At 39.8% G+C, this 116,404-nt stretch overlaps 2 protein-coding genes and 1 non-coding gene across 3 annotated transcripts; 2 read left to right on the top strand and 1 right to left on the bottom strand.

Annotated features, from left to right (window-relative positions):
• Positions 1-38,635: 38,635 nt before the first annotated feature.
• igsf9a (immunoglobulin superfamily, member 9a) lies at positions 38,636-89,860 on the bottom strand. The gene is made up of 21 exons (XM_061801807.1): positions 89,478-89,860; positions 75,503-75,597; positions 75,167-75,367; positions 69,711-69,857; positions 67,265-67,413; positions 66,706-66,817; positions 62,938-63,079; positions 60,017-60,162; positions 59,117-59,259; positions 55,226-55,366; positions 53,420-53,536; positions 52,226-52,376; positions 50,127-50,238; positions 47,693-47,883; positions 47,047-47,264; positions 45,326-45,410; positions 44,080-44,247; positions 43,750-43,786; positions 41,293-43,515; positions 41,079-41,149; positions 38,636-40,531 (listed from the first exon to the last, which is right to left on the bottom strand). The coding sequence occupies exons 2-21, from the start codon at positions 75,561-75,563 to the stop codon at positions 40,368-40,370; spliced, it is 4,779 nt and encodes a 1,592-aa protein (XP_061657791.1). The 5' UTR covers positions 75,564-75,597; positions 89,478-89,860; the 3' UTR covers positions 38,636-40,367.
• Positions 89,861-96,164: 6,304 nt separating this feature from the next.
• Positions 96,165-96,237, top strand: trnat-agu (transfer RNA threonine (anticodon AGU)). The gene has a single exon. It is a non-coding gene; the product is annotated as a tRNA-Thr (tRNA).
• Positions 96,238-108,862: 12,625 nt separating this feature from the next.
• Positions 108,863-112,224, top strand: LOC133491138 (alpha-1A adrenergic receptor-like). The gene is made up of 2 exons (XM_061802040.1): positions 108,863-109,766; positions 111,785-112,224. The coding sequence occupies exons 1-2, from the start codon at positions 108,863-108,865 to the stop codon at positions 112,222-112,224; spliced, it is 1,344 nt and encodes a 447-aa protein (XP_061658024.1).
• Positions 112,225-116,404: the final 4,180 nt, after the last annotated feature.

Genomic DNA, 116,404 nt, shown 5'->3' with positions numbered 1-116,404 from the left:
CCAAATCACACCCTTCCAGGTCTGACTGTTATTGCCCACATGAACATTGAAGTCCCCCAGCAGAGCGATGGAGTCCCCACCAGGAGCGCTCTCCAGCACCTCGTCCAAAGACTCCAAAATGGTTAGGTACTCCGAACTGCTGTTTGGTGCACAGGCACAAACAACAGTCAGGATCTGTCGTCCCCACCCGAAGGCAGAGGGAGGCTACACTCTCATCCACCAGGGGGGATCATATAGCCAAGGTTCCCGCCTTTGGCCACCACCAAGCTCACACTGCACCCAGGCCTGGGTCCAGAGGGGCGACCCCGTGACCCGCGTCCAGTTAAGGGAAACAGATTCACTATTTTTAATCATCACTGGGGTCTTTCCAAAGAGCCTATGTCTGTGTGCTAACACGGCCAGATATCAACTGACAGGCCACTGACAGGATAAAGGATGGAATTTGTATACAAATAATCAGCAGTAAATTAAATTACATCTCATTTTGATTGCATATTTATAGTATTTTATTGTCATTTTAGTGAAGAAAAGCAGATGATTTGAGTTTTCACAAGTAAAGCACTGAGGCCTTGATTTGCTCACATTCCAAATGACGGGCGCCATGTTGCCTATTTAACAGATTTATTGGGCTGTCAACAACAAGTAGTGGAAAATGTCATATTTCGAGTTTCTCTCGATTGCTAAGATGCATTTCTTAAAAGCGTCCATCCTTTCCTGTCTACTGCACACTTTTCAAATTATATTATCAAAACCTCTGACTCTGCCTGCAAAAGCAAACTTTGCCTCAACAGTTCAAACACTGCTCAAAATCAATGTTGTCAGATCAGACCCCAAGTCGGTTAATTATTAAAAACTCCACAGCCAATTCTCACAACACAGAAAAAAAGAAAACATAATGGTCGGATTAAAAATAGTTGTACAAATAATCTTCATTGCTCACAATAGGAATATTAATTTTGCAAAGAGAAAAGAAAATGCCTTTGGCACTTGAACCAAAATAAATGCAATAAATATTATTTCTACATCTTAATCATCTGATCATGATACTGTGTATACATCTTGGGCCTATCAGTACATTGGAAAATGTGGATGTGCTGAAACATTTCTATTGTATGAGTAATATTGTTTACAATAGAGGTGCCCAGAGTTTTTTACCTCAAGATCTACTCTTCAAGCAGCCAGCCTCTCGTGAGCTACCGTCCACAGGGGTGGAGAAGGGAGGGGGGCGGGGGGTGATGATAATGATCCCAAACCATTTTAAGGTTAATATTATGTTGCCTCCTATATTTAGAATACATAATTATCTTTTTGTGCACTGTATTGTCTGGGCTTTCATCTTGGATCAGGCTGTGCCAAGGCAGAATATTAAAATGACACACCATCTCATCCTGCACTTTCTACTTTGGCTTCAGACCAGACCTTTCCCACTCGGAAAAGAGAAAATCTCGTCCAGTTTTATTCACCTACTCCGACAGTCGTTGCATCTTAAAACAACAACATTTCTTTTTTAACTTTCTCCATTAATATCGAAAGTAAACATAAGCAGCATGTCTAGCTCGTCCTTGCTCTACGTTTCCCAGACTGTGTTGCTGCTGTGGTGGACTCTTTCATTATAAAACACATTGATGGCCTGCGTAAGTATTGTAACATTTGTAATTACGAGTGTACCGTTTTAAGAGCGGGGGGGGGGGGGTGTAAAATAAACTAGGAAAAAGAGTGTGGTGTAGCAGTGGTCGTTGTTAGAGAAAGTTCCATGTACTGCCTAAAAGAAACCAATAGCTTTCTTTTAATTTTTTACAGTACGTATGTAAATTGTGCCATGGATGTAACAACCAGTCGTCCCTCACTCATTGAATTACATTGCAAAATGCTACAAACTGAATAGCTGCACGTTATACTTTCAATTTGCATTGGATCTTTTTTTGTGTGTGTGTGCAATGCAGAATATCTGCGAGAATGCATCAGTGGTGCACATTTGCGCATGGCGCAGTTTAGAGGGAACATTGGCTGATGTATTTTTTTTTTTTTTTAGGTATGCCGTCCCGCGATTGACCAAGACTGCCTACTGATCGCGATCGGCCCATTGATCACCCCTGGTTTACATGGTAAGTATTGTACATGTCTGACTGAATCTGTTTTAGTGAGGTTGTACTCGCTGTATTCCCAATTCCCTCACTGTCAAACCGTGGACAAGAACATTGTCGGTGACAGCCGCCTTTAATTCTTCTCAAATAATTGTTCTTTGTCATTTACCACTTCTCTCCTCATCCTCCTCAACCACATCTTACTCTTAGTCTGCATGTCTCTGTGGTTTTCTCTATAAAAAAGTGAAACTTCATACAACCAGTATGAAGAGGCGTGTACTGTATTGATTTCTTGGCATCATTTGCCACAGGGGTGATCAGTTTTGAGTTGCTGTCTTTATGTTGAGACCCCCTTTGCTTTACTTTAGTTTCACATTTTCTATTATCCAATGCAAATGCGTCAGAGTGCAAAAAATGTGTTTTAGTGGGTGAGAAACTTTGCAGCGCCATGCCTTTCAGACAGAGTAACTTAAAGAGGCAAAATCTATCATCGCAATTCATATCAGGTTTGATAAATCCCAGTGTGCATACTAAATGCGTTTATTTGCATAAACTGCTCCCACAACTTGCAAAATTAATTGTACGGGAGGCTGCGTTTGGCAGACACCATCCTGGTTGCACCCAGTTAGTAGATCGGCTTTAACATCTGTTTGCATGAGCAATCAAGCCGGCACCCCTTTTTCCGCGTGTCAACCTTTCGGTTATGAGGCCCTGAAAACGAATCTTACGATCTTACAGTTGAACTCACCTACCTTAGAACACAAACGTCAGATAATATTAAAAATTTATGTTTTATACGCTGCTGTAGATAATAATGTTCTATGCGGTTTATTGTGTCCAGGATCAGTGGGAGTCTTGCCTATCTGACACCTGTTGAACAACGATCCCTGAAACTTTGTTTACTTCAACATAATGTCAGTGCTGCAGCTTCCCTAACATCAAGCAAACATTCACAACAAACCCCTATATAACATTTCAAGACCTTGTCATGTGTGACAATGAATTCCCTTCTTTATACCATTCCTTCTCTCATATCTTGCGAATGAGTGTGGATAGACTTTAGCTCTTTATCCTATATTTGGCCTTTTTTTTTTTTTTGTCTGAATCTCTGCATCTATTCCCCCCCGCTGGACCTGTGAGTGATGCCCCCCCCCCCCCCTCCATTTCTCTCTGCACACAGACACTGTCATCAATGTCTCTCCCTGATGGCTGCTTCAGAAAAATATACAATGCATACCCCATTAGTCCATCAATAGTAGTGAAATCATATTAGTGGGTATGCTTGCACACAAAGGTCACTAGTAGACTTCAACTCTGAAAGCAGTCTTCAAGAAAAAAAAAAACTTTGTCTGTCTCTCTCCAACAGTAAAAGAAAAATGCAGCTGGACAACAATTTCTTTCCAGCTTGTTTGTGAGATTGCCATAGCAACAGAGACATGGTGTTGCCATATAGGCTTCAGTTCAATGAAATACTGTAACGACAGAAATTCGAGATAAGGTTACACGGGTAATAGAAGAATATGTTTAATTGTCTGAATAGGATCCTGGTTTAATTTGCTGCTGTTTGCCATCCTTCCGCAGCCGTGAATTGCCTTGTGAATACAGCTGCCTGTTCCCTAGAGAAAGCACCCACTGTTCATCTGCGTCTCCGAGGAGGAGGCCAGTTACTGTTGGCTTTCTCCTAACCGCTGATGCATATAGAGCTCTGAGGAATTAATGCAACCCAAGAAGCAATTAGTAGAAGCCACAGGTTAATACTGACTCGCGCAAATGATGTAAATGGAAACTAATGTCCACCTCGCACTCCGAGTTAAACAATGCCTTTTAGGAAGGAATGACATAGTATTTAACGCTAGAAATGGAAACCCCTGTTTCCCTCAAAGTGTAGTAAAGGTAAGCATGAATGGTAGGATGAGGGAAAACATGTATCATACAATGGATTGGTTCATTTTGTTTACATGTGAAACTGAGCCCCCCAGTGCAGAGATGTGCACGCAGAAAATGAGGACCGCAGGAGGCAAGACCACAGCCCATCGCACCTCCAAGTGGAGAGAGCGCAATTTGAGGAAACAGCAAACTAGTACTTAAAATATTGAACAATAAAATCAATGTAAACTAAAATGACTTTAAAATCTATGTAACGGCCAAAAAAAAAACATTACAGTATAAAACAAATAAAAATATGAGGATCAAGAACACAAAATATAATAGATAATCATGAAAGAATGGAAATAAAATACTAAAATAAATACTTGTGGAAAAACTAAAAACAATCAAATTCTCTTTGGCCCTGGGCTCAATGTTGAGAGACCTGCTCTTTGAAGAATTTCACTTTTGTTGTTGCGCTTACCATAATGCAACACAACATGTCTCAGTGGATGCATGCTGTGGCTAACTAAAGTTGGTTCAAGTTCTACTAATATGCTTGCTGACTAAAATTCAATAAACTGGTTCAGCGCACTGAGCAGTTTGGTTCAGACAACAGTGTTTAGCAATTTCCAAAGTACTGTAAGATGGACAAATGATTCCATTTGAACCGTACGATTTTGGTGGAAAATGAGCTCTCAGCATCCCAGCAAAACAATCTGCGATGCTGATAGCTCGATCGATGAGAAGTCATCTCCGAGACAAATGATGAAGCAGCAAAGTTGATGGAGCGATGAGCTTTTGTTTAATGCACTGGGCAACTTCACAATAGGCCGTGCTTGTGTGCTTTTCCGCTCCAAGCTATCTTGGTGGGAGGTGTGTGAATTCTTATTATGAAAATGTCCTGGTGTTTTTTTACCCTGAAGCTAATCGTTTTAGCAGAGTAAAAAATCTGATGAAAATTCGTCTTCAATATTTATTCATTCATTTATCTTCTCTTCTGCTTATCCTCACTAGGGTCACAGCCTTGTGCTGGAGCTCATCCCAGCTATCTTCGGGTGAGAGGTGGTGCACACCCAAGACTAATTGCCAACCAGTCACATGTGTTCAGTATAGTTATATCAAAGTGAATGATTACGATTATCTCTTTCAAGTCAAAATTTTTCAATAAACTTAAATGACTTTAGAAAATTGCTGCAACATGACACATTTAAAAGTTTTAGGGTGTTTGTATGCTTTCTGTACCCATTCTATAGTTTGATTTTTTTTTTCTTTGATTTCTACTTCTTGGGGGAGGGGCACCTTCGCGCCCTTTATGCTCGTGGAGGTAGAGGATAGGATTTTCATGTTTGGAAGGAGAGCATATTCCTTGTTCTGTCCCTGTTTTCTGTTTTTTAAATTACACTATTCCACTTTTTAACCCCCATTTACCATGAGTAATTATGGCACAAGAGAAAGTCACAAACAATTTGTCTGAGTTACTTCATCTTCAAATTCAATTAGCATAACCCAAAGCCTGTGAACTTGTTTCCACACTTGTATTACTGCATTATGCATGGCAATTACTGGTTTGTGTAAATGAAATGTGAAGGCATTATGTCGTACTCTCAAGGCAAAGTTGGTGGGGAACTGTTTTTTTTTTTAATCTTGAAAACAAATAAAATGAAAATGCTTCTGAAAAAGAGAAACATTTGAACAACAATGCGTTGTGTGGTGGGTTCACCAGCTTTTTGAAACTGAGATCTATGATTATCTATAGATCTATTATCTATGATTAATGCAAAGGGGAACTAGTTTGACACACACTTCTAAAATAAAAAATATATTAGTTCTTTTTCTTGAAATTGTTCAAATTACTTTTGACTATATGTTAGTAGTAGTAATAATTACTGCACTGCTATTCATGTTGATGTTTTCTCACAATAACAGTCAATAACAACAAGGCCATAAACTAATTGCGTCATGACTATCGCCCAGGCGCCTTTGAGCAAGGAAATTAACGCCCCACCCCCATTTTGAAACCCACCTCAGGCGCACTGTCACCATTTGTGCGGCTCATCTAATCTATCGCTCTTGCAAATCTGCCTATATGTGGTCTGCTTCTGTGTGATGTGCCACAATATGTATACGCATATACTGTAGCAGGGCTCAAATTATATACATTGCATGTACTGTAATTCTTAAAATATCTATCCACACGTATACACACATAGCACGGAGTACCCTGAGAAAAGACACAGGCATGGGGAGAACAGACAAACTCCACACACACTATATATATATATATATATATATATATATATATATATATGCATATATAAAGAATGTTGAATGTTTATTTCTTCTTTAAACTCCGTTTACAACCTGAGGATCATATTCTTTTCTCTCGTCCTACAGGGAAAGACGTATAGTATTCTGTACCCCGAGGCATTGATTGGTTTGCTGCATGCATGTTAATGTAGGAAACGGACGAAAACCGCCCTTGGTGCTTTTAGCTCTGCTCCATCTGAACTTCATCAAGATTGTTTAGGATGCAACTTTTCAAAGACTTCCAAATGAGATGTCCTTGTTACCAAATGAGTTGAACAAGAAATGGAAAAGCTGTTGACAGGAGGACCACTGAGGGGTGAAATGGGGGGTAAAGTAATGCATTATGAATTTCCTTTTTAAGTTCTTTTATCTAGAACATCATTTTGAACAAGTATCAACTGGCTAATCTTTATGAATGTATTCCAGACATTGATGTCCACTGACGAGGAAGTCTTGAATAGAGGATTGCCACTGACTTGTGGTCATATTTTTATTTCATTTGTATTCATTGGTTGTTTGTTGTTGGTGAAAACCAGAAATCTGCCTCAATCTTGATGTGGTCACAGTTTTTTTCCCCCCCAAATAATTAAGCAATTAAACAGACTACCTGCCTGTAATTGACCCCCCCCATGAAATCATTTGTTGAGAAGGGATTTTGTTTTGTTTTTTGATTTTCTTTCTTTAGCCAAATGCATGTGTAATTAGTATTACAGGTATATACTCCTTCACCACGTCTGTAGGTCCAAGCATTCCCAAGTGTAGTGCAGACAATAAATAAAGTGCAGAGTAAAAACGGACTCTCAGGTGTCATGATGGAAAACACTCCACCATTCCAACCTGAGAGGTTTTGTGCAATGCTGACTCTACCACTTGTGACTTTAATACTCCAAGTTCCCAATCTTACTAAAGCGTAACCATCTTGATATGTGGCTGTGGTCTGTTTCTTCAATCCACCAAGGTTTGTACACCATGAGCAAAAAAGATAGTTCTCAGTGTAGTAACATGAAGGTTAAATTAACCGTACATGAAAGAAAAGAATGCCATTATTTCCTCTACTTCATCATGCTGCTTGCAGGTTGGAACCTACGTCCAACCATCCATTTTCCATACCACCAATCCTCTCTAGGGTTGCGGATAAGCTGGCGCCTGTCTCAGCTGATATTGGGTGAGAGGTGGGGTACAACCTCAACTAGACAGCACCCAATTGCAGGGTAGATCATATTTGTTCAATGTCCATGTGTCCACTCCACAAATTACAGCAAATAAGACTTAAGAAATGTAATTGATGCAACTGGATCAACAATGGTGGATTACAGTTAATCTTTTCAAAACCCTAGCTTTTCACACCACTTCACTAGATTTCTTTTTTTTTTTTTTTTACAGACCACCCTGTTTGTTGCAGTGTTGTGCAACAGTGAACAGTCACAACACAACATTTGATGTTTGTCTGAGGAAAACAAACCCCGCCACCAGACACACACACATAAACTGTAGTCAGTCAATCAGTGTCAATGACAATTAAATATTCAGTACATGTTAAAAAGGATTGCCATGGTGGATGAGTGGTTAGCACATCCATCTAACAGTTCAGAGAGTTGCCGTTCAAATCCAGTCTGTGAGGTTCCAGTGTGGAGTTTGAATTTTGTCCAGGTACTCCGGTTTCCTCTGACATTCAAAAAACCTGCACGATAGGTTAACTCGAGACTAAATTTTCCTTGGGTGTGAATGTAAATACATCTGGCTGTTTGTCTCTACGTACCCTGCCATTGGTTGGTGACCAGTCCAGACACATAGGTGGACTCATAGTGCACCCACCACCCTGAAGGGGAAAAATGATATGGAAAAATTGATGGATGATCTGACATGAAAAAGCATTTAGATTGCACAGCATGAGTTAGAAGCTGATGTCTGAAATGTAGTTTTCTAGTGAATGCTCATCATTTTGATTTTGTAGGTTGGATGATGACGATTGTAACAATGATGATGATGAATTTTGATACAATACTATAAACAAGAACCAAACGTTTGACTCCACAAAGGTGTAGTGCCTACCTGTTGATCCATCCAGGATAGGCTTAAGTGTTACATTCATTATGTCATCCGAACGCAATACACGTTCCATCAGGCGCGTTCCACGATTATTACACAATAGTATCCCTTGACCTGTTTACCTTAAACTATTTGGTTCCATTTGTGGGTGGTGGGAGATGGTGATTCTCAAAGTGTACATGTTCCATATAACCAGCATACCCTAATGTGGTTTGGTTTCAGTCTTTGCAGACAACACTGAATCCCAAAAATATCACAATAGTATTAAAATGCGGGGCTTTCACCGGTTTTGTGCTGATGGTTTTTCCTTTGTGTGAGACATGCATCTCACCAAACTTTAAATTGTGTTATCACTCATTTAGGGAGCATTTCATGACAGAGTTTCTGAATTACATGGGCCCATGAAGTACTGTATATAATAGCTGATAAAATACAAAGAAGGGTCATGTCGCTGTTGTTTTGCTCACATCTTAATATGAAGAATAATATGCTCGGGTGTTAGTAACAAAGGTATTTTTATTCCTGATTTAGTTCCCACTGTGCCACTGTGACTGTATCAAAATATTATTGCAAGGTTTTGTCTTGCAGTAGGTGGTGGACAGAAATGCTATTCGGCAATGGAGAAGAAAAACATGGTAGAATCAGTCTTATGTCACAAGCATGTGCTGCTGCTAATGGAACCGGCTCACTGATGTTTATTGATTGGCTCCTGAAACTAACACAATGAATTTAGGGCTTTATAGTACATAAAAAAATAAAAGGTTTACACCTGTGCAACGTTCTCTCTATGCCTCAATAACATCCCAACAGTGTTGTTTTCGTTCTATCTATAGAAGCAAAATCATTGAAAAAAAAACACCTGTTCGCATCGAACACAAACTTATGCATAACCCATGTTAAATTTCACTTGCCCAAACTTTTTGTTGTTGTTGCTTACTCAAGCTCTAAACAGAGAACCAAATCAGATATTTTCTCCTCGATAATCAATGCTGAATGAGGGGCTAATTGACATTACACGTGCGTGAGAAAAACACTACCATATTATGATTCATCCAGGTGACAACCAATTGCAGAACTGCTCAATGGGAAAAGTGAGAGTTTCTTTTTCTGTAATTATTGAAATAATCAAAGGCTAAACAATAGCATTGGTTACCTCCTGTAGCAGCAGTGCTTCAACACCCCCAGGACTTACATCACCCCAAACTTGAAGGACCACAAAAACTTGGGATCTGAGACCACCCAGAACCAGAGCATGACAGAGATGTAAAAGGTCCAATGTACTGTTATGCAGCAGTTCAAAAAAGGATCACTTTGGGTGTTAAAATAGTGACATGGCCTTTTTTTTCCAGCTCTACCAATTCTGCCACTGGCAATGCGACATCTACAAATCAGATTACTACATGCCTATTGTTGGTAATGACATTTTCTTTTGCAGTAGCACTTTTCCCAGGTTTGAACTGACACGGGAAATGTGTTTTTACTATCCCAAAATACTGTGTTATTGGCTGCAAGGTGTAACAACTGGTTAGAGCATTGGCCTCACAGTTGTGACGACCAGGGTTCAAATCCCGGCCCCACCTGTGTAGAGTTTGCATGTTCTCCCCATCTCTGCGTGGGTTTTCTCCGGGCCCTCCAGTTTTCCGCCAACATCCCAAAACATGCATTACATGGAGACTCGAAATTGTGAATGTGAGTGAGACTGTTGTCTGTCTTGGTCCCATACATTTGGCTGACAACGAGTTCAGGGTGTACACTGCCTCCTGCCCATTGACAGGTGGGATAGGCTTCAGCATGCCTCGTGAGGATAAGCAGCTTGGAAAATGAATGAATGGTTATTGTGTTAGTATTTCTTACTTAACGCAATCTAGTTTTCCTTTAGTATAGCCACAACTTAAATCACCAATACTGGATGGACTTCCACTTGATCGTGTGACATAAATTTGGAGCATTGGTTTCTTCATCTCAGCCATTTCTACCCTCACATGTGTAACATAGTAGTGGTCATAATCTGGCCTGATTATCAGATTGTAAAATGCAATTAGCCTTCTGAATAGAGTTCTGATTGTCTTAATTGCTAGTCAATATGGCTAACTATAGAAGAGTAAATGGTCTGAAACACTCATGTGTCATTATCAACAAAATTGATATGATCAGCACTCTTCAAGTGTGTTGGACCTTGGAACATTTTGCAATGAAGTGTTCAGTTTTCTGACGTTAAACACTCTGTGACTGGTCTAGAGTGTCATGGGTTTTGCCTGTTCTAGATATCAGTTGTCCATCCATTCGTCCACTTTCAATGGATGGATAGATGGATGGATGAATCCATTCGCTCATCCTGCTCAGGGGTAAGAAAGAGGGGAGCCTGTTTTAAGGCTACACCCTGAATTGGTCGGCAATCAGTCCTCCCCCTTTACTGTAATTTTGTACTTGTAAGAAATATTTCCCCCGGCAGTGTAGCAGCCAACAGTCTATCAGAATTCTCTGGATTGGTAAACTTTTATTTTATTGTTTTATGATCTTTTATTTTACATACAGTATTATCAGTGAATTATTGACGAAACTAAAGGGCTTCTTTGCTTTGACTGGCCATGAAAAAGGCTCAAGAAACATTTTGGGTTGGTAAGGATACAACCCGATCCAAGCAATTATATATTTTTGGCGGAACTTCCACCTGAAGCTGCTATTTGGTCCTCTGTCTCTCACCATGTCAACATCAATCTATCTGACTGACTTTTCAAATAGGCTTTTGAGATCCCTCTCGTACCAATTTGAGGCTTGTGGGGCTATTTGTTTAAAAATATCATGATTTAGACCATCAGCAAAGAGCAGCAATCCTCCTACCAGATGTGCCTTAACATGTACGCGTGAAAAGGGCTGTCTGTTGACAAAGATGTGCAGAGTTTTGCAACTAGCACTAGTTGGTGGGTCTGCAAAGCACTGTCAGTCATAATCTTTTCATTTTTCCCCCATTTTCTTTTTAAAAATGTTTTAATCGAAGCTTGATCAGAATTTGTCTGGCATGGGATTTTTTTCCCTGCATTTCATGACTTTACCACTGGGAACCATATGTGCTGTAATTTTTTGTAATTTTTTTTTTTTTTTGAAGAGTAAGTAAATTGTCTTTTGCTAATTGTTTCTCCTACAATCTCGTACCACCTGAAGCTACCACCAGGAAGTGTTGCCACCAAATCTTTCTAACTTTACATTTGGTTTTGTCTAAGCCAGGAATTGGCAACTTGGAGAGCACGAGGACTACAAATGTTTTATTGCAACTCTACAAGACCAAAGAAGACTTGACAGTGTCCACATTGGTGGTGGTGATGATGATGATGATAATGACAATGATTCTGATAAGGTCAGTAGTCCAAGTACCTAATATTCAAATACTTATTGAGCTCCTGAAAATTCTGGTACACAAAATATAATTAAGTAATTTCTGTTTGTTTCGTCTTAAATTTTGAATGAACATTTTAGTTTGATCACTTCAACCAGATCTTAACTGTTTTATTTCAAATCCATCGCAATGGTGTACAAACAAATATAATTAAAATATGTAGTCCAAACTCCACTTCATTCCAAGGTCATGCATTCACCTGCAAGTGATATATGGTGATACTGTACCTTAGTTTTGTTCAAAATGATTGACTTGGCACAGCCCTCACAATGTTCCACCAGCTGCCACTCCTAATCACTATTATCATCCCTTTTCACTCCAGGCCAAAGTTTTCAGAGAATGAGTTGTGAAAAGCTCACTGTTCTGCCCGCTATTTGACGCTAATGCTGAATCTTTTCCCCCCACCTCAGGGTTTTTTTTTTTTAAACCTCACATTCAAGGCTCGTGGGTTAGAATCTCAGCAGACACTATTATGTGTGGACTTTACATGTTCTCCCCATGGTTTTGTGGCTTCCTCTGCATGCCTCATTTTCCTCCCACACATATTAAGGAGAACCTGTTAACAATTCTGTTAAAGGAGAAAATGTACAGTTTAAATTCTTGCATGGATATATAAATGTGTGTCCATCAATTTCTGAAAATGCATAACCTCTTGTTCATTTGGATAATTTGACTGGGATATACAGTCTTCCGTCTCAATATCATGGATCACTTTTTGCAGGCTCACTCCATTGCAGATTTGTAGATCATTTATATCCTATTCACTATATTGTGGGATTTTTGTGTGTTTATTTTTCCCTTTCTTTTTAGTTACTTTGGGATCATGTGCAGAGTGCAAAAGCAAAGTTCCATGAAATTCATTCATTCATGTTCCATTTCACAAGTCATAAAATAAATCTGGTTGTTACGGAGTAGCTGGTTTAAGTTACCCAACTTGAGTTGTTCACTGAGAGGTACTTATGAACTGAAGTATAAAAGCAGTGACTACTGAGAAAATATTTGCACGTTAAAAATGTGAAGAAAACATGTTGGTGAATTAGCTATATGAGAGGTGAAATGTATAGTTGTAGGTATTTGGACTCAACTCAGCATTTTTATATTCCTAGTAATTCTGTTTAAAGTCACATTTCTCAACGACGTTGGAAAAGCATCATCTTAAGGTTTTTCTGTTTCTGATTTTCTTGACATTTTTTTAATGCTCAAAATTGTTGTGGATGGATTCGAGTTGCTGAAAGACATAGTGAAAGAAAATGTTGTTGTGTCTACCTGTTGTGTACAGAAAATTATCGTCAATGATTTGTGGCAGGAAGAATTGCTTTCAAAAAATATTCTTAAATATCAATTGTGCTTTCCTTTGTGATGTCAAAGAACAATTGCATTTCATTGCAGCTTTTCTCACATTTGAGGTAACGACGACTTGATATAGTACATTGGAAGTAATAATGCAATTTATGTCCTTAACAGAAGATACTTTTACAATATTGGATCAATTCTGAGGGGATCTGCTGCTACACTGTGTAGTCAGAGTACTGGTTCATGTTCACAGTGCATTACATGCTGGTAACATTACCTATAAGAACATGATTTCTTGTGGGATATTTTTATAGTATGATGGAATATGACTAAAAGGTAGCATATTATGAAAATATGACCTGTTAAATGCTTCCATAAAATGAGTTGTCTAGAGTGATAAGTTAATTGTTGCCTACGCGAGATATAATGAGCAAGCATTGTCTTTAAACAACACCCACTTGCTTGTTTTACACACTGGATTCTGTTCCCCACTGGTTGCCAATCAAACAATAGCTAGGCTCATAATTAGCCCAGATAAATACGGCTGCTAATATAAATATGGTAGCACATTGAGAGTGCAGTATGATTTGGAAAAGAGGGGCAAAAAGACATTCCACCAATAAAAATCCATACAGAAAAGAAATATACTACAAAATAAAGAGAGCAAAATGTCGGTAATATTATGAAAACATTTTCTAGGAACTCAGATTGGAATTTAGGTGGCATAAGTCAGTGCTTGTGGTAGTATTTAGGCAAGCAGAGAAAGCCTTGCTGGCCTTGACCCCCGCCCCACACCACCCCTCCACTCCATAAATGTCATATTAGTTCAGAGCTTTAGAGTATTTTTTAAAAAGCATATCACAGGCATGTTAATAAGACACCAAGGAAAGTCTTAAATTATGGACAAACTGCATACCTCAAATTACAGTGCAGTGAAATAGTATTGGCGCCTTTTAAAATCCAGTTTCCACACTTTGATGTATCTCATCAAACAAATGCAAAAAAAAAATAATCAGTAAACATAGCTGCTACATTTTTATTTTAATGCTTATTTCCATCCATCCATCCATTTTCTACCACTTTTCCGGGTCGGGTCGCGGGGGCAGTAGCTTCAGCAGGGATACCCAGACTTCCTTTCCCCAGCCACTTCTTCCAGCTCTTCCAGAGGGATCCCGAGGCATTCCCAAGCCATTCGAGAGACATAGTCAATGTGAATTGGGTGGTGGCCAAAGGCAGGGATCTTGGCGATCCGATCCTCGGCTACAGAAACTAATGTTTATTTAGGTAAACAAAAATAATCATAATAATCAAAATACCTGTGAGAAGGTATGAAATGTGAAAAGCTGAGGCCTCCCCCCCCCCACACACATCCCCACCCTTGTTAAATCATGCATTATAATACCTATGCCTAATCACTTTATTTTTTTTTTTTACTGAGTACATACAGTGGAGAATATCACCAGAACTGGAGCGGTTTAGGCACAGTCTGGAATTGAATTCGATTAGATGCTGTGGCAAGACTGAAAATACTGTTGATGCTCATAAACCATCATTGTTGTTGAATTCTGCAAGGGAATGTGGTCCAAAATAATATCTCCACCGAGAAGTCGAAAGGCTCATTGCCATTTATATTTCCTGCTAAGCCCACCCAGCTAATAGGTTTTGGGTGTCATTACTTTTTCACATAGGAGCAGACAACATTGAAGAGTAAATAACAATAAAATCACCTTGTAAAAACTTCATTTTTATGCTTACATTGGTTATTTCTGTCATATATTTATATATGTTTGATGACTTTTCCAAAAATTGGGGGAAACACAAGCATTTGAAAGGGGGGCAACACTTTTTCACAGCGCAGTAATTTGACTTCTGAGATACATGACGTATGCATTTTGGACACATTTAAAAACTTTCCTAGGTGACTCAGTGACATGTCTAGGACGTGCTTTCTAAAAAAATTAAGAAGCCTCTAAACTGAAATGACTGAACTAATATCTCATTTACGCGGCAAAGCAGGATGAGTCCGTAAGAACAATCGGACTCAATTTGTAGATACACGTCAGGTTGCCCTTAACTTTCATCTGTCTGGACATTGTTCCAGTCCTGTGCATTTTACGGATTCATTATTCTTCTTTCTGAGTGGCCACAGTAATATAAAAGCTGCTACTTAGATTTCTTATTTCTGAAGACTAGATAGCTATCGTAATGGAAAGACTTCAAAATTAAACCAAAGTACTCATATTGAGCCCGTGATGTGAAAAAGAAAGTAAGTCCTCAACATGAGGATTTAGTTCAGCGCTTTTGCAGCTCACTGTTTTTAGAGGTCTCAGTTAACACAGAACTTTGGCAAAGAAATTATTAACTCTGTGGCATTTTTTAGCTGAGGAACTCAGAGCTGCTTAAAAAGTCATGAAGGCTGAGTGCATTGTCTTGTTGTGTCTGCCTGTTGTTGTGGTAAATCGAAGCTCTCCATCGCTCATTCGGAACAAATCCGATCCCTTGTTTGTTTCTGTCAAGCACCATCAAAAACAACACTCACGTGTTGGTAGAATATACACCCGGATACTTGAAAGCGTCTACGGTACTTCATGTTTGTAGTTTGGGAATTTTCTTTCAGATGCAAATCTTTCTGCCTTCTACAAGATGGTTACTGCTTTAGAAATACTGTAGCCAATTATAACAATCAAGCGACACTTTTAAATTCAAGTCAATGTCAGTTTTCGGTAGAGGCTATCAGCTATTCTACTTTAAATAGAAAAACAAAAGTCAAAATGTTGACCGAACTGTATACCTGATTTGATTACCTGAACCTAATTTCATATGTCGAGAATAGTTATGTAATGTGCAGACAAGACGACAGGGAATGTTCATGTACTTGACAAGATGTTTCTTTTAAATACCGGAATTTCCGTCCTATAAGCCGCAACTTTTTTCACATGCTTTCACCCTGCGGTTTATGCAGTGTTCCGGCTAATTTGTGCATTTTCTAACAATCGCAACTGGGTACTCAAGCGGAAACGTTAAGAGTGAGACCGGTGGAATATATGTGCCGAAGAAGTGACTTTTACCGGTCCGGCCCACTGACCTAACAAAAAAAAAGATCTTTTTGATTGAGCAGGTCATTGAAAAAAAGTGTTTTTTTTAGATCAGTGGTCCGGCCCTGTTTGTGCTGCTCTAGCGTGTTAGCGATTTTTACTGGTATGTTTTTTTTAACCAGCCCTGTTAGTGTGGCACAAGTCTTAGCATTAGCGCGGCGGCACCAGCGTTAAACTCTCTGTGCACACAGTCTTTCTTTGTAAATATCTCGTGTTTCAATGTGGGTTTCAATGTGGGCACTTGCGGCTTTTACACAGCTGCGGCGTATGTACCAAATGGTATTTCTTTTACAAATGTACTGGGGAGGTTTATAACCAGGTGCGCTCTGTAGGCCGGGAATTACGGTAAATATAAAGCTGTCACTAGTGATAGATTTCAACTTCAATTCAATCAAAATTATTTCTGATTACTGCAAACACTACCCAATGACAATTTCTGGCCTCGAAATGTGGTCGGGAAATGTAGACAGGAATGAGAAAAAATTGTAACAATGCCTTAACATCGGCTGTGCCACATTAGTTTTGGCATACATCTGTGTTTTAAATTTAGCATCATGCGGCCTGTTTCTTGGTTGATAATATGTTGTTAACAAATAATCTAAGTAAAGAATAATGGATTAATTTAACTGTATTAACAATTTACCAAAATATCCAATTTATCACAAATTTGCTCTTGAATATGCACTCCAAAAATGAACACATTGTAATTACTGTACTATACGTTTTCAACACAAACTTTTCTCCCACAAATAGAGACAAATATCAGCTTTTTTCCATCATTCAAGAAACATAACCACACAGCAGTCGCGAGTTTGCTTTCAAGGTTAAGCCTGTATAGCCTGCAATTTTTCAAATAAAAGCTTTCCCACATGCAGAACACTTTGCGGTATGAAAACCACAAAGGAAACCTAAAGGATTCCCATGTATGCCACTGCCGCTTATGATATTCTTCTTCAGAGAAATCAGCAGATGAAAAGAGGAACTCCCTGCATTCTGGAAAGGATACGGGCACAGCTTGGCACATTCCATTTCTTGGCTGAAAATTAGTAAATGATCATATTACGACAGGCTTTAATGACAATGTTTGTAATTGGCCAGTGAGCAACAAGACTTTCCATCTTGTAGAGGTGCCAATTTTAATTATAGTCATACTTATGTGATATTTATTTATATTACCATTGCTATCATAGCAAGTCTTATTGATCTTTGTAGTGATCTTAGTGTGTCAATGTGGCACATCTGTTTTTCATTACTTGCTCTGTTACTTGTCATCGGGATGACGTTTTAACTTCTCTTATCTGTTTCATTCACGCTAACAATCTTTAAGTACCTTAACATGCATGTTTGTTGGTATGTGTCACTTCTTTTTCACGATTGCGGGTCACCCAGTACTGGTAACAATGTGTAATTATTTTCATAACAAATCGGGTAAATTAGTCAGGAATTCTTTTTTTTCTTCTTGATTTAGCATCGATTGCCAGCATTTCCAGTAGAAATTAGATCATGAATTTGGCTACATTTGAAAACTCGGATGACATTTTCAAAATTTTTTTGGACTGGGTATTTCTGTTTTTTTACAGGTTACGCAATTGTGCTGGCGCTTCTTTACACATAATATATATATATATATATATATATATATATATATATATATATATATATATATATATTGTTTTTTTGTTTTTTACCTTGATCTCACAAACCATTATTTTTGTCCACCAGTCAAGTCCCACAAATCTGTCTTTCTTGTCTATTTACCACCTGCCATCTGTTTGCCCTTTTAAATTGTTTTGTAAATTCTATGTGAAATTAAATCATTAACCTTGCAGCAGCTTTTTACAATAGCATGATGGGAAAAAAAAATACACTGTCACAGGTTAAGGACTTATTTAAGAAAATGTTCAACTTATATTCGAGGTTCAGATAAATCAGACCACTAACTCTTGGTTTTCTGGTTCCTTTGTTGAAAATTTCAACAGTCCAAATCAATCAGGGTAATAAATTTAATTTTGTATGAAACAAGTAGCAGGCATACAAAAAGTTGTACCGTGGACTGGAGGTCATCAACAACCTTTACCTGTGCCACTCTGTTAACGCAAACTCTGAGGAATTTCAATCTGTTACCTTGAACGCTGAACTCCAGGTCAGGAAATGCGTGTGTATGACACATTTGCACCCCAAAAACCCAAAATAAGACACTTCATAATTAATATTGAATGACATACATAGAATGGTCCAGCACTGCAGCGCAATGCCTCAGCGTAAGATTGAAAAGTGTAGCAAGTTCTACAACTCATCATACCACAAATTTTTAAGGCATGTATCACTTGCTAGTGGTTTAATATTGTCTTCAGAGACATACAGACATGAAGTGTACAACTACATATGTCTGCAGAGCAATATTGAGGCAAGCTACCAAATCTATGGTGTACTGTTTTCTGTATGTTGATGACATGCTCCATTATAGAGCTCGTGCACGTGACGTCACCCTTTTCACGGTGCCATATTGTCGGTCAAACAGAGCTGCTCGACATTATGGGAGACATTGAACCAGAGGAGAATATTTCCAATACTCGAGACCTGTTCTACTGTTGGTTGTCACAACAGACGAAACAGATATTCAAAGAGATCATTCTATGGAATACCAGCTGAAAAGACTAGAAAATATTGATGGATTTCGGCAATTAAACATGATGGATGGTGCCCAACCAAAATACACACACGCCTGTGTAGCGATCACGTCATTTCAGGTCAGAATTATTCTCAATCTCAAATGACCAAAAAGTATGTATAATGCCAAATTGGCTCATTTGAGAACAACGCGTATTAAAAACAAAAACTGTCTGTCGTAGAGGTTTACGGAAGTTAAGTGTGGCCGCAATCACTTGCATGTACATTCTATCGTGATGACTCCATCCTCTTTTTTTTTCTATCAATCACAGTTAATGAATGCGAGTTTGTCTAAAACCAAGGGTCAATAATTTAAATATTGGTATTTGTATTGAATACTACCTGAAAAGATTGATGATTCCGGCAAAGGTTAACGTGTCGCCGAACACACTTCCGCTTTCACAAGCCGTCAGCCGTCGTCTTTCTTTCAATCATAGTTAATAAATGCGAGTTTGTGTAAAAACAGGGGTCATTTTTAAAAATATTGGTATTTGTATTGAATACGAGCGGAAAAGATCGATGGATTCCGGCAAAGGTTAACATGTTGGCGAACACACTTCCACGTTCACGAGGCGTCAAAACCGTCACTGTTTGGGATTTATTTCTGATGAGAACAGATCCAGCAACAAAGTATTTGTATGCATCCAGACTTTTATACGCTTTCAAACTCTTCCGTTTCAATCTCGATGACTTACTTACCAGATCCATGTGTATATGCAGTTGTCCAAGACAAGTGGAAGCGAATTAATAGTCCAATTTCTTATCGGCAAAAACATCGACTTTGGCATTCAATATAGGTCCTCTATGCTGAGTTTATCTAATTTTTCCACGTACCTTCGTTTATTTTAACCTTTTAAATGTCCAACAGTATCGGGCAAGACGCTGGGCGTCATGCTATTACAACATACTGTATTTTCGTGTCGCCTCCTACCGACTTAGCATTGAACAATGCTTTGCTAGACCGGCAATATGGCGAGGTAAACAAAAGTCAGGTGATTTTATGACGGAGGTTACCATGTACAGCGTACATACAGTATGTCCAATGTCCAATATGTCAGATAAAAGCAGGACCACAAATGAGATCATGGTAGTTGTTTAATGAGGAAAACAGGGCAGCTATTATTTGCAGTACATGTTCCTTGTTCAGCTACCCTTCAAACTGCGAAACTGTCTGAATATATATAACCGAGGTACTGCTACAACTCAAATGTAAAAGTGTTCTAAGTGGAGTCTAAAATCAGGACGTGGAAAAGACTGAAGATCTTTGTGATTGCTCCCCTCTTAAGCTTGTTGCATGTTGATTTTACCCAGCAAATCATGTGCAAATGGCGCATAAACTCTCAAACCTTCCTTGACCTCCGCTCTTAACCAAAGAAATGCAGATCCTGGGCAAAAACAGCCTGGACTATATAGCCCTTCACTGTTGATTTGAATTTGGCAGATAAAGAACCTACTGGCACACCCCCGAGCCTTCTCATCTTTGAAAAGTAAAAACTTGTGATGCCCTTTCGACTTCAAAAATCTATGGAATATACCTATAACAAAACCCCAGGCTGGTACACATTTAATGAAAGGGGTTATTTTACAACAACAACAACAAAAACAGCTATGTTGAAAATGAAGAGCCTCTTGAAGCAAGGTTCAGCACATGCATTGAAAAAGGTCAGCGGCTTGGTATTTCATCTACAATTGAGAACAGTGTGATTCACGTATGTAAGAACAAATTATACATTTGACAAGAGGAAGCGCAATACTTTCAACTGAATATTGAATTTTGACCATGGATAAAAGAACCGTAGAGATCAATGGATGTGCTCTCTACATGGGAGCTTACGCTTTGTGGGACTAACTAAATAACTAACGCTTGCCTCGGCTCCCACATCACCCGGCGTATACAGCGTGTGATTTGAATTTTTCCCGTCTATTCTCGCAAACTACACATTGATTTTATATACAAATGAAATGAAAATGGGTGAGGTCGTAGAAAGCATTCCCAACGAAAAAAAAAACATTGCTCCATTGTGGCCTTCTGCCTCAGAGCTGTATTAATGTATTAAGTATTTATGAGTTTCCGAGAATTGTGAAAGAAATTATTTTGCAAAGATCTGAGGGCTTATTAACTTTTAATGGGCACATTTGTGCACTAATGTGAAACAAGGAAAACAAGAGTCATAATAAGATAGAAATTACACATGCACAGTTATGGGGGGTTTGTGATATGCAAATGGCTGTTAGTAATGTCAAACAGTCGAAATACTTTTAGATATACCAATATTACCTGAGGTAAGACCAAAGTTAAAACAAAAACAATGTGTTTTCCCCGATTTTTAAACTCGGTAATAAGGAATCATTCTTTTCCAATTCTATTTGATCTCGTCTGCAGTAAGACCTGTACTGTTTTTTTTTTTTTTTTTTTTTTTTTTGAATCGCATTGCATGAATATAAAAGCAGCTGCCTTATTGGAAAGCAAAAAATATTTTAATGATGCATCTGTCAGCCCTCGGGAATCACAAAACTAAACAAGGCTGAACTCACCAGAGTACAAAAAGTAGAAAAGGCGCTGTGGTTTTATTTTAAAAGTTCATTTACGCAAACAGTCTATATTCAAAGCAATGGAACGCTTGGTTTAACTTTACATCTTTCTGTGATGCTGGAAAAGCACGTGTTCTTTTTCCAATGGACACACAGATCACAGTTTCCACACGTCTAAGTATAGCGTTAGTATTATCATACCACGGTTGTGGTGTAATTACAAGTAATAAGATGAGAAATTACTAAATGTATGTAATTCATTAAATTACTGGGAGAAATGTGTAATTAATTTAAGTTGCTTTCGGAAATTTTAGTTACATCCGTAAAATAGCTTCACACACTCATTTCTTTCCTCGTCACTTTTTTCTTCTAAACTGACATTACATCATTCATGTTTTGTAATTAGTTCATTGGTGTACAGCTGTGTGATTAATTCCAATATAATTCTCTATGTGGTTTTCATCCATTTTTTGAGGAAACATCCAAAGGTCCTGTTGATGCCGTTCTTCCAAATTGAGAAATTAAAGTGTTATCAAATGTAATTACAGTGTATTAGATGTATTATGTAGGACTAGATATATTACATTGAAAAACTAAATAGTGACAATAGATTTTCATTGGGGTCAATTATAATTGTAATTAACTACCTTTCCAAAGCAATCTCCCCAACACTGATCATGAATTTGACTTCCTGCTATAATTTTATTAACATTTGACTGCATCCATATACAACACAGCTTCTGGAAACAAGGTGTACATTCCATATTGAAGTCAATATATTATTGTATGAAGTGTGTCAGAAAGGTTCCAAGACTGGTGTCACAAAAGATATAATTTAAAACCCACACTACTGTACATACGAAGTTGTTCTCCTTTAGTGTAGGCTAGACGATCAACCAGCACGTATACAAAGAGATTCTGCTGCGTTTGCTTTAAAAAAAAAAAAAAGAGAGCGAGAGAGAGACGACAGATGTGGCAGGACAACTTGTGGCTCCTGACAATGCCCTGAGCATCCAACAGTTTCTTGGTCGTAAAGAACACCGCCGTGCTGGAGCAAGTTACTTACTCACCCGACCTGTGTGATTGATTTCTTTTTCCAAAGCTCCTCGTGGGCACCCGTTTCTTCATGGTGATCTGTTTTGAAGATGGAGAGGACTTCAAGTTGCTTGTGACGGCAGAGCTCCGGAGGATCCTTGAAGAATCCTTCCAGGAGTGCGTGAAGAAACGTCAGAGTCGGCTCAGAGACGACAAGGGCATTACTTTGTCGAGGAAAGTTTGTTTTGTGTTTGGATTTGAAATATAAATTTGGTAATAGCAGAGCTGGAGTTGTCCTGACGCACCTTGTTTATTGTTTATTGTTTCTCATTCCTGCCAATGATTTAAAGTACCGTGCAATTCCCTGACCCCGTCGAGATACTGTTATTACAGTTATTATTCAAACACAACTTACAACTTTCCCCATGACTAATCCCCAATAGCAGGGAGAACAATTATTTGTCTTGCTGAACGGAAACACCATATGGCGATGAGATGAAATTGCCGTCATAGTCAGGACATCTGAAATGATTAGTGGGAAACTAAGCACATCAGGGTATCACTGCAGTGAAAATGGGGCTGCACAGTAATGGCCAAAAATGATAATCACGATTATTAACCACTATTAATCACGCTTGAGAAAACAAATGTATTTTCTTGCAGTACTTCCTGAACAAAAAACAATGGATTGTCATTTTAGAGTAAATTATAATAAGAAAAAATGAAATGTACCGGAGAATTAAAGATTTGTTACTTGCCTTGAATCCCAAAACAGTCTAAGCAATGGATTCCCTTTCGAGGCACTCGGTCCTCACTATGTGGCTCCTCCATTTTTGCAGCACTGCTTTCTGTTGCCATGATTAAGCAGGATCGACTGGCATGATTAGAAATCACACTCGTGCTCCAGGTAGAGCACGCCCTGCTCCAATATTACTGGCAGCAGGACTCACGCCGCTGCACTATGATTTTCTGTTGTAACCCTAGATGTATATATATGTACATTCCCTACTGCTTCCAGATGTGATGCAATTTTTGAATATGCGAATATATGAAGAGTTTGTTTTCAAAACGAGACGGGCATTTTTTTCAGATTTACGAAACTCGTGCCAAAATTATCCAGCTCCGAATGGTTAATTTTGGCGCGAGTTTCGTAAATCTGAAAAAAAATGCCTATGTCTCATTTTGAAAACAAACTCTTCATGTGTAGGATTTGATTCTCTGCATGTGTCACAAATCCTTTTATCACTTTAATCCTTCACAGGTTGTTCAGTGCAACTGGAATTGGGGAGAATCTGAGGGTCACCAAAACCTCCCTACTACCTGGTAAGTGGATGGTTCAAAAACTAATTCAATCTTAATTGAATTTGATCTAAAAATGTACACCCCTTGCAGCGATAAATATTTTAGAAACACCTAAAGCTCAAAACAGTAAAAATGGGCTCTTAGAGACAAGAGAGTCAGAGAAAGAAGTACTGACATAACCATAGCTCAATTAAGGAAGTGGAATTGACTTTAGTTTCCCCTGAGTCTCTATTCTCCATTTTACCACGATTTTTGAGACTTCTAAGGTTCCAATTTCTCCTAAAAGGGAAGTTTGTACAAATGTACTTTTTAATAAATCTGTGTCATGAGCAAAGCCTGGCCGCTGCCGTGAGGGGCGCGGTCAGGCCACTGCTCTGGGCGGTGCCACCTCTGACACCTGTCACAGCTGTTTCGCATTCGGCACTCTAATGGACCTTTCTGACCTGTCAATCAGTTGTACAATAATAGCCAATCAGATAGCCGCATTGTCTTACCACCTGGCTCGACACGCCCCTCTTGTCGTCATGTCCCACAAGCAAAGCTGGTTATCGGTCACGTGCGCTTGGAAAAGTTAATGTTACGTAGAAAATGGTCCTCAGATGCGCTTGGGGAACGTTCAATGGAGAGGTTTCCAATTACACCATCTTGTGTGTCATGGAGGTCAAAGAACACAGGTCAGAGGTGAAGTGTAAATTTTTTTTTCTATCATTAATCCCTGACTTGGAATAAAACCTGGCTCAATATCATGCCCCCGTCTCGGAGTCCTGCATTTGGGTCCGCCCCCGTGTCGTTGGATCATGACAACTTGGCAGCGAGCACTTATAGCATGGACACCCCTTCAGCCATGCGCTGACCTTTTACCCTGGGCTTTGGGAGCTTTGTTGAAACTGGCATCCAACACAGGAAAAAATATAAATGTCCATCGCTCGTCTCCCAACAAGTGGGCATAAGACTAGTCAACAGAAGCAAGAGCAAAAGTACCTCAGGCAGCTGAGATCTTGAAGTAACGCAGACTGACAACATTTCTCCTCTCCAGTTATGATTAATCCCCCCTTTTTAATTTTTGATTTAATGAACGTTGCAAAAAACGAAACTTCCAACTGACAACGTACTTGTACAATTTTAGTAAGACTCCATTATGATTAAGTCACGCTGCCAACTTGTCAGCCATGGCTAACATCAGCTTGTTTTCACAGTGTTCATGCTTTGGTCAGAGACTTGAAGAGAGGTTGAATTACTGAAGCAATGTTACATTCAAATCTTACCAGGAGTTTTAACTCTTCAAACATTCCCTTTACTTACTGGTAATCATAACACTGGGGAACAGTTTTCATTGAGTTAGATCTGACAGATGTTTTTAATTCAAAACTGATCTCAGTTTTTCACTGTCACAAGTTTTTCATTCAAAAGTAAGAACAAATTGCAACTAAGGAAATATATACCTATGTAAATAAAACAATAAGATGGAATATAAATCCAATAAAGTGATTTAAAAGCTTGGAAAAAAAAACGTGAAACAAAATTGAACTTACAATAGCATGCCCATGGTTACAATTTTGAGATAAAAGTCAGCACAAATCCTCTTAATTCCTCCTCCAGGTATCCTCGCTTTCTGTTTGCAGATATTGACAGTACTGATCTATTAAGAGCTGCACACACCTCTCACTGCACTCTCTCAATTTCGAATGTGCACACAAGTTGCCACGTAGCTATAAATGAGTCCAATCGTAATCAGCTGACAAGTTTTACTACAGCTAATCAGTGGAATTTTGCTTATCTGAAGGGTAAGACTTGACGTGGGAGAAGAAAACTGAAGGCAATTTTGGAATCAGGATCCCGATTTTAAGTTTTATTAGCATTAAAATCTAGTTCAGAATTTTTTTTCCTCATTGTACCAATAATATAAATGATACATTCAACTTATACTGTATCGTGCTTTTCAAGGAACTCGAAAGGTGCTTTGGGATTGCACACATTATTCATTCACTCCATTCACAGGCTGGCGGTGGTGAACTACTATTGTAGTCGCAGCTGCCCTAGGACAGACTGATGTAAACGTGGCTCCCATTGTGCCACAGGCCAGATCCAGACCCCCGTCGTCATATCATTTTTCTGTTCAAAACCAGCCAAGAAAATTATCATGAAATGCAGGTGCAATTTATATAATGGTGAAGCAATTATTCGCGTTTCCGCACAGAACATATTGATTTGAGTGTTTCATTGTCTATGTCCATCATTGACACCTTTTAGGTCTCATTTGACTTTTGCCTTGTCTAACAAATTGGCTTTTTGTTGAGTTTGTGTCTTGCTCAAGGTTGCTTAAATACAGATCTATAGCCGCATCGATTTTTGGGTGAATCAACTTGTGACACACTGAGAACTAGCCACAATCCAAGATGCCAATTCTTTTGACTGTAAGGTAATTTAAAGACTACTCTCACTGTTTAGTTCCAGGACAATTAACATTATTGACTCATATAGTGGATCTTGAGCTGATTTGTTTTTTCACAGCCTATACAGTCCACGATACGATGTTGACAGGAACAGAATCTTAATTACAGATCTGTCGTGCAAAGGCGATACATGCTAAAAATCCAACTGCTGTACTATTGACTTCAGAGAGAAAGAAAGAGAGCAGGAAGGGCTGAGGGAACACTGGAGGCAAAACTACTCAACTACTTTGTAAATTCAACCTTTTCATGGGGGAAGGGGGGGGCGTAAACAACTCGCACTTTTATGTTGACATTTTTGAAATCGTTATTGCCAAAGGGTATAATTTCCCTAATTTTAATTTTGATTTCTGTCAAATGGATCGGGCTGAAAATCACATCCCTCTTTTGTTTGTTAAACAGCATTGCCCTAATAATAGTGGTGTTGTTGCTTTAACACAACTTCAACCACCCAATCCAACTGACAACAACAAATCAAATGACATTTTATTGGAACGTAAGAGTTGGATTTTTTTTTTTTTTTTTTTTTTAATCAAGGTGAGATGGTTAAACCTGTTGATAACCTCACCTTTTAATTTGCCTCTCTAAGATACTTGCGTTCTTCAAATGCTTACAGTATTTATGATGAAGAGATAAATAACAGAGTCTTAAGGATTTTGTTGTGATGTTCTCTACTTTTTTTCAGTGCAAATGAATTGAAGTTGCATCAAAGTAAGTTGGTATTCTTTGAAAACTAAGGTGAGGACTTTGCAATATTCGATAACATCTCAAATGTTTTTTTAGGGTATGGCGAAGACGCTCACTCACAAATTCTAAGCATCTTAGCTAGAATTGGGTAGCATAGTTCACAGTTCACTCACAGTTCTGAGAATCTGGATTCAAATACAGCCACCCGTATGTAGAATTTGCATGTTCTCCCCATGCCTGCGTGGGTTTCCTCCGTGTACTCCAGTTTCCTCCCACATCCCAAAATCATGCATGGTAAGTTATCTGAAGATGAAGTTGCCCGTAGGTGTGAATGTGTGGATAGTTGTTTGTTTACACCTGCCCTGCGATTGACCAGAGTCAGCTGGGAAAGGCTTCAACATGCCCACGACATTAGTGATGATAAGCATTTTGGAAAATGGATTGATGGGAGTCTCGTTAATTTTTTTTTTTCTATTTACTAGCAGAAATCCAATGCGGCAAACTTTGGAGCAAATGCTTCCCTTATCTGTTGCTGCCATTCACCAATATATCCTCAACAATGTCACTAATTTCAGTATCAACCCATGAGTGCGAAGTCTTTTCACCACAGGATCACAAAGGCATATAAGTATCAGAGTTTGTGGTAAGAAGAGAATAATAAAAAAAAAAAATCTTTAGTCGTACAAACCAACATCCAGAAGGTTTTTTTTTCCGCTAAACATTCATTTGAATGAGTCTTTCAATTCAAATTCTCTTTGGTCTCTAAAAGGAAGGTTGCCTTGTTTGAAACATCATTTGGTAACCTACAGTTTGTGGGCTATGATTTACATTGAGGAAAAAAATTGAGAAAGGAAAACCAAAAACTCTTTTTGTCCTGTCCTTGAAAAGTTTAAGTCCATCAGTTATTTCATAATTTCACTGCAATTACATAAACGTTTCTTTCCTGTAAGGTTAAAAGTCTTGTTGCCTGGACACGCACAGTGGAGCCTTCACTCCTGAGTTTCAGTAGAACAGTAACATTTGAACTCCGAGCCACACAGGAAAAGCATGCCAAAGATGTCATACAATTTTGGAATTCAATTGTCATAATGTGTGATATCACCATTAGAAATGGGACCTCATCGTGCCTCACGATGTGTTGTATGTATAATGGAGCTAAACGAGAGCTCTTTCTGTAGATAAAAAGCACAACAGAAAAAGAAGTAGAAGGCATGAAAAAAGTAGACATTTGAACAAAATCATTTTGCTGTGTGTGACTCAGAGAGCAAATTGGCTCTTTCTGATGAAGGTGAATTAAGGCAAGTTTCTTTTGTGAAGCAAATGCATCCAATTAAGATCCAACATGCTAAAATCACACATGGTGGAGGAGAAATTGCTCGTTCTCCCTTAAACTGATTGCACGTGATGTTGTCCACAAGATTACCTTATTTTAAAAGCCGGTTTGGCACCTTCAGTCTCCCTAATTTTTTTCACCAGGGAGAGCACCACAAGCGGAAAATGAAGTTTTAAGCAATGGAATTGGAAGTATTAGTTGGAGAATAATAATACTGAGTTATAGAAAGGTAATAAAGCAGTCTGATCATTTGGGGGAAGGCAGCCTTTGCATAAAATCCATGTTTTGTTTGATTTTCCTTGCACTGAGTGCCCATCACACCATCCATCCATCCATTTTCTTTGCCGCTTATCTTCACGAGGGTCGCGGGGTATGCTGGCGCTTACCTCAGCTGTCAACGTGGAGGAGGCGGGGTGCATCGTGAACTGGTTGCCAGCCAATCTCAGGGCACATCGGGACAAACAGCCGCACTCACAATCACACACCTAGGGGGAATTTAGATTGTCCAATTAATGTTTTGGGGATGTGAGAGGAAACCGGAGCACCTGGGGAAAACCCACGCAGCCACGGGGAGAACATGCAAACTCCACACAGGCGGGCCCGGGATCGAACCCGGGTCCTCAGAACTGTGAGGCCAAGACTTTACCAGCTACTCCACCGTGCCGCCCCACTTGCAACATTTCATTTAAAACTTGGGACAGGACATCTGAAAAATTACTCTGGCAGAGGCAAGCGGCAGATAATTGTCAACATGCGATGAAATGACACGGATACAAGGAAATGCAGAGATGAAACTAGTTTTGCCATAGGCAATGGTATTACTCAGCCAGTCATATCAGTCAAAATCCCAGCCCACAGCCCACAACCAGCCTGATAAACAATTATCTCCAGCTCCAAATAAATATTTGATATTTAGCATTGATCTGGTCCATGCAGCAAGAATAAATCTTCCCGAATCCTTATTGTGTCTCAGTTATTCTCACTAACACCTTCTTTATAAAGAAGTATAAGAAAATGTGATTCCCTGATGTTGCAAGAGACCACCGTGCCATGAATTTCACAAACATTGTAACTGACGGGGACAGATTATTCACCATCAAAAGCAGCAATAACTGTACCTGATGGTGGAGTGGTACACACACCTGCCTTTGGTGCGGGCAGCGTGGGATCGATTCCCGCTAAGTGATGGTGTTGTTCAGAGTGTAGGCCACCTTTCGCCTTAAGCTAGCTGGGATAGGCTCTGGCTCTCCTGTGAACCTTGTGAGGTTTACCAGCTTGGATAATGGTTGGATGGATGAAAAGCAGCAACAACTGTACCTGGATAAAATGGAAAATAAAACACACACACAACTTCAACCTGTACACCATGTCAGTGCGAATTAACACTATAAATAATAAATATTTGTTATAAAACATATATAAACAGAACAGATAACAACAATAACAGTCGAACATGATAATTACAATATCACATTTGCAAAGCATGCTTGGAAACTCATATCCCTAACACACAATGATTTTTTTTGTATGTCATAACAATAAGCAGGGATGAAAAACACAAACTACAAATCCAATAATGCAGCGAAACAAATGCCATACTATAGGCTATTTGTGATCATTCCTTCAAGAATCGTAACAGCACATTAGACTACAGCAATAACTGGTAATACCATAGTAATAACTGGTAATGACTTTTAACTTCCAGTGTGACTGGACCAAAGATAAACAGGTGAGTAGTAAAACAGGTCAATGCAAATTTCAGATTAAAAGTTTCTCTTGACTTGGGAAGCGTTAAGGGCACTGGACCTGTAATGCACCGCAATCCAGCACTAAAGACATAGGGAAAATCACATTGCCATGTCGTTGAAGGCAGACACCCAAAATCCAAGGGAAAAGGCAGAAGGACAGCAGGAAACGTGAAGGCAGAACTCGTGGTCAGGGACAGAAAGCTACGAAGATTACCAGAAACGCGCCGAAACAGGAAGGTCAAAAGTAGGCTAGGTCAGCAACGGGAAAGCAATAAAATGTCCAATGCTGGCGAGTCTTGCATGGGAGTGAGAGGGGGAAAAAAGAAAAGAAAGAAAATTCAATCTAGCAAGAAATGAGTGAGCAGGACAGTCTCCAATTGGGGCTGATTGCTTATCTGAAGCACCTGTGCGCCCTGGTGAGCCGAGTGGTTCGTGAAATGGGCGTGGCTAAGTGGAGCAGTGGAGGGTGAATGGATGAACAGCGGGATCGCAGAGCCAAAACAATGGCGACAAATTGTTCACATGTGGCTCCAGCACTGTGGATATTTTGTAGCTTGTGCACGTTCCCCAAACATCAACTTGTTGCCAAGATACCAAGTGGCAAGTGCGGACCAAATGATGGAAAGAGCAAAGAAAACTGAAAGTGCAGCTATTTGGAGTACTCAATATTGTGAATTTATATTATTTTGATTTGATATTGTTGTAGAACACAACATATCTTCAGTTATTTGAGTTTAATCCAATTGATTTTGTAATCATATGGGATCCTGTCCGTTTTGATTTGCTTTTATGTTTTTAAAAAAAAATAAGCCTTTAGTTTTAGTATGTTGAAAATGTTTATGGTGGTTGGCCTATGACCTAAAGTGTGGCTCCAAAATTGCACTGCTGAATAGACAATATGTCAGAATTTTCATTTGTGCCATTTAAAAAATGTTTACACAAGCTAAAAAGATTATTTTTCCTCTGTTGCCTGTTATTTCGCCTGTGCCTCCTCGTCGTGGTTACACACAAGCGATGACTTTTGCACTTGCCTTTCAGACACTCATTTTTTTTTCAACATAAAAAAAGCCTGACATTCTGTCTCAGGCTTGATAAATCACTTTGGGTGTGCTAAATTAATCTGTTTGCATACCCTCCTCCAAGAACGTACAAACATTTCAGAGTTGCATTGCAATTTTGGCAGAGACCATCCCGAGTGTGCCATGTTCATTCCAGCTTCCAGATCAATTTGTGTGTTTTCTTTGCACCGATTTGTGTCAGAGTTTGTCCATAACGAACACAACATTCAAACCGCACGGCGTAGCGGTGAATGTTCTTAATCATCCAGATTCTCAGGTTCATTCTCAGGGTATTTAATCGATTAAAGTGCAATGTTCTGGTTTTCTTAAAAGATGCCTTGCTCTGTTGAAGGACCAGACCAGAGCAGTCCACTTGCAATCGATTCATAAGTTGGATTTTTTTTTTAAACATATGATTAAAAAAAAGATCTTTGTATTGAACATATTTATCATAGTTAAGATTATTAAATTCATATCTAAAAAAATTCACAAACACTCATTTTTCTAAGGGATTTCTGTCTTTGGCTAAAACAGATTCATGCTGACTCCACAAGTCTTGGTTGTGTTTGTTTTCGCTCCAGTACAAAAGATTTCTAATAATAAATTGGTGTCACCAGACAATGCCTTGGGTGCTCTAAGAATAGCTTCAGATCTACAAGAAATGCGGCCTCTGTCTATCCTATAGTAGTATTTTGCCAGAAGCAAATGATGGAAAGTACTCTCACTTGAATGTCTCCACACTTCGTCTTTACCTTGGGCAATTCCTGAAAACAGAAACCAACCCCTGAGGAATGTGGTTTCAGAGTGCTTGCTTCATTTCCCCCCCTCCAGTTATACAATATGAACTTCCAACCACTGCGCTTTCTGAGCCATCCCATCACCACAGAAACATGTCCATGCCATGACAACCGGTTTAGTTTGGCAGTGAAGACTCCTCAACCAACAGTGTTGATTTTGCAATTAGTGATGTGATCACATTCATGGAGAAGAAGAAGCAAAATAATCTTTATTGTCATGACGTACATGCATGGTTACAAAATGTGACATCGGCTTTCAGACTTTCACTCTGAGGGAACACAGCAAATGCAATCAGTGGAGACTACGTTAGTGCCCGAGGAACAATTCAGGGGTATCGATGTCTAGCTGTAGGAGACCACACCATTGATTCCGTTGGATGTTTTAGGAAGATCCGGTACATTTGCAGTATTCAATCATTATTCACCTCATGATATCTGTGATGCAGGAGCCAATCATGTTGAAGTGGGCCAGGTCTTGCTGAGAAAGGCTGGGGGATTTCTTAGAATGTCTGTAAAATGGGACATTCCCTTTCCACATTCTGTGTCTCAAATGTAATTTGTAAAAGTTCTTCTGATTTTGTTAATCTGTTTCTGAAATGTAATCGTGTTTCCGTTTTCGTTCATTTATCCTCTGATTTGTGAGTGTTTTGGCCTTTCTTAATTGTTTCTGAAATGTACGTTTTTCGTTGCACTCGAACATGAACAACAGCTAGCAGTCCGAATTTATGTTCAAGTCCTAATTTAATTTTTTATTTTATTTGGCTGTCATAATTAAAATGAAAGAAATGCGCCAGCGAGTGCCACGTCCTTGCAAACCTCCTGAACCCAAAGGCAATTATACACCGTAACTTTGCACTCCGACATTAACACAACAGCTTTAGCACACCAAATTATATTCAACCGACACTTCAATGTGCTGAACAAATTTATTAGGGTCGCATCGATTAAAATAATCTAAACACAACAGGGAGTGACACATCCTGACGTGAAAACATCCGCAACTTTACCCCAAAATTATGTTTAATCCCTAATTAAATATGCAGAAAAATTTTTACTTCATTTGACTGTCACTGGTTAAAATGTTAAACACGGTGGCTGCAGTATGGACCATTTAAAATGCAGAATGTAAGTGTAAAAAATTCCAACAATGCTTCTCTATCAGCAATTATCATAAAAAATTCATCTCAACATTTGTACTTATGCCTTCATTGAACTCTCTAACGATCGTAACAATAGCCTAAATACTTTGAGTTTTCTGGATGTTACGCCTTTTTCTTTTTCCTCGACTTACATAAAATAAAAAAATATGGATGTAGAAGTAGTCATTAGGTGTTGAGATTTTTGCTCGGCAATCCCTATCTGGTGTCCGCCATTATGACAGCCATCCATGCCCATCAAATGTTTTTAATAACACAAAATCAAAACATGTTTAAAGTCATCACCCAAAAATATTCAATCAAACTTACAGGTCAGATAACTATGATGACCATGTACCAAATATTAACACCTGCGTCATCCAAAGGAACTCTTTTCAAACATCGAAAAAATAAATGAGATGCAATCAATACAAAAATGCACATTTGTATATACAAAAATGAGTCTGCATGCATTTTCCTATGTGGAATTACATGAATGTCTTTTTTCCTCAAGAAGACATTTCAATGATCAATTAATTTAAAACAGATGCATTAAAATGTTCCACTAGCAATACTTTAGTTATTTTCCAAAACAAAAAAAGCTCCAGACTTTATGTATTGGTAAAATTACTCCTCAGAACACATGATATTTTTGTGCAGTATCTCATTTGAGCCAAGTTCTTAAAAAAATAAAATAAAATAAAAATGACAGGCTTTCTGTTGCCAAAGCACTTGAGTTAGTTGAAAAGTGGTGCTTTTAAAATGTTCCCTGTGGAGCCGCAGAAGATGTTGAACGTGAGTCATACTCCACACAAAACAACCACCACCACCAACAAAAGGTTTTACAGAGATTTTGTTCGACTTGAATGGTTCTGGCTTTGTATGATGATTGAATATTGATGATATGTTGCAGTCGATGATAATGGACAGGTACCAACAAATGAAAAGTGGAACCTCGAATTAGGAACACCCCAAAGTGTGTACAGTCTGGAAACGAGGGAAAAAAGGATCCCCTTTAGTTGTTTTTACACTAGCATGTCAATTAATATTAAAAATGTTTGCTTAAAAATGGATGTACAGACGCTTTCCTTTCATACAATTTTCAATTCAAGAGGGAAAATTCAAATAATTAGTGGGCCAACTGCTGTTATACTGGATTAGAAATTTATGTATATATATATAAACAATGTACAAATCCTACAAAACATATTTAACCAGTTTTGATGTTATTTGAATGAAAATGTGTTAGAAAGTGACAAAACATGAAACCAACTGATCTATAGGTACATCTATTACTCATATAAATTATGTGACTTCACAGTCAAAGGTTTCACGTTTAAATCAGTCTGGGGTGGACTCTGCCTTTTTTGCTCAAGGACAGCTGGGATACGTTCTAGCTCACCTGCGACCCTGAAAGTGATAAGCGGGAGAAAATGAATGGATAGGTGCAGGATAAATGGAGGGAGAGGGGGGTGGACAAGCACACAATACAGCAAAGGGAGCACAGAGGGGATTATTTATCTTTATTTTAAAGACTGTTTCAACAGGCTTTGCCGGTTTTCTTAGCTCTGCTGGGCACCACGGTAATGCCTATGTGCAATTAGCAGCACATTTTACAAAATACTAGGACATTTTAGAAAAATCTTTCCTATTTTGTTTTCTTCCTGATGACTAATTATTGCAAAAGAGAACATGGCATGAATTTGATTCAGAGAAGGTTTTAATATTGGATGTACTTGTAAAATGGATTGCAGCTAGACACGCCACTAGCACAATGAAAGCCATGTTCCAAGTTAAAAACACGGTCATAAGTCATACGCATTGCCAGCTGGTAAGTTTGTAAAGGAAGTCTTTATGGATAATATAAATAAATAGCAATTACAGAAGGTGTCCCATCTGGAATGATAGATATTCACAACTTGCATTGCACTCGCACCACAAAACCATAACCTTGCCTGTCAATACGTGCTGCTTGTTTGTCGCTTAAAAGCAACAACTCTGGTATTCTAAAAACGAGTCCAACTAATTCTGTGGAGTCGAGCTGTCTGGACTGCACTCCCACCGTGAGCTCTTAGAAGTGGGAAACAAAAGACTCGCCAGCCTGACAGAAGAAATATGTTCAGCCCATCCAATCATCGCTCAAATTCTACAAAAGGTTAAATAAATTGATTTGGCGAGAATTAAAACAGATGACTGTGACATTACCTCACATCGTTATTTTGCAACTGGAGCTGTTGGTGGTGCAGTCCTGATTATATTAGTATGACTGGGGCCTCGTTCAAATGGAAGACGAGTATTTTATCAGTCAATGAAATCAGATGCCCAACTTCCAGTCAAAAGTAGAGTTGAGCTGTTTATCTATACTCCATCACACTTCGCGTTCTCACTTGACCACTGTGGGAATGTAAATGAGAAAAACATCATGGCTGGAAGAAAATCAAAACACGCAAGTTCGAAGACGATTCTTTCAGTGTGTGGAGCCTGAAATGTTGGCTCATGTTCAATTTAGATATGAGAGAGTAAATCCCTATGGAAAAACGTCTGTAAATCTTTTCATAAATTTTCCAAAGTACCTGTATACAAAAATTGAGAACATAGCGGCCGTTTTTCTGGATTCAGTGACATATCTCGAAAAGTACTTTCGATTAAGAACAGGTTTTGAGGTTTTTGAAAAGTGGTACTGCATGACAACTGCGACCAATGGAGACAAATCACTTACTGTGCATATTTTCATTGTTACAGAAACCTTTGATGTTCACATTTGATCGATTTTGCACTTTTGTTCTACAAATCAACACTATTGGTCAGTCCGTCTTTAATTTTGACAAATGAACACAGAAACGCACTTTCTGCAAGTCCATGCATTATTCATTCAAACCTTAGTTGGTTAAGATAGTAGTGTAACCACAGTTCCCTGGGGCAGTTTGACGGAAGAGTGATTGCCATTCTGCCCATCCGGCTCTTCCGAACACCACCAAGCATCCAAGCACATTCTGTCGTTCATTATTGACCAAAGCAAGTGTTGAAACTGGCTTGCTCTCTTTGATGATGCAATGTTAATGGCTCAACATTTTTTTGTTTATTTCCTGAAAAAGAGCTTCTTTTGAAAATGCAAGAATTTTGCCTGACGCAAGCGATATGAATAGTTATGTGATCCATTTTTAAAACACAGAAATAAATGACTTTTTTATGTTGTTGCATGTGTAACTTTGCCAAAAGCCAAATTTTCAGATATGAACATGCACCAAAACAGTATCAATCAAGTTCCATCACCAATAATAATGTAATTTTTCGAGTGTAATGCGTCCTTAAGTATAACGCGCACCCCCAAAGTTGACCTAAAAAAAATCAGGAAAACCCTTCTACCAATGTACAGTGTGCACCACCAATTTGCTGCGAACCATATGCTCAAAATATTAGGAATGATCTGTATTTAGATTTGTTAGGTTTGTATTTTGTATTTTTTTCAAAAACTCAATAATAATCATTGTGCATGTGCTGATGTAGCGGTATAACTCGGGACAGGCCATAGGACACAATTGTCCTGGTCCCTGTAATTGTCAGAACAGAATCCCTCAACCGACTAAAATAAAGGCTCAAGAATGGCAAAACATTTTATTAATATTGTTCAAAAGATATATTACAGTCTTAAATAAATAAACCATTTAAACACTGTTGAACATTTTTTTGCATTAAATATTTTTGCATAAAACATTTGTGCATAGTGCAGTTTATCCTCTACATTACACATCCTTGGCCAAGACTTCAAAAGAAACATCTGACTCATCTCCATTCTGAAAAAGATCCATCGCAGCTACCTTTGGTGAATCATTGTCAAACTCTGGAGCATCTTTCACTGTGGCCTCGGGTGGCTATCAAAACAATGTGAGCTGAAACTACGTAGAAACAAGTGTAATGGGCACGTTTTAACAAAGCGAGCATTTCAATTGTGTGTTTTTTTTTTTTATGTACTCATTACGCCCTTACCATGTAGTTTGTCCTCACGTTGTTTTGAGAACGACCTGAAGCTATTAAGCTCTCGTTGTTTTAACTGCCGCTCTGTTTCCGGGTTGCTTGCGTCAGCAATGACACATTTCTTTAAAAGCGGATGCACAACTAGTCGTTGTAGTCGATATTTTTTGTCTTAGTTGAAGTTAAAACCAACTCATGGGCAGTCGTTCTGATCTTCAGTGCAGGAGCCAAAAATATGCTACGCTAACGATTGTAAAATGCGAAGCTCCCCGAGGTCATAGAACTCAGGTTGGTGATGCAGATTACCGTAATATAAATAAATGTGTAACATCAGATATCGAATATCATATCAAAATGAAAATGCTACTAAAATACTGCTATACAATGTGATTGCAGTTTTTTATTTTTCATCCATACCTAAATATAATGGGCTCTATTAACTTTTTGAAAATATTTTTGGAGAAATTTGCAAATTATTATCGAGAAATTACGGTACATACTGTCTGTATATTACACTGGTCAACAACAAATTTATTGCCGAAGATTATTTTTTTGTGCTCATTTAATGCAATTATGACATGCTGAATCCAAATATCACATCAATCTTGCTCAATCAAGTGAACTTTTTGAAGTATGGCCACCTTTTTGTTTATGTAAACAAGTATTTTCACTTAAGCTGTTCAAACAAATGGAGGTTCAAGCCCTGAATTTTGAACAATGATGATGTAACATTTAATACACTAGTACTCATTTTTAAGTCAATTTACAGTAATCAAAGTTTGAAACATTTGACCAATAAACTAACAATTTGTCACGCCCCATCGGAACAAAGCTAGGACCCAAATACAGGATTCGTCAGATGCAAGGTAGTTCGGGGAAAAACGTTTATTATTAGAAGGTCGGGGATCGGGCAGGCAGTCAGGTGCAGCAGCGGTAGTTGGGATGTCGGGCAAAGAGAGCAGGTGAGCGGGCAGGCAGGAGTCGGTACACGGGAGATCGATCAAGGCAGGCAGAAGTGTCAAAGGAGCCAGGCTTACGGGGTCGGTCGGAGAACAGGCGAAGGTCGGTACACACGGGTTGACGACCAGGGATACGAGAGTGCTGGAACGGGACATGAACCTCAACGATCTGGCGGGGAACACTTGTCATCGGGGTCCTATATATACAGGGGATAATCAGCCCACATGAGGCGCAGGTGTGTGCCTCCCAGTTAGCGCGAGCACGCGGGCACCCGCACAGCCCGGGCTGCAGCGGCACGATCGTGATACAATTTGGCATTTTCAGATTAAGCCACGCAAAATTGTCCTGAATCAGTTGGAAAAAGGGAAAAAAAAATCTAAATGTCAGTGTCATTAAATATTGCAGTTCCACTCCCGCAGAAATACTGTGCTCCATGTAGGGCTTCAACTAAAAGAAAAATGTAAGAAAAACCGTCGTTATATGAGGAAATATACGCTATTTCTTGTTTAGTGCTTTCGACACACAGTGTTTGGATTCTAAACAGCAGGCTAAAGTGTGCTGACTACAAATCCCTCAAGTACCACATACGGTTTTCTCTTTTATCGACTTGTAATATCCGAACACTACAAAATTAAAATACTCCACAGGAGGGTCACATTGATTTGCAGTGAATGCCTTTAATGTGAATTTCAATTCTAGTACGGATATCCAACAATGTGCTTCTAAAATACGATATTGTGGCTATAATGATTTGGTTAACTACTGTAAAGGCCAAATGCTATGTAGAAGCAAGTCAACCACTAACACACTTATTTCACATTTTTTATTACACATATGTACATTATCTTGTAATAACAATAACAACCAAAATAAAATTCTGGGTTTAAATGATTTGCAACAGTTTCTGAATAACCTTTTGAAAATAGGACTTCAAACATGGTTGTTTCACCATGGAAGATGTTCACACAAATAAAGCCAAGACGCCATAAAAAAAAAAATCCAGTTAGCATGTCAGTGGTATTACGAGGCTTACTGTAAGGGGTCAGAATTTAAGATGGAGGTGGGACTGCATCAGGGATCCACGCTGAGCCCCTTCCTGTTCGCGGTAGTAATGGATAGGCTGACAGATGAGGTTAGACTGGAATCCCCTTGGACTATGATGTTCACAGATGATATTGTGATCTGCAGTGAAAGCAGGGAGCAGGTGGAGGAACAATTAGAAAAATGGAGGCACGTACTGGAAAGGAGGGGAATGAAGATTATCTGAACTATAACAGAATATATGTGCATGAATGTGAGGGGTGGAGGAGGAGGAGCTCCAGGGAGAAGAGATAGCAAGAGTGGATGACTTCAAATACTTGGAGTCAACATTACAGAGCAATGGAGAGTGTGGTAAGGAAGTGAAGAAACGGGTTCAAGCGGGGTGGAACAGTTGGCGGAAGGTGTCTGGTGTTCCATATGACAGAAGAGAATTCGCCAGGATGAAGAGCAAAGTTTATAAAACAGTGGTGAGGCCGGCCATGATGTACGGATTAGAGACGGTGGCACTGAAGAAACAACAGGAAGAAGAACTGGAGGTAGCAGAAATGAAGATTGCTGAGGTTCTTGCTTGCAGTGAACAGGTTGGATACGTTAAGGAATGAGCTCATTAGAGGGACAGCCAAAGTTGAATGTTTTGGAGACAAGGTTCGAGAGAGCAGACTTTGATGGTTTGGACATGTTCAGAGGCGATAGAGTGAGTATGTTGGTAGAAGGGTGCTGAGGATGGAGCTGCCAGGCAAAAGAGCGAGAGGAAGACCAAAGAAAAGGTTGATGGATGTTGTGAGGGAGGACATGAGGACAGTGGGTGTTAGAGAGGAGGGTGCACGAGATAGGCTTAGATGCAATAAGATGACAGGCTGTGGCGACCCCTCACGGGACAAGCCGAAAGGAAAAGAAGAAGGAGACGGTAACAATATTGAAAGCAACGTTAATCGATTTTGATAATTCACAGTAGTTTAAGAGCAAAATAGAAAAAGTTGACAGTACATTCCCAAAATTATGTATTAAACCTTTCTCAAACCTGTGGGTAATGTGGTTGGAAATCTCAATGCTAGAATTACAAAGCTGGTCTGAGGGATCACGTTTATGTCAATATATTGTTGCAGTATATCGGATCACAATGTTTATGGTGCAGTCAAATTGTCAGACATCTGATTTCGTGGAAGAGACCTGAATATTTTCTGAGGATATCCAATTCTCCATTCTGCCGTCTAGGAAGAAGAAACTGAACTGTTGTGTCACTTAAACTATGGAGCGTGTGTTCAGCCTTAAAGAACCACTTACAGCCCAGCAAGAAACACAAGATAATGATTGATATCTTTATGACTGACAACTCGTCACTGTTTATGTCAAAGTAAACAAAGGACATGATGGATCAGCCAGCATGGTAAAATGTTTCGATATTTATAGATTGTCCGAGCGTCAGACAGCAAAACAAGTAGTACTCATTCACAAACAAAAACAGCAGATGAATCAAGTAAAAAGTTCATGCATTTGTCGCCTGGTGCTGCGACTAATTGAATGGCACCACCGACGAAGACATGCGGTGGCGTTTTTAAAAAAGCACTGTTTCAGGTTCAGGCAATGCATAGCAGCTGCTTTGATGGCGCCGGAGGAAGGAGCTCTGACTGAAGTTTGGCAGTGCCTTAGTTGAAAACTTCATGCTGGGAGAGCCACAAAGTGGTGCAGCATTCTCTCGGTTCAATGAAGGAAGAAGGCCTGTGGGTAGCAAGACCCTTGTGATATTATCTTTCACTTAATGACATTTTACTTCACATAAAACAGCTTTAACTATATTTCTTCCAGAAATCTCACTAATGAAAAATCCTTTACAGGGGTGAAGAGTAGGTTTACATATCAAATCAGATCATCAAACAGTGAATGTTTGGCTATTAATTTGTCGTCACCTTGCTAAAGCCACAATTGATTTAATATTGAGCCTTTCCACATTGCAGCCACTCAAGTCTCCAAAAAATCTAGGGCAGGGTTTCCCTAGACTAAATAGTCCAATACATCTTTAGTTAATGTACCATTATTGATTTGTACAATCTTTAAAGCAGTTTTAGTAAAAATAATAAAATTAATAATAATAATTAAAAAAACATCCATCTATCCATTTTTCTGAGCCGCTTATCCTCACAAGGGTGGCAGGTGTGCTGGAGCCAATCCCAGCTGTCATTGGGCAGGAGGCAGGGTACATCCTGAATATGGTCACATGGCATAAAGAAAAAAAAAACATCTAAACAAAAAAAAGGAAAAACCTCACCATCTTGGTCTCTTGACTGTGAATAGATCTCAGCCTCATCCCACTCATAGTTCTCATCAACAGAGGGCTTTCTGGTTGGGCGAGAGAACATAATCTTTTCAATCTCACCAGCCTTATTCAGGATGGCAGACCCTATACGAAATACTTGTCAGACAATTGGGCTATCATTAAAAGCAATTGTTTTTTTTATTTTATTTTTTTAAGTGCATCTTACCTTTGGCCTTTTTCAATTTGGTGACTGTACATATCCACTGTGCTGACTTGGTCGTCCTCTTGTATAGTAGCAGGGGAGGAGGTGTTGTTCGTTGACAAAAGACACCGAGACAAGCCTCCATTTGCGGGCTCCATGCTTCCTCGGCCACTGCTTGCAAAACTACTGTAGCTGCTTCCACAATCAGGTACGCCGTCGTAGACTTCTGCTTCCAAGTCCAGTGCGTCTAAGTTAATTTGTGGAGTGCTGTCATCAGGTACTAAGCTTCTGGATGACTCCCTAGTAGAACCCAAATAATCCATCGGCATTTTAATGACCTCCTCGTATTCATCTGGCCGTTTGGTAGCATTGGGAACGGCAGAAGTATCCCTTCTTAATTTGTGGTTGTCAATAACAGAATTGTGTACAGGCCTCGGTGGATTGCTTCTGGAACGGTACATAACAGGAGGTAAATGGTCGGTAATTTGGCTAGCAGAAGAAACATTTGCAGAATGTTTGGAGCTATTCCTGGTGGTTGAACTTTGGTTATCTGCACGCAAAGAGTCTGGATGACAGGTGAATGAATCGGAGTGTTTCTCTTGGTTCAAGGAGTCTATCCATGCATCAGGGGTCAGGAAGTTTGTGTCTTTTTGTCTTGTTTCAAAGCTCTGACTGTGTTGCTTGCAGTCCCATGGTTTTGAACCTTGGCTCACAGCTCTTCGCAGTGCCGGTTCTGAAGCTTTCTGTTGGTAGCGAAAGCTTGTGCTCCTCCTCACTTCTTCATAACGGCCTTTGCGAGAGCATTCTTCTCGTACATGAGAGGCAATTCTGTGGTGCAGCATGGGCTTTTTTGGAAGCTGTGTGACACACATTTTAAATAATGGCTCATCCACACTCATCTCAATCGCCACATTTTGCTTTTTGAGTATTGGGACCTCTTCCTCTACATCTTTGCAGCTTGGCTCTGCATCAAGAGTCGAATTGGATCTTTCGCCATGTATTTGGCAATGAAAAGATGGATTGCTTTGTCTTGGTGCATCAGAATAAGATACATTTTCTTGCATTTCGAAGATTGTGGATGGCAGTACATCATCATAGCCCTGTGGTGTTTCCTGTACCCTTTCATGTCTCATTGTAGGGGAGTGATGTGGGGGAGTTAATCTGTCATTGGAAGAATGGCCTGCTCCCTCGGATCTGAGGGGGATCTCTCCGGTGAAAGACAGAGTAGGATGTTTGTTACCAGTATTTATAAAAAAGGAATTTGGAGGAGTCGAAGGACTGAAACAGGTGCTGTCTGTGATCATTGTGGGAAAATCATTCCAGTAGACAGAAGATGACAAGCAAGGACTAGGCGACAGACCGAAGCTTTCCCTGTAGGTGACCTGTTGGTGTCTGCATGGCAGGGTACGGCTCTTATATCCCTGATTAAGTTTATAACCACCATTCTCTCTTTTCTCAAATTCTGGCTGCTCTCTTCTTATTTCTTCTTTAGAGCTTCTATAAACTCCATATTTCTGGAGTTCCCTTGCCAGCTCTTCCCTCTCTTTAGCCAATTTCAGGCAGTAACTCAGGTTTCCCTTCTCTCGTTCATGTTCCATTTGGAGAACCAGAGTGCTAGCTGTTGTTGAAGGTTGGCCAAGGCCTGACCGTATATGTGGCAGCACTGGAAATGTGGGCGATATTGCTCTATTGAGATGAGAAATACTGGATAAACTGTTAGCACACATCGTGTTCAAGTCAGGAAAGCTATCATAATTTCTCTTATGATGGACGATATCGTCCTCAAGATATTGGATGATGTCAGAGCTTTGCCTTAATGTATCTGATTCACATGGTTTGCAGGGTGGAAGATCTACAGAAAGAACAAATGGTGGATGTTTACTGTCTTGATGCTCTGAGCATGATGACGGAGACTTTTGGACTGTAAAAGGATGATTATATTTTGTACTTTGCTTGCTTTGAAGATTTGATGTGTCATGTGGCGGTATTACAAAGTCCCTGTCTGGGCCTCTGTTAATCAATTCCGCAGAAGGAGAAACAGGGTATGATTTTAGACACTGGAATTGATTTAGGCTACTTTTGTTGTCAGAGGGGAGCTGCTGCTTATGATGTCGATTCTCAATGTTAAAGGGAGAGCAAACTGTCTTCGAGGAGGCGATGGAAGAAGAAATGCTAGGATAGAGGGCACTGGCTGGAAGTAGTCTTTTCTTTAACACACTGTCTGTATTCCCGCAGACTGAAATCTTTCTGTGAGTGAGAGCAGAAATGAGAGGTGGAAGAAGAAAAAAGTTAGAAAAGGCAGAGGTGTCAGATGCAGAGAAAAAAAACGGGATGACAGAATGAATGAGTCAAACAGAAAAAGACCAGCGTTATGAGGATATAAAAACTGAATTCACTGACGCCAAACATATTTTCAGTGTAAAAGCAGAAGGACGGAAAGGTCATTGGGATCCATATTGAGGACACGGTTAAGGTACTTACGATGATGGGGAGCACTTATAGATGGCAGGAGGGGGTTCTGGAAGTGAGGGAAAGCGGCAAAATTTTATCTAACTTATGGCACGGTACAAAAGAAATAAACTCAATCCATGCTAAAATAATATAAATTGTTACCTACTACTACTATATTTATTAATTACTAAATAGACATTTTTTACTTTTTATCAAGCAATGCGGAATAGAATAAAGACGCATCATGGTATTGGCATTCATCCATTGTAATTAGGTCTGATTTAGGAAATTAAAAGTGGTTTCAATATTTTGTGCCATGAACAATGATAATCATGTATGATTGAGGAGAAGCTTGCTCACCATTCTGCTTCTTTTGGCTTTGTAGCTTCTTCCTGTGACTGATAAGGCAGGCAGAACCCAACAGTAAGACCAGCGCCAAACACATACAAACGACTCCACCAAGAATCCGTGCCAATAACGATTCAGGAGATTCTAGTTGTCTGGATGAAGAAGGTCGCATTTCCATTCCTGTCACGGCATATTAATTGGAAAATGGAGGTCAAAGCGAGCAAATTGATGGCTGTCTCCAAAGACTTTGTGAGGCATCTGGTAACGCAACCCTGCTATGATTGTGGTTAATCAAAACAGGATCAGAAAAATCCATGTTCTTTGAGGGATCAGAGGCAACATCTTGGGCATCAATGTATCAATGTCAAAAGGAAATTAGTGTGCATAGGACTGTGGCAGATAAAAGAATAGTAAGGAATGCATTACTTGATTAGAAGTCTGTTTTGCAAGCAAATGCAATGTAGTTAATTTAAACTATGTGAGGTTTCAAGCTCAAATCCATCCATCCATTTTCTGAGCCTCCAAACTGGTAAAATCACTTTTGAATCAGGGCCAATAAATAGCATGCATATTCAAACAGTTTGACTTGTACATTTTGCTGAAAGACGAAAACAAACATCTCTTAAAAAAAACATTTAGAGATAAATGTTTTTTTTTTCATTTGACAAGAAAACAGCTAGGCAAAAATATGCATACTCTATATGTCAGTGCTGTAGTACCTGGTGCTTTATGTTAAATGTATGATTCTACTCATGCAGAATATATATACAATGTCATATGTATACGTCAGTCCCAATGTGTGTAGTGTCTTCAGATTTACTGTGCATAATCAACAATGTGTCCTTGAGGATCATGATTGGCAAATCTTAAACATCCATTGTTCTGAATAATTTGCTCAGGCTGAATTAATATGATGAGCTCCTGTGTTAAATAATATATTGTCAGATTTATGGTTCTGATGAAATCGATAAAACTAATGGGGATGTGTCAATTCCTCCAGTTTATATCTTTTGACTGTACAAAATGAAACAGTAACGTAACATTAACATCAAGATTGGGAACAAAATACAGCACAAACTGTAGCAACAATTATTCCAATAAGCTATAAGGATCACAAGGTTCTAATGGGTAACATTACCTAAAGACCTGCTCAAAGATTTTGAGAAACAGGGACATGACTAGAAAATGAACTTGATGGAGTGGATTAAAACAGGAGGTGCGATGAGAATCTGAGGGGCAAGGTTGCTTGAACACCTACCCATGGTGGAGACATTGAGTGATGGACTGGGCTCGCTCAGCAGCTCACCGTGTCGAGTTAGCAGCCTCAGCTCATATACGCAGTCCTGAGACCAACACACACACACAAACAAGTACGGGATGAAACCTCACTTTGTGGACACAGTATTGTGCTTGCAATGCTAATGAAGTTGATTTGAATTTGACTAGGGCTATACAGGAGCACGATAGAAGGCGCCACAGAAAGCAAAAGCCAGTGCACAAGGATTGATAGAAGACAGAATAGTGATGGATACCTTGTAGCGTGGCAGATTTATGTTTTAGTAAAGCCATGATTACCATATACCGGTGGTGTACATGTAGAATGTTTGAGGCTTTTCACCTATCTTAAATGGGATCAGAACCACTGACCTACAAATACACCTTACATGAAATTGTATTCTCTATTTCCAATTATTCCATTATTCTCATTCTATATAATGTGTGTTTTGGCTCCCCAGCTCTAAGTCACGTGTATACTTTGTTTGTCCAATCAGAGTTTGGATTCTCCGTGTCGCCATGTTCATTTATTCAGAATCAGGTTTATTGGCTAAGTTTGTAAACAACACAAGGAATTTGTCTCCAGTAGTTGGAATCCCCCTATCATGACATACATGAGTACAAAAACAATAGATAACCATTTGACGGGGAACATTTTTTTTCATCATTATTATGAACTCATAGTTGCGCAAAGGATGTCTTCTAGGATTTGGAGCCGTTAGAATCCCCATTAGTGAGATAGTCCAGTGTGGAAAAGGTGTCAACACTTCAAGGAGTGTATGCAGTTTAAAGTGAGAAGTCATGTGGTAGTCTATTGCCCAGGGCATTTAGAATCCTGAGTGTTGGTGTATGACACATATAGACCAAAGCCATGCCTGTTTCTTTTTTTTTTCCCTTTAGAACCAATGAGATTCACTATTGTTCATAAGCGTGATGTAAGGATTTTTTGGTCAGCTTTTTTTTCATCAGCATTTTTCTATCCTTGGATTGATTGGTTGAAGAAAGCAAGTAGGACGATGTCCGATGTGATTATAAATTTCTTTTCACGGATCGGAGACCGTTGCTGGTTGGCTTTGTTGATTGGACCAAAGGAAGAAAAAATGACTGGAGGCTGCTCAGCCAAGACACATATCTTAATTCATTCCATATCCATGCTCATTACTCAAAACACTCTTATCTCAAATCATCTTTCCCCGTTTCCCCACTCTTGCCGTTTTTTTTTTTCTCTTGGTCTCATCAATTTGGCGTCGCATTTTGCAAGACACATTCATCAAATAAAATTGGAATATAACTCGAAACAGGTGGCGAGGTAGATCAGCTGGTAAAGCGTTGGCCACACAGTTCTGAGGTCCCAGGTTCAATCTCGGACCCGCCTGTGTGGAGTTTGCATGTTCTCCCCGTGCCTGCGTGGGTTTTCTCTGGGTACTCCGGTTTCCTCCCACATCCCCAAATCATTAATTGGACACTCTAAACTGACCGTGGGTGTGATTGTGAGTGCAGCTGTTTGTCTCTATGTGCCCTGCGATTGGCTGGCAACCAGTTCAGGGTGTCCCCAGCCTCCTGCCTGTTGACAGCTGGGATAGGCTCCAGCACTCTCCGCGACACTCATGAGAATAACCGGCAAAGAAAATGGATGAATGGATATAACTCGAAATAGGATATATCAAAAAAATAGCTTGACAGACAACTCAACAGCTTATTCACCTTTTGCAGACCTGGAATGATGATCTCACTTGTGTTGGCACTAATATCATCATCCAAATTGATCCATTCCCCTTGCTTGACACGGGATTGAAGAACAAATCCTGTGATAGTGAGGGGCCGGGCTTCTGGAAGGGACCACCTCAGAACAACACCTGCAGAACCCAAATGAGCTGACAGCGAGGCAGGGGTCTTTGGCTGATCTCTGCCTGGTGTAGAATCTATTTATAAGGGATGGGACAAAACAATGTTGCAATTAATTAGCCACATGCACAAAGGTGCTGAATCTTAATCACAGTGCAGGAAATTGTAGTTCTCATGTGAAATGTGGAATGGTGACAGGGAGATAGGGGCCAATTGTTTTTCAATTGGTGGCTTCCAATGAAAAGAGTTACACTTTTGACTTTTAGCAAATTCTAGTAGATTTTCCAGCTCAGAATTATTAAATTAGGTGAAGAAATTCTGTTGGTTTTTGCCTTATTGTACACTTCTGAGTTTTTTTTTTTTTTTTCACTATCACCTTTTTCATGCCACGGGGTTTGCATGTTTCTTCTCAAGATGCAGTCAGATAAAAAAATAACAAAAAAAAACAACTGCAGCTGGAATTCTACTACAGAAAGATAAGAGGATAAATGAGGAGGAAACTGACCTAAGGTCCTCGCTGTGGTAATTTCGCTAAACGGTCCTGTACCAACTTTGTTATGAGAAAGGAGACTGAACTGATACTCGGTAGCAGGAGACAGCCCTGTCACTAAAAAGGTGGTGCCGGAGATCGAGGGCACAGGCACGGAGAACCAGTCCTGCTTCCCTTCATTATCACGCACTGAAATCTTTTTTACCCTGCAGAAGGAGCAAGAGCAAGAGGCGAGATATGAAAACAAAAGAGGGGAGGGGAATTCGCTTTTATGAAACATGACAGAAAAGTGGGTTTCATTAATCATTCATATTCATCACCAGCATGAAATTTTGTTTCAAAGACATGCACTGATGTATCCCCACTAATGCACAGAGAGTGTGCCACTCCAATTAGAGGAATTGTCGTTATCTCCAGCAGAGCAGGGGTCCTGCGTATCTATTTTATCCATAGCAAATTTCTTGACTCCAGAGGCAAAAGCAGGAGATTGAAAAGAAAAAAAAAAAGATTCACCTATCCACAACTGAAAGAACGTTTGAACATTATTAATGTAAGTCTAAAAAAAAAAAGGGTTTGATGGCCCTGGCTCAAAGTGTCATCTTCTTCCATTAAAGAGGTCAAAATATTCATTTATTAATGTGGCGCAGTTAATCGTAAGGTCCTGGTTTCCGTGAGGAAACAAAAGATGAATTGCCGTTAATTGCCCACAGAGCTCCCACACCTACACTATGATTAATTTTTCATTTATCTGACATTTTACATAATAGTTATATTACAGTCTCATTTAAAATTATGTGTTTTATGTCTACAACAGGTATTTTAGGTACAGGTCTTGTCTTCATGATGGAAATGTAGTAGAAGACAAGGACAGTCATTTCTATTTATTGACAATGTCATATATGTATTCAAAAATTAATTTTATATATGGCTTATCTTCATTAGGTCATGGACACCAATCCTCTAGAATCCATTCAACTCACTCTGACTTTTCATATATCACATTTCATATCATATCACCATAGATACAATGCTGTGAAGGTATTTACCCCCTTTTCAAATTTAAGATCAAATTAAACTACTGTATATATCAGACAAAAGATAACCCAAGTGAACTCAAAAGACTGCTTTAAATGATGATTTTATTTATTAAGAAAAAAATGTAAAAAAAAAAAATGTCCCCTAAACCCAATACAGTAACTGGTTAAGACCAGCTCAGCAGCAAGAACTGGCAATGAGTCTTTCACACCTCTGTGAAGATTAAATATTTTAGCCCACCCTTCCTTGCACTGGAGACCCATTGAGCATGAATGTCCTTTTTAAGGTCATGCCACATAATTTCAGTCGAATTCAAGTCCGGATCTTGAGTAGGACACCCCAAAACCTTCATTCAGATGTTGAATTGCTGATGTGTTTTGTATCATTGTCCAGCTGCAGAAGCGAAGTGCTCTTCAGCTTGAGGACACAAAGTGGTAGCCATGAATTCTCCTTCAGGATTTTCCGGTTTCAGAATTCAGAGTTCCATTAATCACAGAAAGTCATCCAGTTCCTGAAGGAGTAAAACCGGCCACAGACTACCACCATTGTGTTTAACTGATGTTTTTAGAAAATGCCGTGTTGCAGTCACACAAGATGTAATGAGACACACACCTTCCAAAAAGTTCTGCATTCATCACTTCAATTTAACAAAGGGAGCAATTGTTCTTTACACAGGGCATCATCAAATAAAAATAAAACCCCTATTTAAAATCTGCATGTATACTTATTTGTGTGATGATAGTAAACATAAGTGGTGAAACTATCCCTTAAACATTTTTTTAAGAAGGAGTCAAGTACTTTCATGGGGCTGTACATAGAATGCAAGCAAAACTGATCAGCTTTGTTCACCCATGCATTTTGACACCAGTTGCTGATTTATATGATCACATATTTACAGTATCATTGTCTTTTCCCAGTAACCTTTTAATTTTGCCGTAGTCCATCCATCCATCCATCCCTTTTCATAGCCACTTATCCTCACAAGGGTCGCAGGGAGTGCTGGAGCCTATCCCAGTTGTCAACGAGCAGGCGGCAGGGTACACCCTGAACTGGTTCCCAGCCAATCGCAGGGCACATAGAGACAAACAGCCGCACTCACAATCACACCACACAGGGGTAATTTAAAGAGTCCAATTAATGTTTGGGGGATGTGGGAGGAAACCGGAGTGCCCGGAGAAATCCCACGCAGGCACGGAGAGAACATGCAAACGCCACACAGGGAGGGCTGGGATTGAACCCGGGTCCTCAGAATTGTGAGGCCATTGCTTTACCAGCTGATCCACCGTGCCGCCCTGCCATGAACACGTAACAGATAAATGAATTCTTCATCCTAAAGATAACTGAAGCAATACCAGCGCTGTAAATGGCAACCATGATTTCAGCCCGAGCGGAAAGTGGGAGGCTTTCCACCTACCAGACTGAAAATGTCTGAGCTGAACCTCCATCAAAGCCTGCCTCCCAGGATATATTGGCCTGCTCCACTCCTGGAGAGATGGACAGGGATGTAGCTACATGGGGGCTGGTTCCTGTAATGGCAAGAACAAAGAGCTCATGTGAATGATGCAGAAAAAAAGGCTCATCTCAGACTGGACCATGTTTACTAACTGGAGTCGAGAGTGGAGGCGCCAGGCATTCGGCTTGAGCGGTGCTTTCATAGCTATGCGCTCTCTCTCGCTCAAAAAAAAAAAGTCATTATATCTAATACAGCAGAACCTATAAGTCAAAAAGCCAAGAAAAATATAACTCTAAGTCTCACAAAACTTCAGAGTTTAAAGGTCAAGTGTCATGAAATGGATGATTTTTGGTATATTGTTAATGAAAAACCCACAGCCAATATGGTCCCGTGTTTTTCCCCTACAAAACATGATTTTGACGTATACAGCTTTTTGTAACTCCCGCCATGAAAATCCTCTCGAGGGATTTGTTTTTGAGAAGAAGCAGGAAGTGACGTACAGGACAGAGGCGCCCCCTAGTGGACTCGTTGGTTTCCATTAGTTTTACCTCCGGGAAGGTAGCTCGTTGTTCCTTCGTGTTAGCCAAAATGCCTGCTCATTGCATTGCTGGACATTGCTTGAACAATCGGGAGAATGGATTTAGCCTTCATAAGTTTGCAAGAGACCCGGTTCGTTGTGAAAAATGGATTGCACGGGTGCAGAGGACGAGAGCTTCGTGGGTTCCAAATAATAGGTAGGCAGTAATGCCCCCCAGCTCAACGGTGTTCAATAAGTACAGCGGTGGCTTTGAACATACCCCTAAAAGCAGCATGGCTCGGCTCCACCTCCTCCTTATATGCCACCACTGCAGAAAATCAGCCAAGGCTGAGGCTGTCATTTTTTTTTGCAAAGGCTGCGCGTCGCCGCGATGGCTCATCTCCGCCGCGGAAGTGGATCGGACGGGGATTTTGGGATTAGGTTTGGCCGTGATCGTATATCATCTGAATATGGCTCGAAACAATAGTGTAATATTGCCCCGAGGGCTCGAAACAATAGTGTAATATTGCCCCGGTAACTTCACTCGGTTGTGTGAGCTTCCGTGTCAGAAGGGGCGCATTTGTTTCCCTTAGTTAGGGTGCACCGCGTGTTTTCATTGGAGAATGTCCGGGTGACATCACAGACGGAGGACGCAGCCAATATGGCAAGCACTTTGATATCGTAGAATGACAGTTCTGCAACTTTGCACATGGATGACGCGCTCTCCGCTCACATTTATTTTTTCGTATAGACATTGAAGTGAATAATATATGCATTTTTCATTACAATATCTATTTTAGAATGTTTATAGGGATGACACCCGGGCTTTATAAACTGCCATCACACATACAGCATTCACTGTGTAGCTGGAAAAAAAGCTCAGTTCAGTGATCATCAAATAGATGCTTTTTTTTTTGCTGCTCTTGTTTTTTTTAAATCTTAAAAGACCAGTCTCAGCAGTCCTGTTAAATGAACAAGAACATGGAAATAAGAATTTTCCTGAAATTGCAGTAGTAAAAAAGAAAAAAGAAAGCCAGCGTTAACATCGATACCATATCTTTATTTAATGTTAAAGTAGTACTTTGTTCTACAGTGAACAACTTCCTTTTCCACTTGCATGGTGATGAAAACCTTAAAGCTTTGTTGAGTCACAACAAAAGTGCTATATAAAACCATTGCCTTACATTTTATAAAATAGTTAACTTTTTTGTACTTACTAACTTTGCCTGTGAGTAAGTGTAATGGCAACAGTTTGATCCAGAAAAAAAAAAATCTTTAGCAATCCAAACAAGTCAGATATATTTGTCTTTTTTTGTTCAACTGTGTATATTTTGGTCCTGGAAAAGACACGAGTTGGTGGTTTAAAAAGAAAAATCCAATGTATTGCTGCCACCACTTTAACATGAAAGTGTATATTACTGCGGTTGTCGTCAGAACTGATACTGAACTGGATTCCATTATACTGTATTGGAATGCACCATAAAGCATGGACATGATTAGAAACAAACAAAAAAAAAAAGGAAAATCTCCTATTTGCACTCACCCAGGACAAAGATTTGAGTGAAGGCTTTTACGAGGGCTACACGATTAGAAATACTGCATTCCCACATCCCATGGTGGTCCTTTGCGAGGGGCCGCAGCAACAGCGACCCATTGGGGGTGACAGAATATGATATACGACGAACCAGATCAACCTTCAAAAAAGACATTCAAGAATGAAAGACCAATGCAATATATATTTATATATATATATGTATATCATTTTACCAACTCCATTTGATCACGTAAAAGAGAGTACTATAATAGAACCAGTGCATTTATGCTTTGAGATGAATCTGTCATGTTTTAACGATAATTATGATTTCACCACTAACAGATTTGGAGTGGACTACTCAGAGCCCTGACATTACCACCTTTTGGATAACCCAGCACAGAGATTGTGAGTGAGTCATTTGTGTTCTCTAAACCCACAAATGTTCTTCTGAATGAATGGACCAAAAAAAAAAAACATTTAAAAAAATCCTGCAGATTCAGTAAAGCAGGCTACTTCCTGATTCACTGAAAATGGACAATGTTGGGATAAGCTAAATAAGACTTTTCCCTTCATTGGAGTGGGTGGGACAATTCATTTTTAACTTAAACGGCAATCGAAAATGCACAAGTCATAAAAATAGTTTTTAATTATTGTGAAGCTAAATAGCTTATCAACAACACTTATTTTAGACAATAAGTGCATCATGAGAATATAAGTGAATCCAATCAGTTTTCCTCACATATTAAAAGTGATTATTGCATCACTCTGTTACGATGGCTATTCAATCTCGTCTCCAAATTAAATTAATTAAAAGAAGGCCGATTCTGGGAAAAATGGAAAATCAAGTGACTTGTAATGTGCTATGTGCTCCTTTGGCAAACTGATCTTTTAATTCTTTGTATATAAATATTTGTATTTCTGGAGTGCCTGGCTCCCCATCAAGTTTAAAAAAAAAACAATCTAGTAAGTCTTTTGTGATTTTGTTATTTCTGAAAATGTGTCTGTGAGATATTTCCACCTCATTGTGACATAAAATTCTGATGTACATAACTTTTTCTTTACCATTTTCCTATTTTAAGGGATGAAAGCCCGATACCTTTCATGAAGACACCATGGACTAGTTTCGAATTGTGAAAAAAAAAAAAAAACAGTCCGATACCTTTGTTTAAAAGAGTGTTTACTCCTTCTTCAGTTTCTGTTTACCTTGGTCCAGCTGATTTGAACTGCGGAGTCGTGATTGCCTTGACACGGGATGAGCAAGGTTCTACCAACCTTCTGTTTGTATTGCTTCTCTGGAGGGACGCTGAACGATGGGGGGTCCTGTAAATTGTCAGAGAGGTACAGCTGTATCGAGGCTCTCGCTCCAATGCCAACGACGGATATGAAGACAAGAGTAATGCCTCATTGGACAAGATTAGTTTAATAACAGAAGGATTAGCCACGCAATTAACTTCCTAATAGTGCAGCTACTGTTATGATTTAGCGCTGACTGCCATTAATTCCAGAGGGCACCAGCGTGGAAGTGAAAAGGTCAATAAAATGTTGTTTTTGATTCGTTGTGACTGATGCCATTTAGCCCGATTAACGGAACGTTGTCAACAACAACATATTTTTTAAAATAAGGGGACACATGGTGACTGTAATTATCAGAAATCTGTTATTTTATCCACATTTCAAAATCATGTATAAAGTACTGAAGGTTTATCACATTTGAATGATCATTTGTGGTCATTTTTTGTTCAGAACAGCATGTGAAAAAAAGCTCCTGAACATTCTTGACTTTATACAGCACTATGATGATCATGCTCATTTTTTTCAGGTGGTCACTGTCCCCTGATAAAGGGCCTAATTCGGGACCGAGGAAAGAGATCCTGAAATGTTCCAAGTGCAGTCACAATAAACCTTTCCGACCTGTCAATCACTTGTACAATTATAGCCAATCAGATAGCCACATTGTCTTAACCCCTGGCTTGACCCGCCCCTCTTGTTGTCATGTCCCACCAGCAATGCTGGTTATCGGTCGCGTGCGGTTGGAAAAGTTAATGTTACGAAGAAAATGGTCCTCAGATGCGCTTGGGGAACGTGCATTTCTGATGAAAGATATCCGGCTAGGTTTCAAGGGGCCCGGTTGATTCATTTTCCAAAGCCTAAATAAAACACAGTTGACGAAGTGTCTACGATGGATTAAGGCTTGCGGAAGAGCGCACGTACAACTAAGTGTGAACAATATCAACAAACACAAGGCTGTATGTTCGAAGGCAAGTGAGGGAGAAGTATCTTCTCTAAATTTGATTGAATTATTATCAGTGATTTATACATTGCAGGAGACCAACTTTCACTTTGTTAGCGTATCACTGACCTGCTGAATGAAGTGTGTAATGTTTTATGCCGACGAGTCGGGTTCGTAATAGGTAAATGCTCGATGTCATGCAAGAGCAATGCCTATTTGCATAATTGTATCAGATCAGACTTTTAAGACAGAAAACTGGGTTCCATTACAAGCCAAGTTAAATGAATACACCCACTCACTTATAAAGACTACAATGATATTACTGGTGATCTTTCCAAGTAAAAAGTACTCACCCTGCTTTACATACTCAGTACGATTCCAAAATTTTATCCTGTTGGATTTCAATATGAAGTTAGTGTGGCGTCAAACTTTTTCGCATCAATTAGCAACGTTTTGTTGTAACTCTGACATTGCGTCTTGCTCCGTCCAAAATCTTAATTCCGTGTACATATCCTTGTGTGAAATAGTTGAGACCTCTCTGTAGAACTCTCTTGGACAAGTCTGACGCATTTGGCAAAAAACATACCCCAATAATATCTGGAATACGTGATAGAGGATCCAGTTCAAACCTATTATCTTCAGTCGCCATTTTGGAAGATTGTGGGGCATGGCAACTGTAGCTAGGGGGGGGGGGGAAGCTGAAGCTCGCCAGTCGGAAAGGTCCATTAGCAAAGATTGTAATACAGTACTTTACAAATCACGTGTGTGTGCACACTCACCTGCAAAATAACCTTGGTTGGTCCAGATTGTCCCATAGTGCCATAACTGTTGAATGGGGTGCAGGTGTACTCCCCCTCCACATCATCGTTGACCGTGGCCATCAGCAAATGGCCCTCAGGGTTTAAAGTCCACCCTGGATACTGTGAGAAAAGCCCAAAATATTGAAAAGCCACTTATAACTAGAAATTCCAGCAGCTGCTTTGCTCTCACCATCATTGGCTGGCTTTTCAGTAAATGTAGTACAATTATTCCACAAACAATTGGCTTTTGGGGGGCGGCATAGAAAGAAGTAAGATTATTTGCCCAGCCACATCTTCTAGAAGTAGACTGTGACAAATGACCATCTTTGTTGTATAGTCATATATTCAACAACATCAAATAATGCAAATATAGTTTGCAAGATCCTGCACATATTGTCACATCATCCCAGTTGAGTCATATATTTAATCCGCACCGTAGTAGCGATCGACAAGGTCTTTCTTTACTGGTCATAATGTCATTTGGGAGAGTGTTTTAAATCCCTTAACATTGGTTTTATATTGTTATTATGGCTTAATACTGTCATTTGAATTAGTCCATCAGTATTGTTGTCAAATTAGCTAATGGCTTTGTGGCTCTGGACAAAAACATAATTTCTGGAGCGCTTCATTCCTATTTTATTTGACTCCTATGAAAGCACTTATTTGCACATTAAACACATGGAAGGTTTTCAATCACCTTTTAACTGTGTTGTTGACTTTTGGTAAGTTTGCACTGACGTCAGTGTGCTATTACTGTATATCTGTCAGATTGAATCTTTGACAGTGTTTTACTGGGATTGTGAGCGCTTGTGACAGCGGTGTTAGAAGTGAGATAATTGGCAACGGTGTGGCTTCCCACGCCTTTGTTCCGCACTGCAGGAAATATATCACATTTCCCGCGGCATGCCTTGTCCATTGACATGTATTTTTGTACAAGCTCTGGGCTGGATTTACAAACGCAATGTCAGGCAGAAAAAAATCTGCAAACTTGATCGTGCGCCCAAAAAGATGTGGAAACTGATCTTTTAACTAGGATTGCATATGCCAAACCCACTAAATTGCTGCACAGTTCATTTTGCGCATTGGGATAAAGGACCATATACAAATAGATTAATTTAGCACTGAAAATGTAATTTATCAAACCTGAGACACATTGCTGTGGCTGACTTTGTATCTTTCATGCATCTGAAAGCCAAACGAGCACACAAAGCGGTCCCGGCATGGCACAGGCAAAATGAGAGGAGACTGGGAGCAGTTTTCCGCTTGTGAAAATGTTTTTGAAATGCCAACTGAAATTATCAAGACATTTCGTCTAATCATCAATGCAGCATTGGAGTTTCCGAGTGGCTAGATTAGATGCAAACATTTTTTCATTCTGATTGAAGAGCTCAGGTAAACTGTTCACATGGGAAATGATCTATTCCAATCTGGTGTTTACATGTGCCACAGAACAGTTTTAGACATGACATCATGCAGGCAGCGTGGGTTCAACTCCCACTCAGAGACGGCATGAATGTGAGTGCAATTGGCTGTCGGTGTCAGTGACTGACTGGCAAACGTAGAACGCCTTTCGCCTGAAATCAGCTCGGATATGCTCCAGCACCCTGTGATCCTGAACAGGGTAAGCGCTGCTGAGTAGTTTGTGTGGAGGTCAGTTTTTTATTTAGCACAGTAACTGTGATAGTTTTGACATTTTTTTTATCCAAGGAACAATTCGACACTAATGCACATCTTCAATGTATTGGTTGATCCAGCTGTGCAGTCACCAATAATCATTCCTTGACACCCTTTGCAAAATGGCCATTGTACTGGACTATCGCTCTAATGGGCTCGCTAACTGCTCTAAATGCTAGAAGACTCTACATCCTTGCACAACTGTGTGTTCTTATGAGGAAAAAAGTTCCCTGTCAATTGACTGTCTGTTGTCCTTTGTTCTTGTTAGTTCATTTGTTCTGTTCTTCATACTATGTATGTATGTCCTACTGTGACGGCACCAACTGTTGGAGAAAAATTCCTTGTGTGTTGTCAAATACTTGGCCAATAAAGCTTATTCTGATACATCATTTAGCACTTTGATAAAATAAGAGCAGATTATGTACTGTGATGAGTTTGTAAAACATGAATGAAATTTGTCAGTCAATTTAGGTTCAAGAGAATGCTGGATGGAGTAAAAAATAACTCATAATAAATAAGATTACTAACATAGGGGGCTTTATGACTGACTCAGTGCTTTAGGAAACTGACTGAAGTGAGAAATTTATTATTAGCTGCAAATCAGTTCGCACGTACATTTCGCAATTGCACCCACCGCTCATCTCACAAACGCATGTTGGTGACATAATCTGTGCCTTGTGGTTCCTCTTTTGGAGCTTGGGTGGTGCTTGGCCCCCAATAAAAATCAGTACTTAACACTGCCTGTTTATAAACTGGTCAGTTCCAGGAAGCTGTCGGTAGAGTATTGACAATCGATTGTTGCGAGATTATTGACACTTGATACCTGCAGGTTTGTGCTGTAGACAAGTAGCAATCCCACGATTCGCATCTGTACTCACCTGATTGTGTTATTCTTCATCTACAGTCCTCCTCCTGTGATCACCGCCATGCCGCCTAGCTACCTCACCTGCTCACATCCATGCTTTCTCGCGCACTCCTTTATCCAACACTCCCCCACCTCACCTTGGATATCCTTACCGTAAACCAACCCTCAAAAAAACCCTTTAAACCTACTTAATCCACTTTGGTTTGCTTTTGTGTCGAGACTAAGATGATATTATTAGTATCATGACAGTTAGCCATTGTTTAAAACAGGGGTGCCCAGACTTTTTTTTTACCCCAAGATCTACTTCTCAAGCATCCAGCCTCTTGTGATCGACTTTGGGTGGTATGACGTTTTGTTTTTTTTAGAATGACCAATGATGAAATAGAATGACCAAAGATGACCACAAAGATCTGCCCACTACAAAAATGCAAAACATGTATTTTAAAGTATATTGAGGATTCTTTATGCATGGATGTATGTTTGTGCACCTTGCATAACCTTATGAGCCAATATTACACAATATAATTAACTAAACATTTTTTGCAACTATCTGAGTTCACATTGATCATCACTAAACACCATACGAATGAAAATGCATGCCTGGGCTGTGTCACTCATGTCAGTGGATTCGTCCAACTGTAGTGAGAAACACTCACAATCTGAGATGTGTGTGTGTGCGGCCAATTGGGATTTTAGTTCGTTCACTTTTCTCATTCTCATCTTGTTTTTCGACGGAATGTCGGTGTCGTATTTTTTATAAACAGTTTGAAAATGCCGCAACACATTTCACTCCACTGGCAGATGAGGCAAACGCACTTCGAAAATGACATCGTTAAAAAAATTACCCGCCTCTCATTCCGTATGAAAGTGATATGTTTTTGTCTTCTTTACTGCAGCATCCATACTCATGTTTAAGATTTCTTAAGCAAAGCTTTAAAAGCTGGCAGTGTGTTTTCCTGTACTGTGGTTGTTCGCACATGCGCGGTGAGCTCAAGTTAAAAAAAATATGGCTGATGTGTTTTTTTTTTTTCTCGGCACGCCGTCACAATCTACCGAAACTGCGTTCGACGCATTGAGCACCCCTGGTTTAAAAATAAAAATAAAAGGCCTATCCAGCAACATAAAATGTATTGGCAAGTTTCATGGTTGCAGACCAATATCTTCAACATATTTCAGAATTAATTAGTTCAGTATTTGAAATTACTTTGCATTCTGCACGGCTGATGCTTCCATAATGTGTAATTAAAAACAAAATGTAGGGATAATTAGTGAGCGCTGATTAGAAACCTTGTGTGAACATGGTTTCCATGGCTAAATCTGTTCTTTTTTACCAAGGACAGGTCAAGTGGTTCTCCATTCTTAGTCCAATCCACACGGAGCAGAGGAGGCTGAGCCACTGAGGAGCAGTTAACCATGCCACCCATGCCTGTAGGAAGATACGTTTCCTGAGCCATTGGAAGAGCCTGGGCAGGATCTGAGAAAGGAAAAGCATTTCAATGGCTTTCTGTTTTTTGTTTTTTTTTTTAATTATCACACCAGACTATTTCATCCACACAGGAAGTCACACCTGCTGGTGAGACTAGACGATGAATTCTGATTAGTTTGTAGAACAGATTGTTTGGTCATACTCAAATTTTACAAGTGTTACTATAGCTCTTAGCACAGGAGGTTTGAACAGGTCTCGATGAAAATAAAATCGTAAGGGAATAACTACGCAGTTAAATATGCATGTGTTTTTTTCTTTTCTTTGGATTTTTTTGTGACATAATGAAAAAAGACAAGTCTTAACAAGGGCATGCGAGGAGAAAAAAAACAAAACAATGGACTTCATTTACAAATAAATGCATATAAATGTTCTCATTCTGCAAAAAAAGCACAGCGTGGAAGCTTGAGCGAAGACGAAAAATCACGGATTCATGCATTTGTGCATACCGGCCAATTTTCGTCACACCACTTTGCATATGTTAATGATATGAATGAATGAATAATCATATCTAAAATGCTTGCTTGCAAGACAAACAAAAGTCTCGGGTCACTTGGAAGTCAAAGTACCACTGTATTGAACGAACAACACACTTGCCCTGGTGTACATGAGTAAAAATATTTGAGGAGTATATTTGTCACTCATTTAGCAATGCTAGGTATTAAAAAAAATGAAAAAAATAATTTTTATGTATAAGGTAGGCCTATATTGTATAATCCTCATATACAAACTGTACACAAAGACTTACGCATCACTGTGAGGATGGCAGAAGCAGTGGGCGGTGTCAGCAGGCCATTAGTTGGTGCGCAGGTGTAGTTCCCAGAATCCTCTGGGAGGAGACTTGAAATGAGGAGAGTTCCATCAACCATGATCTTCACACGTGACTTTAGTGACCTTCAGAGAAAAAAAAACACATTTTCAATTTGCATGGAACAAGCTATAGCGCCTTCAGAATCCCAATGAGAAACAATGCAGCTTTTGTGCGCTCGCCAAGGCTCTTTAACATTGTGGGAGGTTTTTTTTTTTCATTGTTGTTTTTGTTTTTCTCATTGTACACTTCTCCCCAAGGTGCACATGGGCGTTAAGGAAAATGAACTTAACTCTGAATGCTTTGTTCTATTGCAGGCTGCATAAAGCAATACACACATACACAACAAACGGACTCATTTAATTATTTAACGTCCTACCTGTCTTGCTTTAATATGGATGTGAACTTGTGACAGAATGCTATCGTTAGCTAACTTTTTTTTTTCCATACAAGCAATGAATCAAGTGACTAATGGTTACTCCTCACTCTGAACACAAGAGATTTACCGCCGACTCAGTGGCTGTAAGCGGCTTTTTAGCTTCATTTCACTACAAAATGAATGCATTTCACTACAAAATGAATGCGCGATTCGGTCTCGGAGCTCACATCAAAACGGTATCTAGCTGCAGACATCTGTTTCCACAATATAATCTCTGATAAACTCCCTATGCACGGGCCCCTCCAGCAGAGAATATTGTAATGAAAGGAAATTGGAACTTTTACATAGCTACATGTCCACACGTTTCCAATTACAAAGAGGATTGTTTTACAAAATAGGTTATCAGCAATTGTGTAAAACACTGTTACAAATAAATGTATGCATTTCTTTACACTGGAGTTTTACGAGCCATCCATTGTGTGAATATTAACGACTAAATTAAAACAAAATCAGCAATATATCAATTATAAAATAGGATGCAAGTTTTTATTCCAGGTTTTAGTGTAAGATCATATATATAATACCAGGTGGATAAAAGCACTTAAAATAGCAGCATTACTGTAGCCAATTATTATCCTGACACCCATGTTAATTAACTAACAGGGTTTGGTATATTTTTGCCATCTATTATTCACAGTAATGTTGAAACACTGCACCAAAGTTGAGTTTAAAGAAAAACATTGCATTCAACAAACGCCACCACTTCCTTCATAAAAGATATCACAAATTAGAAACAAAGACAAACAATAAATTCAGTAATGTGTGTGTTTGTGCCAGTTTATCTAAATTTTAAATTTTTGCATTTCTGGGTGAACTGGGTAATTGAAGTCTCAGTGAAAAGGAAATCGGGATTTACCTCTCTGAATTTAGATTCAATTCAATGAATTAAGTGTGCTTTTTGCAGTGATGGAGTTGCTACGCCATCGCCACCCCATCACACTGCCTCAACACAAAAAGTGTTGGTCAGCTGAGCGTTCTTGTGTCTTCTCTCCAACTTCTGTTGCTGGGATCTTAACTCCTCACTGAATATTATATTCCTCCACGTGACTACAACTGTCACACTCAGCTGTGCTGCTCATCCCACGTTCTTTACATATGCGACATCATTACAGACTTATGAACTATAGATTATACAGTGGTGCCTTGAGATATGAGTGCTGTATGCTGACATTTAACTCAACTCACTTTACAAGAAGAAGCACATTGGCCAGATAGTGAAGAATTCTAAAAAAAAAAATGTTTTATGTAACTAACAGTTGAAGGTTACTGTCAAACGAAACATAAAATAAAGAAAATTACACGGTGTTTATACCGTTATAACTCGCATATAAGCTTTTCTAAGGAACATCTCCCAGCTTAATGCTAACAAACCATGCAGAGCTCCACGGCTGTAAAATGGTTCTCCACGTGTGGCTCTGTCTTTATTATAGTTCCCCCAAGTGACCGACGCAAACACACCAGAAGGAGAACATAATGCACATTGAATTCAGGCAAAAAAAGTGGTAAAAATAGTTAAATTTTTTACTTTTTATTTAAGTATGTCATTATCATATGTTCTTTATGAAATGCAATGTTATACAGTAATGTCTTTCTTATAAAAACAAATCCTGAAATAGTTTGGGGGTGGATTAGTTTTGTGCGATATGATTGTTTTGAGTTACCTGCATGAACACAGAGCAAATTAAACTATCTCAAAGCACCGCTGTATAAATATTATCATCAAGCATTGTTACTCCACCATTGTACCAAACACTTTTCCCAACATTTTTTTCATGTTTGGAGAAATAACTAAAAGGGTGTGCATTCAGTTTCCACATACAGAACAATTTCCTCTTCCAAAGATCCCAATTTGCCACAAAAATCTTAAAGAAAAAAAAAATAAAAATGTAAATATCCACCATCAACAACATCCATGCTGTCTCCCTCGCACGCTCTCCCTAAGGATCTCTTTTGTGGAACTTATTTGAGATATTGTAAAAAGCCGCCCTCCATGAAATTTTGTCCTCTGCAATTTCAAGCCAATTTCTTTTTATGTTTTTGATGTGACATGAGCCAAACATTTACTTTTTTGTATTTTGTGGCGTTTGAGTGCCTTTGGTGGGAGTGACTACTTGTCATCGTCATTAGCAGAGCACGCACTTATCCACAACAAGCTGACACACACAATGGAACGCAAAAACACAAGGGTCTGTTGACACATACACACACACACGCGCCAAAGCACAAACACACACTTGAATGAAGAATATGTGATGCATAGAATATATGATATATTTCCCAAAGGGCCTCACATTGCTGTCCAACATTACAGTAAAGTATTTTTACTTCTTCTCTTTTCTTTTGCAAAGGTTTTTTTTTTTTTATGCTAAGAACAAAATAGAGTAAAATGTGAGCCACGGCATTCGAAAACAAGAGTACTTACTCCACGTGGTAGACATTTTCTCCTCCTTTCAGCCACACATATGTCATGTTTGAGGGGTCAGCCACAGCTTGGCAGCGAAGAAGTGCATTCTGGGATACATTGAGAGAGATGCTTTTGGGAGGCACAATGATGACAGGTGGACCTGGAGAAAGACAAAAACACCATATGTTCTCCTTGTATTCACTTGTGAAAGTTGTCGGGGGTTTTTTTTTGCAAACCGAGTCATTCACAGCATCTATTTTTTGATGAGTTGGGACTTATCATCATAAAAAATAGCATGATGCTCGAATTAAAGCTAAAATTTGTACCATTGAAAATTACATTTGAATGTTGCCAAATATCTATCCATCCATATTCCACACTGCTTATCCTCACTAGGGTCACAGACATGCTGGAGCCTATCCCAGCTATGTTTGGGAGAGAGGCGGAACTGGTCGCACATACATGATTACCTGTCAATCATTGTTTCCTTTAAAATCTCCTGTGTCTAAAGTAATGATGATCCTAACCAAGTAAATTAGCTGTCGAGAGGTGCTACATACTGTGTACCTCTACATACAGCCATGTATATTATTTACAAAGAGTTACTGTAGTAGAGTATAAGATGTTTGACTCACCATACAGCTCGTCTTTAAATAAGCATATCATGTCTACAATGGTCATCACTGATGAGTTTTATATCCCTACAACATGCTTGATGGATGTATGCATAAACAAAGCGTCAGGCTTTTAGACTAACCGATCAACTCATCCAGCAAACATAATGCATTCACTTTTAAATCAAGCAGCACATGCTCTGGCAGCATTTGCGCGGTTACATTTGGCTGATCATTATTATATTATATGCGACGAGGCTTTGGCCTGCACACATAAACAGCGAGTAGGTGAGTTTCCATCAAAAAACAGAGGTGCGGCTCTAAAAGAAAACTGCAAATAGAGGAAATTGTGAATGTGTGAGAGAACACTGACCATTTTTACAGCTGGGGATCACAAAGGAACTATGTACCATGATGTCCCATTATTTTGCCAGGAATAATAATTTGCAAAAAATGACAGTACTTAAAAAGCACAATGCAAGGAAACTAGTTCGCACTGGACGTTGTAGTGGGGACAGGTCAGGGAAGGGAAGAAATTTCCTTTGACAGCCATAACATTAACATGTACAAAATACTGTAACACAGTGACAATTCATCACAATATTTGAATGTTGTGCCACCCTGTATGCTTGCAGGCCCCTCACTAATACCTAAAAATCCCATTTGAATGTGTATATTTTAAATGTTCTGGTTATTGTAGTTAAATTTCCCCTCAAGTGATGATAAAAAATTCAGGAAGTTTGAATTTTCAAAATATTTTATGTAGTGGCGTGCTGGTGTAATCCAATTATGCAGGGTTGGACGCTGTTTCATCAATATGCAATATGCTAACATTTTATGGTGAAAATCTTCTCTAAGGTAATGTTATTACAAATCTGAAGCATTACATGAACCATTTGGCGACAAGTCAGGCTTTAGCAAAGCATCTTGAGGGGACGCGACAGGATGAAGCACAGAAGCACACAGCCACCGCGGAGCATGATGATGAGCCAAATGGGCCTTGCAACGTTCTCAACTAATTTTCTGGACACGGTGGCAGGTAGCAGATGGAGAAAGGAGGCTGCAGTGACTCAGCCTGACCACCTATAGAAGGCAGCGTATAAGGGCTAAACAATTCAATAAGCTTTTAATTTGGTATATCCTCTTGCCAGCAAAATATGCTTTCCATCCATCCATCCATCCATCCATTTTCTGCCACCTATGCTCTTCACTGACTGTTGAGCTTATGCCAGCTGACTTGCTGAAAGAGGCCAAGTACGGTACATCATGGATAATCAATCCCAGGGCACAAATAAAAAACCATGAATGTTTTTTACAAGTACATTTCTTTTTAACATTTAAGAACTTTTATGATAAAGAGTAAAGAGAAAGATGGAAATTGTCATGAGCAAGGAAGGCTGGACCACGGCCAACAGTGGCGTGGCCTGGCCACCGCTCTGAGCGGTTTTATCTCTCACGCTTTTGTTTATGCTCTTTAGTTGACTCATAGTTATCGGACATTGTTTCTTGTGTTTTGGGTCCTGCCTTCTTGGACTGTGTTGTCGTGCACAACTTTCGTTTACAATAAAAACCCACTGAACATCATATCATTGTCTTGGAGTCCTGCATTTGGGTCAGCCCGTGCACCGTTGGTTCGTGACAGAAAGCCTATGAAAAATAGGAAGAGAGGAACTGGAGTACTGCATGTGGAAATCTGGAATGGTAGAGAAGTATTTTAGAATAGTACAAGGCATGTACTCTATGAGGGCAAGAGGACATCGGTGAGGGGTGTTGTAGGTGTGGCAGAGGAATTTAAGGCGGAGGTGGGACTGCATCAGGGATGAGCCCTGAAATACTTCTTGTTTGCAGTAGTGATGGATAAAATGACAGATGAGATTAAACTGGAATCCCCGTGGGCCATTTTTGCAGATGACATTGTGATATGCAGTGAAAGTAGGGAGAAGGTGGAGGAACAATTAGAAAGATGGAGGCACGCACTGGAAAGGAGAGGTATGAAGATTAGACGTAGATTAGAAGTAAAACAGAATATATGTGCGTGAAAGAGAGGGGTGGTGGGGGAAGAGTGAGGTTCCAGGGAGAAGAGGGTGAACTTTAAATTCTTCGGGTCAACAATCCAGAGCAATGGTGAGTGTGGTCAAGAAGTGAAGAAATGGGTCCAAGCAGGTTGGAACAGCTGGTGGAAGGTGTCTGGTGTTTTATGTGACAGAAGAGTCTCTGCTAGGACGAAGGGGAAAGTTTATAAAACAGTGATGAGCCCGGTAATGTACAGATTAGAGATGGTGGCACTGAAGAAACGACAGGAAGCAGAACTGGACGTGGCGGAAATGGAGATGTTGAGGTTCTCTTTAGACGTGACCAAGTTGGATAGGATTAGAAATGAGCTCATCAGAGGGATACCCAAGGTTAGATGTTTTGGAGACAAAGTAATAGAGAGCTGACTTTGATGGTTTGGACATATCCATTCGGGAGATAGTGGTAAAAGGATGATAAGGATGGAGCTCAGGCAAGAAGAACTCCAAAGAGAACATTGATGGATGTAGCTAGGGAAGACATGAGTGGAGCTGGCGTTAAAGAGGATGATGCAAGACATGGATCAGGATGACATCCTGTAGCGCCCCCTAATGGGACTAGCTGAAAGGAAAAAAAAAAGATTTAAGATTTCAACTTGTTGAATGTGTTCATTTTTTTCCATTATTCTCAGAATGGCCATTTTAACTGGATTTTTTTTTTAAATTTTAAGATAAAGTGATGAAACCAAGTCACTGATGACAGCTCGTCTTATTTTATTTTTTTGATGCAAGGTGCTATTAACACAAATATCTATCTTAACTGGGTTCCGCGACTGACTGGCAACCAGTTCCACAACTTCATGGTGTAGTCCACCTTTAGCCTGATGTTAGTTGGGATAGGCACCAGCAGTCCAGTGACTCTTGAGGATAAGCGGCTTGGAAAGTGGATGGATGGATGGGAAGGCTGGCAGTGATTAAGAATTGTGTTCAACTTGAGAGTCCTTCGGCCTTCTATGATGATGCAAGAGTGGGTAACTCAAAATTGCTTTGGCTCACAGCTACTCCAGAACAGACATGAGCCGTCCCAAAGGTACTGGCGCGCAAACATAAAGAAACGTACACAGACGGGCAACGGAGAGACTGACAGACAGACAGATACTGACCTTTTATCTTTACTTTTGTCTCGAGAGTCGCATTTCCTTCAGAGTTGGAAGCGTGACAGGTATACTGTCCTGCTGACTGCACGCTCACTGCCGACAGAGATAACGCTTCCTCCTGACACACGATATGACAGACACATGGGGGTGTATCACACCGGCACATTCGAGAGAATGGGTGAATGGTTAGTATGCACAATACTGTACTGAAGCTGGAAACATAAACTACACAGGAGAGAAAATACTCATATACTAGCAGAAGGTTTGCCAGTTTTAAACAAGAAAATATCAATCAAGTATGTGTGACTAAAATGGGAAACAAAGAGCATTGTAAATGTTTTTTGTAGCTATCAGCAGGCACAATCCTTTTGCAATATGATGATGCTTACTAATACACATAAATTGCTTAAAAAAAAAGCCCAAAGTCAAATATTTTAATTCAATCTCATGAGCAAAAAAAAAAGAAAACAATATGTTTGATAATTTAAGCAAGTACATTGTTCATTTATTACAGCCCCTTTTAAAAAATATTATTTCTTTAATCATCTAATCTGTCGATACATACCTGATTATTCCCTATTTGAATCACACTACCATCCTTCAGCCAGGTGATGGTTGGAAGAGGATTCCCAATGGCAGCACAGACAAGAGAGAGGTGAGCTCCAACCACAACCTCCAGGACAGGAGATGGGGTTTTTGTGAAGGTAGGGGGCGCTAGAGAACAAAAGAAGAATCACAATCGTCTTTATTTTGCCATGCACGTCCAAAACACTCAAATCAGCTCAACTACGACAACACATAAACAGTTGACAGAGAATACGTTTGAGAGAAAGACATTGCGAGAACAGTCACTGAGGAATAAAGGTTACTAGTATTCTAACAATGTTGGCACAATTTTAATGGGGGCTAATAATCATAATTATAACAAAATAAACACATGATAGATAGATAGACAGACAGAGAGACAGACAGACAGACAGACAGATAGATAGACAGACAGACAGAGAGACGGACATAGACAGACAGACAGACAGACAGACAGACAGATAGATAGATAGATAGATAGATAGATATAGATAGATAGATAGATAGATAGATAGATAGATAGATAGATAGATAGATAGATAGATAGATAGATAGATAGATAGATAGATAGATAGATATAGATAGATAGATAGATAGATAGATAGATAGATAGATAGATAGATAGATAGATAGATAGATAGATAAAGTATAATTGTAAGATAGCTGTTTAAGAAGTTAATTCCAAAAGGGTAGAAGCTGTCGGAATGTCTTAGTTTTAGTTAGCAGTGTTCATTTTTTTAACATTTCTTAACATTAGCAATATCAAGATTATATTTTTTGCATGTATAATTATCATAAAGTCACAATGCAGTTAATGGATTGAACTTATATAGCGCTTTATCTACACTATCACAGTGCCCAAAGCGCTTTGCAAAGCCTCACATTCACCCATTCATACACCAATGGGTAACTGATGCCCTGCAAGGTGCCGTCAGGCCCGCTAGGAGCAAATTAGGGTTCAGTTGCTTGCCCAAGGGGACTTCAACACGTGGGCAGTTGTAGCCGAGATTCCAACCAGCTATCCTTCGGTCAGTGGAGGACTTTCTCTACCTACTGAGCCACAGCCAGCCCAATACATAAAAATGACAATAAATAAAAAAATAGAATGCTGGAGCCATCTGTCAGACTTTGGTGTCTGTCCAGCTTTATACTTTTGACATTCCTTTTTCCAGATTTGTGTGTGTGCATGTGTATGCAGGTTAATGTGTCATTTTGCAGCCGAAACAATTTGAAAAGTACATGTGATCTACCCTTCAAAATGTAATTGTGTATCATTATCTTTTTTTTTCTTTTACATTTTACTATTATCTGCAGCCAAGAGCTCTCCAGGGGCTTATTAGACAGTTTAGTTGCACATGACATTATTCTTTTCACCATTGTCTTCTTCCAGAGCTCTTGCATACTGTCAGGGCAATGACAATCGTACTTGAGGTGAAGAGGATGTGAAGAGCATTCCTAGACGGCATATCATCACTCTCATCACTTACCCGTCACTCACATGCGACACACGTGGAACTGTCAAGCACATTTGTGTATAACGCCACCTCAAATAAGGATAAAGTATTCAAATTATAAAAAATTTTTTCTAAATATATTTTTTCCTCCCAAACAAGATGCAACAGCTTTCCCCCGTTTTTAACTTATTTGGTTGAAATATTCATCAGGGGGGCGGCACGGTGGATCAGCTGCTAAAGCATTGGCCTCACAGTTCTGAGGACCCGGGTTTGATCCCAGCCCCACCTGTGTGGAGTTTGCATGTTCTCCCTGTACCTGCGTGGGTTTTTTCCAGGCACTCTGGTTTCCTCCCACGTCCCAAAAACATGCAACATTAATTGGACATTCTAAATTGCCCCAAGGTGTGATTGTGAGTGCGGCTGTTTGTCTCAATGTGCTCTGCGATTGGCTGGTAACCAGTTCAGGGTGTACCCCGCCTCCTGCCCGTTGACAGCTGGGATAGGCTCCAGCACACCCCGGGACCCTCTTGGGGATAAGCGGCAAAGAAAATAGATGGATTTATAAGGTGTTTCATTTTAAAAAATAATAATCATAATCAATTCTCTTTAAAGGGAATTGTCACTATAAGCTTGCTTATCAGCAAAAATTAGTAGAACTTTGAGAGAAAAGTGAAAAGAACTTTTTTAAGATGTTTACCTGTAAAAAAAAAAAATCATCTTATATAAATGCGATTACAAACAAAATTTTAAGTATAATGGGGAAAAACAGAGGTGATGTGGTGTATTGCTGTACAATATGTTTCAGAAAATGAACTAATTTATTTAAACAAACAAGGTCTTTGTGAAAGCTTGGATGTCATTTCAGACACAGTTATAATAGTCATTTTTAAAAATCCCCATCTAATTTGAGTGACGACTGCTCTTTGCTGCCAGTCCAAAAAAAAAAAAAAAAAACAATGACAAGATCCTCACCAATCACAGAAAGCATAATCCAGGTGCCATTTCGAAGCTCGCCTCTAGGTTTATCTAATGAAAGGATCCGGCACTCATACGACCCCTGGTCATCCAGCTGCAGGCTTCCCAGTTTCAAAGTGGTGTCGTCCACCAGAGACACCCTCCCTGCAGAGACACGAGTGCAAGTAAACAGCAGAGAGAAGGCGACAGACTGCATGCAAAATTGATGTGGCTGAGATTTGTCAAAACATCAGTGTAATGTTTGTATGTGGTGAAACACGATTTTGTTTCGAGACAATTCCTGTCACTGGCACATGCACACACGTGAAAAAACCTAGCCAGCATATGCGCGTGCACACTCGGATATCTGATCTCACAGTTGCCAGGTAATGGCTCCCTTGGCAGGTACGCTCGAATCATCAACATTGGACTCATTTATTTGTAGCTCTCTCTGGATGTGACAGGGCCGTGCACGAGGTGAAAGTGTCTATATAAACAATACATAACGGAGACTGACCTCTCTGAAACATCTCTAAAAATTCAAGCACATAGCAGTTTGGTGGTCACTAACATGTTATTGTGTCGTGAATAACACAAGGTTCAAAGTTCCACAAAGGTTCGGTCCTGACAGACAGAGAAAAGCAGGAAGTTATAGTTAGCTATGTTATTAGCGATAACACACCCTATTTACTTTTCCAGGCTGCCGAATGGAACTAAATCCACAGGGAATAGAAGGGAGGGGCAAAGTACACTTTCATCACAGACTGGATTTCAAAATCCAACCTTCGACACATGGCAGTGGACAATCCTCGTGTTTACTAGCTCAGTGTGATAAATAGGTCACCATGGCACCGCAGCGGAAAGGTTGGGCTGAGGCGAAAAAGTGTGACTGGGAGTTGTCAGATAAAAAGGGAGAGAAAGTTGTGTGGCGTTGCCCCGAGAAGAGAACTTACATAGAGTAATGCCACCATTTGAAAAATGACTGATTTGAACGTGAGATCAATTGAGTGTGAAGTACTATGGGTTAACACAGAAACAGTATATAGTCCAACAACTATAGAATTGACTATAATTCTACAAATCTCCATTCATAGGAGACGTAATACTTTCCTTTTCTTTCTTCTATTTCTTTCTGTTTCTTTATGTTATCGAAGTAGACTGGATACCACACCGTAAAAACAAACTAAACTGACAAACATTAACTTCTGTCTATACAAGGGGTGGGCAAACTACGGCTCGCAGGCCACATCCACCACGTTGACCAATTCAATCCGGCCCACCAACAATTGGTACAGAATTGCCCAAATCATACCAAAATCATAATTACATTCATAGTAGTCTACTACTTAAGGAAAGCAGCGGAACGGTACATTAATTTCCCCAAAAGACTAACCAGAATGCAATTATTAATTGGTTTGCAACATTTCTGAGCAAAGCATGATCGCTTTGATATGGAAGCAGCTCCTTGGAATTGGCCCGCCTGTCAAATTTTAAACGTCAAATGTGGCCCCTGAGCCAAAAAGCTATACTGACAATTGCATGACAACGAATAATGTTAAAATGTTACTTCCTTTCTCTACCACTCATCCTCAACAGGGTCACAGCCGTGCTGGAGCCCGTCCCATCTACTGTCAGGGAGATGCACGTACCAGTCGTCCACTGTGCTTCCTTACATATAAAGTCTGAATTATTGATACACATGGATGTTCGGGTTTTGGTTGCACACAAAGGAAGATGTTTCCCCTCCAAGTCTGCTTGTTTCCTGTCAAACTGTACTAGAAGATCATTGGCCATTTGGATCAACGGATCAGCCGCAGAGCCAATGAAAGCTGAGATAAACGAGTAATCCCAGTGCATACATTCATGTGTTCATGTCACAGAGGAAGCAATATTAGCCATGTCAGTCGTGCACAAAATCCTAACATCTGCACACAGTCTGTTCTTGTGGATTAGGAGGTGATTTATGCAGGAAGAACACACTAAAAGCACAGACATCGAGCTGTATTTATTTTTCACGATGGCTGCGGAGGGACTCGGTCCTGTTCACACAGTTTGACACTAATCCTGTTTTTTTAACAGCTCCATTAAAACTTACATTCCAAATCTTTTGAATTTTTACGGGGAAGGAGGTACGAATCCATTGATTCTCACACAGTGGCAAATTTATATATTATCTTGCTCAAAGATTAAGAATGGACAATAATCCTCTTTTATAAACTGTCCATTTATTTATTTATTAAGTGAAAACAAGAGAGGCTAACAACAAGGAAGCCAAAGTTGAATTCTGGGTCCTGAAGCCAAGCCCACACAACACCTGAGTACATGACCTGAGCAGGTGAAATCCACACCTGTTGTTCTTTAAAGCACTCATTTCCCATGATGCACCTGTTGCTCCCACAGCCAAGTCGCTCTGTGAAGCAGCAGATTACAAAGCACCCCTTTCAAACCTTTTGTGTGGCTACAGGAGTCATTTTAATTTCTCACGGGAGCAGAGGAAGATAGGTTTACTATTTTTGTTTTGTTTTGTTTTTTTCCCTGGACTGGATGATTTACGGCTAGCGGAGCTGTAGACAAACGTCGCAAAGTAAATTACAAGACAAAGGTTAGAGAAATTTAAGGGGTCCTGAATAACAGCATGTTTCCCAGCTTTATCTGGCACTGTAACATTCATTGTTATAAAACATGACCTCAGAGCACGTTGATGGATCGTCCTCAGAGAGCGCCACAACAGGCCGACTGTCCTTTACGGGTCTTGGCTGGAATTAAATTTGGCTCCACTCCCACCAACAGCGATTCGTCAGTCAAAGTTCATGCTGACTTTATTGCTATGTAAATGGCCGTGTCATATTTCCTGGTCAGGTAACGCAAAGGAGCGGCATCTCGTGCACGCGGATGACAAAGGAGCTGACCCTTTGGCACAACACACAAAAATGTTCTGATAGTCTACTTGGTATTGTGATTACCTATGAGTTAATTCTGTTTTCATTTCAAGTTATGGAAATTTAATTTTAAATACAAATAGTTCTGAGTACAGTGGGTTTTTTTTTTAAGTTCTTTTTTTTTTTATTTGAATGGCTGGAGTTTATTCAATTTAAAACATCCTTTACAAGACCACACCATCGTTGTTAAAAACATGTCATTTTGATTCATTGCTACATCCTTCAGGGGAATCGCAATCTGACATTTAAATGTGCCACCAAATGCTTTCTTGTCACTTCCTCAAAGGTGTTGACAGACAGCGTGAGTATACTCAAGTCACGAAGATGGAAAACATTATTACCTTACGTGTTGAACAGCAGTAACACAATAAAGCAACAATCTCCCGACCTCAGGGAAAACCACAGAGAACCTTGGAAGATGAAGCTCCAACTCTTTGATGAATTCCAAATAAAAGGCTTAGTCACACATCGGTGAATCATTCTTTTTTTTTTTTTTTTTTTTTTGCAGCCCACTGAATGAGCACGACTATAAATAAAATAAATGGAGGTTTATAACCTGAATTATTCACAATGAGATAGCATTGAATTTATAGTTTAGCAGTCTGCTTTTCAAGTTAAAGCAAGCAAATTTTGTAACATTTGAATAATAAACTGTTAACAATTTGAGATAAAAGCCTGGCATGAACAAGTTGTCTTTTGTGGATCCGGTAATCCAAAATTCTCTAAAAAAACACAAGACAACTTGCAAAAACAGAAATTTTGTAGCCAAGTGTTATTATTTTTAATTTATTTAACTCAAACGCATTATGGCAGTGAATGGGACATGTCAATATCAAAGTTGCCTGAGAGAATTTTTTCCATTTCACTCCACAAAAAGTTAGTTGGGTGAGTTAGTTAACTGTATTAAGTCCAAACTTTGTAACTAATATGCTCTTAGAAATGTAAGCTCGCACTTGAGAAAAAAAATAATTAAGTAACTGTAATCAGCCTTCTTCTTCTTTTCCTTTCGGCTTGTCCGGTTAGGGGTTGCCACAGCGTGTCATCTTTTTCCATCTAAGCGTATCTCGTGCACGTTCTTCTTTAACACCCACTGTCCTCATGTCCTCCCTCACAACATCCATCAACCTTTTCTTTGGTCTTCCTCTTGCTCTTTTGCCTGGCAGCTCCATCGTCAAAAGTAACTGTAATCAGCCAATGTAGATAAAAAGCTCAAAATGTGTAAGCTTGCCATTGGCGGACAATGACAAGGTGGACATATTTGCATAATGCTAGCATTTAACTAGCACATGTAGACCTTCACTCAGTAAAAAGATTCAATTAGCAAGCTAAGTGTGTGATCTTAAACTTAAAACTTAAACTTAGCAAGTCTAATCTTAAACAAACAAACAAAGATTTTATGCCAATTGCTTTTTCACCATGATAGAGTAGACATGTTAAGCTTGACAACACACACTACAGTATGATTAAAATTAGAGAACGTGTCAATGTTTACTCTGTAACTAGCCAGTCTCTCAGTCTTTTAATGATAGGGTGGCCATTTCAGAGATACATGCTGAGGGAGACAACTGTGATATCCAACCCACCCTCCAGTGCTGGTCCACTGCATGACAAAGATCCAACCCGCCAAAACCAGCCTATTTTATCATGGAAAAATATGTTTTTAATTCTTGATCTTTGAGTATTTTGGCAAAACTATTGCAAAGACCAGATAATAACACACAAGGAAAGGGTGTTAAACAGTGAACAAAATGCTTAATATTTAGTCTTCTTTAACGGGTATCAGGTTTGTTGGACCCCATTATTATCACAGAAAAACAAAAAACATTTTTTGGAGGGTTTTTTTGGTTGTTTTTTTTCACTGGTTTTACTTTAAAACCGTTGCATGACTCTGTGGCAAGAACCACAAAAGGTGCAAGGTAGAATTTCAGTTCAGAAGAGAACTACTCTGACAAAAGGCATATCTGCATCGCCCAGTCCTACTCTTCTTTTGTCCGTTCATTGCTGGTGAACATAAAGGAAAACCGGAGCAGCACAAAAGTACTCTCGGTGCATTGAAAGTTGTTTCCCCAGAAGACATTCTTTGTTTTCAAGGGCTGTGAGCACAAAAGATGATGATACATCAAAAGCAAAATCCGTAAAAGTGCCTCTCAAAGAGGGTGGTTTGAAAATGCCAAAAAGGTGTGGTTGTTTGCTTTGTCTAAGAAGAATATTTTCTTAGGAATGACAGTCTTTCCATGGAAAACAATTGAATTCAACTTGAGCTTTTCGTTGTTGTATTCAAATTGAGTTTTTTTTTTTTTTGGAGGAGGGCAAAAGTTTCCTGTCCAATTCATTCTAGAATGACCAATCCAATTAAAACTCCCTCTAAATGACACACATAAAATTAGCCTGCTATGTTGCAGTGATCATAATGGTACGATAGTGCTTCTAGAGCCATTTTTTTTCTACAAAATGTAGCTGCACCTCCAAGATATTTAGCAAAGCATATCAACGTGAGAATAGAACAGTTTAGCACCAGCGTTCACGTTTGCTCACCCTCATATTGTGGATGGACATGAGGTGCATACGATCCAAATTTGATCAGAACAGGGATGTCGAGCCCTTGTCGCACCCATTCAACCATGCGTGGTGACCCAGATGACATTTCAACTGAGTCAGACGGATGAGCACTGCAAGTCAACTCTGCTACACCGCCGACCTTTCCACCCACCTCTGGCATTCTCCCATCAATAGTCCCTGTCGGGTTATGAGGAGTAAAATAATACATGTTCTCAATCTTCATGTGACATGAGAAATAAAAATACACTCAATGGCGGGCAAAAAGCACACAAAATGTACATCAAGTGAAGAGTTGCATGCAAATATACTTACAAAAGAGGCAAAGAAGAGGCCCCACTAACAGAGTCTGCAAGTAAGATCTTCTTGACCCCATAGCTGTCGTTCAATCAACCCGAGGCATCCTCAATCTGTTGGCAAAGGCACACAATTGTCACACCCACATTAATAACTTGGCCGCAGACACCCAAACGACCATCTGTGAAAATGCTACAGCTTGAAGTTCTATTTCTGTCATCATTTTACAGACACGGGGTGGTTTTTATATAGCTTTCAGTGATTGGAATTCATCCCATATCATTACACAAATGGGTAAAGTTGCCTCTGTAGCCAGAAAACACCCTGGCCCTTATATCCTGCCGTGAAAGTAAATGTCATAAATGTTGTGTATATCTTCCAAGAGTCATGTGCATAACGACACCTTAGTGTTTTATTTAGAGCGCATCAGTGAAGGCATTTGGCTCATGCGACACTCAAGGACGAAGATAAGATGATCTAGTGGCATCTGATACTGAAGTATCAATGCATAGGTTGACAGCGTCACTCCATGTGATCAACTTTTTCTAAGATTTGTGCATGTATGTGTTTGTGTGTGTATGAGGGTTAGGGTTAACCCTGATTCACGACATGCCAGGGTGTAGCCATGGGCCAATAGCCTCTCATTCACACTATCTCCTTTATTATCGCCCATTTCCCCTCTTTGGCCCAATCGACTTCTTCCACGACGATCACACCATTTTTAGCTAATACAGTAAAATATACAGAATTTGGAACCTCAAAACCTGTTGCGTGGTTTTTCTGTCACAACGTGTCCGTAAATGTCTGATGTTCAATCCATTGGTGTACAGTGATCAGCCGCCAGTGGTAATTTTTCATGCAATTTCAACGGCATTCAGTTGTGACAATTGGTGTTGTGGATTAGATGATTTAGTTCGCGACATGAATGTTACATATTCACAGTTCTCTATTTCCAGCTTTGCGGAGACAGCTTGGCCCTTTTCTTTTCCTGCATGACTGTGCCCCAAAGCACAAAGCAGGCTCTATAAAAGGTGTGGTTGGGTGGCTTAGCCACATCCAGCTTTGGGATGAACTAGAAAAAACTTTGTGAGGTTTTCTGTTCTTTTAACATTATTGACCTCTGACGCCAATCCCAGTTAGCTTTGATATATAATAGAATCTGAAAGGTTACCTCCTCAATATTTTTCCCCACTCTTGGTAAGTGTAATGATTGAGTGCTGCATGGTGTTGCCTAAATTTTCTAAACTAATGAAAAATCTCCTATTAACACAACACGAGTGATGATGAAAAACATTTCTGAAAAAGATCTTTTGTATTTCCAGCATCAGATCAAGGGCAAAGATAGATCGGGGAGAGGAAAATTATGCAAGAGCTTACACAGCATCCTTCTGACCCACCTCTACTTGTAAGCAAAGGTTTCCAGCCAAGAAGCTATTGTCACAGCTCTTTGTAAATGAAAGTCACATTGGGGGAGTGCATGCCCCACACAAAGGATAATAACAGAGATCAACAGACATCGTCCCTTGACGAGTGGGAGTCCCCTTGTGTTGACAGCCTTTCTGACACTATTGTCTTTCAACGATAGGTGGACAAAATACACTTTCAAAAAGTTTAATGGAGTCCAATCCCTGCTTGGACAAAAGTGTATTGACATAGAGCTGCCAATGTCACCTGACTCCAATGGTTCCATGCCCTAAGAGGTCAACTGTCGGCTGGGTTTAAGACACCAAGAAAATAAGAACAGCATCAGAGATCCTGTACCCAACGCCCATGGCCGAAGGTTAAAGAAGATGATGGTGTTGGTTTTGAACAGCTCACTTAGCAGATTTATTCTAGGCTGGATAACGAGTTGTAGTAGGGTACACTCACACTATGGTGTAAGATGTGGGCATAAAGATCGAACGTTCCGGCACAAGAACCGGACTGGTGACTGATGTCCAAGTGGAGGTTAATCACTGTAGGTGGCTCAACGGTGGCCTGGACAGTGGAAAGCTGAGTCGCAGAGGCACAGAGGCAGTCTATCAGAGGAGTTCTATCCACACATACAATCTAATAATCCATATTGTTCTAATCACTCAACAGTGTTGTACCACTTGGTTGCTCGGACCAACAGGTGAGTGCAAAGGACAAGAAAAGCCTACGCTCAAAGAAGGAGCAAGTAGGAGTGAACTAGGAAAAACACCTTTAAAAGAAACTGCGAAGCTGCAGCAGCAGAACACTGCACACAGCAACACAGTAAATTATTTGCATTCTAACTGTATGAACAACATCGAGGCTGGGAAAAGATCTGCCACTACCAAGATATGGCCGAACTACACTATATCTAAAATATTGCAACGTCGAGCCCAAAAGTGACACTCCATTGAATTTTGTTGTTGTTGGATGCACACATTAGCTAATACCATTAGCTTCTATTAACTGCCGCCAAGGACCCATTGCTCTCAAAACAGTCTAGGTTCCCATCATGGTAAGGTTATAATCATGTTTTTGTTTTTTTTTTAAATGTCAGAAACCCAATATGAAGACACATGGGAAGTCTTTTAAATTGAAGGAAGAAAATAAATACATCTTACATTTAACAATAAGCATTTCCCAGTACCAGTAACTTGAAAATGCCCCCATTTTTGTTTCTGTTCATCTACAAGGAAGGAAGTGCTTCAAAAGGTGGGGAAAGTGAAAAATACCATGAAAATGTGGACCAATTGTCTGTACTTCCCTGAATTAAAAAAAAAAAAAAAAAGGATGGCAGCGTCAATGTTTGCTTTGACTGTCAGAGCTACTTTCGTCTTCTATAACCCAAAGAATGAGCAAAATGTTCTTCCAAAGAGCAGGGAGAACAGAAAGAAAGACCTAGACAGCCGCTGACATATGACTGCCTGATGGCCCCTTGTCATTTCCCATGACATCATCAAAAATACGATTGGTTGCAAAGTCTCAATAATAAATCTCAGATCAACTATAAGGATTTGTCCCAGCTGCGTCAATTACAAAAGACACATCAAGGGAATCAACTATGGTAAAATGGTTTTATATGTGAGAAATAACTATTTATACATTTATTTTTCTTCTTTTTCTTTTGGCTTGTCCCGTTAGGGATCGCCACATCGTGTCATATTTTTCCATGTAACCCTATCTCGTGCATCTTCTTCTTTAACACCCACTGTCCTCATGTCCTCCCTCACAACATCTATCAACCTTTTCTGTGGTCTTCCTCTCAGTCTTTTGCCTGGCAGCTCCATCCTCAGCACCCTTCTACCAATATACTCACTCTTTCGCCTCTGAACATGTCCAAACCATCGAAGTCTGCTCTCTCTATCCTTGTCTCCAAAACACCCAACTTTGGTTGTCCCTCTAATGAGCTCATTTCTAATCCTATTCATCCTGCTCAGTCCAAGCGAGAACCTCAGCATCTTCATTTCTGCTACCTCAAGTTCTGCTTCCTGTTGTTTCTTCCAAGCCACAGTCTCTAATCCGTACATAATGGCCTGCCTCACCACTGTTTTATAAACTTTGTCCTTCATCCTGGCGGATACTCTTCTATCACATAGAACACCAGACACCCTCCGCCAACTGTTCCATCCCGCTTGGACCCTTTTCTTCACTTCCTTACCACACTCACCATTGCTCTGTTTTGTTGTCCCCAAATATTTGAAGTCGTCCACCCTTGCTATCTCTTCTCCCTGGAGGTTCACTCTTCCTCCTCCGCCCCTCTCATTCACGCACATATATTCTGTTTTACTTTTACATATTTATTTTTAATAGGTAAAAATAATTCAACCCCCCCCCAAAGGTCAAACAAAATAGTTGAACAGATGGTGTCCAAGTACCAAGGCTTCACTGTTATCTAAACACTGTATAACATTTATGTACTGTGCAATAACATACTGTATACTTCATTGTTATTATATTATTAAGGATGCCAGATTTTATCAAGCTATTTTTTTCTCCTACTTGCTATGTAAAAGTGTTTCTATGGTGACTCAGTAAACGCGTGAAATATGAATTAAAACCATACAAACATCATACAAAATAAAATTTATGTGGATGCAAAAAAAAAAAAAAAAAAAAGTGGATGAATTTAGTTCCATGCTGGTCTGAAACGGCACACAATTACATTGAATGCATCATTTGGAGGCCGATTAGGTTTTCCAGTATTGTTTGACACGTGGCTGTTGTCAAGATAAGAGGCAAACATCCAAACAACTAAATCACTGTACAGGCAATGCAAATTCCATTGTCAAATTTTGATAGGAACTGACGAGCACAAGACTCGGACACTTTATTGCGGGTACAATGTAGTTTCCGCTAGTTACTGCCTACTGCAACTTTTACCAACTGCCAACCATCTGTTGCCAGCCAAGACTTCCCATTTAAGCAGGGTGGCAATGTAAGTAACCTGTGTGGGTGCCGTAGTCTCGCCAGTTATGATGTGGGACGAGAGTTCATCAGTCTGCGAGAAGTACGAGTACAGAAAGAAGCACAAAACAATAAATGAGACAGAGGCCTTCTACTGAGTTCTCTGTGGAAGAAGGGAAATCAAATTGAAGAACAGCATTCTCCCGTCTACAATACCCCTCAAACCTACAAAATCCTAACACCAAAATGACTGCAGAAATGTAAAATAAAATCCATCCATCAATTTTCTGAGCCGCTTATCCTCACAGGGGCCCGCGGGAGTACTGGAGCCTATCCCAGCCATCATCAGGCAGGAGGCGGGGTTCACCCTGAACTGCCTTAAAACAAATGCATCCATTACATTGGGGTGAAGGTTTTTCCCAGTGTAAAAGATTCTCCATCTCGTAACCTTCCTCTGTGGTTTTTCAATTTATTTAGTTAACAAGTTCATGCTAACTTGACCGATAGAATACTTTTTTAAACTCTTTTGAATCAGTTGATCACAAGCCTAGGAAGAACAGATCGTCCAATACTCTCTGACACAGCCAATATGCAATGCAAAGATGTTTAATTTGTGAGCACAATTTTGATGGACACTTTTATTCTACTCTGCAAGACATGGCGGATATGAAAGAGTTCAGTTCTTGCAGCGGAAGTGAAAAAGTTGTCAGCAGAGGTGCTCCCTTAGAGAACAAGTGGGGAGGGTGGATAAGTCATAAATCTTTTGGAACATAATAACTCAGTTTTTGTCAAATATGAATTAGGCAGTCAAAGTTAGATTAATGATGTGTGGCATATTTTCTTGATTGCAACCAGCCACAGAGTCAGTGTGAGAAATACAGTACAGTATAATGTTGCAAAATTTCTGGAATCTTTTCTTTACTACCTTTCAATGTTAGCATGCACCAACCACATCACGATGCACACAGTAAGGTTGTGGGAACATACAGCAGCAATATGAAATACATAGTAGTGGAGTGGAGTTAAGTGGGATTTTGAAGTCCAGTAGACAGAAAGATAGTATTTAAATGCATTTCCCGCTAGAAAAAGTGGTTGCCAATATGCTTATTTTTGTTCACAGTGGCTTACTTTAACCAGGATCCCTCATTGCATCATGGCCATGGTCTATTGGGCACTGTCTCTGTGCCATAAAATGCCTTAAATCCACGCAGGCTGGCAATATGTGCATCTACTATGCCAACAAATTAGCTTAGTTAGCTGCAGCCAACCAGCTTTTGTCAATCAACTGCCACAATATGTTAAATTAATCTTGCATACCTATATATAAATTCAACTGTCGTGGTTGAGAGAACGACTTCCTGATCCAGATAATCTGCACGTACAACTAGGACTGTCAAAATGGCATCAGATGTAAACAGATGAAGCTCTCAGCACTGTAGCTCTTGTCACAATAAAATATGTTCTGTACTTTGATTACTTTTTATTAGAATGCAAAAATTTGACTTGTTCATAGAGCTACTGCTGATTGCTACATCTGTACAGTACCTGTTACTCGTGGAAAAAAAAAAATCCATTCCTAACCACTGATGCCACACAACTAGCCTGACATATAGATATACTTATATTCTTTTTAACTCGATGTAATCTTTACAATTTCATTGACTTAAATGTTACATCGTGCCTATTAGTATTTAGACTGAGACACAATATAACTCAACTTTGTTTATACAGCCCTTTAAAGAACAGCCATGGCTGTAAGTGTTGTACATAATAAAGATCAAATATAAAATACAATAAATAAAATATTATATACTTTACTAAAATTACTTCTAAGCACTTTAAAGCACAACCACTGCTGTAACAAAATGCTATACATTTTTAAGACTCAAACATGAAACAATAAATAAAATATGATGTGCTTTACTCAATTTACAGGATGAATCTCAAGTTAGGAAAAATAATTACTGACTTAACCTTGGTCGTGGTTGTTGGACTTAGGTTCTTTTTAGGGATGCCATACTATCAAATAACTTATTTGAGTTAATTCTTTCGTTTCACAGTAAGGCTCAGCTTTGATTGACACTGTTAGAAAGGGATTAATTTAACAATATGCTGAAAAAGACAACCAGAATGCATATGCAGACAGGGAAGGAGAAATGTCTTTTTTTTAAGCTGCAGTGGGACTTAAACTGTTACCTTGTGGTCCCAAAGCCCAAGTTCCTATGGATGAGCAATTGCTTGTACTAATTAGAACAGTAGTGTACCAAACCAAGAACTGTTGCAGACCGGGGACTAGCTTCACTTCAAGTAATGTGATTACCGTAATTCTCGGCCGACAGAGCGCACCTGGTTGTAAGCCTCACCCGGTACACTTGTAAAGGAAATACCATTTGGTACATAAGTAGGCCACAGCCGTGTAAAAGCCGCAAGTGCCCACATTGAAACTGACATTGAAACACGAGATATTTACAAAGAATGACGGTACACAGGAAGTTTAATGCCGTGCTAACAGAAAAAAAACATACTGGTAAAAATCACTGAGACACAGCAGTAACATGCTAGTGCACGGCTAACAGAGCCGGACCGGTAAAATTCACTTCCTCAGCACATATATTCCACCGGTCTCAGTCTTACCTTTTCCGCTCGAGTGCCCCCTTGCAGCCGTTAGAAAAAATCCACAAATTAGCCGCATCATCACATAAACTGCAGGGTTGAAAGTGTGTGAAAAAAGACATGGTTTATAGGCCGGAAATTACGGTAGGTTGATAATAACCTTCTCCTCCTCACAAACCTTCTTGTACATATGGTACTCTTGAGTATGAAACAAAAAAAAAAGATCAGATCTTCAGTAGCGTTTTCATTTGACAACTGGGCCCCCGTGCGAAAGGCTGAGAAACAATTACACAGACTGTCAACAGCTGCAGCCCGTCTTCCAACACACTCCCATGCATCAACAAACAGCACGACGTTCAAACACTTTTCCACAGTCAAAGTGAATCTGATGGGTGAAAATCCACTGTAAAGTGCACGTTTATCGTTGTCTGACTTGACATCCCGATGTTTCTATCCTCCTCTTTTCACCTTTGTACAAGCTTTCTGAAGTTTGTTCATGAATGTATAAATAGATCCGAATGGAAGCTGTTGCAATGATTAAGCTGCAGGGGCTTCCCCTATTTGGCACATAATGATCAGTTGATTGTCTCGTCCCTTCCAGTTGACTCCCTCTTGATAACTCATCAAAATGAAAATCAAGCAAGCTCGCACAATATCCGACATCTGAAGGGGGGCCAAAAATGCGGGTCAATCGAAATCTTGTGTTGCGAATGGAAGACAGGATTTAATCTCTATGGCAGAATAGTTAGGTAATTAAGAGAAACGGGGAAAGAAAATGGGAAATTACGACAAAAACAGCAAGAAGACAGATGTGAGAAAAAAACGCATTCTGCACCAAGAAAAATATCTGAATTAAACCTCAGAGCAAACTGACAACGGTGAAAAACATCGCATGGCAACATACATTAGAACGTCCGTTGATATTTGCTAAAAAAAAACCTTCCGCGCCGATGATGACTAACACATGCATAAACATAACCTTGGTGACAGCACAACAAAACATTTAAAAGTATCATAAACAAGGAGGTGATTCGTGATAGAAAGCCAACAATCCCATGCTGATTTATTAACTGGCACAAATAGAGACGCGGACAGACAAACTGTACCAAAGTGCCAGTGTTGCTGTTTTAATCTACATAAGGAGAGAAATGGAGGACCAGCTGATTGATTATGGTTCTGTAACGCATGTATCAGCAGTTCTGCCCCCTTTAACTGGAAAGGTAACAATAAAGGTGATCCCACGTTTGTTTTTCAATGAAATTCTATTTTCTCTCCCATGAATCATGCCACTTTCTTTTCTTGCTTGCGTCAAAATGAACTGAATGTCCGTTAATAATCTCCTAAGTATTGATGTAAACAGCAATGTTCCTGTATCCTAGAAGAAACATGAATCTTTATCTGTTTGTTCATTGACTTTGGACTTTTTCAAGGCTGCTTCTGACAGCAGGTTCAGTTGGAGACGAACCCCTTCAGTAAAGTGAAAGTTGGGAAACAAAAAAACACAGTCTGATGACACTGAAATATAATGAAGACTTGAATTTGGCAAAAGCACGTCCGGATCAATCCTCTGTACTACATTTACTGCTAAGGGTTACAGGGATTCAAGTTCACAAATAGTGAGAGGTGGAGTGTATCCAGGAGAGATATTCAGTCAGTCACAGGACAGATACAGAAAGACAGTCAAGTACCAACACTCACGAGCATACCACCTTGAACCCAAAAATGCAGTATGAATGGAACCTGGTGCGCGACCGAGTTTCATGTGCAATCTGCGGATGGCCAATATGGAAAGTAGGAATTAGACCTGAGCTTGCTGGAAGATTAGTCCATATGGGACTTGTCACTGTCTTCTTGGAATTTAAATGAAGAACAAAGGATTACGGCAGGGAGACTATTCAAAGATTACAAATAATATCAGGGCACAGCTCCTCCATACAGTGTCCCGTTTATCTTCTGAGTTCAATTCAGTGGCAATTTAGCCAACGTCCTCTGGCAATAACCACACATTATTCAAGTAACTGACACAGCTATCACCACCCCGTGGTAACCCAAGCCAGCCAAAGTGTAAAAGTCCAAACTGAAATATAATAGTTTGTGGAAAGATAATACAATGCACTACACTATCAGTGTAGTGACCATGGCGGAACCTCTGGAGGGCAAATCTCAAGGTTGAAATTCTGAGTATCTCGGGAAAAAAAAAATATCAGCATCATCTTTTATTTGCCAAGTATGTCAGAAACTCACAAGGAATTCGTCTCTGGGGAGTGAAGCCACATTGGTACAACAGTCAATTGACAAGAGAATACTTTTGAGACAGTGTGAAGAACATTCACTGAACAATAAAAGGTTGCAAGTAATCTGGAAAGACGTCAACGAATTGCAATGAATAAATTGCTATCCTGTACAGAAATTTATTCACTGGGCAAGGCATATCAATTCAGCAATGAGGTGCATTTGCGATCCACATTAACTCTACATAATAATGTCGTTCATCATTTCAGATTTTTTTTTTGTCTCAATATGAAGTGATTAACTTGTACCTTGTGATGAAAAGTCCAGACAAAATGATACTTATTATGCTTGTACAGGAGACCTGATGAATAGAGCAACATAATTTTACTTCCATTATTCCTGGTGGGGAAAATTGTTTCAAGGTATAAACAAAGCAGAGGTTGACCATTAATTAAACACAAATCAACCGTGTTTTTACCTTACAAACTTCTCTGTACAGCAGTGGTATTAATTACTCTCTTGTTTTTAAGGTATTTCAAATTAAAAGGAGGTATTTCTCATCCCTGCGTCTAGGGCTTACCACTCCGGCAAGAAAAATCTCGATTTGATATTTCAAGGTCACATCTATTGATCGGCCCAACACACCTTCCGTGCTACCAATCATCCATCTATCCGTTCCTCACTAGTGTTTCTTTCGAGCTGGAATCCATCAAAGTTAACTTTGGGAAAGAGGTGGGGTACACTCTGAACTGGTCACGTGCCAATCATACGGCACACAAGACAAAGAAGCATTCACAGCTATGGACAATCTAAAGTCTTCAGTTCACCTAAAAGACAGAGCTGAGGTTTGAGAGTTTGGTTGTCATGTCATCTTTGGCCTTCCCATACAGAGTTTGCATAATCCTTCCATTTTTCTGTGAGTATTCACTGAGCACGGTGGCTTCCTTCCACAATTCAAAAACATAGCTTATCACCCCATCTTAAGGAAATGCATTTAATGGTTGATTTGCCTGTTTTACTGACACTACTCCTCTCTCCTCCCCACCCCTTCTCTTTCCCAGAGCATGAGCGAAGAGGCAATGAGCCAATTTAGAATGCTGCAGTGAGGAATCAACATAACCCAACTGGGACCTCAGAACCACTTCCCCTGAGGCGTTTCTGTGGAGGATTCTCCATTGGGACATTGCTGACCCGTGGCCCAATGGTTAAGATCATCTCCTGCTACTGTGGGGACTTGGTTTAAGGCCCCGTCGGTACAATTCACCCACACCTTCTGGATAAATGGCTGCGGTGTTCAGAGCAAGACACCTTTACCCCAAATTTCTCCTCGGGTGCTGCTGTTGACCCCTGCTCCAGTGTGTTCCACTAAAAAGTGTTCATGAGTAAATTGCAGGTTTTATGTGCACACGTGCATGTTCATGACAATAAAGATGATTCTACTTCATCTTAACTGACCGGGACAGCTCCTGAGAACCACTTCCCTGAAAGTGTCTACCTGTGGCACTTAATTTCATCTATTGGACCGTCATGCTTTTTTAACTAATATTCTAATCCATCATTTCATAAGATACATGTTGCTCATTCGGCATCCATTGCAGACTGATCATCGTAGAAGTGAACCACTCCATATGTTATCTCTTCTCAAGGTTTCCAGATCCAAGGTTGGAGGTGCTTCCATTGTCAATTCTTCTATATGCGTTACATACAAAGGATTGAAATTGCTGTACTCAAGCGCCTGCAGTGCTACAAAAGACTACAAATAATGTCAAGATAAAAAGCACTATATATATATATATATATATATATATATATATATACACACTATAAAAAGTATTAAATGAATGTGCAAATACCTTTTATAACTTTTTCCTACTTTCCGTTCCGTTTTTCCACGCCCTGGTGGGATTTGCAGACCAGGAATTGTTCTTGATTTTTGTGGGGGTTTCAAGCTCTTTGAGACACGTTTGCTACCAGACTGGGATAGATATTAAGAAAAAAATAACTTTGGTTGATTGGTTGATAATGTTAGTTTGCCTTTTGTGCCTTGGAACTGGCTGGCGACCAATCTAAGGGAAGCTCACCTCTCACACAGTCGGCTGGGATAGGCTCCATCTCACCTGTGATCCTATTGTTTGGATAAGCAGATAGTAGAAAGATGGGTGGATGGACAGATGAATATTTCAAACTGTCACTGATCCAGTGTCGTGCTCGATGTTTATTATTCATGACAGTCACTTCGATTCTGACAATTTATCCCAGTTTTTAGTACTACGGTGATGCAGCGCAAATATTTCCAGATAAACTTCATCCAAAAATACCTTTTCATGCCAAGAAACACAATATGGCTTTGAAAAGAGTAATAAATTGGTATAAATAACATTCAGTCAAGAGTAAAAATATATATACAGTATGTTTGGCTGTATTCTTAAGGGGAAGTATTTACTGACTCAAAGTGTTTGTATTAGTGGGAGATCTTTTAAAGGTCTGCTGTCATGAAATGCATGATTCTTACTATGTTATTAATGAAAAAACAGCAGGCAGTATGGACCCATCCCATTTTTTACCACAAAACATGATTTTTGACATATATGGCTTTTTGTAACTGTTACCATGAAAATCCTCTCATGGGATTTGGTTTCGAGAAGAAGTAGGAAGTGACGTACACTCAGGCGGGCTCATATGTTTCTATTAGTTTTACCTGCGGGAAGGGAGCTCGTTGTTCCTTCGTGTGAGCTAAAATGCCAGCTCGTTGCATTGCTGGATATTGCTCGAACACTCAGGAGAATGGCTTCGCTCTTCATACTTTTCCAAAAGACCCAATTCGTCACAAAAAATGGATTGCACTTGTGCAAAAGACGAGAGCTTTGTGGGTTCAAAATGACAGGTAGGTGTGTATAGAGCTACTAGAAAAAAAAAAAAAAAAAAAAAAAACAATAGTTGGGGGTGGGGGGTAATCCGTAAGTCCAGGGTGCTAAATGTGTTGATGTTCCACCCCAGCTGAAGCTGGGATCGCCGGACGCAGCGCCGCCAGGGTGGCTCGTCACGGCGCCAGGCCGCGGTGGCGGATCGGATGGGGAGGCAGTTTGGCCACGCCATCGTCGTCGCTCGCAAGTGGCATATTCATCGCTGGATCAGGCAGGGAGGTGGTTTGACTGCATGCAGTTTTGCCATGATCCGCATATAATCTCAATATAGCTCAAAACGATAAGGTAATATTGCCCCGGTCACTTCCTTTGGTTGTGAAATGTTGTCTTCTTTGAAAAGAGCTTCCGTGTCAGAAGGGGCGTCAGAAAATTCCGAATTTCTCTGTTGTTCGTCTCCCGTAGCGTGTTTTCAATGCCGAATTTCCCAGTGTGACGTCACGGACAGAAGATGGAGCCAATATGGTGACCACTTGAATGTCGAATGATACTTCCACAACTTTGCGCATGGATGACGCGCTCTCCGCTCATATTTATTTTTTCGTATTGACATTGAACTGAATAATGTTATATGTATTTTTCTTGACAATATCTATTTTAGAATAGGCATGATACTTGACCTTTAAATGCTTCACTCTGAGACACTGCACATAAATAGATGTGAATATAACTTAAGGTGTAGTGGTACACACGCCTGATTTTGATACGAGCAGTGTGGGATCAATTCCTGCTCAGCGATGGTGTCGATCTATGCCATGCGACGGACTGGCGACCAATTCCAGGTGTAAGTCTTCCTTTTCGCCCAATGCTAGCTGCAATAGGCTCTGCTATAACCCTTGTGAGGATAAGCAGCTAGGACAATTCACATGGGAATATAACTTATTGTGTTCAAAGATGTTTATAAGAACTTTAATATATGAACAAAAGAGATTTCAGTCCCTCTATTGCCACTTAAAAGAAACGTAAGCATCCACAAAGTAAAATATGTATGTCTAGTAAGTTCAATAAAAAATGCTGCCTCACACTGCTATTTCAAACACTACAGATTGATGAAAAGCATATTCCACATAAAAAGAAAGACATGTTGCATATAAGGTCTCGTATTATTAGATGATACTTCATTTTATAATATAAGGCACCGACTCTATCCTAACTTTGTGAGCTCTTTTGGAGTTTCTTTCATATTGCAATTTAGACGCTTCTGGAAGGTTAAACGCAGTATACGCCATACAGTTAAATGGCTCCCCCACAGCCAAAGCAAAAAGGAACAAACATAGGGACTCACATAAAAGATGTTTGTTGAAAAGAGATGCAAAACGCTGCAAAATGTGCATCTCCAATGAGTGCATTAAAAACAATTAGTATCCTTGAGAATGATTTTCCAGCACCCGCGCTGCTGTGTTTAAATGTCTGCACTGCGCAAGTCATTATCCTGTGTGACGTTTAAGGACATGTTAAAAACAACAAATATAATTTAATTATACTATTTGTAGTCTGTACATTTAACATACAACTACGTATCCCCAAATTTGTATTTCGTATAAAATAGTGTATTTTGTCTGTCGTTCGTCTTTATATAAAAAGCAAAGCTTTGATACCGTAGGCCAACATTATGGGCAAACTATCATATGCTTAAATGAATACTGTCCAATAATAAAGCACTGTTTCAAACTTGAATACCACAACACTGAATCCAAGGTTTGTTCAGAAGAGAAGAAAAACATTTCAAAAGCAGATATTCGGAGGGAGGTGAGTGGGTATTTAAATGTGATACCACAAGACTGAATTCAACGTTTTTTTCAGAGGAGAAGGAACCCTTTCCAAAATCAGATATTTAGAGGGAGGTGAGTAGGTATTTAAACGCGTCGTACCTGTGAGCTTGATTACCGGCGGCCTCCGTGACGTTGATGTCGCTCGTTAATTCTTTTTTTTTGTTTTGTTTTGTTTTGTTTTGTTTTAAGTCTCTCGTTCAGTGCAGTCCAACTGGAAGTGAGCAGAACGGGAGCGTTGGGCTTCGCTTCTTTGTTGCTCTGAGCAACGATTTGAAACGTGATATCTGTGGCGAACAAGAGCGGCTAAACAGGTGTCTGTTCCACATGCAGGTGACCGTGAAGTATCCACACTCGACTGCTGTTGCGTCCTTCCTTCTTGGCTTCCTCCTCCCTCCATGCACGTCGCCCTTTTACTTGTATTCAAAAGCCCTCGGCCACCAAATTTACATTCAAAGCACGTCACATACATGTAACTTTTGTGCAGACTGGTAATGACATGATTGTCGTTCTCTCCCCCCCCCCCTCCCCCCGTCTAAATCCCCTGGATGCTGTCCAGTCCAGTAGCGACCACAAGAGGGTGTACTTGCCCTTGCACTTTTGGGTCGCGAGCTCTAGATAAACAAACAATAAATACATATTACATATAAATAGCTCCAATAAATGGAAAAAGTGAGTGGTGGCCTATGCAACATATCAATGAAATGTAAGATTAATTACATTATTATATCGCAAAATGCCTTTAAAACAGGATACTGTGAAAGTTATGCAGCTGAGATTCTCTAACAAAACAGCAGTAGAGTAGCAGAAAAATGAGTCAACTTTACATGTTTTCAGCATTTAGTGTGTCTTGGGATTTCTAGAGGTCATACAATAGAACAGCACAATACTGTTGCTGTGATGCAGGGAAGAAGCGGATTCTCTTTTTGTTCACTGTCGGCAGGCTTTTCTAAGCTTCTGGAACAAATCAGACAGAACCATAAAGATGATCTTAAATCTGGAAGAGCCCACCGTGGGATAAACATGGAGTGCCAGGGTAATGCATTTGTCCCATTTCGTATACATGTTTGGAGAAAGAAGACAGCAGGTGGTTCTTTTTGGATATATGTTTGGGAATGTGCACGGTGGAGATCAGCTGGTAAAGTGTTGGCCTCACGGTCCTGAGGACCAGGGTTCGATCCCAGACCCGATTGTGTGGCGTTTGCATGTTCTCCCCGTGCCTGTGTGGGTTTTCTCTGGGCACTCCGGTTTCCTCCCACATCCCAAAAACATGCAACATTAATTGGACACTCTAAATTACCCCCAGGTGTAAGTGTGAGTGCGACTGTTTGTCTCTTTGTGCCTTGGGATTGGCTGGCAACGAGTTCAGGATGTACCTCGCCTCCTCCCCATTGACAGCTGGGATAGGCTCCAGCACTCCCCGTGACCCTCGTGAGGATAATCAGCAAACAAAATGGATGGATGTTCATATATTTTTTTCCCAATATCCAGAAAAGTCAGTGTTACATGTAATGAGTCAATGTTCGATGGTTTCTGTTTAAAAAAAAGTAAAAAATGAATCTCTCAGTGCCCCGATTTCCGTCCACAACCCCAAAAAAATGTGTGGCGGGTTGATAGAAGACTCTAAATTGCCCGTAGGTAGGAATGTGAACAGTTGTTTATGGGCCCTGAGATTGGCTGGCGACCGGTTCCGGATAGCTGGGATAGGCTCCAGCATGCCTGTAACCCTAGTCAGGATAAGCGGCTAAGAAAATGGATGGATGGCTGTTCAGTGTTTGATATTTCATTTTAAGTGTAATTAACTAACACCCTCCTTCACAGTTGATCTAATTATCCTGTCTCTCTTTACACATTCAAACTGTGAACATTATTTCTTTAAACTAAAAACCTTCACGGGCTATTTAAATGGCGAGCCTCTACGTCAGAATAGTTTTTCTACAAACACAAGCTGCAGTCTGAAAAACATGAGCCTCCTACTGATAATTACAAATTTGATACGTTCAGACTGTTGTCTCGCACACGGGGATGTGAATTCCGGAAGTAGAAGGCACAGCGGGGGGGTTCCACAGCGGTTGGCACCCCGGGGTACAAAGCATCAGACTCATATTTTAACACACTAAACTGTGGGAGTTGGGAGAGAAATATGGATGAAAACTGGCAGCAGGACAATAAAACGCAGAGGCAAGACATGAATTCAATCTATTTTTAAGGAAGGATTAACTGGAGTGGGAGTGTTTTAATTACCACTTTGTTGAATTCTTGGAACACGAGCTGGTAATTACGAAAATATCGATTATACAAAAACAGACATTTAGACACCTGTCGAAACTTTAATAACACACAGCTGGACAGAGCGAAAACTGCAGTCTAGAGAAATTGATATATTCTGCACAGAATTCCAACTACAATCTTTGAACTATGACCTCAGCAACGGACAAAAGCGACACCTCATTGGAGCATGTAAGTGTAGTTCACAGGGGGTCGGGACAGAGCCTGACTACCCAGAGTTCATATTCTGTGAACAACAGCTGCTCCCCTATTGGCGATTATAATTTTCCTATATTGATATTTTAAACCAATTATTTAAGAGGAAAAAATACTGCATAAATTCTAAACACTTTAATAAGTGAAGCTTTTGTCCTCACACTCCAGTTCCATCTGAAAAAAAAAGCAGCCACGTAGCATGATGTCGCCACCACCACCATCTTTCACCGTCGCTATGGCGATGATTCTTTTGATGATGAGCTGAGATGTTGTCCTTGCACCAAACATACCATCATGAACAGTTTAAAGTAGCAGTCAGTGCTTGAGCAAACCCTTTTAGGCCTCGTCTAGAAAGCAAAAACAAAATGCCGGGAAGAGCTTACAAGTGCATCTGAAACATATTTGGGGTTGAGTCTATTTTATCTAAGTTTGAATACGACCGACTGATAATTTTTTTTTTTTTTAATTGAACATCAGTTTATGGAAAAGTTTTAAAAACATTTATTTATTTATTTATTTGATGATGGCATTTGAACTGTTTTATGTAAATTTCAAAACCTATAGTAGATTGTTCCCGCCGAGCTGTTATTAATTACATATATGTCAGTATATATGTATTTTTTAGTAATGTATAGCGACAGTCAGAGCAACTAAATTATCGTCCATTAGACGGAAAGTAGGTAGAATAAACCCAACAGAGTGACGTGTGGCTTCCTGTGAGTACGGATGAGGTCATCATTATTACAATTTTCATACTTTTGTGACATTTAGATTTGGTGGGGTGCTAATTTGAAAATAAATCCCTGTGCTCAATAAACAGTGGGAAACTTTACGCCCCCAAAAAAGTTTTGTCTGACTTTTTATAATGCCACAGAAAAACTCAACAAGGTAAGGTTTTCCACTAATAATGGAGAGGCTCCAAAAGAAATTATGATTTTGCGAATGTTAGCGTGTCCAATCTAATAGTAATAAAAGTATGTATCCTTGGGGGCATAGTGCAACAACTGGTGAGCACATCTGCCTCACAGTTCTGCGGTGTGGGGTTGAAATCCTGGCCCTGCCTGTGTCTAGTTTGCATGTTTCATTTTAATACACTAAGAAAGTGTTGCCAGTTACATAATTGTGTTATTTTTGTTGTTAGGCAAGGGGAAGAAATGATTGGAGGTTCTTTTCAACCTGCTGCAGTGAAACATTTTTGCCTGCTGTTGAAATGGTACCTGACAGAAAAAGATGAGTAAGAAGCCAAAAAAAAAAAAGAAAATTGCCAGAGCAATTGCCTTGCAGGGGACCTTTGGAGCACTTTTCTTCAACTGTAAAGAAACTATTTCCATGTGGATCATGCAAATGTGTATTTTCTGAAGAGGTTCACCATCACACAATCATCACAATCTACTTTTTGTGCAAAATAAAAAAAAAAGATTATACACTGACTCCGCTGTTTGCCCATTAATAACAGTGATCAAGGCCTGGTGCATTAATCCATAACACCCCCCCCCCCCATTCATTTATTAATCTTTCTTTGGGGCTCGTCTCAGATGAGTGAACCCTGAATTTGACAGCAGTCAATCACAAGGCACAGATAAAAAACAACCCTTTCACATTTACAACTGTGGGCAATTTGGACTTTTCAATTAAACTTACGAGTGTTTTTATGACCGGCCAAAATTGTTTCAGTGCTGATCCATAATGTTTTGTGCTTTGTAGAAGACACAGAATTCATTGCAATAGCATATTGATCGTAGTTACTCGCAAAGTAAATAATCAGGTGTTAAAGTCAAACAAGATAAGCATTTCATTGCACTGTAATCATTTTTGCCAGTGGGGATTGCAATTTCAGATTTACGGCGAAATGACTGAAGTAGTACACCAACGTTGATACAATGCAGCATATAATTCCCATACAGTGCGCAAATATGCCCCAAGGAGCTGTCGGGTGTACATGTACTACAACTTAAATTGATGCTTTGTAGGAGTCATGATGATCTAAAGCTGCGATGACATCATTATTACGTTATTGTTCAGACAACAATCACTCATTTTTCTGAAGGGGAGAGGGGATACAGTACAAAAGCAGACGATGCAAATCGCAGATACGTGTGGATGTGAAAAGCGTAATTCGTAGGTATACAGTTTTGGTGAATCGAAAAGAAACATATATTTGTGTGTTTGAAAAACATCTAAATAGTGGATTTGTGTGAAAAGAATTTTTGACACATCTCTCCACATAATACTTTACATATACTCTACATTACCTAATTAGTCCCATGCTGTCCTTCTAACAAGTCATTTCTGTTGACCCATAGCAATACTTGTATGACATTTTGCAGAATTTAGCATTTTGGTAGCAGAACAACTGTGAATTTTTGAGAATGCTTAACTCAGCTTTATAACGACAGACCAATCATCAAGATGGAGGGAGGTGACAAGCAGGGGGGCTTGTTGCCGTTTGTTTGCGCCTTTTAGACTATTTGGGGGATTTTGGGCTCGCTGCCAAGTGGTTTTAGATGAAACTGTCTACCACATTTTTCCAGACAGAAGTTCAGAGGATGTCAGACTACTAATGGAACAAATAAAAATAGTCAACTGAACTGGTGCAAGATACATTTACACTTCATAACTGGTGAGCATATTAACTTGAGGCCACATGTTACACCATGTTAAAAACTGAAGTATAAAGAAATATAATCCATAAAAATACTCTCCACTCCACACTTTCTACTGTTCTACCATATTTACAATATTGGGCTTACAATTTTGGGAAACAACTACTCAGCCATTCATAAACACAACACACCTTTAAAATGTTACAACATACATATAAAATATGAAATGAAGCTCGCGAACCTGAATGTCTTTTGGTGCAATATCTTTGCAATGCTCAATTCTTCAAATCATTCAATTACAATGTGAGGCTAGTACCTGCCGTTCAATGTACCCGTCATCCACATGCAGCCAGACGGGAGTTTTTTTACTTTGTTGTAGACGTTGCTTCTGCTCACTTGAACTGTGGCAAAGAAAAGATATTGACATAAGCAAGGACATAACATGTTCACTTGTTTTGCTTTAGTAAAAGATTAAACGTCTGTAGTGCTTTCTTTCTTTTGCAAATTTCTGATCATTTGATACACCACAGTGTTGTCAAGAAGCCTGCAAGTATAAAAACATATATTTTCTCAGTTCTAAAAGGCTGTGGATGAGGGGTCATTTATGTACAGGTATGTACAGTACATGCATGTCTTGCTGTACTAGAATATTTCTATCTCTTGACTCATTCTACAGAAACATTTTTCTTATCTTTAGTTGTATCACGTCAGCATAATAAGTGATAAGGGCCCACAAAATACACAGCAAGATACGAAATTGTGCATGCAGCTATACAGTAACTGCTTCTGTCTGACATTCTAACCTTTTTCCTGATTCACACGGCACAAAGTTAATGCACCATAGAACGTGAATCATAGCGTGTGGAGTTTTTGACCTTTTCAGAAACAGCAATAGACTTTAGAAAAGCAGTCAATGGTGGTGTCGACGGGTTCGCTTGCCTAACGTCCGTGCAGGTAACACAGTGAAGCTGTGGAAGTCATTGCTAATAGTAACCCATCTTGACTGTTTTCATTGATAAGGTAAAATACTTGGGTTGAAAACAATATCATATTCCCACGGTATTTAGAGGGGCAAATGATAATCCTTCCCTTGTAGGAGTCCCTGGCCTGAAAAATGTTTTCAGAAACCCACTTTAGAAAACTAGGAAAATTACTGACCTGTTCTGTCAATCGGCTGAGAGGGCAAGAAACAACCGCTTTTTCTTTTGTACTCCCTCAATTCAGCCTCAATCATGATGTCTTTTTTCCTACATGCATGACGATTTAAGCCATTATGCAGAATACACTGAATTTTCATTTGTAATACTTGCTGTTTCCATCTATCGGTGTTCCGCTTGGAAGTTACCTTAGTAAATATGTCATTTTTTACAATGAGTTATACTACTGGTGTCATCGTTAAATATTTGTTGCTCCCGTGAAAGTTCATAACTTTTTTTTATTTGCCAACCTGCAAATAAATCAGCTTCCTCCTTCGTTACTTCAGTTGAGGGAGATGAGCCGTAAATTCTGTCAATACAGTGACTGTGCGACTTTAACGGCGGCAAATTGTGATAGAGGCCCCGTAGCTCAGTGGTTAGAGCACTGGTTTGGTAAACCAGGGCATCCGGTGTAAATATTGTGCCAAACATATATATGTGTTCATCTGAGATGACACGCTGTGGCGACCCTGAAAGGGACAAGCTGAAAGAAACTTACTTTTAGAGGCCCCGTATCTCAGTGGTTAGAGCTCTGGTTTAGTAAACCAGGGGTTGTGGGTTCATATCCCACTGGGGCCTTCACTCCCTGAGAAGGGTTGTGTCAGGAAGGGCATCTGGTGTAAAAAAAAAAAAAAAAAAAAAAATTGTGCCAAACATATATATGCGTTCATCTGAGATGATACGCTGTGGTGACCCTGAAAGGAAAACAAACAAACAATAGTGATCCTCACACTGATCTAAAAAAAAAAAAAAAAGACTGGATGGCTCATTGGCCACCAAAACTGAAGACGTCATCCGCCATCTTGAGACTACAAAAACAACCATACCGAACCGTGCGTTAATCGCCAGTTTCCTGCCTGTGAGAAAACATTCCAGGTAAGTTAGAAAGATTTACTTTGACACTGTTAAAATTTGTTTGTAAAGGGTTTTTATTTTCTGATGATCTTAATTCACTTGCGCAAAGTTTTGTTTACCGTTGTTGTTGTTCACTGCTCACTCTCTGCTTCACCTTCATAGGCCGACGGTTTTTTGCAAAAAAGCGATGTAAATATTTTCCTAAACAGTGGATAAGCAATCAGTGGATAAGCAAGAAAACACATTTTCTGTGACATTTTTGATGAATTTGATTTTCAAATGCGAGGAAACAAGTTGAAATTTTCTGTCTGAAATAGGACGTCGCAAGACAACAAATGAACAATGCGTTTAGCATGTATTTTCCCATTGCGAGTCTTATTTCCAAAAATATAGCTAAGTGATTTACTTAAAATGTAATGTTTTTATGACAAAAAAAATGTTTTTTTTTTGTTTTTTTTTTTTTTTGCTTTGTTATAACGATAGGGCTTCACAGCATATTTTGGGAAAAGTTAACATGTCACAGAAATCGGGCCCTGGGTAATATGCAAGGTTTCTTGGTAGTCACGGTGTTCTATGTCTTTCCTTTGCAAATAGCCTTTTTTGGCTTACCAGGTCGAATTAAAAATTCTTCATGTTACCAGAACTGAAAAACTGTCAAGCTCACGCGACCAGTTTTAATTCTACATGCCAAACTTTGAGATAAACCCCACCATAATCCAACCTGTAAACCATGTCCTCTACATGTTTTGAGAGTGCCAAGATGGCGGCCAACTGGCTTCAACCAATCAACATACCGCTAGAGGTGTATGCGCTATCCAGTCTTTTTTTTTTTTTTTTTTTAGATCCGTGGATCCTCATCGTGTACTTCCTCGTTTGGCTCAAAATGCGCATGCACAACAAATCCTTCGAGTCCTGGGTCCAGACTAGAGGCAAGGCCGGATTTGAACCGAAGTCCTCAGAACTGTCAGGTAGCTGTGTCAACTAGTCGCCCACTATTCCGCTTCACTGAAACATTAAAATGACGACGATTGTATCATCAAACATAATTAAAATATGTAGCTGCTCCTGGTAAAAAAATAAATAAATGCAGAAAACCCCAATACTTGCAGCTAAAAGAAATTATTCAAGTTTGGCAACTAAACCAGGCATATAATTGCACGCTTTGGGCACTCTGTTTTGTCCTTGTCCTCGCCTAACTGATGATTTATTGATTTTCTTTCCAGGCATGAGTTTAATGAATCAAAAGTAATCATTTTAAATGTAATTTGCCCATACGTATATTCCGTAATTAAGAATTGAAACTCGATGTTATTTGTTTGACCAAAATGGCAATCAAATGTATTAGAAGGTTATGTGTAAATATGCATCAGCAGTACAACAAACTTCATTGTGTATTCTGTGTATCCCCAGAAAGACAAGTATTACTTATTTGTAGTGTTGAGCTCAAACTCACACTTTCTTTAGAAATGAAATACATGGGTATTGCTAGCTAAAAAGTTCTGTCAAAGAAATAGCCAATTTAGTTGATTTGGCATAAGCTACAGCCAAAATATAATAAAAACAACACACAAGAGTGCTATTAAAAGGCAAGGAACATCCACTACAGAACTGTTTTGACACAACAAGGTGTCGTCTTTTTTTTTTTTTGGCATGCTCATGTGGAGGACATGTTTCTGGATCCCTGCAATTAGATCAAACTGAAGCTGTTTATTGCGCAAACACCTCCTTCCAGCTCTTGAGGGACCTTAAATGGACTGCAGCTAAGGACATGCAGAGGTGAGTCGTAATTCTCGGTTGGCAGGAACAGCCAATTTCACATATATTTTCGCCTCTGCTGGCATAAGTACAACTGCAATTTGTGCACCGAGCATTGAAAAGGTGACCTACGGAAATAGCCTGAGAGCAGCTACAGCTGACCAAGCCGAACCTTCACCGCTTAAAGTAAAGTCCATCCTTCCATTTTATGTACTGTGTTGGGTGCTGGGCCCTGGGTTGGAGGTTCGCCATCTATGTGCCATTTTATGTCCCATGAGTCTCCGAGTAGCCTTAGTGGCAGGGTTTATTAATGAGATTTCAGAACGCTTATGAATACAAGTTCAATGGGGGGAGAGAAAAAAAAATCGTTTGTTTCTGCTGCAACTTGAAAACTGGTTAATTAATCCCCCCCCCCCACACACACACACACACTCACAAAAGAAATCCCGAAGCTAATGTGAATAAAAATCGTTTTTTTTCCCACTTACAATGGATTATATTAAAATTAAACATGTTATGACAAATTGATATGAATGATGGATTTGTTCTGCTTGTTTTCAAAGTTTTCTTTGGGTGTGCGTGTGAGCCAAGAGAGTTTTGAAGGTCTTTCCAGTGTTGCGTTATTGTTTACGAGCTCCGTTTATCTCCAAATGTTAAGCCTCGTTTTCTCATTAAACCGACATGGCGTTGATCCCTCCCAACTTAACAGTTGAGCAGCAAACCCGTTAAACAATTAAGAACCCTAATCTGACAAGTGTAAGCTTTTACCTAACCATGAATTATTTAACATTTAAGCAACTGAAGCTGATACGAGCAAAATCCGATTCACTCTGCCAAATGGATTTTAGGAGTCCTGCGTGCTTGCATTTCCACTGCAGAAGAACGGTTTTCCAAAATGTTAATCAGAGCAATGTTGCAAGTAAACAAAGGCAAGACGACATGGGTTGTATGTTGATGCCTGAAGCACAATGCAGTATTGAAAGCCGTTGAAACATTTATTCAATATCTTGATATCCGGTTTAAGTTCCATGTATTGGTACACTCTTTGTCCTTACCAGTAAGATAATTCAGCCCTTGACATCCAACTTAAAGCCCAAGTGACATGCCTATAAACATTCTAAAATAGATATTGTACTGAAAAATACATAACATGATTCACTTCAATGTCTATAAGAAAAAATAAATATGAGTGCAGAGCGTGTCATCAATGCGCAAAGTGGCGGAAGTCTCACTCGACATCGAAGTCGTAGCCGTATTGCATGCAACGTCATCAGCAGATGACACACTGGGACATTCGCCATTGAAAACACGTAGTGGCGCCTGCTATGGGAGAGGAACAACTGAGATTTTTGGATTTTTCCAACACCCCTTCTGGGATGGAAATTCTTTTCGAAGAAGAGAACATCTCACAATTGAGTAAAGTGAGCAGGGCAATATTACCCTTTTGTTTCGAGCCATATTTGGATGATATGCGGACAACTTCTAACTAACAACAGACTCACCAACAGTATGTATGTATGTTTGTATGTAGCTCTATACACAGGTCCTGTGCAGCTGTGCAATCCATTTTTCACAACGATCCGGGTCTTTTGGAAACATATGAATAATAAATCCATCCTCCCAAGTGTTCGAACAATATCCAACAATACAACGAGCTGGCATTTTGGCTAACACGAAGGAACAAAGAGCTACCTTCCCGCAGGTAAAACCGGTATTAACACATGAGGCCTCCTGACTGGACTCCTGCTGATAATGTCCCTTCCTGCTTCTTCTCCAAAACAAATACCTCAAGAGGATTTTCATCGCGGGAGTTACAAAAATCTATATACATCAAAATCATGTTTGGGGTGAAAAAACAAATAGGTCCATTCCAGCTGCCTTTTTTTTTTAATTAAAAACATACTAAAAATCATGCTTTTCATGTCAGTGGACCTTTAAAGTCCATGTCCTTGCACACTTTTTGTCTTCACTAGTAAGAGAATTCAGCACGGATTAAGACGTTGCTAGTGACATAAAAGTGAGCACAAGTTGACATCTGCAATCTACTAGTAAGTAGTTTGATCATTTGTTCGATAGCCTTGACATCCATCTTAACATCCCTGTATTAGGGTGGACTTCAGTTCATTTGAACCTCTAAAGCGAAAAAAAAACAGTTCATGTAAACAACCTGACCTGATTGAGAAAAATATATATAAAGTCAGATCCTACAGTGGCCCCTGCTCTATGACAGAAACCTCACAACTCTCAAATCTGTCAATTTGCACTACTGACTTCATCCTGGCAGCGTTAATTACTTATTGTTGTTTTCTCTTTGAACTCGCCTCATTTTAAGCCTGCACAAAGCTGAGGTTGGGCCATAAAATTTCTACCCATCAGCAAAGTACTTTAACTTGCCAAGTCCATCATTAAATATTCATATGCAAACTGTGAGCTTGATTTAAACCTGTGCCTTGGCCAAAAACTAATGTGTCCCCACAATATACTGGATGAACCACTGAAGTTTTGTCATTTTGTCTTTCACTCCCGCGTTGTAGTAATAGTATTTAATTGCAGATACGGGATAAGCAGTTTGTCTTGAAAACGGCCCTTAGAATTCAACTCTTGCAAATAATGGTTCCTCCTACTCACAATTTGCAAGCAATTAAACATATCTGTGTTCAGTTCCTTCAAATAATTACCACTGTTTCAACAACTTGAATTATACTATATATGGAAACCCCTCCTGGAAGCAGTCACCTTATCGTGGTGGAGGGGTTAGTGTGTCCCAATGACCTTAGGAGCAAAGTTGTCGGGGGCTTCATCAATGCAGCTTTGGTGGTCGCTAAAGCAAAAACCTCGGGCATGCGAGGAGTTTGGTGAGGTCATGGAGAAAGACTTCCGGATGGCTTCAAGGAAATTCTGGTCCACCATCCAGTGTCTCAGGAGGGGGAAGCAGTGCATCATAAATGCTGTGTATAGTGAGGATGGGGCACTGCAAATCTTGACGTGGGAACACTTTGAAAGACCTCCTCAATTGCATCAACACGAATCCCATGTTCTCTGAGGCATTGCTCTCCTATTTCTGGGGTCACCAAGGTGGTTAAAAAGCTCCCCAGTGCCATAGCCCCGCAAGTGGATGATACTTTCAAAGTATGGAGTAACAAACCCCCTGATACTGGCCATTTGGTCCACGTACGACCGATGTCGGAGTTTTGTCCGTGCCTGGGATGAGAATAAAGATTTCCAAATCTGAGCCCATCGTCCTCAGTTGGAAAAGGGTGGCGTGCCCTCTCCAGGTCAGAGATGAGATCCTGCCCCAAGTGTCACGCCAACATGTCCTCTCATTTTGGACCCTAGTCTGTTGGTAGTTTATACTGAACATGGAGATTCATCTGATAATCTAGTTTCCTTGTTCCTAAAACATCTAAGCTAAGAATGAATGTGAACATTTGTTTGTGTAACTGTGCCATGTGATTTACTCGCAACCAATCCAGGGTGTAACACTTGCCCAAAATCTGCGGGAATAAGCTTTTGCTCATCCGTGACCTTGATGAAACCGGTTGGCATTAACAAAAAAATAGCTAAATAAAGTAAACAATTTGTTTGTGTTATTGTCAATGAGTTCCCAATTATGTTAACACAAACATATGGAGATGACCTAACGTTATCATATTTGTTTTGTGTTGAACTAACACAATACAGTTGCGTGGAGGCAGTTGAGAAGAAAGTATTCTTTAAAGTCAACACTTCATTTGTTTGAAAGATCAGCCCGATGTTTGCATAATTCTAACCCCAGGGACTTTTAGGGTGATCTGATATTGTAAATAGCTCCTCTGGTAGGTTTTGCTTACATCAATGTCTTCTGGGTTAACTATGAATTCAGCAGGCAGAAACATTTGTTTGGAAATATAGTCAGCAGAAGTTTGCTCAATGTACTGTTTTGACATTTTCATCTCAGAGCTCAAATAAAGAACCAAAAATAATGTATATCTTGAAAACTCAGTATAGGAAAGAGGCATGCAGCCAAGGGGCGGGGCTTGCCGGGTCAGGTGGGCTTGGCCACAGAGGTTCTCTCATCAGCAGAATGTCGATATAGAAACACTTGACTTTCCTTCTGTCTTCTGTGTCTGTGTCAGGCAGGATAACGGAGGAGCGCTGAGTGACCACCGGCATTAAAGTTGCGGCATCGAGACGTGCCGTCCGAGGGAGGTAAGACTTCTTTTCTTTCATCCACCCCAATGCTGACTTTCCTGGCTTAGTGACTCCTCATGTACAGGATGTAAATAGGCGTCTTTCCCTTGAGTGCAATATCAATGGAACTGCGGGCTAGTTACAAATTCGCTCCATGCTATTAATTCATACATTCATTTTTCATGTTTAACAAAACCATTTCATGAAAGACAACCCATCGTGTTGTCCTGCTAATACAACATTAGACTTCCTTCTTTTTCCTGCTTCATTTGAAATTTTAATTAGGACATTTCTTACTCAAACTGAATACCATTATAACAGCACACATTTCAATAAGATGATTTTAGCATGGTTCCCAATGTAAAAGCTTAACTAATTGATTTCATTCTTTTTGATTACATTTTACCGTTGAGGGAGAGCTCTTGAATTTAGGGATTTAGAATAGTTGTCTGTCTCTCTAAGTGCCCTGTGACTGGTTAGTGACCAATCAAGGGTTCAGTCTACCTTTCGTGGCACGTAACTGGGATATAGGCTACAGTCCCCCACAGCCATGGACAATATTTTTTTCATGCTTTTTAGAATATTTCCACTTTTTTGACCATATTACTTGCACTGTATGCGGTTTTGTCTTTTTTTTAATATTTTGTCATTTTTATTGTTTTTATGCCATTTTAAATGTTTTATCTCTTTGTTTTCAAATGCCTTTAATCGTGTAAAGCACATTGAGTTACCTCGTGGATGAAATGCGCTATACAAATAAATTTGCTTTGCTTGCTTTGCTACTGTATAGTAAATGGATGGATGGACATCTCTTGAAACCTCTGACTGTTCCTAGTACGCATTGCGCGGCAGAAATCGGGAAAAAAATGCAGCCAATGTTCAAGGTTGATAAAACCTAATGATTACAATCATGGAGGAATTTAATTATAACTTAGTCGAGAACCAGCAGGGAGCAGCATTATAGAAACAGACCTCAAATGTAAAGCAATTCATCACACAGTTTACTTATACGAGTGTGTGTGTGTGTGTGTGTGTGTGTGTGTGTGTGTGTGTGTGTGTGTGTGTGTGTGTGTGTGTGTGTGTGTGTGTGTGTGTGTGTGTGCGTGCGTGCGTGCGTGCGTGTAATTAAAAAAAATATCGTACTTCACCGGACCTGGACTTCTTGCAAGTGCAGCACTAACAAAATTTCATTTTGAAAGCTGTCACTTTCTTTTTTCTGTTTCTAATAAGAAAAATGGCCTCAAAACATGATCAGCCAAAAGCTATGAAAGATTGGAACTTTGAATAATTAATTAGTTGTTGAAGCAATGTCAATATGTATTTTTCTCCAAGAATGAACCGATATATGGCTGTTCAGGTGTTCTAGTTGTCTGCCTCTGTGTCTGTCTATCTGTGTATGGTCGGAGGGATGTGCAAAGGACAAGATGGCAATTAACTCTACCATCGTTTGAAATATAATATCAGTGTTTATCATTTATCACTTTGGTGCCATTCAACTCTGTATTAAATGTGAATGCGAAAACATTGAAATGGAAAGACGTGCCAGACACTTTATGACCCCCGAATGGCAAAAGGGGCATTATTAGCTTTAGCACTTGTCCTATTCTCTTGCCCTGAGGGAATGTCGTCATGCAGGTCTTAGTCACCATCTTCAGACTCACCACGTACAGCGGTCGGGTGACCTAACAAATCTCATTTTGGAACATACCGGTAAGCTATAAATGCATTAGTAGGTGATAAGCAATTTTGGATAAAATTCAAAAGGTCAAACTTCAACTTTACTGTGAATCCAGTAAGGCTATTTTACTGATGTTTACAACTTAGCATCAATACTCATCTCCTTGAGCATAGAATTTTTTATTCAGTTCTTTTGTTGGCTCTTAGTCAATGGTTTTTTTTTTTTTTTTTTTGGTCTGACTCCAGTCAGGAACCATACATGTCTTACTATTTGATCCAGGTCAACTTGGTCTCTTTTTTTTAGTTTAAAAGTGTTATGCAGTAATTGCTGTTATGTTGTTAATTGCTACTACAATTATGTATATCCTAATCCTTCATTAGATACAGCTGCTCAATCGAATGTTTTGTCACTGTCAGATCAAATGGTGCAGTTCTATCGTGTATGTCAAGTGGGGGGGGGGTTGCTTGTTTTTAATTACTGGAACTCAGATTTCATCGCACAGTCGTTACTGTTATAATAAATTTGTGTGGCTGGAAAATTGACTTCTCACAGATATTACAGTTTTTGACATTTTCAACCAACTACAATTAATTTTTCACTTTTCAATTAAGAAGTACACAGTACTGGATGCTAACTTTGAGGCAAATTTTTGCAAAGGTTAAATAGTAGTAATCATCATCATACGTTTAAAAAAGTGTTTACAGTTGATTGATTGCATTAATTACACAAATTATTTATAAAAAAAAATTGTGACTTTCACAAAATGAATGGACTAGTTATAGAAAGTCAAAGTTCACATGAGCAGTGCTCAGTTAAACTTTTTATGAATGCCTTATGGGCAGCCTCGCTGTGTTTGAGACTTTTTGTTTTGTTTTTTTGCCAAGACCAGCTACAGGGAAGGATTAATCAAATGCAGTCAGGTCCATGCACAGACAGGGAAGGAGCGTTTCTTTTTGTGAGAAGTGTAGATCGGTATATAAATGGCCCTTTTATCCATTCTTGCATAAATATATTTGGTGCAGCAAAAGAAATGCAGCAGTCCAGAAGGTTTTGGGATTAGAAACCAGGTTGAAGTTTCATCCAAGCCAGCGTGTTTTGTTGTTCCATTGCTGGTTGCTTGTCTTTTGCAAGGGCTTTTGCGCTCACTGGAGAGTCAACATAATGGCTTGCCCTCAGCAGTTTCAGCATAAACAGCCATATTACAATGGTGACAGTACAATTTTATTATAATATTTGGATGAATAATAATTGTTTCCCCCATAACTTTATTAAAAAGACTGGCAACAAGAACAAAAAATGAAGACTCATGAAGCAGTCCACAAAAGCCGGTTTTTGTGACAGCCTGAGTATTCATTGCCCGGAGTAAATATAATACAAAACTTTTTTGATTCACTTTAAAAGAATGCAAACTCACAGATTTTGGTACGGAGTGTTTGTATAATTTCCACTGCACATTTAATTCTGTTCTTTATTTGGCTAACGAATTTGTTTAAGAATTCTACTGTGGGGTAAAAAAAAAACCCCAACAACTTCATAAAGCTTCAATATATAATTATTTATTATGTGGTAAGTATGATGCAATATATAACCACGAAATGTATTTTACATGCCATTTTGCACTTGCAGATTTTTTTTTTTAACGCTTTTTACTTTTTACTTAATTTCTCAGCATGGTCCTTCTATTGACTTTAAATCTTGGGTGGAACCGGAAACAAACATTTGAGAGGCCGCAGAAATCTTCTCTTGGTACTTCTACACACTATGAAATCTCAATACACCAATTATCCTCGGTTTTAGATCTTCCGCAGAAACAATGCAAAATAGTGTATCAGTTGACTTCCTGCCTTCGCCCTCTGGCTGCGAAGACGGAAATCCCAGCATCGAGTGCTACGTGGGTGAATTTTGTTCCACCGCCTGGTGGGATGCTCAGCGAGCAAATGCCTTTGATCTGCTAAAACATGTGGCAAAGCATGACTCCGCCATCCACCCGCCTTATTTGCCCCGCTTCTCTCATTCGTTTTGCCTCACCGCCGTTTATCCCGCTCCGCGACGTCCCAGATCTCCAGCCGAGCGGGACTGGAGGTGGGGAAGGCTTCTGCTTATGTAATGTAGCACCCCAAGTCGGCCTCACCAAACCACCACAGGGGGTGTCCCTTTTTTGGGATGCAAAACGAGAGTCATTAAGACGCCTTGCTAAGAGGCCTCTGCCCGCAAACTGCTGTCATTGATGCATTTTCCCGTGTTAATATTCCATTCAGTTGTAAAACAGGTTGCGGCGCCTCCTCAAGGCCAAATGAAGCCTTGTTGTTTATTTGTTGGAGGCTCAATTATTGAGTCTCTTTGTAAGGGACGAAAGGACATCGTGCATGGGAGATCAGGAGTGTCATTAACCTCTTCCTCTCCCACTCCTCTATGAAAACTTGCACATTTTTGTCCTCAAAAGAATGTGAGTTCATTTTGAAGTGCCAGTACAGAGTTCAGTCTTGACTCGAACAGTTTGGTCAATGGAGTATTTTTCTAAAATTCAAAATCAAGGTTCAATTCTCAGCCCATCACCTTATGCTGGTGTTAGCACTTGGTTCGTTGACATAAAATGGTCAAAGAGGTAATCGCATACTGAGGCTTTATGTCTGCTCTTAAAATAAATGATCAAACTCTCAAGTCTTTAAATTGCCTGCATGCTTGTGCCCTACGATGACAGATTTATTTTGAAAGCCTGTGCGATCGCCAATGCATGACTGATGTCCGTTTATTCTGCGATGTTGCTCTCTTTCAAAGCTTAAAAAAAAAACATCCAGCACATATACATTTTATCTACATATTCACTTTACTAGATATTGCATTGGAATCCAAACAGCCAAATTGCCAATGAAAATAAAGACTATACATTGCATTATACAGCACATTGTTGGAGGGGAGCATCTGAGTTCAAATCTTGGCCTTCCTGCCTGGAGCTTGCAATGTTTTCCCCACAGTATGTGTTTTATGTACCCTGTGATATATTCGGTGACCAGTACACAGTCCCCCCCTCACTCCCACATAAAAAAAAGATAATGTCTGACTGACTCTTCCTAAGTGCTCGTCATTTCGAGAAATATTCTGACATCAATTGTCACACTTTAACTGTCTATCCACTATATTGCTTGTATTCATGATGTGGAAAAGACCCAGTATTTCAAAAGTATTGAGTGATATTTAATACAGAACAACAGTCGTTGCCTTACTGTGCCCTAGTGATGCCATTACATGCCTGTAAAACTGAATATGTACTACAATGTTTCATTGCTGAACTATACTGTAACATTTGATTGTCCCAGCATTTTAAATCATGATTTCTTTATAACTTTAGTGGCAGAAAAAAAATCCCTCTAATCTGTCAATGTCTGCTTTTTTTATTGATTATATATTTCCTCTATACTGTACTGTCAAAGAATAAACAACATTTTTGCAGAGTGTCACTCTGGGGAGCCAAGTGCAAAATACGATGACAAACGCTGCAAAGATATAGTTATGCGGGATGTAAATCACTGCCATTTTTAACTTCTATATTGGGATTTATTCCAAATGTCATCAAGATTCACTTTTTTGTATTTATTTTCCATCTCTTAATGAAACCTGATCAAAATGTACGGCGCAAAATATTTCATTTTTTACTGCAATGCAGCTGCAGTCATTCTGCTGCTGGTGCACTGCACCCCGCAGTAAATTTATGGGCCGTGTTATGAACACATTTCATACTACGTTGGCTGATGAGAGAAGCAAATACTAGTATACCACAAAAAAATTAAAGTTGCAGTAGTGAAAACACAAAAATAGATACCCTGAATGGGACGCTACTGGTTTCGCAAGGAAATTACGGCACATGCACGCACGCACGCACACAACAAACAAACCTCCACACTTACATTCACGCCTAGGGTCAACTCAAAGTCTTACATGATTACAATTCCCAGTGGATCAAATCATAATTAATCTCCTTTATGTATACAGAGATCCCGTGACTCAGGGGTGCAAGTTTTTCGTTCTTTGAGTGAACTTCGGATCAGACAAGTGAAGCGCAAAAAGGAGAACAGCAGTTGCTGATGTATATTCAGCAATTCGTTTAACAGGGAAAGCAGGCAAAAGCACAAATATAAAATGGAAACACATGCAAGGATTCATTTTAACAACCATTCGAATTGGTGATTGTTAAAATGTCGTAAAAAAATATATATATATTGTACAGGTGGGTCAATTTGAGCCCAGCTTTCAACTCCCAGTTATGTGCACTTGTTTCAAGCATTTGCCCTTTTTCTGCTCATTTAATTCAAGCTTTAAAAAGTATTGGCTCATGAAAGTGACGTTCCATCTCCTTTGTCTTCTTTTCTGTTGTTTAAACAGGTCTCTTGCCTCTAACACTTGTCGGCATGGATGAACGCAAGAAGCAAAAGCGAGCAGTGATTGCCTCGTAAAGTACGAATATTTGTCATTTCTATGGTGCCCCCGCTGGAGTGATTATAACAAGCCATGGCTACGTTTGTCTCTCTAAATATGACACTCTGCCGAGAGAAAAAAACAAAAACAAAACTGTGGCTGTGGAGTGTGATGAAAGCTGCAGCATCTGCAACTTTATTACTGTAGAGAGACAAGATGAAAAGTTTGGTCCACTGTATTAGGAGGAGCAAATGGGTGCACAGGCAATAAATATGGAAACAATTTGACAAGACGTAATAAAACGAAAAAAAAAAGCAAAAAAGTGGCCAGAGCATGTCAGAGACTGTCGTTTCTATGGAAGAGACTTGTCCTAATTGCAGCGCCACCACAGACCCGAAGGTGGATGCAACCAAAGTGGTCTTGTTGGGAATAGTGCTGCTGGTCTTTGTTGTGTTCGGGATCCTTGGCAACATCCTGGTCATCCTGTCGGTGGTGTGCCATCACCACTGGCGCTCAGTAACTCATTACTTCATCGCCAACCTGGCGGCGGCAGACCTACTGCTCAGCTCGGCGGTCCTGCCTTTCTCTGCCACCTCAGAAGCGCTTGGCAGATGGGTGTTCGGGCGGTCTTTCTGCAGCGTATGGGCAGCCCTGGATGTCCTCTGTTGCACCGCCTCCATCCTCAGTCTGTGTGTGATCTCTATCGACCGCTACCTCGCCGTTAGCTACCCCTTGCGCTACCCGGTGATGGCTACTGGCCGGCGTGGCATGGCTGCAGTGGCTGCTCTCTGGGGACTCTCCGCAGCTATATCTGTGGGCCCTCTTTTTGGCTGGAAGGAGCCTGACCCCGAAGACGAGACAGTGTGTCGAATCACCGAGGAGCCCGGCTATGCCCTGTTCTCGGCATTGGCGTCTTTCTACATACCACTGGCAATCATCCTCTCCATGTATTGTCGAGTGTATGGTGTGGCAAAGAGGGAGACAGAAACCCTCAGGAAAAGTAGTGATGGAGTAGGAGTTGAGACCGAAGGGGTGATTCTGAGAGTGCACAGAGGGAACGCCGCTCAAACGGCCAAGCCTGAAGAGGACAACAGCCCCGGAGGGTCCAAACACATCACCAGTAGCCTCCCAAAGATGCTCAAGCTTCCCAGAGAGGAGAAAGCAGCCAAGACCCTCGGGGTCGTCGTCGGGTGCTTCATTCTTTGTTGGCTGCCGTTTTTCCTGGTCTTGCCGATTGGTAAGGAACTCTTAACACTGTGTGCCTCTCTCATGTATATTCCAAACAATTTCTTCAACCTAATTCTATTTAAGTGTTATCTGAGCTGCAGAAGGTCAAGCGAATACCTGACGATGTCCGGTCAAGAGCCACATTATTAGCTACGCTCATTCTCCACAAAAGTCATTAAATCGAAACCCCACATGGCTGTCAAACATCAGTAGCTCTATGTTGTTGATTATAATTACAATTTTAACTGAAGTTTCATTTGAATGTGCTTCGTCATCGTTGCGATTAATCAGATAATCGGGCTAAGAAGTCACTTTGATTTCTGCAGCATTTTTATCACCGTGTCGACATTCATGTTAAAAGCTACAGAGAGTTAATTATGGAATTCATCAAGTTGCGCTGCTCGAGCCGACGATGCGATGTTAACATCATTAAAAATACCTTGTTAATCAATCTCATAAGGAAAAATTGCCCTGGGAAACACTGTTTTCAAAAACACAATTCAAGTCAGGCTGATAAGAATATAATTTTGAATATTTTGGGTTCACAAAAATTAATATAGGCTATAACATCACATGATGATCCATAAAATTGTATCTAATGAAATCAGTTGGCAGTAAGACTGTCATTTACAGTTGTTGTGGCCCATTTGGAGAATATGATCTGATCGAAAAGGCCACCTGGGTTTCAAAAACTGTCGATCCTTGAAACAATTACACACAAATGTTTGTTCAGTCATGAGAGCACGACAAGGTATGACCTTGCTTAGGACATGACCTACACCCTGACCTTTTCCAACAAGACACGTCAAGGAATTCAATCACAAGCAGCCAACTAACTTAAAAAAAAAAATTACTCTGGAGCAGAATAGACTTTGACCGCGAGATGAAATTGAATGAGCGTCTCTCATATGAAAGCTATTACTGATAACAAGCATGAGGCTTAATGGCCTGTAATGCTCATAGGCATCCTCAGTCACCGGGTATCCTCTCAAGGCAGGCATGTCATCGCAGGGGATTGGGGGGGGGGAGTTATGCATTTCAATCGAGTCAGACCTTCACGGCTCACAGCACAGCGCTCATTCCAGCTCCGAGGCGATGATAGCTCGGCATTCCCAGTATGACAGTTTTTAAAACTGCTGAAGTTTTGGGTTTATTCTTAAACACACCACAGGGAGCCTTTCTTTGTTTGCCTGCCTGTCACTGCAAATGATCACTGGCAACTCTCGTATGTGGGGACTGATCGTCAGTAGATGACATCCCGCCATCAGTGAAAAAGCATTTCCCTCACATAAAGTGGAAATACATTTTCTGCAGCACTTTCCATTGACCAAATAATCAACTAAACACAAATTGTACTTTTGCGCCACAATCACTACCATTGGCACTGTTAAATAGCGATTTCATTCTGTAGGCTATTACATTGAAAAATCTTTCAAAGTTCCCCCTCATGCCATTTTCTTTCCAACTCATGTTTCTAGTAAGCGCCACCATTGTTCACAAGTACAGCAATATGACGTTCTTTAATGTATTTCTATATTTCCATGTACTACGTAAGTCTCAAGATTTAATATAGTCTTGGACAAATTGAACAATAAACCAACAGAAGCTTTTCTTCCGGAAAAAAAGGTGTATTTCCATCAAGCTGTAGCATGTCACGTTGGTTGGATAAAGACATAATTGCATTACAATATCGCAAGTTGGTGAGTTATGTTTTTGGTCTACCACCTCCACCATGTGTTATGACTATGCAGTGGAGAGGATACACAAAAGAAAGTTTGAATAATTGTCATGTCGTCCCACTTGAGAAATACACTTTTATTTGAACTCGATTGTACCCAGAAGAGCAGTTTTTGTTAAAAATTTGCACAATTAGCCAAACAATGATGAGCCCTGCATATGCAGCATACTAAAGAACAACTGTCATTTTTAATGTTAACTAAGATTTTTTTTAAATGATATGAGTTAATGACTTCAGGAATTGTGCTATTAGGCTAACAATGTGTCGCTGTATGTCTGGGGCTGTTCTAGGGTCCGTCTTCCCATCCTGCAAGCCTCCTGAGACAGTATTTAAGATAACCTTCTGGTTGGGGTACTTCAACAGCTGCATTAACCCCATCATCTACCCATGCTTCAGCCAAGAGTTCAAGAAAGCCTTCTACAACGTGCTCCATGGCCGTTGCCTGAGGAGTGCCACAGCCCAAGGACCTCAAACCACCACCCACACCGCCGCTCCAGTCCCAGTATCTAATACACCTCATTTCTCAACCCCTGATGGTGCTTCTTTATTGGGTTGCTGTGTGGCACCCTGTATGTCCTGTGAAGGTGGGTCCGATGATACAAGTTCAGCAATGCAGAGAAAGAGTCTTCTGAGGTCCTGGTGCTTCTCATCTCGGCAAACTCCGGTACCCGAGAGCTCGTCTGCAAAGGTCTTACAGCTTTCTCTTAATGTTACTGGTGAGGCTGTTTGACTGGTACCTTACAGAACTTTGGGAAGCTGGATCCCACAAGGATCCATCACAAGTACAATGTCTATATTCTCATGGGTATGTCAACTGATGAAACTACGTCTACTACTACTATTACTGCCTATAATTGTGCAACAGACCCTTTATTAGGATCAAACATCCATTTATTGCATTCCTACACAAGCACACTGGGCCTTCCCAAGCTTACTTTACCATGATTATAGCAGAAATACTTTGAATAACCCACCTGTTAAAAAATGAAAAAATACTGAATTTATTGTAAATTTAAGCATATTTCCACTGATCTGACTACCGCTTGCAAATGTACTGGTACTCTATCCTAAAGTGTGAAACTTGACATTTTTGATTGACGCCTAATCCTAATTTTCACAAGGATGTTCATGGAATGAGAATGCAATGTGAAATTTAGTGGTGAAATAAATGAAAAAAAGACAACATGTAAGGAATGAAGAACAGAAAAAAATGGATGCCCCCCCCCCCCCCCCATTGATGTCTTGTTTACTGTGCTGTGTCGCTCTTTGTTGCATTCACTGGCTGTGTGGCAGAAATAGTGAAAGGAGATAGTGGCATCTATTTGACATGACAAATTACTTCTCCAAGATTCTTTTAAACATGCACATAATAGCTGTTCTAATAGCCAAAAAAAGAAAAAAATCTAAGTACAATTAGTACGTGGGCTTCAATAGAGGACAGAAAACTAAAGCAAAATTAGCATTCACCAACGTAACTATTGATGTTTTCTACCCTTTAACAAGTTCCCTTTGAAAACAGCACCGAACCGATTTTTCAAACATGTCACCGTAAAACGAAATCAAAATTGGATCATTGAGCAGTTGAGTTGCGACACTGCAATCAAAAGGACGCACATCAATGTCTCACTCCATTTTATACCCATGATGATAGCGGGGAAGCTAAAGCCCCTCTCAAGTGACACGGCAAAAAGGCAGATTATAGGCCTATTAGATTGGTTCCGCTTCCATAACCTGGGTAATTGATCTGCAGAGACGCGCAACAGCTAGCCATGTTCCTGTGACCGCTGAACCTGGATCTCATTTTTGAAAACATGGGGTCCCAAACTGGCCCCTTTTAACCCAAAACCCCAAAAATGACCACTCTCTTCTTTTTTATCCATAACAAAAACGACATGTGCAAAATTTCATCTCATTGGACTCACACAAAAAACCATGCAAATAGAAAAAGAACCCTGGATGGATGCACACCAATGACAGTGTTTACAACTTGATATTCATTCAGTTGTAATGAATATTCGATGTAAGCTCCGTCGCACAGTGTAAACGTGCAGTGAACGGATGATCCGCCCGTTTGACACCGGGAGTCTCTTGTCTCGTGTAGAGCAACACTGCAGGGCCACTGTACTGCTCGCCCATGTTCACCAAAGCACAAGTGAACCTTGCCCAAATCAGGGTAGCAGGTGATCTCACGCATATCCCTGCCGAGAAGGGCTACACACGGGCCTAGTTGTACGTCAATCCAAATGTAGAGTACACACAGCAGAGAAAAAAAAAAAATCACTCCATTGCACCTATGCACAATTTACCACAATGAATTGGTCTAGTTACTGTACTAAATTATCTACCATGCATGTTTTGGGAAAGTGAGAGGAAGCTAGATTACCAGGAGAAAGAGCATGGATATACAATTACTTCTACCCCAGCTAAAGTTACCCCCTCCCTTACTTAACTACTGGGTACATTTTAATATATATAGTAGTAGGAAATAGTGGGAAATTTCCAAACACAGAACTCTGAAGATTAGCATGACCACTACTGATCTTGAGAGGTAAAGTCAAGTAAACGTTCATATAATTCAGACCACAAAAAAGACAATTTGTGGTTTATTTGTGGTAGAAGGACTGACTCACAGTTTATACACACTGATTTAAAGCATCAGCAATTTTGAAACTAATTTTTAGTTTATATCATTTTCAAGGCTAATATGTTCTAGTGAAACAAACTTTAATTTCTTGGATATATCACTATTGTGCCAAACACTTGATGAAAAATTGTATTCTTTAGAAAACGAAGCCGAGCTATGTTGTGGCCAGAGCTTCGCACATCAGACCCATACTTGTGAGGTTCAGGGTTCAATTGTCAACTACCTTGCATTGCGTTTGGATTTCCTCCCAGGTTCTCAGACTTCCTCCTCCAGTCCCAAATCATCCATCCATCCATCCATCCATCCATCCATCCATTTTTATAGCTGCTTATCCTCACGAGTGTCGCGGGGAGTGCTGGAGCCTATCCCAGCTGTCAACGGGCAAGAGGCAGGGTACACCCTGGACTGGTTGCCAGAGACAAACAGCCACACTCACACCTCGGGGCAATTTAGAGTGTCCAATTAATGTTGCATGTTTTTGGGATGCGAGAGCAAACCAGAGTGTCTGGAGAAAACCCACACAGCCACGGGGAGAACATGCAAACTCCAGACAGGGGGGGGGTGAAATTGAACCCAGGTCCTCAGAACTGTGAGGCCAACACTTTCCTGCTCATCCACCATGCCGCCCTGTCCCAAAAGAGTCATTTTCATTTCATTGAAGACTCCAGAATTGTCCATAGTTTTGAATGAGTGTATGAATTTTTGCTTGTCTACATGTGCCTTTCTTTGTCGATCATTCAATGGTTCGCCCCAAAGTTTTCTGACTATTTCGGACTATTGTCTTTGACTTATATTAAAAATAGTGTTAGAATTACCAAAACAAAAAAATCCCCGCAGGCAGGCTGTGGAGCCCTGATGATGCCCGAGCTGTCTTATCTGCCGAGTACAGAACAATGAAGGAAGTTTTCGAAGACAATTTGTCATTTTGAAGTCACCTGGGGTGAAAACACAAGAGGGGGCGCTGCCAATATTCTGCTTCCGCTCGGCAGATTTTTTTTTTTTCCAAAGTTGGCAATGTATCGTTTTAACTGGATAGAGCCAACCTCAAGCACTTTGTCCTCTCAAAGTCTTTCAGATGTGCTTTCTCATTGAAAGAAAATACAGGAAAAGACTTCCAAAGCAGGGTCTACGTTTTCTCTTGGAGCATGACTGAATTTGAAATGCTAGTATATAATATATTTTTTGTTTATATAACGCTTGGACTTAAACAGTCGTGTAAATCCAAAGCTTCTACTGTCCGTTTGCTTGAAAGTTTGTTTGCTATGGCTTCAATCTTTGCATGCACTGCAGATGGGGCGTTCAACCAGAGTTCCCTTAAGAAAATAAAATGCACAAAAGCTTAAATATGAATAATTCAGAGCGTATTTATTGAATCCATGTTTGCCTCCTCTGAGTCTCCTTACCAAAGTGATGATAGCTTCTGTGTGTGGGAGTGTGTCGGATTATATTTTAGCATCCCTCATTTATGAAGCAGTATACTGTACCACTAAAATAGTATTCCAGCAAATAGATATGTAAAAAAATGATAGTACCACCACAAATAATTTTCATTTAACCCTGTGATTTAGGGGTAAGAAGTCCAGGGTGTGCCTGAAGTCAGATGGGAAAGGATTCAGGATAAGCGGTGTGGAAAATACTTGGGTGATTGTCTCTTTTGTTATTGGTAAGGATAATTAAGGACATAACCACTCCTGAAAGTCAAAAGAGTCACATTTACACTTTGCATTCTTGTAACTTTCAACAAAATGACTTTGCACTAACATTCATTTTACAGCTGCTAATGTTCTCATTTAATATAGCTTAAAAGGGACAGTTTTGCTTTCCAAAGTCTTTAATGAAGCCGTTTCAAAGACTCTCTTGTCGACAATCGTATTAGAAAATTACTTGCCTGTCTTAATATATGAGCGACTATGGGAATTTAAATAAAAACGTGCAAATACACGGCTTCGCAATTCTGACTGATCTTGGTTGAATAATGGACTGGTCTGGAAACTACAATTTTTGATTATGCACTTGTAAAGGGCTAGCCCTAAGGTCATCCAAAAATGAATGTTAGTTAGCACTTCTAGTTTGCTGAGAAAATCCATCCACCTCAGAGGTGTGGAATATCAAGATAGTGTTGAGATAGCACGTGCCTAAGGCCTCCGGCAAGAAAAGCCACTATATCATGTAGTTTTATGCAAGAGATGTCGCAGGTTTCGAGGGAGCGTGCAATTGGCATGCTGACTGCAGGAATATCCCCCAGAGAGTTTTCACCACCATAATC

The sequence above is a fragment of the Syngnathoides biaculeatus genome, chromosome 17, assembly GCF_019802595.1.
Source record: "Syngnathoides biaculeatus isolate LvHL_M chromosome 17, ASM1980259v1, whole genome shotgun sequence".
Lineage (NCBI taxonomy): Eukaryota > Metazoa > Chordata > Actinopteri > Syngnathiformes > Syngnathidae > Syngnathoides > Syngnathoides biaculeatus.
The sequence above is the reverse complement of the archived record's forward strand: the minus strand, read 5'-3'. Positions and strand labels throughout refer to the sequence as shown.

Bases quoted from the DNA above. Each gene is read 5' to 3' on its own strand.
- igsf9a (XM_061801807.1), bottom strand. From the start codon at position 75,563: ATGGGGTCAAGAAGATCTTACTTGCAGACTCTGTTAGTGGGGCCTCTT. The intron at 75,368-75,502 runs GTAAGTATATTT...ATAACCCGACAG, and splicing joins GCCTCTTCTTTGCCTCTTTT to GGACTATTGATGGGAGAATG. The intron at 43,516-43,749 runs GTAAGTACCTTA...TCTCACTCACAG, and splicing joins TATAAGTGCTCCCCATCATC to AAAGATTTCAGTCTGCGGGA.
- LOC133491138 (XM_061802040.1), top strand. From the start codon at position 108,863: ATGTCAGAGACTGTCGTTTCTATGGAAGAGACTTGTCCTAATTGCAGC. The intron at 109,767-111,784 runs GTAAGGAACTCT...GGGCTGTTCTAG, and splicing joins TTTCCTGGTCTTGCCGATTG to GGTCCGTCTTCCCATCCTGC.